The 144,179-nt window shown below is 36.3% G+C and overlaps 11 protein-coding genes across 20 annotated transcripts in view; 7 read left to right on the top strand and 4 right to left on the bottom strand.

Annotated features, from left to right (window-relative positions):
• The first annotated feature begins 11,106 nt into the window (after positions 1–11,106).
• LOC140016565 (uncharacterized) lies at positions 11,107–12,358 on the top strand. Its single transcript, XM_072070118.1, has 2 exons — positions 11,107–12,207; positions 12,341–12,358. The coding sequence occupies exons 1-2, from the start codon at positions 11,107–11,109 to the stop codon at positions 12,356–12,358; spliced, it is 1,119 nt and encodes a 372-aa protein (XP_071926219.1).
• A 15,814-nt stretch (positions 12,359–28,172) lies between these two features.
• LOC113717827 (uncharacterized) lies at positions 28,173–32,785 on the bottom strand. Its single transcript, XM_027242640.2, has 2 exons — positions 29,292–32,785; positions 28,173–28,409 (listed from the first exon to the last, which is right to left on the bottom strand). Coding segments are annotated over exons 1-2 (3,495 nt in total). The 3' UTR covers positions 28,173–28,408.
• A 41,683-nt stretch (positions 32,786–74,468) lies between these two features.
• On the bottom strand, positions 74,469–79,037 carry LOC113719374 (putative late blight resistance protein homolog R1B-12). Of its 2 annotated transcripts, XM_027244586.2 has the most exons (3): positions 75,538–79,037; positions 75,070–75,220; positions 74,469–74,951 (listed from the first exon to the last, which is right to left on the bottom strand). In XM_027244586.2, exons 1-2 carry the CDS (start codon positions 78,272–78,274, stop codon positions 75,087–75,089), a joined length of 2,871 nt encoding a protein of 956 aa, XP_027100387.1. In that variant the 5' UTR covers positions 78,275–79,037; the 3' UTR covers positions 74,469–74,951; positions 75,070–75,086. The 2 variants fall into 2 exon arrangements, with proteins under 2 accessions (XP_027100387.1, XP_027100388.1); XM_027244587.2 differs by lacking the exon at positions 75,070–75,220 and having other exon boundaries at positions 75,538–79,034.
• A 10,744-nt stretch (positions 79,038–89,781) lies between these two features.
• Positions 89,782–94,504, top strand: LOC113719338 (putative late blight resistance protein homolog R1A-3). 2 transcript variants are annotated; one of them, XM_027244549.2, is made up of 2 exons: positions 89,782–93,647; positions 94,194–94,504. In XM_027244549.2, the coding sequence occupies exon 1, from the start codon at positions 89,858–89,860 to the stop codon at positions 93,608–93,610; it is 3,753 nt and encodes a 1,250-aa protein (XP_027100350.1). In that variant the 5' UTR covers positions 89,782–89,857; the 3' UTR covers positions 93,611–93,647; positions 94,194–94,504. The 2 variants fall into 2 exon arrangements, with proteins under 2 accessions (XP_027100350.1, XP_027100349.1); XM_027244548.2 differs by having other exon boundaries at positions 89,783–93,647; positions 93,962–94,504.
• A 258-nt stretch (positions 94,505–94,762) lies between these two features.
• LOC113719342 (loganic acid O-methyltransferase-like) lies at positions 94,763–96,657 on the bottom strand. Its single transcript, XM_027244552.2, has 2 exons — positions 95,244–96,657; positions 94,763–94,936 (listed from the first exon to the last, which is right to left on the bottom strand). Exons 1-2 carry the CDS (start codon positions 95,871–95,873, stop codon positions 94,763–94,765), a joined length of 804 nt encoding a protein of 267 aa, XP_027100353.1. The 5' UTR covers positions 95,874–96,657.
• A 1,563-nt stretch (positions 96,658–98,220) lies between these two features.
• Positions 98,221–104,381, top strand: LOC113719340 (putative late blight resistance protein homolog R1A-10). The gene is made up of 3 exons (XM_027244550.2): positions 98,221–100,513; positions 102,428–102,665; positions 104,015–104,381. The coding sequence occupies exon 1, from the start codon at positions 98,221–98,223 to the stop codon at positions 100,468–100,470; it is 2,250 nt and encodes a 749-aa protein (XP_027100351.1). The 3' UTR covers positions 100,471–100,513; positions 102,428–102,665; positions 104,015–104,381.
• Positions 104,382–106,606: 2,225 nt separating this feature from the next.
• On the bottom strand, positions 106,607–107,561 carry LOC113715451 (mitochondrial import inner membrane translocase subunit TIM17-1-like). Its single transcript, XM_027239650.2, has one exon. The coding sequence runs from the start codon at positions 107,487–107,489 to the stop codon at positions 106,863–106,865; it is 627 nt and encodes a 208-aa protein (XP_027095451.2). The 5' UTR covers positions 107,490–107,561; the 3' UTR covers positions 106,607–106,862.
• Positions 107,562–109,765: 2,204 nt separating this feature from the next.
• On the top strand, positions 109,766–113,458 carry LOC113716798 (protein NRT1/ PTR FAMILY 5.5-like). 3 transcript variants are annotated; one of them, XM_027241249.2, is made up of 5 exons: positions 109,766–109,999; positions 110,111–110,165; positions 110,284–110,498; positions 110,660–111,303; positions 112,083–113,458. In XM_027241249.2, the coding sequence occupies exons 2-5, from the start codon at positions 110,144–110,146 to the stop codon at positions 112,963–112,965; spliced, it is 1,764 nt and encodes a 587-aa protein (XP_027097050.2). In that variant the 5' UTR covers positions 109,766–109,999; positions 110,111–110,143; the 3' UTR covers positions 112,966–113,458. The 3 variants fall into 3 exon arrangements, with proteins under 3 accessions (XP_027097050.2, XP_027097051.2, XP_027097053.2); XM_027241250.2 differs by having other exon boundaries at positions 109,766–110,014; XM_027241252.2 differs by lacking the exons at positions 109,766–109,999; positions 110,111–110,165 and having other exon boundaries at positions 110,377–110,514.
• Positions 113,459–117,005: 3,547 nt separating this feature from the next.
• LOC113719102 (protein NRT1/ PTR FAMILY 5.5-like) lies at positions 117,006–120,256 on the top strand. 2 transcript variants are annotated; one of them, XM_027244136.2, is made up of 6 exons: positions 117,006–117,198; positions 117,312–117,366; positions 117,483–117,697; positions 117,832–118,463; positions 119,079–119,138; positions 119,210–120,256. In XM_027244136.2, exons 2-6 carry the CDS (start codon positions 117,345–117,347, stop codon positions 120,072–120,074), a joined length of 1,794 nt encoding a protein of 597 aa, XP_027099937.1. In that variant the 5' UTR covers positions 117,006–117,198; positions 117,312–117,344; the 3' UTR covers positions 120,075–120,256. The 2 variants fall into 2 exon arrangements, with proteins under 2 accessions (XP_027099937.1, XP_027099938.1); XM_027244137.2 differs by lacking the exon at positions 119,079–119,138.
• Positions 120,257–126,097: 5,841 nt separating this feature from the next.
• Positions 126,098–131,543, top strand: LOC113715551 (putative late blight resistance protein homolog R1A-3). The gene is made up of 5 exons (XM_027239781.2): positions 126,098–126,658; positions 127,682–129,873; positions 130,318–130,401; positions 130,606–130,689; positions 131,147–131,543. Exons 1-5 carry the CDS (start codon positions 126,236–126,238, stop codon positions 131,280–131,282), a joined length of 2,919 nt encoding a protein of 972 aa, XP_027095582.1. The 5' UTR covers positions 126,098–126,235; the 3' UTR covers positions 131,283–131,543.
• Positions 131,544–141,204: 9,661 nt separating this feature from the next.
• LOC113715523 (putative late blight resistance protein homolog R1B-16) overlaps positions 141,205–144,179 on the top strand; it is a 4,360-nt gene continuing 1,385 nt past the window's right edge. For 4 of the 5 annotated variants that reach the window (XR_003453996.2, XM_072070626.1, XM_027239749.2 and 1 more), the window contains exons 1-2: positions 141,205–141,888; positions 142,703–144,179. The exon at positions 142,703–144,179 is cut by the window's right edge. Coding sequence is in view for 3 of the 5 variants with exons in the window: in XM_072070626.1 (XP_071926727.1) it covers positions 141,439–141,888; positions 142,703–144,179 (1,927 nt within the window). In the remaining 2 variants the exon portion in view is untranslated. The remainder of the gene's footprint in view (positions 141,889–142,702) is intronic. The other variant, XR_011823016.1, reaches the window with a different exon arrangement.

Raw genomic sequence — 144,179 nt, 5'->3', positions numbered from 1 at the left:
GTGATCTGGTAAGCTGTCGTAAGCAATTTTTAGTGCAGAAAAGAGCACATTTCTATCAGGATCACGATCTAAGAGCAAAGTTTCCACCAATTTTGCCCAGTAGGAAAGATTCCTTTTATTCTTTTCCAGGACACCAGCCATGATAAAAATTGCAAGAGGTACTCCGTGAAAGTACTTTACAAGCTTCACTCCTATGCTTCGAAGTTCGTGAGGTAAATCAGTGTCACCGAATGCTTTTCGACATAATAAATGCCAAGATTCACGGTGACTAAGATAACGAATATGTGCCGTCCAATCAGCTCGCGAAGCCACATTACGCATTCGGGTGGTCAACATAATTCTACTTCCCGAATTATCATCTGGAAATGATCTTCTTAAACCATCCAAGGCTGCGCGGCCCCATATATCATCCAAAACAATGAGGTATCTTCTTTGCTTCAGACATTTGTACAGAACTCCTGCTAAGCCATCATCATCCATGTCATAAATTCTGTTAGAGACAACCATAACATCACGCAATATTTCAAAAAAGAGCTCTCGCATTTGGTAGACTCCAGACACAGTACACCACGCACGGATCTGAAAGTAGTCAGCAACTCGAGGATGGTTGTAAACCACTTGCGCTAGAGTTGTCTTGCCCTGCCCACCCATGCCCACAATTGAAATGATTTCCGTCCTCTTTGTTCCGGTTGTTAGTTGATACGTTATCTCGCTTACCTCATCGTCGAGTCCAATTACAAAGTTGTCAATTCTCAGCGGACCAGCTGTGGCATCACTGTCGGCACCAATGCCATGCCTTTTCTCATCGTATATTTCCATGACCTTCGCTTTAATGAATTTGATGTCGTCGATAGCCGAAGGAATCCACAACATAAAGTAGCAAAGAGCATTATCTCTGACCACAACCAAATCGGTGATATACTTCGCCTTGCCTGCAACATCTTTAATACATGCCCGAAGATCTTTCACTTCTTGATGGTTATTATAGTGCACTGCAGTATCCATGACGAAGGATTTCAGGAACTCGAACTCCCCAAGTAGCATTTCAATGTGATGTTTCACGAAGACAACTGATTTAGCTTTGTCCTTTATATTGTCCAAGAGGTCAAATATTCCTACAGTTCCAGACGTTTCACAGCAATCTGAGAATAGAACTTGGAGGCAAGTATCTTGGATCTCTGCTTTGAAAAGCTCAATCTTATCTGCAAACTCAGAAAGCAAACAACTCATTTCAGTGCCCATTTCCTCCTTGGTTACATGCTCATGAAGGAAAAAAATTAGAGATGTCGCCTCATTGGCTGTAGATTCACACTTTGCCGACATCAGTTCATCCACTTCTTCCACGGGAGGATTAATGAGGAAGGTTCTGAGGAACCTGACCCCTTCGGCCCTTCCTGGACGGCTTTAACTTCATCATTCATGTGAACCATCAAGCCGAACTTGGGAGTTTTAATAAGCTCGATCAATATAACCTCTGCTTTGATCAACTTAATTTTCACAAGCAACCTGAAAATTGAAAGATCCAATTCACTGGCCACATCTTCTGTCATTCCACTGTCACCAAATGACGAAATAAGTGATGATGACTCACTAACAACACAGTCAAGATGTAGCACAAACAATTTCCACTCCTCTATATTAGCCTCAACCTCTATGGTGCCCATGAGACATGTTCTCAAGAACTCCATGTCCTCATGAAGGCTTTTAATTTCATGATCCTTAACATCGAATACCAGAATAGCTTCATGATTGTGTAGCTCCATTAATGATAGATCCGCCTTAACCAGCTTAATCTTAAGCAGCAATATATGAAGTGAAAGCTTCATTTCCATCTGGGGATCTTGCATCAAATTGGTTTCATGAATTGAATGTATGAAAGATATCACCTCAGCTCCTAGCACTTCAATATGTTTGGAGAGTAGTTTGCCATCCTCTTCTTTCTCCTCAGGTAGATCAATTGGAACACTTCTTAGGAATTTCAACCCTTCATGGAGGGCAGTGTATTTATCCTTCATTGACACCATGAAAACTTCTTGAGAGTCTAGCAGCTGAATCAGAATGATCTCCGCTTTGATCAGCTTCATCCTCTGAAGAGACCTTGAGAGAACAAGATTCATTTCAACGACTTGCTCTTCTTTCACTTCGTTGATCTGAAATGATGCAGCCTCCCCAGCGGCTGCTCTGATATCTGATAAGATCCTTTCCAGATCTCCAGTCGACTCATCCGGTAGAACCACCAGAAATTTCGTGAGGTATATTAGCTCCTCAAGAATGGAACTGATTCGATCTTTGAGGGATTCTACCGTGTTTTGCAGGAGAAGTTTGACAATGCTTGCGATTGCATCTGTCTTTGCAGTTTCTGGTCCCATTGGCGTCAAAGCTTTCAGAAGTTGAATGAACGTCTCCGTCAAATCTTCACTAGAGGGCATAATCTTCTGTAGTAAATCAGAAAGCTTAACATCCATATAGCAAGCCATGACTTCTTCCGTTTCACCATCCCAGTACAAAAAGGAGAAACGCGCTGCTTTGGTTGCAAAAGAATGAACACAGGTAAGAAAAGTTGCCATCTCCTGATGAACAATATTGGATTGCTTTGCAGCAGTTCCAATGAAATCCCTCAGAAAACTTAACTTCTCTGTTAGTATTTTGACTTTTTTCGTCATCGAAGAGACTAGACAAGTCGAGCCAAGACCAAGAAGAATATCCTCCAGGTTCTCCAGTACAGAATCAATGAAAACCATGGAAGATAAAGGATCAATCAGAGGAGAGTTGACTTCCCTCCTCCAGGGCTGCTCAGACAAGAGAGCATAAGCATTCTTTATTTTGGGCTCCCAAAGTTTTACATTTTCCAGCATGTAAGAAACCGAAAAGTCAACTTTCTCCAAATCCACTGGCAGCAAACAAGCAGAAGAAAGCTCATCTATCGCCTTGCTAAATGCAACATCAGTTTCAAAACTACTGATCAATGAACTTGATGCAGAAGGAATAGCCTTAGATATTCCTGTGGCAATCAAGCAAGTCCTCAGAAATCTTGATTTCTGTTTAAGGGTCATGACGTGATCCCTCAACGGAGATGCCAAGCTGCAATTCTTCTCTAGCCAATCCAGATTTTGTATGGGAGAATCCAGAAAAGTGTTGGCCATCTTGATTTCTCTCTTTTCTTCTCCCTGACACAGATTTGTGGCATAAATGAAGGACGAAGTGATCAGAAAACATGAACAGAGAGAGGTCTGCTGTGATGAAATGGAGGGAGATTCTACTAGACACTAAATAGGAGCCTGGTGAATCAATAAACAAAAGTCGAGGCAAAGTTGACTACAAGTTTTTTACCGAAACAATTCTGGTTTTAATTAATTGGGCCACTAAAGACACGCTCACACTGACGGGATCTTCTGTCCATTATATTTGTCCATTTTTTCTGTTCAATATAAAACTACGTAGTACTACTTATTAATATTGCTGATGTGACACATAACATTGAATGCATATTTAGGGGGTGCTTGATAAATGGGTTTCAAATTCAATAATATTCATAAATAATATTTGTTTATGCCTAATTGTATCTATAGTCTTCTACTTTGGAAGTTAACGCCGCATGATTCAAATGAGATTAGGCAAGCATTTGAGGATGAGATCCTTGAGTTTGTCAGAATTACAGTTATGTGCAGTCTTGTTGATTCAGAAATTAGGTCATCCATGCTAAAATTGAATTTAAAACCCATTTACCAAACACCCCCTAAATATGCATTCAATGTTATGTGCCACATTAGTAATATTAATAAGTGAAACTACGTAGTTTTGTATTGGACAGAAAAAATGAATAGAGGATCCCGTCTGCGCTCACATGTACGTCATACTAACGAGACTCCTATTAGAAAATTTGACTAGTATAATCATTCTTGATTATTAATCAAGAATGAGATAAAACTGCAAACTAACGCACATGAACATATACACTTAATTTCATTTCTCATTGTAAAAAACAGTTTTTTTTTGTTGGGGGTAAGGGTTCAAACCGATCTAATCGCCATAAAGGGATACGATATGTGTAGTTTGTAATTTTTGTTTTGTGAGACTGTAGAATCATTCTAAAAAACTTAGAGGAAAAATTACATTTTATATTCATATAGTTTAGCGCTTTCTCAGATAACTCTCTTATAGTTTTAAAATATATACATAACTCTCTCATGATTTTGATTAAGGTGTAAACGTTACAGAAAGCAACATCTTAGTAAAACCAGTTAAAATGTCAAGATTACTTTCTTAGAAACTTAATTGATTTAAGTGACTAAATTTTAAATGTATTATATAATACTTTAAACCCGATATAATTTAGAGCTTTACTTTTTTTCGGGTGCTTTGGAGGACCAAAGCCCATTACAAAGAGATGGCTGCACCCACGAACGTAGCAGTCAAAATTGCTCTCGAGGACACCGGAGGTACATCGCTGTTACGAGGTGTTTACTCTCACTAGCCAAACACGCACGTAATGGCACTGGTAAGTCGCACTACCAGTCAGCCCTCACACTCACCCTTGCACACAAGTATTCAGATGTAGAACACTTATGCAAAACAAAGGAACACACGCACAAGTTACAGCCAACACGACCAACCTTGTATTTCACAACAACGATTACAAGGAATTTCTACAAACACTTGGCGTACAGAACATCTAAGGGTGATACTCACTATTTGAGACTCTCTGCCCTTAGTCTCTGCCTAGCCCGTTATTTATAGGCATGTTTACGGTTGACAAGAGACCCAACCGTTGGTCTGATCCAAACGTCCACGAAGTCAAGAACCCACTAAGAACAAGGCTGACTTGGCTGGTAACTGCCCGTGATCCCAGCAACTGCCAGCAACGGTCAGCAACTGCCCAACATCCATCTTTGGCGCGCACAGGCAACGGCCACACGATTCGGCGCCCCCAGTTTCCCGCCATCGGCAACGTTCCGCGCCCAGCTTGCCCTAACACTTAACAACTTAGACACCGTGATTCCTAGCACTTGGAATCACCCGAAACAACCCACCGAGCCATAGTCATTCCGTGCCCTTGGCCCCCAGCCCTTGGCCTTGACTTGACATAGTCACAGTTATCCTTCTATATATATGTCTTAGAGGAAAACTTAGGACCGTTAGTAGGGGCACCCCTTTTTGCCTAACTAACTTAGAGACATCTGCTGTCTCTAAAACTTTCCCCAACCCATACTTATGCTAGGAAAATATCATCAAACAGTTGTCCACTCGTTTCCAATTAGGTTCACCTTCGGCCTTCCCACCTAGGTCATGGCCGGCCGAAATGTGCCATGACCGCGCGCGTTCCATCTGGACTGTGCCCTAAGGGGCTGACACTAGTCCAGGTTGCTGTTGAAGACTCTTCTCCATTAAATGGTCAGCTGTCATATTCCCTCTAATTTAGCACTTCTATACATAACTTTCTTGTAATTTCAAGATTTTCAACTTGTTATTGGCACACTTTTGAAATTTTAATCAGCTTTGTTACGAAAATCAAATTCCATTGCTTTGACACCTTAGATTGTGCCACAAGAAGTTGACAAGTTTATCGAATAATCGTTCGAAAACCATGGGAAAGGTGACTTGCAAAAGGTGAAAAGAACTAAACCATTTGATAGGTTGCATTTTAGTGGGTATTTTGGGCATTATTGCGCAATTAATTGACTAAATATTTTCACTAATTGGGTGGATTCTACTCATATATGATTTTGGCACTAATTTCAGGTACTAATGCTGAAAAGTGTTTTAAATCCAAGCTCAGAAGATTTGCCGCACGTGGGGCCTACTTGCGAAGTTGAAGAAATTAAAATCCTTCTTATTAACCTTGACCCGTGAAATGAAGCAATTGAAACCAAATCTCTCGTATGTCTCTTTTGGTCAAAATTGAGTAAAGAGAAAATCCACAAAGTCCACAATGGCGGCTGCACTTTGCTTTCTTGGATCGAAGCAGGAAATTACCACAAGGAGGGAACGTACAAAGTCTTTAAAGCTAAGAAGGAATTCGGCAGACTTGTGCCAATTGGGGAGGGCCCACAAAGAAGAAAAGGCTTTTCAATTGGGCTTTTGAACGTACGAGGATAAGTTGTTCCTTGTGAGTCTTTGGCTTGCTGGACAATTGCGGCGGGACCAGCGACCAGGGAGCCTTAGTCAACTTCCTTTTTGGGGATACAAGTAGAGACGTACAGGAGAAAAAAAGGGGATCCCTTCTGGCGGCTCTCAGTTTCTAGTTTAGCTTGAGTTTTTCTTTTTCTTTGTTTTGTCCTTTTTACTGGCCTCTGACACACGCCAGGTGTTCGATAATATTCCCCAACGGGGAAAACATCTTTTATTCCTTGCTTTCTAGTAAAAATCGCCACGCTTTTGCAATCCATTATTTCGTGTGGTGATTTAATTATGCGGCGTGGCTAAGCCTTCAATCTAGTCAAGGGGACAACTGACGAATTGGTTCACCATCACTGTGAGATCTAAACTTATTTTAATTGTTTCCTCCATTTATTGGTATTCATATGTTTCCTGCTTTTAACTGTTATAGCTCTTGTGTATGATTGATTAGTGCGCAATAATTAATTATTCACATAGGCTATTTTGCTATATAGGGATAATTGAATCCGTAATTGTTCGTTATTTCTATTCCAGTAGCAACTAGCACAATTGGATTTGTGTCAGGGGAACATTTGATCTGGCTTGAATGAACCCTCGTAGCGTGTTTGTTAGTCAGGATTGGGCCTTTCTAATTACTAATGCAATCTAGAAATTGAATCCTACGGTCGTACCTAGGGTTGTTTTTGGGTTAGAGAAATAGCTAACGGTCGTACCTTAGCTATCGATAAATTAAGGAAGGGTTGGTTGTTTAGCGCGTGCGAGACAACTAGAACCAATCTATTAATAAAGGTTGGAATTATTTTTTTGCATCAATGATCAGTGCATGAACCATTTCTGAAGTATACCCTTGGCTAGAGTTTCTCTTAATTATTTCTTTTAATTAATTATTTTCTGCATTTAATTTGTTTAGTTGGCATTTGATACCAAAACCCCCCATTAATCTTGACTTGAAAAGAAATAAATTTCTCGCCAGTCCCTGAGGAGACGACCCTGCTTACCACTGTCTACTAGTTAGGGAATTCAGTTAAATAATTTATTCAGGTATATCGGATTAAGCAAACTCTTCGGGAACAGGGTGAATCAAGTAACCCATTGCACACCTAGAGTCCCTGCTCCAGTACGCGAATTGATTATTGACTGTTTTAAGTGGTAGTTAGGTTTTATTTATTATTATTGCACAGGTTCGGCACCTGTCAATTTTTGGCGCCGCTGCCGGGGACTTGGCGTTTGAATTATTTGTTTCTTTTTGAATTCAGTTTTATTTTGTTTTATTTTATTTTTCTTTTCCTTGGCATTTTTGCTAGTTTATGCCCCGGTCTTCTCGCACAGGTGACTTGGTATACGACCCTGAAATTGAGAAGGCAGCGCGTAGGCGAAGGCAAGAGACCAAGAGACAAAAAGAAAGGCATTTATCCACTGAAAACGAGTCAACAGAAGACGAATTTAGCATGGCCAACACTCAGACATTAAGGGAGTTGGCTACCCCAGACCTGACTCATCAGCCCTTGTGCATCACGTTCCCAACTTTGGCTGAAAATACCTCTTTCGAGCTGAAATCGGGGTTGATTCAGCTCCTGCCTTCGTTCCATGGTCTTTCTGGTGAAGAACCCCACAAACATGTCCAGGAATTCGAGGTAGTTTGCTCTAGCATGAAACCTCCTGGGGTCACTGAGGAGCAAATAAGACTGAGAGCCTTCCCTTTCTCTCTCAAGGATGCAGCGAAGGATTGGCTATACTACCTACCTGCAGGTAGTATCACCACGTGGGCACAATTGAAAAAGAAATTCCTGGAGAAATTTTTCCCCGCGTCCCGGGCTGCGAGTTTGAGGAAGGAGATTTGCAGCATCAAGCAATACTCCGGGGAGTCATTGTATGATTTTTGGGAAAGATTCACCAAGTTGTGCGCTAGATACCCACAGCATCAGATTAGTGAACAACTGTTGATCCAGTACTTCTATGAGGGACTCCAGTCAACTGACAGGAGTATTATTGAGGCTGCGAGTGGAGGAGCCCTGGCGAACAAGACACCGAGGGAAGCATGGGACCTTATTGAGGCCAAGGCAGAAAACTCTCAGCAGTTCGGCTTCCGTGAGAGCAATCCTACCCGTAGAGTCAAAGAGGCAGAGACGTTATCCGTCCAGCAGCAACTGTCAGAGTTGACGTCGGTCGTCAGGCAATTGGCCATGAGAGACGCACCGCGAGCAAAGGTGTGTGGAATCTGTACTAGCATAGACCACTGCACGGATTTGTGCCCCATTTTGCAAGAGGACGGGGCGGAACAGGTAAATATGGCCTGAGGCGTGCCCGCGCCCCGCAGGCAGTATGACCCGTATTCCAACACATACAACCCCGGTTGGAGAGACCATCCCAATCTCAGTTATGGGAACAGGCAACAAGGTTCATTCCCGAATCGTCCACCTGGATTCTACCAGCCTTGGCAACCAAAACCTCAACCCTCATCCTCCAATACAGGAAGCTCCTTGGAGGACCTAGTCAAGAACCTGGCCACGACTACTACCAACCTGGCCGCAACTACTACACAGTTTCAACAGGAGATCAGATCCTTGGCCGCGAAAACCGAGCAGCTCCAGCAGGACACCAAAGCTGACAAGAAGGACCAAGATGTTCGAATAAGTCAACTGGCAACTGCCATCAACCGCTTGGAATCTCACGTTTATGGGAAACTGCCATCGCAACCCGAGGTAAATCCCAGGAATGTAAGTGCCATGACGCTGAGGAGTGGCAAGGAGCTGGAAGAACCTAAAGTGAAGAATTCAAAAAGCAAAAGCGAGGAGGAGATAGAAAAGGAAATTGAGGAGGAAGGACGTGTTCGTGAAGATCCTAAGGTAACCTCCACCTCTCCACTCACTATTAGCTCTAACTTACCCCCTTTTCCTTGCAGGTTGGAAAAGACAAGGAAAGTAGAGAAGGAAAAGGAACTCTTGGATGTATTCAGGAAAGTAGAGATTAACATCCCCCTACTGGATGCAATCAAGCAAATACCGAAATATGCCAAATTTCTGAAGGACCTGTGCACCCACAAGAGGAAGCTAAGGGGAGATGAACGAGTGGCGGTGGGAGAAAACGTGTCAGCTATACTCCAGAGGAAGCTCCCACCAAAATGTGGAGACCCAGGTATGTTCACCATTCCCTGCAAGATAGGAGGTACTCCAATTAGGAAAGCAATGTTGGATTTGAGGGCGTCAATTAATGTTATGCCTAAGACAATCTATGCATCTCTAAATCTTGGCCCGTTAAAAGGCACAGGCATTATAATCCAACTTGCAGACCGTACCAATGCTTACCCGGAAGGGTTAGTTGAAGATGTTTTGGTACAGGTCAATGAGTTAGTTTTTCCTGCAGATTTCTATGTCCTAGACATGGGGGATGAAAGGGCACTAAATCCGTCTCCTATATTGTTAGGTAAGCCATTTTTAAGCACTGCTAGGACAAATATAGATGTAAATGAGGGTACCTTATCAATGGAGTTTGATGGGGAAATTGTAAATTTTAATATTTTTGAAGCGATGAAGTACCCAGATGAAACTAACTCTGTTTATGCTTTAAGTGTTGTTGAGCCCCTTGTACAGGAAATATTTGAATTGGATGGGATTGATGCACTGGCAGTGGCATTGGCCAAACATCTTGAGTTGGGAGCCACTCTTGATGTAGAAATAAATGATGAGCTATACCACGCTGTTGGAGCACTGCATTCGCTCCCACCAATTTCCTCAAGGTATGAGCTTACTTCTGTTTTTGTACCAGAAACTCAGGCAAAATTGTTGCATTCTATTGTGCAGGCGTCCGAGTTGGAGCTCAAACCTCTCCCGAAGCATTTGAAGTACGCTTTTCTCGGGGACAATGAGACACTGCCAGTCATCATATCTGCACACCTGTCACCAGGGCAAGAAAATAGACTAATTCGTCTTCTTCGAGATCATAAGGAGGCGATTGGGTGGAGTGTAGCAGATATCAAGGGAATTAGCCCCTCCTTATGCATGCATCGAATTCGGCTTGAGGATGATGCAAAGCCAGTTAGACAAGGGCAACGGAGATTGAACCCACTAATAATGGAAGTGGTCAAGAAGGAGATACTTAAACTCCTAGAAGTGGGGATCATCTTCGCCATCTCAGATAGCCCCTGGGTGAGTCCGGTGCAAGTAGTCCCGAAAAAGGCGAGAGTAACTGTTGAAGAGAACCAAGAGGGTGAGATGGTCCCGGTGAGGAAACCCACAGGATGGCGCCAGTGCATTGATTACCGGCGTCTGAATGCTGTGACAAAAAAGGACCACTTCCCCCTACCTTTTATTGATCAAATGATAGAAAGGTTAGCTGGCCGTGTCTATTATTGTTTTCTTGATGGTTTCTCTGGTTATTTTCAGATAGCGATAGCACCAGAGGATCAGGAGAAAACTACCTTCACCTGTCCTTTCGGTACATTTGCATATCGGAGGATGCCTTTCGGCCTCTGCAATGCTCCAGCTACTTTTCAGAGGTGTATGGTAAGTATATTCTCTGAATACGTAGAAAAGATTATTGAGGTGTTTATGAATGATTTTAGTGTATATGGAGATAGTTTTGATGAATGCCTTGGTAATCTAGCTTTAATCTTGAAGAGATGCATCGAAACAAATCTAGTTTTAAATTGGAAAAAATGTCATTTCATGGTGGATCATGGTATTGTTTTAGGGCATGTAGTTTCGGCCAGGGGTATAGAAGTAGACAAAGCGAAGGTCGATATTATTTCTGCTTTACCTTACCCCGCGAGTGTGCGGGAGGTGCGCTCCTTTTTGGGTCATGCAGGTTTCTACAGGAGATTCATCAAAGATTTCTCAAAAATTGGAGCGCCCCTGTTCAAGCTATTGCAGAAGGACGTGGCATTTGACTTCACCGAAAAGTGCAAGGTGGCATTTGACAAGTTGAGGGACTCATTGACTGACATCACCACCGGTTATCCAACCTCCAGACTGGAACCTCCCATTTGAGATAATGTGTGACGCGAGTGACTATGCAGTGGGAGCGGTGCTGGGGCAACGGATTGGCAGAGCTGCACATGCAATCTACTATGCGTCGAAGGCGTTAAATGGAGCTCAGCTCAACTACTCTACCACAGAAAAAGAATTGCTAGCTGTGGTTTTTGCATTAGAAAAATTTAGACCTTATTTGTTAGGTGCAAAAATAACAGTTTTCTCTGATCATGCAGCCTTGAGATACTTGATGACGAAGAAGGATGCTAAACCAAGGCTCATCAGATGGATCCTGCTTCTTCAAGAGTTTGACTTGGAGATTAAGGATAAAAGTGGGGCAGAAAACTTAGTCGCTGATCACTTGAGCCGCCTGCTTGCTCATAAGGAGGAGCCACCATTGAGGGAGGCGTTTCCAGAGGAGCAACTATTGGCCATTGACTCGTCTACTCCCTGGTATGCCGATTTGGTAAACTTTCTAGTGACTAATCAATTGCCTGCAGGGTGGCCAAAGGCTAAGAGGGACAAGTTGAAGAGTGATGCCAAGTATTACATTTGGGACGACCCGTACCTTTGGAGACAGTGTTCGGATCAAGTGCTCAGAAGGTGTGTAAGTGCAGATTTCTTAAAATCTAATATCTTTGCCCGTTTTGGAATGTCAAGAGCTGTGGTTAGTGATAGAGGGACACATTTCTGCAACAAGACTATCACTGCCTTGTTTCGAAAATACGGTGTACTGCACAAGGTATCCACACCGTATCACCCGCAGGCAAACGGTCAGGCCGAAGTGTCAAACAAGGAAATCAAGTCGATCTTGGAGAAGATGGTGCGTCCGGACAGGAAGGATTGGAGTTTAAAACTAGAAGACGCACTATGGGCTTATAGAACCGCGTATAAGACGCCAATTGGGATGTCTCCTTATAGACTTGTTTTCGGTAAGGCTTGTCATCTCCCCGTGGAGTTCGAACACAAGGCGTTTTGGGCAGTGAAGCAGTGTAATATGGGATTAGATGAAGCAGGGGCCCAAAGGAAATTGCAGCTACAAGAGTTAGAAGAAATACGAAATGAGGCGTATGAAAATGCCACGATCTATAAGGAGAAGAGTAAAATCTTTCATGATCAGCAGGTTTCTAGGAAAACTTTTGTAGTGGGGCAAAAAGTCCTCTTGTACCACTCAAGGCTTAAACTTTTTCCCGGTAAGTTGCGTTCTCGTTGGATTGGTCCATTTGTCGTTTCTAATGTGTTTCATTATGGTGCAGTGGAGATCTAAAGTTTAAAAACCGAGAAAAAGTTCGTGGTGAATGGCCATCGTTTCAAGCCTTATTATGAGGGTTTCTATGTTGAAGAAGTAGAAGTTGAACACCTCCAAGATTCACTTTATCATGCTTAGGGGTTTTGGCCATGTCTAGCCAAAGACAGTAAAGAAAGGCGCTACTTGGGAGGCAACCCAAGACTATTTGTTTTAGTTTTCGTGCATTTTTGAAGTTTTAGTTAAGTGTTAGTGTCAATTAATGGTTTGATGTTTGGTGGCAGGGAATTAGCAGTTAGACGTGCCCACGCCAGATGGTCACGCCTGACGGAGGAAATTTTCGATCAGGTTCTGCAAACTACATAGTAGTTAGACGTGCCCACGCCAGGTGGTCACATCTGAGGGAGGAAATTTCGATCAGGTTCTGCGGACTCTATGGCAGTTGAACGTGCCCACGCTAGGTGGTCACGTTTAAAAAAAAAAAAAAAATTTCCGTAGACCTACTTCTTCTTTTCTTCCCTTTTCTTTTTTTTTTTCTTCTTTCTTCTTTCTTCTTCCTTTTCTTTCTTTTCTTCTTTTCCTTCCCTTGCTTAGTCCGCCGCCGCACCGCACGCCTGCCGCCCGCCTGCAGCCCAGACCAGCGAACCGCGCGCGCCTGCCGCCTGCCTCGCCCAGCCCCGCCAGCCTCGCCTGCCGCGCGTCAGCGCGACTCCAGCATCAGCCCGCGCGCGCAGGTCAGAAGCCTCTAGCGCGCCAGCGCGACTCCAGCGCAGTCCGTGCGCCGCCTTTCCCCCCTGCGCTGGTCCGGATCCTCCACAGCCAGCAGCCACCTCACGCGCAACCTGCAGCCCAGGTGGTCCAGCCCACAACCAGCCCTCTCTGCGCGCAGCCGCTACTTCGCACGCTAGCGCGCAGCTCACCCCCTTCGCGTGTAACTCAGCCTGGCAAATGAGCTGAAATTTTTCTCCGGTGATATCTCTTTTTCATTTACTGCCCCTAATTAGCTGATGCCAGATTCTTAATTTTTGTTAGCAGAGGACAGATTTTTACTTTCTTAGCTGATGCCAGATTTTAATTTCTTAGCTGAGGCCAAATTTTCAATTTCTTGCTTGAGTTTGGGTGCTGTGATATATTTGTGGTTGATTGTGGTCTATTTGTGAAATTTGGTGCTCAATCAGAGATATTGGTGGAAATTTTTCACTCTGGTTGTTTCTTTAATTAGTTTTTGGGGGAAATTTTGCTGCGGTTGTTTAATTAAGTAATTTTTGAGGTTGTTTGGTAGAATTTGGGGAAGTTTTCGTGGTTTCCATATTAATTAGTTTTTGGGTGCAATTTTTATTGTTTATCTACTTAATTGATTCTTGGGCTATTTGGTTGCTATTTGTTCAATTGTTGGTGTTTGGAGCTGTGTTTGGGGACCCTTTGCTTTGTTGATTAACCACCGCTTCATTTTACCCAACTTCACCTTGACTTTGCCCTCTTTTCCAATCTCCCATGACTAAACCGAAAACCAAAGGAAAGAACAAAACTTCCACTTCATCTCCTCAGCCTACGGTCCCCTTAGAGGGACCTGCCCCATCGACGGGGCCTGGAGGGCCTCGTACCCGCCTTGGACGGAATAGGGAGGTTCATATCTCCTCTCCGGCCCATTTTGGCGGTCATTTGACCTTCAACCGGGCTGCCGACAAGGAGCGGTATGCTTCGGCTTGCACAAGGAAGATAATTCCTTGTAAATACCTTCATGGCCCTACACTTGATTTGCTAAACCTGAGGGATGAGGTCGCACAGCACTTGACTAATGTAGGTTGGGCCCGCTATGCTTCTATCAATCAACCTGCTTTTACTGAACTCACGTGGGAATTCTATGCTACCTTTGAATTTAATATTCCTGAGGAATTCTCCGTTACCACTCCTGGGGTTGTGAGGTATCGATTAATGGGTAGAGAGTTCAACCAATCTATCACTGAGTTTAATTTGGCTCTTGGGTTTATTGATATTCCTTACTCCCAGAGTGAGGAGTATATGCACAGTGCGTGCGAATATATAGAGCCATTTTTCTCTCATTACCTTGATTATTGGAGTGGCTTGTCAGTTGACCAGCAATGCTATGACCCCAGTCAGTCTAAGGCTTCTTATCTTAAGAGCGCCGCCTATCGTTATCTACATAGATTCATGGCTTATAGTTTCTCAGGTAGGAAGGATAGCTCCGGTACTCTGACCAAGCCCGAGTTTTTTTTTGTTTGGTGCATGGTCACTCGGACTAGGGTCAATTTGGGTAGTTGGTTTGCCCTCCACCTCCGAACTGTGCTAAGTAAGAAAAATAAGCCGTTAATCTTGGGTTCCTTTATCACTCAATTAGCTGTGAATCTTGGGGTTTTGGACTTGAATAATCATAGCTTGCATCGTGCTTGTATTATGGAGCCTCTTGATTTGGTTTGTTTGGAGAAAATGGGTCTTGTGCGACAGGTGAATGGTGCTTTCCAGTTTGCTCCCTCGGGGCCAATCTCCGTTCCTCCGAAGCGCAAAGCTTCCAAATCCGCTGCTCCGGAGGCTGGTGGTCCGTCCACGGGTGCCCCCGGACCATCTTCTTCGGTACCTCCGCCATCTTCCTCCGTCGATAGCCAGCTAGCGGCCCTCCGGTTCCAGATGCAGCACATGGACACTCGTATGGATCGGATGGAGCGGCAAATGGGCGGGGTGGCCCAGAATATAGCGCAGTATCTCCATCACGTGGGCTTTCGCCCGCCTTTTCCTCCGCAGCCATGATTCATTTCTGCCCTCCTCCGTTTTAAGGGAAGTGTCGTTGCCCCAATAACTCTGATTTGGTCTTACTTTGCCTACATTGAGGGCAATGTCGGGTTTGGGTGTGGGGGAGGGTTAACTATGCTTCAGAGGTGTTTTTAGTTGTCTGCTTGAGTTTTTCCTTGCCTTAGTAGTTGTCTTTTCTTTGAACGATGATGAATGCGAATTGGGATATAAGCGTACATAGTAAGTTCATGCCATGGGGTGTTCTACTTTCCTTGATACTGAATTGATTGATTAATATGCTGAACTTGACATCCATTTGATCACTTGTGCGATTTTTGGGCCTAATTTTTCGTTTTGTTGAGTGATTAGTGCACATGGTTTGTCATTCTAGAACTTGCTCGATTATGCATGTCAAGACCACATTTTAATGAATTTAATGCATTGAAATGATAGGGCACCTAGGAATGAGCCATTTTGGACTTTCTTACAACTCACCCTTGGATTATTTTACCATTAGGGAGCCAAGTTGAGCTTTACATCCTATTTTTCGCTTGAGACCCTAGTTTTTAGCCGCAAAACCTCTCCTTAGACTTTTTGAACCTTGTGTGAGGAAGTGCTTTGATTTCATTATACAGAATTTTGGAGTATTACTTGAGGGGCATCATACCTATCTATGAAAAAAAAAAAACAAGAGAAAAAAAAAGAAAAAAGAAAGAGAAAGAAAGGTGCAAAGAAGACGAAGTGCAGGAAATCAACAAGGTTGATTCTTATGGTGCTGGTTGGGAGTTATTGTACAAAACTTATAGTAAAAAAAAAAAAAAAAAAGGAGGAGAAAGAAAGAGTCAAAGGTCGTGGCAAGTGCTAATTCACTTCACTTGTGTGATGGTTGAGATGCCTTTAAATTTCAAATGTGCAAGAATCTGTGTAATGAATTTCTGAGCACTTTCTTTATACTTTTGCACCCTTTCTACTCCTTTTTATCCTACCTTCTCACCCTAACCCCATTACAACCTTTTGAAGTCCCTTGATTGCTGCATTTTATGGTACTCAATGTTGTAGTGAATTTTGTATTAATATATATATATATATATATAGGTATACAATATATTTTGTAATATGTGTGGATATATATATATGCGTGTGTGTTTAGTATTTTATTTTAGGAGATATAATGGTTTAATTTTTTATTGTTTATATTTTTTGGGGTTTTGTTTGTTTGTTTGTTATATTTTTATTATTTATTTATTTATACACATGTATATATATATGTATATTTTATATTTTATTTGAGCTTGTAAGATTGTTTAATATTGTTTTATCGTGTCTATCTTTTCTAGTTTTGTATGTTTGTTATATTTGTGGTGTTACTATTTGTCTTGTGATTCATGTGTCAGTGCGATATTTGTTTTTTGAGTTGTATCATGTATATTTTTGCTATATATATAGGAGTTCGGTTTTAAGTATTTGTATGTAAATTTATAGTTGTTTGGTTATATTTTTTTTAGTTTTAGAGAAAAGTTTGTCTTTTTTATTTTGGTTTTCAGTGCTATATTTTTAAATTTTGAAATATTATCAAAGTAACATTTTTGAAATAGAGGGAAATTATCTTGTATTTTTAAAAACAATTAGTTGTATAATGCAAGCTAATACAAAGTGGCACAATTGATTTATATTTATTAGATACACACAAAATTTTTGTCGATATATATATAATTTTCAGAAAATCAATATTTTTGTCGATATATATATTTTGCTGAAAATAAATATATATAAAAAGGCACACAATTAATCATCACTTTGTATTGACCACATTTATGTTATGTTACTCAATCTTAAAATGCAAAAGCTTTAAATTAATAATTTAGTAGTTAACAAATATTATCGAAGTAACATTTTTGAAATAGAGGAAAATTATCCTATATTTTTAAAAACAATTGGTCATATTAGTGGAAGCTAATACAAAGTGGCACAATTGATTTATATTTATTAGATATGCACAAAATTTTTGTCAATATATATATTTTTCAGAAAATCATTATTTTTGTTGATATATATATATTTTGGAGAAAATGAATATATATATATATATATATAAATAGATAAAGGCACACAAATAGGATGCAATAATATATATAGATTTGTATAGCCCTAAAAATTCGTGCTGCATTAGGGAATGGAAGGTAGCAACTGGAACAAACAAAACCAAAGAAACAATAATTAAGTGAGATGTCATCTAAAGACCACAAGGTACAAAATTGATAGGGAAATTACGAAGAGACCAGCACAAAAGAGGACAAAATCAACACCGAAATTACAAAATAACCGGCGAAAATCACTGTAGCAAGCCCTTCGGCGCTTTATGTAGTTAGAGATGTCTTGAATGATTTACATTTTGATATTTCTGATTTTTTTGGATCTTGCTAATATACCCACACTATTTATCATGATAGCTCTAATATACCCGCACTAATTATGATAGTAGCTTAACCATAGAGGAAAAAATTGTCATATCTAATAAAGATGATGAAATAAGTCTTACTCTCCTATCAAAACATGAATTCTTAATTCTGAATCTTAACATATCAAATTTGGCTGAATCAAACCCCAATCATACCCAACAAGAGCCAATTAGAAAGAAGGAATTTAAAATGACCGTATCCAAAATATGATTTCTTATAGTCAAAAGCATAAAATAAACAAAGCTATGGACAATCATATTGACAATTGAAATCCACTTTCTTAGATGAAGTTATGAAGATGCCACTTCCTCTGATATTACCATTTTAATTCACCACAATGATAATCCTGTCCATAGAACAAATCAAAGTAATTGTTTATGATTTCAACTTACGACTTCTTCCTTGATACAATAATTGGAAACAAAATGAATGCTTCCATAGTTATGATCCGAGAACACATTCCAGCAAGTAAAAAATTTATGCCTTCACTGTGAGAAACCTTGGCGGAGCATAATGCTATGCCATGGTAGCACTAATACAACGTCACTGCGTTTTAATTTATTTCTAATTGAGCATTGTTTATCGATTTGATAGGTATATATTTTATGCTTGACTATCTATGGGAGTTCAAGGGCTCCTGTTATGTGTGTTTAGAATAAAGTGATCTAATAGAAGTCAGCCGTATAATCTGGTCTAAATTTGGCAATTCCAAGAGAAGTGATAAATCTATATGCTATCTGTTGCTAAGAGGTATAACATAGAAAAGAATTTGTTGGTTAAGAGGTATTTATAGGGTAACTTAGGTATAATTTAAATGTTTCAACAAATGCCCATTAGATGCCCATTAGAAAAAGCTTTCAAAAATTATTATTTTAACAGAAATTTTTTTTAAGATAGAAATTTTTATCTTCATTCGTTGCTAAGTTAACCATGGCGGTCATGAACCAATGCATAGTAGCTCTATCCATCAATGTTGTCCTGGAAAATATACAGCTAAAGCAAACAAGGAGGAAGTATTGATGCAGTTAACATAACTGTGTTCAAAGAGCTCCGTGAAGATGGCTAAAAACATGCCAAAAAAAAAAAAAAAAAAAGGATGGTACCATTTAACAATATCCCCAATATGTAAGTGATTGATCAGACATATGATTGTCTATTAGTTATATATATATATATATATATATATATATATATATATATATATATATATATATATATATATATATATATATATATATGAGTTTGCCAAGAGTATTTGAGTTTAATCTACTCTTTGTATTGGAGAAATATTATTATCTGGAGTTACCTAAATTATAGCATTCTTTATCTGTTAATCACATGTAATTTATTATTATTTATGATAATTTAACCACAAATAACTTTCTTTAATATCACTTTCACTGTTAGAGACTATAGTTCAAGTAAAAGTTTCCATTTTAATTTAATTTTCTAAAGTACACGGCTATAGTTATTATCAATAACATATAGAAGTGCTTTCCAACTTTAAAATGGAAACTAGGAGAAAAGTGCCTCACATAATGTTATTATTGCAATTATTACCCTGTAAAAGTTCGAATAGAAGTTTTCTCAAGTTCATGGTGGATACAATTAGCAATTGTAGCTTAGAGAAGAAAAGAAAATTGAAGATTTGCGTTTGTATTATAATGTAGTCCTAATTTTAGATTTCAGAGGATATACTCTCCCGTCCCCTATCCCGTATTTTTAACGGAGGGAAGGGAGATGGGAAATCCCCTTCCCTGATCCCCACCTCATTAGCCCCCACGGGGTACCCTGGCCAATTGCCATCTCTGGGCTCGAGGGTTGGGAGAATGAAGGGTTTAATTACATTTACCTCCATTGAGGTTTAATCGACGTACCAATCACTCCTTAAGATTTCACCAAATACCGAAATGAACATTTAAACTATTAAAACTATAACAAACACCCCTTTCCCGTTAGTCAATTAACGACTGACTGTCAATCTTGGTGATTTCAGCATAAGCTATACAATAAAAACCCTAAAATACCCACTCTTAAAAGCCATTTTCACCATTCTTTTTTTACTTAAAAGCCACTCTTAATAACGCCCCACTGCCACCTACAGGTTTCCAAAATTGAGAAAATTGCACTACTAAAACCGCCTTCTTGCATGGTACATGATTCTTGCATCAAAATTCACCAAAATTGATAGGAGAGCAGCCATACAAAGTAAAAGCCATGGCTATTCCTCCTTTTCATCTCACCCAAATGACAGCCATTTTGATGAAACTTATAACAAAAATGATCCTTTTAATGAGGAAAAAATAAACATGGCAGCATCATCACAAGAAAATTGAAACATTAGGAAGTCGAGGAGCCACGACTCATAATCCTCATAAGTCCCAACTTTTCAAAAAATAAACAAATGGTAATCACATATCCGCTACACAAGGGGATTCAGCCTAAGATCCAAACTTCATCAACCTAGAAATAAATTTCCATGCTTGTCAACAACGTACTCCAATCTTATGTCTAACTAAACTCAAACAATGAAAAAAAAAGTAAAAAGATTCAAGATTGAATGCAAGAGAAAAAAGGGGGAAAGAAGCTGATTGCGTGTTGGTGCACTGCTTGGGGACTTTGATGGTTTCTCTGTTTCTTGGGATACTTCTTCTTCTTCTTCCTTTTCTATATTTGGTGCGTTTTATTCTTTCCTGTCCTTGTTTTCCTTCAAATTGTTCTCTTCTTTTCTTTATTTTGCCTTTTACTTTTCTATGTCATATTTAATGAATTCACAAAGGATAATTTTGTCGTTTGGCAGCCTCTAACGGTGGGATATTAGCGTAGATACTAATAAGGGGGTTAGATATAATTTGGCCAAATCTCGAGGACTAAAGAATGGAATTGAAAGACTGAAAGTGACAAAATTAATACAAGTTTTTCACTGAATCAATTCTGGTTTTAATTAATTAAGGACACTAAAGATACTCTCACGTCTATCATACTAATAAGAGTACCATTAGAAAATTTGGCTTACATGATCAGGAATGAGATAAAACAGCAAACTAATGCACATGAATATATATACTTAATTTCATCTCTCATGGTTAAAAACAGTTTTTTTCCCCCTTTGGTAAGGGTTCGAAATGATCGAATCCCCATAAGGGATAAGATGTGTTTCGTTCGTAATTTTTGTTTTGTAATAGGTGTAGAATTTGTTAAGAGGTGTAGAATCATTGTAAAAAATCTGAAGGAAAAATTAACTCTTTATACTCATATAATTTAGTGCTTTTCTATATAATTCTCTCATGGTTTTAAAACACATACATAATTGATTTCAACTAAAATGGCAAAGTTACTAAAATCATCATATGTAATGTGACCGGTTAAATTTAAAATCCTATTTAGAAACTAAATTGATTGAAGCGACCAAAATATATAACTATATTATAAATAATACTCTAAACCCTTTATAATTTAGAGCTTTACTTTTTTTTCGGCGCTTTGAAGGACCAAAGCCTGTTACAAAGAGATGGCTGCACCCACGAACCCTTAAAATTGAACTAAGGACAATGGGGCACCGAGTATAACACTAGTCCAAGTTAGAGTTGCATACAAGTCAAGCCGCTCGCGAGTCGATAACGAGCAGGTTGAGTCAAAGGTCGACTCAAGATTAGTCAACACCAAACTCGAACTCGAACTCGAATTAAAAAATACACAATTTGTTAGTTTGTGAATCGGTTTGATTATATATATATATATATATATATATATATATATATATATATATATATATATATATATATATATATATATATATATATATATGATTAATTTTATATGTACTGCCAGTGTATACACTATCACCATTAGGTATATGATACATATGCAAAATATATATTTATTGATTTATTTATTTTAATTTCAATAGTGAACTTACATATATATCCCTAATATTTTATTATTTGTTAAGAAAAATTACTATTTTATTCATTTTCTAAAAATAAAATAATTATTTTTTTAGCTTGAACTTGAGCTGGACTCGGCTCAAATTTGAAGTCAAGCTCGAGTTCGAGTTTTACTTTGAGAGTGCGTCGAGTTCAAACTCGAGCTCAAATTTGGTAAAATTAAATCGAAACTCAACTCGATTAGATTAAAACTCGTCTCATTTGTTGCCCTAATCCAGGTTACAGTTGAAGACTCTCCTCCACAAAATGTTAGTTGCCATATTCCATATAATTTAGGCCTTTCCCATGTTACTTGTAATTTTTAAGATCATAGTCAAGTTGGTGGAGGGAGGGGGAGGGGGCAGGGCAGTATAAATAAGAAGTTTCGGATTTGAGTCTTTTCACTTACATTTAAAAAAATAAAAGAGGAGGAGGGGGAGGGGGGAAGGGGCAAGGAGTGTAAGTGAGAGATCTTGGGTTCGAGTTCTCTCATTTCCACTTAAAAAAAAGGGATCATGCTCAAGTGTCTGTATTATACCCTAAATCATTTTGGAGTTGATAAGATAAGATCAAACAGTTGATAGGGTCATGAGATTGAACTAAAAAATGCTAAAAAAAATCAAAATTTTAATGTTAGGACGCTTCTTGTTTATGAAAAATATATGCAAATAGATGTAGAAATACAACGGGTGTATTTGAATAGTAGATTATTGGAAAAAATGATTTAAAACAATACTATGGCACCTTTTGTTATGTGATGCATATGAAAGAAAAAGATGAATGAAAATTTTAACAATGATTAAAAAATGTGTTTATGATATAAGTAAAATAGTTGGCAAAAAAATAGTATCCAAACAGGTAAGGTTAGTCATTAAATATTTGACTTTGAATTCCAAATAAATTAAATCATCTGTTTGTTTACATAATAGGTGCTTAAACCCTTAAATTTTTAGTGATTTAATCATAATTCTATAAATTCTAAAATTCTAATAGAATCAGAATCAAATTCATAAATTTGAAATGTTGACACATTTTCATGAATGAATTTTCTAATCACTTTTTTATGTTTTATGTGAACATATTTTTTTAATTTTTTATCTCACGTACATCAAATCATTACAATATATTTTTTTTTACAAAAACTCTTAAAAATAGCAATTCAAGCATAACCTCACCAAAATCGAGAGTTTAACACATTCATGACTCATAGTTTAAGCATTGGCTGGTTTCTCGCCTCTTTCCTGTTTTGTCTTATTTGTGCGTGTTACTCCACTTCTTAAAGAGTACAAGTTTAGCTAATTATGTGCCGTTGCATTTTTTTTCCAGAAATGATAACTGTTGTATAAGTTAATCTATCCTATACTAGGGGACATAGTTATTAAACCCGGTCTGGGGAAGAACCCGATAAAAGAAGTGGATCAATGGATTACTAGTTCAACTAGTGGGTAAGTGGCCCAACCGATAGGTCACTAAATATACTTAAATATTATATTTCATAATTTTCGGTATATTTGAAACTATAATATGCTATGTCATAGTAAATACTCAATTAATCTAATTTATTATAAAATTATTAATTATTATAAGAATTAACAAAATCTAAATTTAATTAGTAATCCACCAAATTTCAAGTATAAAATATTATCTAAGTGTAGTTATCTAGTTTATTTTGCGAATTTTAAGTGCAAAAAGTTATTAAAAATAATATTTATCCTCAAAATAAATTGTGTAATATGCTATTTTTTAAAGAGTAAATTTTATATACACTGTCAGTGTATACACTATCACGACTGGATCGATGACATATAAGCAAATTTTGGGTTTCAAATTCAAAAATTGCATATATAGCATATATCTAATGGTGATAATGTATACACTGACAGTGTATATAAGATTAATCCTTTTTTTAAATCCATTCATAACTTATAGAATTTGGGAAATAATAAAATTTTATTAAAAGATTCCAAACAAATTTTATTTTGAAGAAAATAAAATAAGAATAAATGTCTAATATATAATATAGAAGGGCTAAATAAGCACCAAATCACTTGCTAGTTCACTGGTGAGCACGCTTCTTTCTTGTGCTTGAGGTAGGGTTGATTTTAACGCAACAACTGGGTTCCTTATAAAACCGTCCGGTTCTATCGAGTCAACTGGTTAAATTGCCGGTCCATTGACAAGTCAACGGATTTTTTGCACAAACGATCTAATTAACAACCTAATCCGATTTCATAGCCGGTTCACTGGGTTAACTGGTTGAACCATCGGATCAGACCGAGTTTAATAATTATGCTAGAGGGAGGATGCGGACCTAAGTAGATCCAGAAGGAACTCTGAGATGATTGAACCATCACCGGATCAGACGGATGCATTAGACACTCGCCTAAATTTTTGAAACAAACTATTACCATCCACCCCACCCAATGTTAACGGCTTGATTGTGGCCACAAGGCCAAAGCTAGTGGTTCATTATGTGCTGTTGCTTCGCTTTTCAAAAAGTACACCGTATCTAGAAATGCGTGTGATTCATTTCCTTAGATCAAGGCAGGCCGGCGATAGAGAAAAGATAAAGATAAAGATAAAGGTATCAGAGAGATTGAAAGCGACAAAAATACTGCAATGAGAAGTAAATTAATAATCTATGAAATCATCCTTAATTAGGTATATTAAAATCTAAAAGTTTGAAATCAACCTGTCCCAATGAATTGAACATGTCTGTACATTATTTTTATTCAATCAATACAATTCTACCGTTTTGACAAAAGAAAAAAAATTAATTGAACATGTCCATGTCGATGTCCCCATTATTACGAGGAGTATTATTATTGTTGTTACGAGGTCGGAAAGGCTAGCTATTTTACCACCATATCAGCTTTGTTGACATGGTGTTATAGTTCTGAAATTATGTGAAATATTGTATTATAAGTACAGGTTAATTATATTTACCTCCCTTGAGGTTTTATTAAATTACCAAACTAATTTTATAGTTTTGTAAATTACAGTCAAACTCCTTGAGTGGTAAAATATTTATCAAATATCCTTTAACGTTAATTGCCATCGGAAATGGTGCTTGCATCAGCCAAATATGTCTATAAGTTCCCAAAAACCCTTTTATCTATTGAGTTGATGACAATTACTTGTCTTGGGGTTTGTTTAAATCATACTTACCTCTCCCGAGGTTTGTTCAAATGACAAAATCAATCTTACAGTTTATCCAAATTGGTCCAATGCTTTATATAACCAAACATTTATTAAATTAACATTTCACTATTAAAGTTCATCACATGCACCAAAATTTTTGGTGAAATTCTCAAAATATCCATAAATTACTAATTTTATTCTAACCATCATTTCATAACTGTATAGATTATAATAAGTGTAACCAAAACTTTATATGGCATTACTCAAAATAGTAACAATCATTTGTGCAGTTTCTTTAGACACCATTGAATATTTCTTATTAAAAACTATTTTCATGTCAATGTGAAAATAATCAAACTCCTTTTTGCAATTAAAAATACACCGTTAATTTTAAATCCATTCTAGGCATTAAAATTTACTATTTTTGTACAAAGACATACGTTAGAAATCAGAAATAAAAATCTAACAAATCCACTTATCTGGAATTACAGATGAAATTTCATTATTATGTTATAGAAAAAGACCACTAGCTAAAAATTATTATCCCACACTAAATTATATTTGAGTCAAATGGACAACTTTTTTTTTGGTAATAAAATGAACGATTGGTATACGCAAAAGTGGCTTTAGAGAGTGTGGTGGCCGCTGAAATAAGCCATAGAGAAAATAGTGTAATAAGTAAGAGTTTTTTTTTTTTTTTTTGAAATTTTCATTTCTTAATAGATAGTAATTTTTTTTAATTTGGGTTTCAACTGTTTCTTGGATCACGTTAAGGATCCTTTTCTAAATTTGGACAAACCTTAAGTTAGGTAAAGGGAAAAATCATTTGAAACATCTCTCATTTTTGCCAAATTAATTTTTTCATCCTTCACTTTCAAAATAGCAAATTTACATGCCTTACAAAATCAAGTTGACAAATTTTGATCCCACCCTAAATTTTTGATCATTTTTTACCTTGAATTCATCACATGACCACATGGCAATGTTTTTACGAGTGAAAAAGATTAAATCTCATTTGTAGTTATATAAATGAGCTTATCCATATTCGCTTTTGCCTCAAAAAATAAAATATGACCTGAATCATACATATTTTTTCTCCTAAAAAAAGTGAGATTTGACCTAATTTATATTCATTTTTGTCATAATCGGATCTGATCCTTTGGTATATAAAAAAAGCTGCATATGAATCTTATCCACATTCACCTTTACCCCCAACACATGATTGTTACATGTTGGTTTTTCTTTTGAATGGAAGGATATACTTCAAATGCAAATCTTACCTTTTGCCGCAAAAAGGGTAAATTTTCATAAAAGGAAAGTTAAATTTAGAGTTTGACTATGAGCTTTTTGAGAGCTTAATTTGTGTATTTCATGGTATAGGGGGAGATTTATTACGTACCCACGCTTAAGTACAAGGAAGCATTTTGTCTTTAACCATCGTAAAGTATAGCTGAAAAATATATATTGGCAATATTGTGCTTTAATTCTTACATATTATCACTATCTTCATCCCAAAAAAAGTTTCAAATTTATTTATTTTACATATTTCAAAATGTTTGTCATCTTAAAGAGGTATAACTGTATAAATATGATCATTACTCATTTGCCCTTTTGTTCCTTTTTCTTTTTGAATGACATGTGTCATACTATTCAAAAAAATTTTATTTTGAAGGGTAAAATGAGAAGCACCTAACAATTGCTACCAATAAACCATCTTTGGAAGTTGGAATCTCAAAGTTAGAAAATTATGGAACGAAAGCCTACTATTGATTTCCACCAATTTTGATGCACAATTAATTACACTTCACTTTCTTAAGTCTACACCCTACTACTTTGTGTAAATGGATTAATTACATTTACCTCCCTTGTAGTTTAGCCAAACTACAAATCAAACCTTGAGATTTGGCCAAATAACTCTAAGCTCCCTGTCAGCGACACCTTCCAAATTCTTTAGACGGAATGAACGAAATGTCAAAACTGCCATCCCTTCGAAAATGTTAAACCTAATCCATCCAAACTCATACTTCACAGTCACCATCGCATGCCCTCTCCTTTCATTCATTTTTGATGTCTCCTTTTATCCAGAAAAATCCATTTTTTGTCCATAAACTTTGAATTAGGGGCACATTTCATTTTCAAACTTTTAGATGCATCATATTTAGTACATGAATTAATTTTTTTTGCCACATTTAGTCCAAAAAGGGTAAATTGTTTAATTTGGATGAAGAAAGTCACGTGTTTGGCACGTGACCGTTAAGTAAAAATAATTTCTCGATCAAAATCAACGGCCACGTCAGCCTGTTTCATCCAAATTGAATATTTTATCGTTTTTGAACTAAATGTGGTTCAAAATAATTAATTCATGTACTAAATGTGGTGCGTCTAAAAGTTTGGGGACAAAATGTGTCCCTAACTCAAAATTTAAGGATGAAAAGTGGATTTTTTTCCCTTTGTATCCCTCGTACACTTTCATCTTCCTATTACCCATTTGGCTAACTTTTGCATTGGATGCACCATGACATTTTTCCTCTTTTCTCCACCCTCCATCGTTGCCTCCTCTTCTCCAAGAGCCACACTATCTCATGAGACAAGAAGAAAACGTATCCATACCTAATTTCCAAATCCATGAACAGATGGGCAGTTTGGTTTGAGATCCAAGGATTTGAAATCCCTGACTTGGTTAATCAAGGTCTATTGTGTTGTATGGTTTAATAAATGCATTGTTGTTTTTTATTTTCTGTTTGGGGATTTCGGTTGGATTTTAGTGTTGAAATTATTTGCTTGGGAATTTGCTGATGGTTGTAAAGCAACATTTTGAGAATCCTATCACAAGTATGATGGATAGCAAACGGGTCCAATTTCTAATAAAAAACGAAGCATTTGGATATTTGTCTTGGATGGCAATAGAAACAAATAATATTTAGGGTGAATTTTAGACTATTACATGAACTCTTGAACTGTGACTTATTTTCATTTTTCACTCTAACTTATCTATTGCAAATTGTAATGACTTTGTATCTTATATTAACACTTTACGACAACATATAATTTAAAATCAACTGCAAAGTTAAAAATTTTCTTGACTATTTTTGGAATGAAAAGACTTTATGTCCCCTAAATCAAATGTGTTTATGGAAGTACCCTAAATTAAAGTCTGGATTAAAAATAATGGCAACCAAATATAACTAATTTGAGTAGTGTGCCACAAATTGATAGTGGTACAACTGATAGTTTGGGGTGTAAACTCTAAAATGCTGATAATTTAAGGTTGCATGCTACAATTAGCTCGAAAATGTTGCAGATTGTTTGGTTTTGATGCCGTTCGTTTGTTAAGGCTTGAATAAAAGAGAGTCATCCTGCAAAAGGCTGCACTTCTTTGTTCCTGCAATTTTTCCCTATAACAGACCGCTTTCCTCCTCCTCCCTGTAAATGAAAGTCTGCCAAGGTGTGTTTTTCCTTCTTGTACAATTCGCAGTGAGACCCGTTAGGTCCAGTACTCTGTACATAACACCGCCTTACTCCCATAAAATTAACCATAATGCAATTTCATAATTTGCATCATAAGATAATTAGCAATTCTAGCATCCATAATAAGTCTCACAATCATAATACAATTCCCAAGAATCCAACCAAATTTGCTGCTAATTAGATAATGAAACATCAGCCTTACTACATATCTGATTACAAGAGAAAGGGACTAAACTACACAACTAATTACTCAAACTAAAGTTCACACATCCAATCTCTTTCTGGCTCTAATAACGCCAAGTGCTATCATGGTCATCTTCATAAACGGCATGACCATCTGCAAAATGTAAACATAGAGGGGTAAGTGACTTTTCATCCAGTAAGTAGTCTAGGTATTCTGTACCGTCCTGAGCATGTTAGTATGACATAGTACACTTGGAAGTTTTATATCGGTTCGAAACAACCACTAGCTATGTTTAACAATTGGTCTAACACCAATAGAAAAGTTCCACATATACGTATAAAAATCTCACTCGGTGATTTCACATGCTAACTTAAATCAAGACTTTTGCATGTCCATGTGAAACTTTTGCATTGGCTCAGGAGCAACTATTAGACATGTCTAGTACTTGCTCCGTATCCATATAAAATTTTCCGTGACAAACTTGGATATCCAGCATGAAGGCTATTCCTCGTGTCATGCTTTCCAAATTTAATAAATTCATAGGTCTCTCGTACCTTAAATTGTCTGAGAAGTTCAAAATTAAGAGAAGACTATTTCATTCTTTTCTTGTCATCCAGTGAACTAAATAATTGCGAGATATGAATGAACTGGAGGCAAAGTCTATCAAAGAAATGCACAACCAAAGTAATGCTGCACAGACCCTAAACTGAATTTCAAATACATGCTGCACAGACCCTAAACCTAAAGCTTTGCTGCAAAACAATGCTTTTTGCATCAAAGAAATGCACAACCAAAGTAATCAACACGAAGTCACTTCAGGTGTGAGAATATTTAGAATCAGCACTACAATTCTTTTTAGTATTATTTTTTTTCTAGCCAGGAAGGTGTGAGATTTAGGAAGCGAGATAGGGTTGGGGAATTAGAACATAAGATTTTTAATTCTTGAAATCTCAACTTTAGCCATTAGATGACGGTTTCATTGGCGAATCAATACTACAATTCAAACTAGTAGGAGTAGTAAAAATTACGTCATACCAATGAAAGGACAATTCTACCCTCTTCATCGACCTGCATACGTCTCGCACTGCATCATGAACACGACATCCTCTGACCCTGCCATTGTGTGTTCTTCTAGAAATAGTTACCAAGTTTCTAGATATTATTTCCAACAAATATTCCTCTGCAACATCTTCCAATGTTTTTGACTCAGTTTTTTGTATCAATCCATTTGTGATCCACAGTCCGCACAATTTTCGAGCAGGGATTTCCTTATCCTCTAGAAATTCTCCTAAATAAAGAAAGCAGGGCTTCAAGTGATCTGGTAAGCTGTCGCAAGCAATTTTTAGTGCAGAAAAGAGCACATTTCTATCAGGATCACGATCTGAGAGCAAAGTTTCTACCATTTTTACCCAGTAGGAAAGATTCCTTTTATTCTTTTCCAGGACACCAGCCATGAGAAAAATTGCAAGAGGTACTCCGTGGCAGTACTTTACAAGCTTCTCTCCGATGCTTCGAAGTTCGTGAGGTAAATCAGTATCACCGAATGCTTTTCTACATAATAAATGCCAAGATTCATGGTGATTAAGAGAAGGAATATGTGCCGTCCAATCAGCTTGCGAAGCCAAATCAGGCATTCGGGTGGTCAACATAATTGTGCTTCCCGAATTATCATCTGGAAACGATCGTCTTAAAGCATCCAAGGCTGCGCGGTCCCATATATCATCCAAAACAATGAGGTATGTTTTTTGCTTCAGACATTTGTACAGAACACCTGCTAAGCCATCATCATCCATGTCATAAATTCTCTTAGAGACAACCATAACATCACGCAATAATTCAAAAAAGAGCTCTCGTATTTGGTATACTCGAGACACAATACACCACGCACGGATCTGGAAGTGTTCAACAACTCGAGGATGGTTGTAAACCACTTGTGCTAGAGTTGTCTTACCCACCCCACCCATGCCCGCAATTGAAATGATTTCCGTCCTCTTTGTCCCTGTTGTTAGTTGATAAGTTATATAGCTTACCTCATTGTCGAGCCCAACTACAAAGTTGTCAATTCTCCGCGGACCAGCTGAGGCATCACTGTCGGCACCAATACCATACCTTTTCTCATCATATATTTCCATGATCTTTGCTTTAATGATCTTGATGTCTTCCATGGCCGAAGGAATCCACAGCTTTAAGTAGCGAAGAGCAATATCTCTGACCACAAGCAAATTGGTGATATACGCTGTCTCCCATGCAACATCTTTAATACATGCCCAAAGATCTTTCACTTCTTGATGGTTACTATAGTGCTCTCTAGTATCCATGAGGAAGGATCTCAGGAATTCGAACTCCCCAAGTAGCTTTTCGACGGGATATTTCACTTCTTGATGGTTCCTATGGTGCTCGCCAGTATCCATGAGGAACAATCTCGGGAATTTGAACTTCCCAAGTACCATTTCGACTTGATATTTCACAACTGATTTAGCTTTGCCCATTATGTAGTCCAAGAGGTCAAATATTTTTACTGTACCAAGTGTTTCAGAGCAATCTGAGAATAGAACTTGGAGACAAGTACCTTGGATCTCTGCTTTGAAAAGTTCAATCTTATCTGCGAACTCAGAAAGCGAAGGACTCATTTCAGAGGCCATTTCCCCCTTCCTTACGTGCTCATGAAAGGAGAAAATCAGAGATGCTGCATCGTTGGCTATAGCTTCACATTTTGCCAACATCAGCTGATCCACTTCTTCCTCGGGAGGATTAATGAGGAAGGTTCTGAGGAATCTGACCCCTTCCTGGAGGGTTTTAATTTCATCATTCATGTGAACCATCAAGCCAAACTTGGGAGTTTTAATAAGCTCGATCAATATAACCTCTGCTTTGATCAACTTAATTTTCACAAGCAACCTGAAAATTGAAAGATCCAATTCACTGGCCATATCTTCTGTCATTCCACTGCCACCAAATGACGAAATAAGTGATGATGACTCACTAACAACACAGTCAAGATGTAGCACAAACAATTTCCACTCCTCTATATTAGCCTCAACCTCTATGGTGCCCATGAGACATGTTCTCAAGAACTCCATGTCCTCATGAAGGCTTTTAATTTCATGATCCTTAACATCGAATACCAGAATAGCTGCATGATTGTGTAGCTCCATTAATGATAGATCCGCCTTAACCAGCTTAATCTTAAGCAGCAATATATGAAGTGAAAGCTTCATTTCCATCTCGGGATCTTGCATCAAATTGTTTTCATGAATTGAATGTATGAAAGATATTACCTCGGCTCCTAGCACTTCAATATGTTTGGAGAGTAGTTTGCTATCCTCTTCTTTCTCCTCAGGTAGATCAATTCGAACACTTCTTAGGAATTTCAACCCTTCATGGAGGGCAGTGTATTTATCCTTCATTGACACCATGAAAACTTCTTGAGAGTCTAGCAGCTGAATCAGAATGATCTCCGCTTTGATCAGCTTCATCCTCTGAAGAGACCTTGAGAGAACAAGATTCATTTCAACGACTTGCTGTTCTTTCACTTCGTTGACCTGAAATGATGCAGTCTCCCTAGCGGCTGCTCTGATATCGGATAAGATCCTTTCCAGATCTCCAGTCGACTCATCTGGTAGAACCACTAGAAATTTCATAAGGTATATTAGCTCCTCAAGTATGGAACTGAATCGATCTTTGAGGGATTCTACCGTGTTTTGCAGGAGAAGTTTGATAATGCTTGCGATTGCATCTGTCTTTGCAGTTCCTGGTCCCGTTGGCGTCGAAGCTTTCAGAAGTTGAATGAACATCTCCGTCAAATCTGAGCTAGAGGGCATAATCGTCTGTAGTAAATCAGAAAGTTTAACATCCATATGGCAAGCCATGACGTCTTCCGGTTCACCATCCCAGCACAAAAAGGAGAAACGCGCTGCTTTGGTTGTAAAAGAATGAGCATAGATCAGAAAAGTTGCCATCTCCTGATGAACAATATTAGATTGATTTGCAGCAGTTCCAATGAAATCCATCAGGAAACTTAACTTCTCCATTAGTATTTCAACTTTTTTCTTCATCGAAGAGATTAGATGATTCGAGCCATAATAAATATCCACCAGGTTCTCCAGTACAGAGTCGATGAAAACCACGGAAGAAATAGGATCAATCAGAGGAGAGTTGACTTCCCTCCCCCAGGGCTGCTCGGACAGGATAGCATAAGCATTCTTTATTTTGGGCTCCCAAAGTTTTACATTTTCCAGCATGTAAGAAACCGAAGAATCAACTTTCTCCAAATCCACTGGCAGAAAACAAGCAGAAGAAAGCTCATCTATCGCCTTGCTAAATGCAACATCAGTTTCAAAACTGCTGATCAATGAGCTTGATGCAGAAGGATTAGCCTCAGATATTCCTGTGGCAATCAAGTATGTCCTCAGAAATCTTGATTTCTGTTTAAGGGTCAAGACTTGATCCCTCAACGGAGATGCCAAGCTGCAATTCTTCTCTAGCCAATCCAGATTTTGTATGGGAGAATCCAGGACTGTGTTGACCATCTTGGTTTCTCTCTTTTCTTCTCCCTGACACAGATTCGTAGCAGAAACGATGAATGTAGTGATCAGAAAACACGAACTGAAGAGATTTGCAGTGATGAAATGAAGGGAGATTCTTGTAGACAGGTGCCTGGTGATTCAATAAACCAAAGTCGAGGTAAAGTTGACTAGGAGTTTTTAAGGAAACAATTATTAGCGCAACGGATCTTCTGTCCCACATCCTGTGCCACTCTCTGTCCCACTTTTTATTATATTGCTATTTCTCCTTCACAAATATCAAGTTTTAATTCCTTTTTATTTCCTTATGATCCAATAACTATTAATTGAGTAATACACAAAATTTAACAAACTCAAAAAATCAAAATGCATAAAAAATGAGATTTTTTATGAATTTTCTGCTGTATTTTTTAATTTTCTATTATATATTAGTTTTTTGAAACTGTTGTATTTATTTTTTATTCAATTAATAGTTATTGGATCATAAGGAAATAAAAAGGAATTAAAACTTGATATTTGTGAAGGAGAAATAGCAATATAATAAAAAGTGGGACAGAGAGTGACACAGAATGTGGGACAGAAGATCCGTTGCGAATTACTAGTCTGAATTAATCAGACCATTAAAGACTAACATGATAAAAAGGTAAATTACTTATAGCTCTCTATAATTTTACATAATGCCACATGACCCCTAAAGTTTCAAAATAACCACATAACTCACTATGGTTTTATGTAAAGTGAAAAATGAATGAAATACAAAATCAGTTATGGCATTTGTACCAATCGCGCTCTAAAAGCGCGTGTGAGATAAAATCTTTCTATCCATTTAAACCCCTTATAATTTGAATAAATATTTATTTTAACCTCTATGATTTTTACATTTATCCATATAATCTTCATATATTTTTGTATAAGGTAATTAAGCCATTGATTGATTTAGCATTTAAATAAGGACACTATTGGTATTTTAATTAATGATGTTACATAGACTATTTTCGATCAAATTTTCACTTTATATAAAATCATAGGAGGTGAAGTATATATTTTGAAATATTAGCTGATCATGTGGCAACAAACGAAGTCATAAGGGGATTATATGTAATTTATCCATAAAAAATGATATATACTAGTGGAATGACACACCCTATGTATGTGCAAATCTAAAAGAAAAAATTTTAAAAATATACGGTTGGAGGTATTGTTTTAGAATAGGAAGTTGTTGGCAATTATTGCCTCATTAGTAGTTTTGTTGGGCCAAAAATGGGAGGTATGTGTATGTGTTTCTGTGTGTTTATTGTACTGGTAGTTATGTAAGGGCGAGAAGTTGAATAGATAAGATATGCATAGATAATAATGAATATTAGAAGGTATATTTGGTAAAACAAATAATAATACTTTGTTTTTACACCAAACCCTACTCAGACTTTACATTTATAGAGACATATATCTCTAAAACTAATGCATATTGGCTTTTTCTTATGCAATGTAGTATTTTATAACATTATAATCCATTCATGTATGGAAACGTTTTCAAAACTGGGTCGGTAGTTTGAGCACTTTAATTGTAACAATTTTCTTGAACAATAAAAGGAACAAACAAAAAATGAATATTATAACGAAATCTTTATTGAAATTATTTATACAAAGCTACATCTTGCACGGTTCATGACTGGTATTTGTTGAAAGTAGTTTTTAAATATATTTTTTAGAAAGATTTTCCGTTTCTATGAATAATTACTTGAGGAAACGCTATTGCTACACCAAATTTTTGTCGGTGATTAGCTTCTTTTTCTATAACTTTTTTTTAAGCAATCCGTGATTAATGTTAACAAAAACTAACGTAGAATTTAAGAATGTCAATTAATAGGAAAACGAAATGGAAGGACAAAGAAATAGAAAGTGAGTTGGGGACAACAACCACGTGTTAGAATTGATAAGTTAATTAAGAAATAGGATAGGCGAAATTCACACCCTCATAAGTGCCTAAATCCACAGCCCTAATACATTAATAATTTGTACCATGTGCATTAATAAATTCAGGTTAATTTAGCCCCTCATCAAATGCCCGTTGTAATATGAAATTATCCCTTGTTTTAATAAAATCCATAGAGTATACCCCATGAAGGCTAATAACATTAATACAACTAAATAGTTTGGCTAACACCTTCCTCACAAAGACAGAATTGCTCTCATAATTTGTGGTACCCAAACGGTTTCATTGTATGCCATTATTGCTTTCCTCTATAAAACCAAAACTGCTACACTCTACTGCTATTTGCTGTACAAAAACAAAAATTCTAGTCCTTTAAAATTATAGAACGGTAAAATAAGCTCAAAGAATTCAGCATGCATCTAATCATCAGTAAACTGCCCACAAAATTGTTTGCAAATTTGAAACATGAAGGAAGAAATGAAGCAAAACATTTTCATCCAACTAGTATAGTTTTGCTAGTTATAAAAAAGGAAAATTTTTTGTTCAACAAGTGGACATAAATAATTTTTTCTTTTATAAAAGACAACCAAGGAAGCGGAATATGAGAATATCCAACTAATAACGCTTTGCAAATAGACGAATATAAGACTAAATGACTATAAAATAACATGACGGAAAGGTTTTTCTTTCATTCGTTGCTTTCAAAAGCCTTTTATGAAATCTGATGTTCATTTTTTTTCCAACTTCACATGATGGTTTTCCCTTTCATAGGAAGATAAAATTGCCAACATATAAGACAAGTTATCTGATAGCATGATGGTCTTTTTGTTCCAGCCTCTTCCTCAGGTCTGATGGCTTGAAACGCAATCTCGGTCAGCTTCATAAACATTATCATCCTCTGCAAAATGTAACCATACGGGGATGACCAGCTTTTCGGCTAATAAGTACTCCAAAGTAATCTCTACTAGCTAGCCTGATCATGTTAGTATTACGTATTACCTTTCAAAAGCATAGAGAAAGAGCATCTATCACTTCTCACATCAAAGTGAATTCACTGATTTAACATCACATACTGACAGGTTGTCGAGCCTGTACAATAATAAATACCTGCTTAAACAAAATATAATTTATGTAGATAGTGATAAATAGGGTCGAATTCATTGGGACTGAGAATATTTGTCTCTTTTGAATTTCAAACTAACAATAGGGGTTTTTTATAGCAATGGTAATAATTAAACGGTTCGAATAAAAATAAATAGCCAACTCAAAAGTAAATGACAAATTATTAAGACCAAATTAATAATAACTAGACTCTAGCCAAGAAATAACTTCAACAATGGTTCAACTAATTGATCATTGATGCAGAGATAATTCCAATTATTAACTAATAAATAAGTTTTAACCGCCAAACAAGCGATGACAGTCAACTCCTCTGTACTGTGTCGATGATTGAGGTACGCCCGTCAATCACTACTTTAATCGAAAAATAATTCTAGATACGCCTGTAAGATTTAATTCTCCAATTGTCTTACATAATGGAGAAGTCCTATTCTAACCAATTAACACACTACTAGGGTTATTTTAGATTAGCCTGCGTATTTTCCCAGACACGAACTCCAATTGACATTAGGTTATTAAATTAATTCAATGTCCGGGCCCAGGATATTCAATTAACAAAACAACCACAAACACTACAAACAGAGAATATGCAAATACCAGTAAATAAGAGGAATAAATAAAATTAATTCGATCTCATAATTTTTAAATGCACTAAAGCTTTTGTTGTTCCTTGACTAGAAAAAGAAATTTAGTTCATCTCCGTTGAGGAAAACCCATGCACAATTGTAGAATCAATTGTTGCATACATTGTCTCTCAATTGAGATGATCAAACCGAATGAATAATTGAAAGTACAATGAATAAGACAAAAAAGTCAAAAGGTAAAAGTAATGAAAATGGTCTGCTATATTTCTCTCTAATTCCTATCTATCCATTGTCTACTCCTATACGGCTACCAAAAGGAATAGAAGGGAAGACTCCTAGTCTCCGTTGACTTCCTTCCTCTTGTCCTAATATTTCTCCAAGTCTATCGCATATTTTTCCACTAAATAAGGAAACAGAATTGGATTAGTCTCCTCCTTCCCACTACTACTCAAACTCTTTTACTTGCTGCCATTGGAATTAATTCTGCGCATCTCTTGTTCACCAGGGACATATGGCCGGCAATTGTATCAGTTGGCAAACTTCGTGACTCCGCCTTGCAACTCTAGATGTCCCGCATCAATTAGCAAGTGTAAGACGAATTTGCCTTTTTTTATTATATTTTATTCCAACTCCCTGTCTAAAAGTGAATAAAATCCGTCAATTAATGCATATTTGGTAGAATAATGTGACGGAATTAATTACAAAATATATAATAAAAATGCGACATATCAATTCCCTTCACACTTAAACCATGCTTGTCCTCAAACATGCGAACAGCAAACAAACACCAATTCCTGATAATGGCTATCACTCTATCCTCCTATTGCCAAGATACTGAGAAAACACACATCAAGTATTAGTGGTCAAAATCCAAGAAACATCACTTCGGTTAGTTTCTAAACCGCGGACTCCTCTAATTTATGACTAACTATTCTAAGAAAAGGAATGGTCGATCAACATTTATCAGTAAATGATCCAACTATTGACCAAAATCTCAATATTAAACCCATAGATCAGCAAGCTAACTTTAATCACACCTTTACACAACTTGCACAATTTATATATATATATATATATATATATATATATATATATATATATATATTTTTTTTTTTTTCTTTTCTCTCTTTCTTTTTTTTTCAATACTGATATTAATAGACTTAGTATCTAACCATTAGAGCCTTTTGACGCGAATTCCAACATTTGTCAAATGAAAGAACCCTGTTACTCAACGCCTATAGCTATACGACCACGTACTCATAGAAATTACTATTTTTTAAAGCGATAATCGACACTTTTGGTGCAAACCCCCAATTACTTAGTAGTAATAACTAGTGGAGTACAGCCAAATTTATTCACAACCAGGCGACAAAATAACTCAAGATATCACATAAAACAATAGCAGCTAGCCTCATTTTCTCAGACATGGAGAATTAAAGTTAATAATTTGACCAATTTACAGAAAAATGTCAAGTAGTTATTTTTTATGCCTAGAAAAGTTAAACAAAAATTGTAAGAGTCACAAAAGCATCGATATTTGTAAGGCTCAAAGACAACCTAAGAGGGGGGTGAATTAGGTTGATTAAAATCTTAATCAAATTTATGCACTTTTTCTTTAATACAAATTTACCTTCTTTTCTAGTAATGATCAACCAAGTAGATTAGAAGAAGAGAGCAATTTTGATTAGAAAAACAAGTATAGATAAGCAATGAGAATTTTATTAAACAAAAAGAATAAGATAGAATATCAAACTGATTGTCTACCAAGCTTTCCTCAAACTTGAAAACCAATCACTAGGTTGAGCAACTTCTCTTTGATGAAAGATGATCAACTAGATGTACAATGGAGGGAGCACTTCCTCCTTGCCTTAAGCCCCACTTAGTCAAGTTAAGAAGTTTTACAATCACTCAGATAACCCTCAACAAAGCTACACTAATGAAACTTTCAACCACAAGAGAAATGCTCACAAGAAATTCACACCACTTGGAGAACAAATCTAGCTTTGGAGACTATTTTCTAGTTAAAATATCTCTTGAGATCTTGTAAACAAAGTGTGCAAAAGTCCCTTCTTAGTTCAGAATAGTTTGTTTTTAAAGGGGACCAAAAATGGGTTTCATTAATGCTTCCAACGGATAGAAGGCAGATGAAGAGTCAGCTAGCCGTTGGGGCTGTCAGACGTCCGACGACCAAATCATCGTCCGAACCTATCGTCCGAAAACAGCCAAGTTGTAGTTCGGACGTCCGATGCATTTTTATCGTCGACAGCATCAGCGTCCGATCGTTGGCAGAGAGTTGGCAAGTCTTCTTGGAATTTTTCGGACGTCCGACGCGGTTGATGTGCGTCCAAGGCGTGCGTCCGATCCTTCCGGACGTCCGACGCTTCCTTATGAGCGTCCGACAGAGCTTCCTTCTTGATGTTCTTTATCCTTTCGGACGTCCAACAGATTCCTTCGGACGTCCGACATGAGTGTCCTGTTTTTGCTTCTTCTTTTGGTTGATTTTCATTTCATGACATATTCGTACTTGATTCTTTGATAGGCAAAAAACACTTATATTTGAAGAGAGTTAGATAAACATTTCAAAGTACTTTGTGATCATCAAAACCAAGAATAACATTCTCCTCCTTTTTTATGATGACAAAACAATGGTTTGAAATGAGATTTGATGATTGCAATATAAGCTCCCCCTTTCTCAATTGACAAAAGAACTCCCCCTTACTTAGCGGATCATAGAGCAAAAATTTGAAAAACTCCCCCTCACTTGACTACCCTACCGAATTAATCAATTATCCAAAAACATAACAATTAAGCAACTAACAACCAACATTTTACCAATTCAATCCATCAGCTAATTCAATTTCAATTAAATCATCAATCAATCCAATCCAGTCCTCTCCCCCTTTTTGTCATCACAAAAGGCCAATCAATCACATATATCACGGAGAACCAATAACAAAAAACATTCATCACATCCACACATTCATCATTCAAAATACTTAAACATCCATCCACATATCCATAACCAATACAGCCATAATCATCCATCAAAAAGTACTAAACGAACACAATATAAGCCTTACATCTACATATCTATTGTTCAACACCACAAACACTAGAAACACATGAAATAGTCAAACAAAATGCAAATGACCCTATGTGATCCTAAGTGGTGAACTAGGTGGACCCAGGTGTCTTTCAAGAGAGCTGATATTGGGAGAGGTTCTCTTCTTCAGTTTCTTCATCATCTTCAGCAGTTTCTTCAACTGGTGCCTTGCCTTTATCTGGTGTGGAAGGGCCATGAGGAGTCACGGGAATTGATGAATTCGGGTCTGGAATTGATGAACTTGGATCAGTGGGGTGTGACTCTTTGCCATGGGAAACTTCCTCAACCACATGTGGGGGAAAAAGAAAGTTCTTTTTGTCTGGATAGGCTGTTTGTTGCTTAGAGAACATGGTGAGCATTAGATCATGTTCTAGAAGAAGAACATGCTGTTTGAGTTCACAAAGGAGCTCAATCACTTCATCATTGGAGGAGGAAGATGCCTTAGTGGCAGACTTCCTGGGATGAATGGGAGTGAGTGCAACAGATGAAGAATTGTGTAGTGGATCATGTGCAGCCTTAGATCTAGGTTCACTAGATGATGCCCCTTATAAGCCCATAGATTATCCTTAAAGACAAGATTTTTTCTTTCAAAATATCCTTTGGTAAAGGCATAAGAAGATGCTTCTTTGGGACAAACACCTAGAATTGGTACTTTGTAAAACTCAAAAATCTTTTGAAGAAATTTTCCATAAGATAATTTTCTGCGAGAATCAGTGGCATAGCGAAGTAAAAACTTGCACATGACAAAACCAAAATCAATACGAATCTTTTCTCGAAAACAGTAAAAGAGATACAACTCCATTTTGTTTGCATCTGTTCTATGGCCATCAGTAGGCACAAGCAGGTTTGAAATGATTGAAAAGACAATTAGATTCACAGGGGCAAGATCATTCAGTTTAGCATCAGCAGGGGCAGAAAAACTTCTTTTAAAATAAGTCAACATCTTAGCCCCATCAAAATGATTATCAGCAGTAGGATGTTCTTCATAAGAAAAGAAATTTACAATTTTACTCTTGCATCCAGGTTCAATAGTAGTTTTTAAAATTTCATTCACAATTTCAGAATTAAAGATTAAGTCTATCCCATTAACCCTGAATATAATCTCAGTTTGGTCAGTGCCTTTCCTAAGATTGGCAAAGAATTGATACAGCATTTCAGGGTAATAAACATTGGGTATAGAAATGAGATGTGACCATTTCTGGAAAGCAAACAGATTCAGAATGGATTCTAAACCTATTTGGCGAAATTCAGAAGAATTTACAGTGCGTTGAGGGATGACACCTTTCTAGGATATCCAGGAGTGTTTGTCTTTTGCAGCATCATCAAAGAATGTAGGGACTGTGGTTGATTTTGGAGGCGGTTGAGATGAGGTTCCCTGTCCAGATTTAGGCTGAGGGGTGGGTTGTGGTGTAGGTTGTGACATTTGACCCTTTACAGCTCTCCTCTTGACGAGTTTGGATGATCGTTTGACCGTAGGAACATCATCATCCTCATCCCTGAGTGGATGCTTGCGTCTGGCAGTGACCTTCCCTCCTCTTAGATTCACCATTGTGCGAAATGTATGGAATGAAGGATGCAAATGATGCACACAGTAGTATGGAAGTGAATCACACAAAAATTTTGGGACAAAAAGGCCTTGAAGAAGATTGGACAGGGCGGTTATGAGAAAAAAGGGTTTTGAGGGAAATTTGGGAATTTGCGAAATGTTATGCGATTCGGTGAAATGATCAGGAGAAACAAATCGCAATCGATCAGGAAAAGTTTTGGTTTAGTCAATTTGGGAATGAGAGCTTCAGAATGGTATGAATTTGAGAGTGAGAGACGAGAGAGTTTTCGTCCGAGAGAAAATTGAAGAAGAAGAGTTTGAAACAAATGAGGAAGAAAGTTAATTTAAAAAGTGAACCGTTGCACTGTCGGACGGCCGAACGAAGTCGTGCGTCCGACAGTTTCATCCGAACAGGTGCATTCTGGGAAAATAGCTGAAGAACATCATCGGACGTCCGTTCATCTTCTTTCGGACATCCGAAGGCTATGAAAAATTTTAAGATAATTTTTCGATTATCCCTAATTTTGATCTTAGATGAATGAACTAATCTAATGACAAAGCTTTTGTAAAAATATCAGCAAATTGATCTTTAGAACAAACATAATTTACACAAATTTCACATTTTTGAACAAGATCACGAATAAAGTGGTGCTTTATATCTATATGTTTTGTCCTAGAATGCTGAATAGGATTTTTGGTCAAATTTATAGCACTAGTATTATCACAGAATATAGGCATGCAGTCATATAACAATCCAAAATCATTCAAGGTATGCTTCATCCATAAAAGTTGAGCACAACATGCACTAACGGCAATATATTCCGCTTCGGTTGTAGACAAAGAGATTGCATTTTGCTTTTTGCTAAACCAAGAAACTAAGCAATTACCAAGAAAGTGACAAGTTTCACTAGTACTTTTTCTGTCCACACGACAACCACCAAAATCCGCATCCGAATATCCATATAGAGCAAATTCACCAGATCTAGCATACCAAAGACCATAGTCTAATGTACCTTTCAAATACCTAAAAATTCTTTTAACAGCATTTAAATGTGATTCTTTTGGACAAGATTGAAATCTAGCACACAAGCAAATAGCAAACATAATATCAGGTCTACTTGCGGTTAAATAGAGTAGGTTTCCGATCATACCTCTATAGTGCTTTTCATCCACATGATTACCTTCTTCATTTTTGTCAAGTTTTGTAGAAGTGCACATTGGAGTTCCAACTTGCTTGAATCCTCCATGCCAAACCTTTTCAGCAATTCCTTGATATATTTTGCTTGATTTATAAAAATTCCCTCAAGGGTTTGATGTATTTGAAGTCCAAGGAAGAAATTTAATTCTCCCATCATACTCATTTCAAATTCACTTTGCATAGTGGTGGAAAAATCCTTGCATAGATACTCATTAGTAGCACCAAAAATAATATCATCTACATATATTTGCACAATAAGAAGATCATTTAACACTTGTTTAGTAAAAAGTGTGGTGTCCACAATATCTCTTTTGAAACCACTTAATCTTTTATACCAAGCTCTTGGAGCCTGTTTTAAACCATATAATGCTTTAGATAGTTTAAACACATGATTTGAAAATTTTGTATTTTCAAAACCGAGGGGTTGATCCACATATACTTCTTGATCAATAAACCATTTAAAAAGGCACTTTTAACATCCATTTGAAACCTTTGAAGCAAGCAAAAGCAAGAAGCATTCTAATAGATTCTAATCTCACTACGAGAGCAAATGTTTCATCAAAATCAATTCCTTCTTCTTGTGCATATCCTTTAGCAACTAATTTGGCTTTATTTCTTACAACAACACCTTTATCATCCAACTTATTTCTAAATATCCATTTCGTGCCAATGATAGGTTGATTTTGAGGTCTATCAACAAGTGTCCAAACCTTATTTCTCTCAAATTGATTAAATTCCTCTTGCATTGTCAAAATCCAGTTTTCATCCTTTAAAGCATCATTGATATTTTTGGGTTCAAAAAAAGAAACTAAAGCAAATTGTCTATCAATTTTTTAGATGAGGAACGACCAATTATAAGTTCTTTTGGATGATTTTGGCTAAATTTCCAAGCCTTGGGATGATCTTTGAATGGATCATCATTTTTGTCCTCATCTTCCCTTTCTTGATCTTCATGAGTTTCATTCTCCATTTCCTTTGCTTCCGGTTCAGAGTTTCCTCCATCTCTAATTTTTAACTTTTTCATTCCTTCACGAACACCTACATCATCATCTTCACACGAACTTTTGGAATTATCATCATTAGTTTCATCAAATGTTATGTGTATGGCTTCTTCTATCACAAGAGTCCTTCTATTAAAGACTCTATATCCTCTTTTGTTCTCACAATATCCCAAAAATATTCTTTCATCAGATTTTTTCTCAAACTTACCAAGATGTTCCTTTAAATTTAAAATAAAACATTTACAACCAAAGACTTTGAAATATCCAACCGTAGGTTTCTTATCAAAAATCAGTTCATAAGATGTTTTATTCAAAATGGGTCTCAAAAGGATTCTATTCATCACATAACATGCAGTGCTTACCGCTTCAGCCCAAAGGTGTTTTGGCAAACTACATTCACTTAACATAGTTCTAGCAGTCTCTTGTAGTGTCCTATTTTTCCTTTCTACAACACCATTTTGTTGTGGAGTTCTTGCAATTGAAAACTCATGTGTTATAACATTATGATAACAAAATTTTGAAAAACCACAATACTTGAATTCCGTTCCATTATCACTTCTAATCCTAACAATTTTCAAACCAAGCAGATTTTGCACTTTAGCAAACAATGAAGTGAAATTCTTGAAGGCATCATCCTTATGAGCAAGAAATATCACCCAAGTAAATTTAGAATAATCATCCACAATCACAAAGCAGTATTTCTTACCTCCCAAGCTAGTGATTTGAGTAGGACCAAATAAGTCAAGATGCAAGAGTTCTAAAGGTTTAGAAGTTGATACACACTTCTTTGGTTTAAAAGAAACTTTTGTTTGCTTTCCAAATTGACATGCATCACAAATTTTATCCTTTTCAAAACTGATTTTTGGCAAGCCTCTAACCAGCTCCTTTTTCGAAATTTCCTTTAGTAAATCCATGTTAAAATGACAAAGTCTCCTATGCCACAACCAAAGATCTTCATTTGAAGCTTTAAGACATTTGAAACTAGATGAATCAATTTTATCAAGAACCACAATATATATGTCGTTAAACCTATTACCTTTGAACACAACATTATATTTGGAATCAAGCACAATGCATTTATGCTTTTTAAACAACACATTCAAGTCTTTATCACACAATTGACTAACACTAAGCAAGTTATAACCTAAGTTATCAACTAAGAGCACATTATGAACAAAAGTTTCACCATCCTTACCAACATCACCTATTCCAATTGTCTTAACTTTCACATCATCACCAACTGTCACATTTTCACTTGATTTTGATTTTAGCTTTATGAACAAAGAGGGATCACCGGTCATATGCCTTGAGCAGCCACTATCAATAAACCATTTGGACTTGTTTGAGCCTTTTTCCTGAAAAGAGAAAGTGTTTGGTACTCTTTTTAATTTTTGAGTCCATAATAGTTAGCATTGTGTCTAACTAACCACATGCATCTCATCCCTTTATTCAGATTTCTTTTCACATAACAATCTCCTTTCAAATGCCCTTTTTGACAACAAAAATCACACATAATGGAAGAGTCCTTAACATGTAATAGTTTGACATATCTCAATCCACTTCTTCTATATGTTGTGAAACCATGTGCATTTTTGTTATGTGCTAATGTTCTTTGATGAACAGTAAGAAAGGTAGATGACATGTTCTTTTTGAGAAAATCTTGCTTTCTTGCTTTCAAAGTCTCATCCAAGTTGTCCATTCTTTTCTTCAAATCACCATGTCTTTCCTTCAGCATTTTACAAATACTTGTCTTTCAATCAAGCTCATTTTGAACATCAAATCCGGCACTTACAAGACATTCATTGTCAGTCTTTAGTTGTTTATTTTGTTTAAGAAGACTTGCATTTTCATGAATGAGAAAAGTAATTTTCTGTTTTAGCTGCTTGTTTTTATCATAAGATTCCTTCAAGGCATTATGCAGTTTTTCAACAAAGGATTCAAGATCATCATCTTCTTCATCATCACTTTCAGATTGAGAGTGTATGGAAGTTACCTCATTATTTCCAATAGGCATAAAGGTTATTTGAGCTGATTCTTCATCTTCTTCAACTTCCCCTTCGGAGTTACATTCATTTCAAATAATCTGGAAGTTGTTGAATCTTGGCTTTCGATCAGCTTTCCCATCTTTCATTTTCTTCATGGGGCATTCGTTTGCATAGTCTCCAGGCTGTCCACATTCATAGCATTTGTCCACTTGCTTCTTGTTGAATTCTTGTTTTCCTTTGTTCCTTGCATTTGATGAATAATTTTGAAATTGATTGCTAGATCCTCCCTTTCTAAACTTCCTTTTATTCAAGATTCTCTTGAAACCTCTTGTGATGAGAGCAAGATCATTATCATCACCATCCAAGTCTTCATCATCCAAGTGAGCTGGATCATCTTCACCTTGAGTAGTCTTTAGAGCAATGTTTGTCTTTGCTCTAGCATCCTCTTCCTCCTGCACTTTGAATTTCAATTTCAACTCATAAGAGATTAGTGAGTTAATGAGAGATTCAATAGGCACAGAATTTAAATCCTTAGCCTCCTCTATTGCAGTCACTTTATTTTCCCATTCTTTGCCCAATGCATTGAGAATTTTCCTGTTCTTCTCTCTCAAGGTGTACTCTTTGCCCAACACCTCGAGATCTTTGATCAAGTCATTGAACCTGCAATACATTTTGTCAATATTCTCAAGAGGTTCAATTTTAAATGATTCATACTTTATAACCAAGATAGCCTTTTTCTGTTCTCTCACGTTGTCACCACCCTCATGGATTTCTCTTAACTTATCCCACATTTCTTTGGCCGATTTACAGCCTTTTACTCTAATTGATTCATTTGAATCTAAGGCACTATAAAGAACATTCATGGCTTTGGCATTCAATGTGAGATTAGTCCTATCTTGAGTATTCATTTCAGCTCTCGTTTTTGGCCGATGCAAACCTGTATCTGCATCAAGAAAGTTAGCTTCATGCAGTCCTTCACTCACAATAAACCATAGCTCAATATCAATAGATTGTAAAAAAATAATCATCTTTTCTTTCCAACTAACATAATTGGAGCCACTAAACATGGGAAGCCTAGTAACAGATTACCCCTCAACAAACATAGCATGACTGGTTGTCATCTTTACTCCAAGTCGCTTGAGCTTAATCTCTAGGAGACCAAAGTCTGATACCAATTGTAAGGCCCAAAGACAACCTAAGAGGGGGGTGAATTAGGTTGATTAAAATCTTAATCAAATTTATGCACTTTTTCTTTAATAAAAATTTACCTTCTTTTCTAGTAATGATCAACCAAGTAAATTAGAAGAAGAGAGCAATTTTGATTAGAAAAACAAGTATAGATAAGCAATGAGAATTTTATTAAACAAAAAGAATAAGATAGAATATCAAACCGATTGTCTACCAAGCTTTCCTTAAACTTGAAGACCAATCACTAGGTTGAGCAACTTCTCTTTGATGAAAGATGATCAACTAAATGTACAATGGAGGGAGCACTTCCTCCTTGCCCTAAGCCCCACTTAGTCAAGTTAAGAAGTTTTACAATCACTCAGATAACCCTCAACAAAGCTACACTAATGAAACTTTCAACCACAAGAGAAATGCTCACAAGAAATTTACACCACTTGGAGAACAAATCTAGCTTTGGAGACTATTTTCTAACTAAAATATCTCTTGAGATCTTGTAAATAAAGTGTGCAAAAGTCCCTTCTTGGTTCAGAACAGTTTGTTTTTAAAGGGGACCAAAAATGAGTTTCATTAATGCTTCCAACGGATAGAAGGCAGATGAAGAGTCAGCTAGCCGTTGGGGATGTCGGACGTCCGACGACCAAATCATCGTCCGAACCTATCGTACGAAAATAGCCAAGTTATAGTTCGGACGTCTGATGCGTTTTTATCGTCTGACAGCATCAGCGTCCGATCGTTGGCAGAGAGTTGACAAGTCTTCTTGGAATTTTTCGGATGTCCGACGCGGTTGATGTGCGTCCGAGGCGTGCGTCCGATCCTTCCGGACGTCCGACGCTTCCTCATGAGCGTCCGACAGAGCTTTCTTCTTGATGTTCTTTATCCTTTCGGACGTCCAACAGATTCCTTCGGACGTCCGACATGAGTGTCCTGTTTTTGTTTCTTCTTTTGGTTGATTTTCATTTCATGACATATTCGTACCTGATTCTTTGATAGGCAAAAAATACTTATATTTGAAGAGAGTTAGATAAACATTTCAAAGTACTTTGTGATCATCAAAACCAAGAATAACAATATTCACCAAAGAGATATTTTCGAACTTAACCAAATTAAATTGATACACTTTTATGACTGAAATTTGACAATAGGAGAATTAGAGTCAGTCAACTATCATCATTCCTTGGCAGTCATAGAAATACTAATCACTAATAAAAATAAAAAGAAAATAATAAAAAAAGAACAAATAACAAGAGATAAAGGACATAACAAGAAATAAAGGAGAAACATCTAAAAACTAAAACTTTTAGCTATACCACAGCTCTTCCCCCCACACCTAAATCCGACATTGTTCTCAATGGAGGTAATAGAGCAAATAAAGCAAAGAAAACAATGAAACTTCCCTCTCGAGTGGCTAAGAGATAGGCGGGAATGGTGGAGTCCATTGAGAAGTACGCGGCTAAGTTTTGAGACATTTGCGCCACCTGATTGGTGATATTCGTCACCCGCTCATTTACATGGTGAACCGCACTCACAAGTGGTGCCACTCAGCATCAAAGGCTAACGGTGGAGGACCCTACTCATGTTGAGGGGCGGCGACTTGGTACTCGAATGGGTCTCGAAAGTATAAACTAGAGCGTATCATTAACCCGCTCTATAACTCGTATTTTTTCGAGACAATCTTTATCCAGAAACTCCATGTCAAAAGTCAGATGGAGATCGTGGTTCTGCCGATTAAGAACCTCCAATCGGATTGCCAGGTAGGTGATATACGACCTGAGTATCGATGGCTTGTTCTTCTTGGCTAAAACGGTCTTAAATTGAGATGTCAGCCAACATCCCAAATTGACCTTAATATTATTTTTCATACACCAGATAAAGAAGAACTCGGTTGAGAAAGTATATCGGAGCTGTCCTTGCAATCCGAGTAACTGTAGGCTAAGAATTGCTGAACAAATCGGGAACTAGGATCCTTAAGATAAGAACTCCTAGATCTAAAAGGGTCATAACAGTCACTGTCGACAAACATATCCCTCCAAATATCGGGGTAGTGAGAGAAAAATGGTTCGATGTAGTCACAAGTGCTCTCAGCATACCCCCTGGTCTCATCATACTCACAAGTAATGAATCCAAAAGCCAAATTGAATTGAGTAATGGAGAAATTGAATTCTTGACCCATCAGCCGAAAGTGAATCACATTTGAGGTATCAACAGTATACCCTGTAAGCAAGTCAAACTCAAAAGTAGAGTAAAACTCTCGAATCAGTTCGACAAAGGCAGGACAGAAAATATCAAGATATGGTCACCAACTAATGGCGGTAAACATCCACTCAACCTCGCCCTTATACCTAATGGATCCATGGTACGTTTGTCACAACATTTGCAGGGAATGATACGCCCTTCACAACACTTAGCATATCATTGCTGATCAACAGTCTTAGTGAAGTTTAAATGCCCCCCGAAGTGTGCGAGTGTACCAACATAGACTCCTTTACCCCTATCTAAATGTGTTCGTACACCTGAGAAAGAAGGTTGATTGGTAAGTTCATTCACAGGAATGGTAGGTTAAGGTGCAGGAGGTTGAGTGCTAAGGGTTCGAGATTTAGAAGTAGAGCTCGGCCTAACCATTGTCTCTACTAATCAATCCAATCAACAAAAGATAGAATTGCCAACAAATAGAGCAACCAGCAAATGCAGATCAATAGCAAATCAACAGCCCCCAGTGAAGTCAACAAGCAAATCAATCGCCACCAGTGCCTCCCAATTATCAACCTAATCAACAAAAATTTCAATGCCTAACAGAAATTCAACAGAGAACTAAAATTCTACTGAATATACGTGTGATATGTTGCAATTTTGTCATTTATTTTATAATTAATTTTTCCTATTACTTTACCAAATGTGGATTAATTGTCTGATTCTATTTATTTTTGGTATTTATGTTTATTGCAGGGAATTGGGATAAAATATGGTAAAAAGGCACAAACAAGGCGCAAACAAGAGAATTTGAGTAGCAGTCAATATTTGGAGACTAATTCAATTTGATTTCCTTACCTATTGGAGGATATGCGTCAGACTTGGAGAGAAAGAAGGACACTTCCTTCTTCTGTTCTTTTGGTAGTTTCCACAAAGGAAGGAAGTCAACAGGTATTAGGACTCTTTTCCCTTTTCTTGCCTATTAGCCGTACAGTGGGTAGGAATTAGCAAGAGGAATTAAGGAGAAAAAGTAGCCGTCATTCTTGACTCCTACTAGGCTATTGACTTTTTGCACTTATTAGTAGTCTTTCTTCTCCATCGTATGGAGACTTCAATTAGGAACAATGAGCCATTCTTTGTAGTTTTTTCCTTATTCTAACGAATTCTAAAGAATTGAATCGTCTCAGTTAGGGACAATGTACGTCACACGTATTGTTACAATTTTGCATGGGTTCTCCTTAATAGGGATGAACTAAATCTCTTTTTCTAGTCAAGGGACAACGGAGAAATTGGTTCGACATAAATTATGAGATCTAACTGATTTTAGTTTTCATATTATTTTCTAGTATTCGTATATTTCCTGCTTTATTTCCTCATGGTTATTGTATTATTCCATTATTCTGGGCCCGGATGTTAGATTAATTCAATAACTTAGAGCCAATTAGAATAATTAAATTCGTAATTGTTTGATTGTTCTAAATTAGTGGCAACTAGCTTAATCAGAGTTATGTCAGGGAAATATGTGGGCTAATTTGTAGACAATCCTCGTAGCGTGTTATCTAGTTAGAATAGGATTTTTCTAAATCTTAAGGTAATTGTAAAATTTAATTCTATGGTCGTACCTAGGATTATTTTGCAATTAGGGCAATAGTTAATGGTCGTACCTTGGCTATCAATAATTAAGGAGAAATTGATTGTCATTACTTGTTTGACAATTATAACTTGTTTATCAGTTTTTATGTGGAATATTCTTGCATCGATGATCAATTAGAAGAACCATTTCCGAAGTTGCTTCTTGACCAGAGCTATCCAATACTATTTGAGTTTCTATAGTTTGCTATTTAATTTTTATTTAATTGTAATATTTGATTAGTATAGCTCATTGTTAATTTTCCTAAAATCCCCCATTGTTAATTTGAACTTTAAAAGAGACAAATATCCCAATCCCTGTGGATTCGACCCTGCTTATCACTGTCTACAGAAATTATATTTTGTTTGAGCATGTATTTATTATTGCACAGGTTCGGCACCTGTCAAGAGACCAGGGATAGCATTGATATCCAGTGAAAGCAATAATGAACGCCAACGATCACTGGTGTCTCCCAGTTTTGGCAACTAAATACACAATCTATTCAACCAAAATCTCAGCAATTGCCCCACCAAATCAGCAATTTAAATCGACAACCAGATTATCCTCAAAATTCCAACAAAATGATTCAGCAATTTAGTGGCAGTGGGGAATTGAGTCGCGTGATAGGGTGCAATTTTATCATTCATTTTATTATTAATTTTTCCTATTACCTGACCCGATATGCGTTAATTATTAGATTCTACTCACTTTTCGTAATTTGCATTTATCTCAGGGAGTAGAACGAAAATACTACAATCAATGCCAATTTGACAGTCATCGAGAAAGAGTTCAAATAACAGACATTCAGGGGCATTTTTGGAATAAGGAGACGCAAGTCCTTTTTGGGTAATTCGGCTGAAGACAGCAAGGAAAAAAAAGAGGGCTGGAGTCTTCTTGTCCGGGGGAAGCCATCGCACAGGGGAGTTGACTACTTAGATAGGAAATAGGAATAGCTAGCAGCACTTTAGATTTTGAGCTTTGTGATTTTTCCTCTTTTACTTTTTAGTAGTGGATTTCTCCTACGCATGACAGGAGTAAGATTGGGAGAACTTTGACTTTTCTTCCTTTTAGCTTTTAGTAGTTCCTTTTCTTTCTTCGGACGTAAGACGAAGTGAATGATTAATCAATGGCCACGGCTTTCTCTTCAATTTCGTATGGCTGTTTCGCATTAAATATGAACTAATTTCTTTACTCTAGTCAAGAAACAATGAAGGTTTTGGTTCGCCTAAAAATTATGAGATTGATTTAATTTTATCTTTTCATTTTATTTATTAGTATTAGCATATTCTCTGATTACAGTGATTATAATTGTCCAATTAATTGATTGTTTTGGATTCGGATAATTAGTTAATTGGGTAATCTATTATATATTAGGGCATTAAATCCGTAATTAATTAATTACTCTATAAATAGTGACAACTGACATGATTGGATTTGTGTCAGGAGAATATGCAGGCTAACCTAAAATAACCCTGGTAGTGTGTTATTTGGTTAGAATAGGCCTCCTCTAATACGTAAGGTAATTGGAAAATTAAATCTTACGGGCGTACTTAGAATTATTTCCTAATTAGAACAATGATTAATGGGCGTACCTTAATCACCGACACAGTAAGGAGGGATTGACTGCCATCGCTTGTTTGGTAATTATAACCTATTTATTGATAAATAATTGGAATTGCCTTTGCTTCGATGATTAATTAGGTGCACCATTGTTGAAGTTATTTCTTGGCTAGAGGCTTAGTTATCATTCATTTGATTTTAATAACTTGTTATTTAATTTTTAATAGTTTCTTAGATTTTATTTGAATTTTTTTTATTGTCATCTTCTGCACAAAACACCCCCTTTGTTACTGTGGATTTGAAAAAAAACAGTTACTCCCAATCCATGTAGATTCGACCCTGCTTACCACTATTTACAAAAATTAACTTTAGCTGAGCAGCCTTTTATTATTGCACAGGTTGACAACCTGTCATTTTTGGCGCCGTTATTGAGGACTGGTGTCAGATTAATTTGTTTCTTTTTTAGTTCATATTGTTTTCATTTTTTATTTATTTTCTCTTATTTTTTTTATATAATTTGTGGCTACTAATATTCCGTATTTTGATGATGGATTGGACTTTATTTCTGAATGGTGTTATGAGACTCGTGTTTTTTCTAATGATTAATGGGTTGTTGCAAATTGTGGAACTTATTTTGCCTCAGGTTATTCAACCGACACATGCCCCGCATTTCAAGATAATCTAAGTGCTCCAATTGATACTTTTGAAGATTTTTCACCTTGATTTCAAACGTGGTATGACCCTTACCCAAATAGGTATGATCAAGAATTGTGGGATAATTTCAATTTTAATTATGCGATCGAGCCAATGGATTTTCAACAGTAAGAGTCTCAACAACCATCATTCATGTCAGGTATGTCTCTTGAAGAAATGATTGAATTACTAGCTGCTAATACATATCGATTTCATCAGGAGACACAAACGAGTATTCGTAACATGGTGGATCAAGTGCAACTATTGACATCTGGGATGGCGGATCAAGTGCATCTATTAACATGCATGATAACGCAATTGGCTTTTCACATTTGTGAAGAATTGCCCTCACAGACCAACATCAACCTTGAGGAAGATGAGAGTGCAATTATCCGGCCAAATGATATGGAATTGCAAGAGTTTGAAGGAAACGAATCTAAAGACGCAGTTGAAAAGGAAGTTGATGTGCAAAAAATGAGCCCCCAATATCAACTCGTTCAAGTGAATGAATCCAGTGAACAACCTCCAAATGCGTTGATATCTCCTCCATTCCTTAATCAATATTCTCCTGATTCTTATTCTTCAATTCTTGTTAATGAAATTGATTTTATTATACCAGAAAATCTTGAATTTCATGACGGAAATAAATTAAGAGTGGCGATGGTAAGATATCTTGGACCAATAAATGCATGTGAGGGAGGAGTGAATGGAGAATTCAAATTATCGTTGACTTGTTTGGCGCCATTTACTAGTCCATGGAAAATCGTAGCTCATATGCTCAAGAATTACTCTATTTACGAGGGTTATCAGGACTATATAGAGGATGAATCATTGAAACGAGCCACAAGATTTTATCCTCCATGAACAAACATGACAATGTCTAGTCAAAAACGTTAAAGAAAGGCGCTCATTGGGAGGCAACCCAATTTCTTTTAGTCATTTGTTCGTTTTTTGTTTGTTAGTTTAAATATGTTTTCATTGAAGTTGACTGATCTCTTACTTCAATTTTCGTTTTTGATGACTCGTAGGTATCTCTCTGACATGACGTACCCGCGTCATGTCATATGGAGAGCTCATGGTCAGAAAAGTTCTTGCCTTTTTGACGTGCCCGCGTCACGTTCACGGGAAAGGTAAGTATTCAAATCTCAAGAAAAATTTTCGATTACCTGTTAATTTCGAATTTTTAATTTCGAAAATAAATTTTGTTAATAATAATATAGTAAAAAATAAATAAAAAGAAAAAGAAAGAAAATAATTTTTTTTCTTTCGTTTGACCATAGCTTGGATTTTCAAATTTCGAATTTTTAATTTTAAAAAAACCTGTATCTTTTGTTTTTTTCTTCCTTTTTCTTTCTTTCCTTTCCTTTTTCTTTCTTTCTTTCCTTTCTTCCCTTCTTCCTCTTGTCTTTCTTTCTTCTTCCCCGATCCCTTCTTCCCTTTGTCCGCCGCCGCCTCTGCTCACTCACCACTCGCGTGCCGAAGTTCTCCCACAGTCGATGTCGCCAGCTTCTCCTCTCCCTTTCAGACCACCACTTTGACCCGACTTCAAGGAAGTTTTGTTGCCCTTTCTCCTACTTTTGATGTTTATTTGCTACATTGAGAGCAATATATCGTTTAGGTGTGGGGGGGACAGTTGTGGTTCTAATTTTTAGTAGTTTTTAGTTTTTAGATGTTTCTCCAAGGTTTGATGTTGGGTTATTTACTCTAATTCTACTATTGCCATGTTTTAATAATAAAAGTGTATCTAGTTAATGTGGTTAAATCCAGAACGTCTCTTTGGTGAATATCGATGATTGTTTGACTCTTTTGATTTCTTTGTTAACTTTTCTAGGCATAGGGAATGATTGTTGACATTTTCATGTGAATTGGTCTAGTATTAACTTTAGTTCTCCATATTTGAAGAAATGAGGCTAGCGGCTGCTATTTTTCTTTTCTTTTGCTATATTATTTTGAGTTATTGTGTTATCTGGCTGTGAAATAAAGTTGATTGTACTCCGCTAGTCATTACTACTGAGTAACTGGGGGTATTCACCTAAAGTGTCGATTCCCACATTAAAAAGTAGTAATTTCTATGAGTACGTGATCGTATAGCGATTGGAGCTGAATAACCGGACTTCTTCATTTGACAAATGTTGGAGTTGGCATCAATTGGCTCCGATGGTTAGAAACTAAGTTTTTTGTGCTATTGAAAAAAAGAAATAAATAAATAAATAACGAAAAAAAGAAGTGAAAGTTGTGTCAGTGTGTGATAAAAGTCAGCTTGCCGATTTGTAGATTTAATGTTGAGATTTTGGTTAATAATTGGACCATTTACTGATAAATGTTATGTGTCATTCCTTTTTCTTAGATTAGTTAATCTAGAATTGAAGGAGTTTGTGGTTTAGAAGCTAACCGGAGTGATGTTTCTTGGATTTTGACCACTGATGCTTGGTCTATGTTTTTCTTGGTATCTTGGCAATATAGTAGATAGAGCAATAGCCATTGTCAAATATTGGTGTTTGTTTGCTGTTCTCATACTTGAGGACAAGCATGGTTTATGTGTGGAGGGAATTGATAAGGTGCAATTTTATCATTCATTTTATTATTAATTTTCCCTATTACCTGACCCGATGTGCATTAATTATTAGATTCTACTCACTTTTCGTAATTTACATTTATCTCAAGGAGTAAAACGAAAATATCACAATCAATGCCAATTTGACAGTCATCGGGAAAGAATTCAAATAGCAAGCATTCAGGGGCATTTTTGGAACAAGAAAACGCAAGCCCTTTTTGGGTAATTTGGCCGAAGATAGCAAGGAAAAAAAAGAGGGCTGGAGTCTTCTTGTCCAGGGGAAGCCGCCACACAGGGGAGTTGACTACTTAGATAGGAAATAGGAATAGCTAGCAGCACTTTAGATTTTGGGCTTTGTGATTTTTCCTCTTTTACTTTTTAGTAGTGGATTTCTCCTACGCATGACAGGAGTAAGATTGGGAGAACTTTGACTTTTCTTCCTTTTAGCTTTTAGTAGTTCATTTTCTTTCTTCGGACGTAAGACGAAGTGAATGATTAATCAATGGCCGCGGCTTTCTCTTTAATTTCGTATGGGTGTTTCGCATCAAATATAAACTAATTTCTTCACTCTAGTCAAGGAACAACGGAGGCTTTGGTTCGCCTAATTAGTTGATTGGGTAATCTATTATCAATTAAGACATTAAATCCGTAATTGTTTAATTGCTCTAAAATAGTGACAACTGGTATGATCGGGTTTGTGTCAGGGAAATACGCGAGTTAATCTAAAATAATTCTGATAGTGTGTTATTTGGTTAGAATAGAACTCCTCTAATACGTAAGGCAATTGAAAAATTAAATCTTACGGGCGTACTTAGAATTATTTCCTAATTAGAGCAGTGATTAATGGGGGTACCTTAATCACTGACACAGTAAGGAGGGGTTGATTGTCATCGCTTGTTTGGTAGTTATAACCTATTTATTGATAAATAATTGGAATTGCCTTTGCTTCGATGATCAATTAGGTGCACCATTACTGAAGTTATTTCTTAACTAGAGCCTTAGTTATCATTCATTTGATTTTAGTAACTTGTTATTTAATTTTTAATAGTTTCTTAGATTTTATTTGAATTTCTTTGATTGTCATCTTCTGCACAAAAACATCCCCTTTGTTACTGTGGATTTGAAAAAAAACAGTTACTCCCAGTCCCTGTGGATTCGATCCTGCTTACCACTATTTACAAAAATTAACTTTAGTTGAGCAGGTTTTTATTATTGCACAGGCTGATAACCTGTCATCGCGGGAGAGATGGAGGGCTACGATGAGCTCTAGTAGCGGACAACAAGGGTTTTGGGGGTAGCGGCATGCGTTGGTGGGCGAGACTGCAGCGGCGCACGACGAGTGAGATAAGCGACGAGAAAGAGAGAGAGAAGGCAGCGCGATGGTGGCAGCAACAAGGAGGATGGCAACAGCTTTATGGGGTTTGGCCAAGAGGGAACCAGAGGAAATAGGAGAGAAAGAATGGAAGAAAAGAGAAAGAAAAAAAAAGAAAAGAAGAAAAAAAGAAAGAAGGAAAAAGCTGTGGTTTTTTTATTTAAATTTTGAATTCAGATTTTAAATTTTGAAATTTTAAAATTAAATTTTAAGGTGAAACAAAAATTTTTTTATTTTAATTTATTTTTTAATTATATATATATTTTAATACATAACGTGGGCATGTCAAGAATGCAATAATCCTTCTGATGAAAGACTTGGGAATTAAGAGTTACCGCGCGCCCTTTTGGCGGGACGCGTCATGAGGGTAACAACCCTTCTGATGGAAGTCTGTTGAATTCAAAGTCATCACGCGCCCTATTGATGCGAGCATATCATATCGGTCAGTCTGCTCCAGAATTGAAGGAAAAGATCTCTAGGCAACTCGGCGCAGGCACGTCATGAGGGTTGAAACCCTTCTAGTGAAGCACTTGAAAATTGCACGTTACCACACGCCCTATTGACACAGGTTCGTCATGTTTAGGGAACACCTACTAATCATCAAAAACAAAAAATTGAACCAAGAATATGGGAAAACTTTAAGAACACTCATTGAAGCAATCAACTAAAACTTGAACAAACAACTAAAAGAAATTAGATTGCCTCCCAATAAGTATTTTTCTTTAATGTCTTTGGCTAGGCATATGACAGGTTGTCGACCTGTGCAATAATAATAAAAAATCTAACTTTCACCAAAAGCAGTTAATAATCAATTCCAAGTATTAGAGCAGGGACTCTAGATGTGCAATGGATTACTTGATTCACCTGGGTTTCGAAGAGTGTGCTTAATTCGATATATCAGAATTGACTAATTGACAAAATTACAAACTAGTAGACAGTGGCGAGTAGGGTCATCTCCTCAGGGACTGGGAAAAAATTCGTTTCCTTTTGAGTCAAGACAAACTGGGGAATTTAGGATTAAATTCTAATGAATTTGCGAGAACCCGAATTTTTCTTATTTATATCTTAGTTTACTGGATTAATTAATTATTTACTCACCCTTTTTTTTGAATAACTTATTTCAATCATTTTAAACTTATTTACATGGAATAATGTCTCAATTATATTTTTAATGCGTCTCGTTAGTAAAATTAATTTTTCTAGGGCTCGTTTATCGAGAAATAAGGAGTACACGTTTTTCGAGACTATGTTCGATCCTAGAGTACATTAGTCTTGAAGAATTAAAAATGATCAATAGTAGATTAAAAAAAAGTTAATTGAGAGATTAGATGTGAGTAAGTTAAAATTAAGCTTATATCGTGTGCGTGTCGAAAGTTTTCCAAAAGACGTACTGGTACAAATTAATTGGAGATTTGAGAAATTAATACTAGATTCATGTAAGAACTCATGTTTTTATTTCTAAAATAGTTATTTTCATGATTAATTACTTTACTATTAGTTAGTTACATTATCGTTATAAGAATTTCTTAGAAATTGCACTTTATCGCGCACAAGTTAGAAGTACGCGTTTTCACACGCGCGATTAATTGAGGGACTTTAGATCTTTATTTTTAGACTATTAAGAGTGAATAATAATAGTATCAATGGAAGTGCATTAGACGTTTAGTGCACAAGTGAAACAAACCCGAGAGGAAATGAGCACAAATCACGCGCGTACACGCACTATTCTTAGTTGATTTTTGTAGTAATTTTGGGCCACAAATTCATAAGCTTCTCAAGGAAGCATCACACCAGATCAAAACCCTTCTCTTCTCACCTCAAGTGCCGGCTGGAACTGTCTTTTCTCTCATCTCAAGTGTCGGCCAAAAACAAGAAAAAAAGAAAAGAAAGAAAACTCTTCATTTCTACATGAAATCTTACTCCAAATCACCTCAAATTTTGCATCCAACTTGCAAATCACTTGGACTAGGAAAGGAGCACCATTTCCACGGTTTCTTGGAGCTTCTTAGTCGCCGAAATTCTGGTCTTCAACATCTAAGAAGGTAGTAAATGATCTAACCCTTGAATCTTAACTTTTGTAAGTTAGATTACACTTAGAAGCTTGTAACTTCATGTGGGTAGCTTTGGATTGTTCAAAATCATGTGAGTGGGCTATATAAAATCCCACAATGGACTTGATGATCTGATTTGATGGGTTTGGATGTTATTTGTATTGATTAAGTGTTAATCTCGTGGATTTAAGTTGAAAGAGTGAAAAGAAAATCAAAGGAAGTGATGCATGTTGAAGGGCCGAATCTGCCCTGTTTTTACCGAACCCTTGGTGTGATTTTTTAGTGGTTAAATTGCCTTAATTTTGATGTAGATATGTTGTATAGGTTGTGTGGAAAGTTTTCACCAAAATCACTTGATTTGGTTGGCTAAAAGTTGAATTTCGAAATGATTTCAAAGCTGGAAAACGTGTATAGAGGTGCTCTGGCAGTGAATTTTAAATGACCATAACTCTTTTCTCCGATGTCGAAATCGAGTGCCGTTTATGGTATTAGAAACTAGATACCTCCACTTTTCTAAAGGTATAAAATGCATCCCCTGATTCGAATTGAGTGAACCGTACCAACTTTTTAAAGTTACCTGTCCTGTTTCACGACTGTGCTAGAGAGATAGTGAGGTGCTGGAATTTGTTGTTTGAATTTGAGCTAGCTATGAATAGAATTTCAAAATGATTTATTCTGAGAAATTGTAACCTTATGAATGTAGTTTTCAAAGCCACCAACCATGCCCAATTCCAAGTCGAATTGAGTGAGTTGTGGCCGAATTACAAAACTATCTTAGTGATGGAAAACCCTCTTTTTGGCTAGCTGAATGCCTTAATTTGAATTGGGACTTGTTATTTTGAAACTTTTGATGTCACCACCTACCAAAAGTATCTTGGATTTTTCTCAGACCTTTGTTTCATAAATGGGCCAGATTTGAATAATTTTCACTGGGCAAAATGTTTGAAAATGAAGAAGGAAGCAAAAGACAGATTGGTCTTGGGATTTTCTTGAACTTTGGTAGTTTAGTTCACTATCTTCCCATTTGAATTTTCAAATGAAATTTGGTAGAGGAGTAGTTCTCATATGGAAGTTGAGTTGTACCAATTTTGGTGTCAATCTAAGACCATTTCGATATACAAATAATGTCCCAAAGTTGCTCTTCGAATCTAAAAAACTTTTCCTTTTCTCTTGGCCAAATGGTCAAATCTAATTTGGAAAGTTATATTTCGAAAACCTTGATGTCAATTACTTCTAAATTTCTTATTGGATGTTTATGGAATATTAGTTTCAATACTTGAATTAATTGAAGTTGATTGTGTGGAAGAAAACTTTTAAAAAGGAAGGAGATGTGAGAAAGCAGTCTAGCCTTGGAATATTTCTTGAAATTTAGTGGTTTTAATGACTGCCTTTCCGTGGGAGTTTTTGCATGAAACTTGGTAGAAATGTTGTTCATACATGGAAAATTTCGCAGACCAAGTTTGGTGTAGTTCCAATGCCAAATCGATGGTCAAATGATATTTCAAAGATAGCCTTTCAAATTTAGAAAATGTTCAATCTGTCCTTATTTCAGCTAACTTCAGACTGCTATATCTTGATGTTCGAAACTCCAATTTTGGTTCTGCTTTTGTGTTTTAAATCTTGATTGGAATTCTAATTGAGGTACAAATTTCAAAGGCTATTTCACTTTCTGTGAATTTTTCCGAATTTTCAAAGTTTACCGAAAACCAACCAGAATCTGTCCGGGGAGTCCAAATCAGCAATTTTGAGCCAAATTTTGAGTGTCTTCCTTTTAGAATCATCAAAAAGTGTCTTCTAAGAACTTTTAGTACTTTAAAACTAGTTTTCAACGATACCAAATTTTCTATTTTTGGACCTATTGAGTGCAAGATATGATTTTTCTAAATTTAACACATAAAACTGAATTTTGCCAATTTCTTAGAAAATGCAATTTCGAGAATTTGACTTCTTTTCTCGATATAGATTGAACGTTTTGAATTCGATTTCATGGAAGATGCTAGTCTCTTTTCGGATATTAAAACTTCACTCTTAAATCTCGGGTTGAGAGAATTGAACCTCTCTTTTAAGACTTTGATTTAATCTAATTGAATGTGCATCCTTTCTTGGTAAATGCATGATTGTAAGTAAAATTAATTATTATTTGCTAAGGCACTCAAGGGGACCTTCAAGAGGAACTCAAAGCGAACGCCTAAACACTTGTTTGAACACTTACTCACTTGTTTTGAATAGGTGAGTGTTCCATATAGGAGTACGTGATTTGAATAGTTTTATGACATGTTTACTCGATGGTCATTATGTGTTTAACTGTTAAGTGCTACCGATAATTGTTTCTATGAACTTTTTCACCATTTTAAGGAGAGCGTGTACTTTATCGCACTCGACTTACTAAAATGATAAACGTCTACCGATTAACCATGAACGACTACCGTTTACCATTTACCGTTAACCGTGATTACTTACCGTTTACCGATTTACTTGATTACCTACTTACTTGATTACTTGACTACTTGATTATCATAAATTACATGTTTATATGAAATTACAGCATATTACTTACATGTTTAAGTGTTAAGTGTTACTGATAATTGCTCATATGAAATTGTTCACCGTTTTAAGGCGAGTGTGTACTTTATCTCACTCGACCTACTAAAATGATAAATTTTTACTGTTCACCGATTTGCTTGATTACTTGTGCATGTTATAAGTTCTAAACTGAACTGGGCCCTGCCCTTGATTACTAACCTACTCGAGCCAAGATTGGGCTCAGTCGGGTAGGTTGAAACCCTTGGACACCGTTTCGATATACTCGAGTACTACCACTGGAGGGATAAGGTGATAGCCAAACAAACCGATGGGACCTGAAGTTATAAGATGCAGTTGACTGAAATGGTTCTACTGGAACACTGTATTCTTCAATGTGTGTTTATTTTTGCATACTGATAACTGTATCATGCTAATGTGCCAAGATACAACCTTGAACCATGCTTGTGTTATACTCAAATTACTCATACAATGATAACTATCTCATGTTAATGTGCCAAATATGCAACCTGTAACCATACATGTGGTATGCTCAAATTATTTGATTTATTAGAACTGCTAGAGTGTTTTGGAACCTCACTGGGTTGTGTAGTTCATTTCACGTTTTTGTTTTCCTTAACAGGGTTCAAGACCGAGAGTGCTTGTGACTAGTACTAAAATTGTTTTCTTTTAAAAACTTTAAGTTGTATTATAACGGATGGTTGTAGTACATATTCTTTTGAATTGTATTAACCTTGAAAGCCAACTAATTATAAGCATGCAATATTTTGGAGTACTTCAATTAGATGTTGAAGTTATTTGAAATATTTCGAGTTTTTGAACTGTGGATTGTAGTAAGTCCCGGCGAGAGTTGGGCAGGTGTCCCGCGGATAACCTCTGGTTCGCCTTAGGGAGAAGTGGGGGCGTCACAGAATTGCTAATTAAATAAATTAAATGTAAAAAATAATTAATTGAGAGAAATAATTGGAGAAACTCTAGCCAGGGATACACTTCAGAAATGGTTCATGCAATTGATCATCGATTCAAATATAATTCCGACATTTATTAATAGGTTGGTTATAACTGTCATACACGCGATAAACAACCAGTTTTTCCTTACTCTTTCAATAGTCAAGGTACGACCGTTAACTATTTTTCTAACCAAGAAATAATCTTAGGTACGACTGTATAATTTAATTTTTAGATTTCATTAAGAATTAGAAAATCCCAACTCGAACTAACAAACATACTACGAGAGTTTGTTTAAATTGGATCGTATGTTTTCTTGACATAAATCTAATTATGCCAGTTGTTACCGGGATGGAAGTAATCGAACAATTACGGATTCAACTACCCCCAATTAACAAATAGCCTACATGAACAATTAAATATTGCGCATCTATTCAATCATACACGATAGCTACAACAATTAAAAGCAGAAAACATACAAATACCAATAAATGAAAGAAATAATTAAAATAATTTAAATCTCACAGTTATTGCTGAATCAAATCTTGAGTTGTCCTCTTGACTAAAAATAAGAAGTTAGTTCTCCATTAGTGGAGAACAAACCATGCGAAGCAATTGAGAAAGACCATCACTTTTTGTCTCCCCAAAATCGGTCAACAGCGAATGATAGGGTATCATTTGTTAGTAATTTTATTAGTAATTTTCCCTTTTATCCCTGCCAAATATTGTGTTAATTGCGGATATCTATTTATATTTGGTATGTGGACTTAATTTCAGGAATGAAGCAGAAGATTACCAAAAAGGAGGGACTTTATGGGATAATGAAGACTTCTAAAGGGTTCAATCCTTGGGCCCTTGAATCGGTGGGGACCACAAAGCTATAGTCATTTTTGGGCTCTCCAAAGAAAGGAACGTAGAGAGACTTGGAACAAGAAGTAATTTGGAGACTTTGTCCACATGTGTGGGGACCACCGGAGATAGCCTTTAGTCATCTTTCTTTTGGCTTTTTAAGGGAGAACGTACAGAAGAAAGAGGACACCTTTAGTTTTAATTTTTTTAGCCTAGTTTTTAGTTTTCTTTTTTTTTGGACTGGTCTCTGACACACGCCAGGTGTTCGACAATATTCCCCAACGAAAAAAACATCTTTTATTCCTTGCTTTCTAGTAAAAAACGCAATGCCTTTGCAATCTATTAATTCGTGTGGTGATTTAATTATGCAGTGTGGCTAAGCCTTCCATCTAGTCAAGGGTCAACTCGATGGCGCAGTCCCGAAAATCTGTGAGATCTAATTAGTTTTCACGCGTTCCTTAATTTATTAATATTTGCACGTTGTCTGCTTGAATTTTCATGGGATTATTTTATTAATTGGATGCCAAGGGTCTGATGTTCAATGTGATTTATTAATCTCGTGCCAATTTAGTCAATTAAATCCGTAATTGTTTGATTGATTAATATTAGCGGCAACTGGTGTGTTTACACATTAGGGGAACGTGCAATCTAATTTAAATAACCCTTGTAGCGTGTTATTGATTAGGGGTAGGTTTTTCTGGTTATTAATGCAATTGAAAAATTAATTCCTACGGTCGTACCTACGAGTATTTTCTGGTTAGGGGTGATCAATGGTCGTACCTTGGTTATCAATAATTTAAGGAAAAATTGGTTGTTAGAGTTCATCGGCAACTATAACTAACCTATTAAGAAATTAAGAGAACCTCCCTTACATCAATGATCGGATAAATAGACTGTATCTGAGTAGTTGCATCATTGGCTAGAATTTATTTATTTTTGATTTAATTCCTGCTATATTTGTGCTAGTTAATTATTCATTTTTAGTTGAATTATTTAATTGTTGTTAATTTCATTCCGGTGAAATCCCCCCTTACCAATTAAAATTTAAAAGAGGCAAATATCCCCAGTCTCGTAGGCAAATCTCCCCGTCGAGTTCAAGCATAGAGCATTTTGGACGGTCAAACAATGCAACATGGATATTGTGGAGGGCGGAATTTAAAGAAAGTTGCAATTACAAGAATTGGAGGAGATTCGAAACGAAACTTACGAGAATGCTGTGATTTATAAGGAGAAAAATAAGATATTTCATGACCAGCAAGTCTTTAGGAAGACGTTTGAATGTGGGCAAAAAGTTATACTGTACCACTCGAAATTAAAGTTATTTCCAGGTAAGTTACGTTCTCGTTGAATCGATTTCTTCGTTGTAACTAATGTCTTTGATTATGGTGCAGTAGAGATTCAGAGTTTAAGGACGGAGAAAAAATTTGTGGTGAATGATCATCGTCTCAAGCCATATTATGATGGGGCTCCAGTAGAGCGGGTAGAGACGATACATTTGGAGAATCCGATTTGCTTGGTTTAAGCAAATTATGGGCTATGTCTAGCCAAAAACACTAAAGAAAGGCGCTCGTTTGGGAGGCAACTCGAATATTGATTTTATTGTTTTTAGTTGTTCATTTCTTTTATTTTGTCGTTTCCTCGTTGGGTAGTAGAAATATTAATACTTTCCTTCATTGTGACTAGGAAGTGCAATCCTGGCGTGCCCACTCGGTGTTTGTGTCTCCTGAGATCAAAGGACGAAGACCAATCTTGACGTGCCCACGTGGTGTTTGTGCCTTTTCAGGTCAGAGGACGAGAACCAATTTTGGTGTGCCCACACGGTGTTTGTGCCTCCTGAGGTCAGAGGACGAAAACCAATCTTAGCGTGCCCACGCGGTGTTTGACGACCCAAACCATGAGTTAAAAAAAAATTTTATTATTATTATTATTATTATTATTATTATTTTCATTAAAAGAAAAAGAAAAGATTATTTTCTTTCTAAACCAAAAAATAATAATAATAATAAATAAATAAATAAAATTTAAAAAAAATATTAGGAAAATTTAAAAAAAAAACAAAAAAAAATTTTTAAAAGCAATTCCCAATTTGGATGATTTACGTTGGAAGAATTTTTTAAAATTTTTTTTCCCCTTTCTCTTTTCCTCTTTTTCTCTTTTTCTTCTTTTCTTTTTCTTTCTTTTCCTTCTTTCCTTCTCTTCTTTCTTCCTTCTTCCCCGCTGCCCCTGTTTTCTCCTTTTCCTTCCTGTCCTTCATTCGTCCGCCGCCGTCTTTAGCTCCTTCTCCAAAGCTCGCGGCCACCACCACCAGCTCTCCTCCAACTTCGTCAGCCGCCGCCTTAGCTCGCCACGCCGCCGCTGCCATCGCGATAGCCCGTGAGCCGCGTCTCTCTCCCTCCACCAGACGCCACCGCCACCTGAAGCCCACAGTGGCGGGCGCCGTCCAGCGCGCAACTCTGCCTCCTCGCCGATCTCCTTCTCCAGCCGCGCGCCACCACACTTTCCCCTCTTTTCTCCCCCAGCTTCACCTTGCGGCACCTCCAGCTCGGCCTACGTCGTTCGTCCGCCGCCATTGCTGTCGGCCACATCCACCTGCGGTCAACCTCGTACGCCACCAGTTCTGACCCATCGACGCCGCGCCTCCCTCCAGCCACCTCCACCTCAGCACCTCCGAGCTCCACCACCAGCCCTTCAGTCTCCACCTGCGCGAGCCTCGCCTATTTCTCCCTCACTCTGCCGCACGTCACCTCCACCCCAGCTCGTCCGTCCCTAACTCGCGTGCGCCTCCTCCGTCGCGCGACTGTCACCACCTCCTTCTCCTACCTCTTCGCTGCCGCCTCCTCTAAGTCACCACCTGTCCAATTTAGACAGGTGGAGGTATTGTAAATTCTTCCCCAATTAGTTTCACTCTCTGAAATTTGTGGTTGGATTTCTTGATGGATAAAAGAAGGTGATAATTTGGGCATTTTCTAGGGTAAATGTTGGACAGAGTTGGGTTTCATTGCTGCCATAGTGGGGATACTTTCTGCTATTTATTGAATTGTTGGCCGTTTGATTAATTTTTCCCTGTGACTCACCAGTGGTACTGGTTGAGATCTTTTACCTATCATTGTTGCTGCTATTTGAAGATACTTGCTTATTTTAAAGTTCAAGTTCTTGTAGTTGAGTTGCTGCCGTTAAATTTAATTCTTTCCTGTCTGCGCACCAGTGGTACTGGTTGCAGTGTTGCTTTCCATTTCTTAATCCTCTGTGCTGGACTGCCTATTTGATTCTTGAGTTTTGGTGCCTGAACTGTTTCTCAAATTCTAACCAGTGGTTGTTGCAATTGCCTATTGCTTGGCCTAATTGCTAGTTTTGATCGTTTGCATTGGGTAATTGACTGGCCGATTAGTGATATTTGTTGAGTTTCACTTACTTCAATTAATTGAGTTCATTGCTCTGTTGGGGTCCCTGTTGATATCACTTGCGTTTTGTTTTGTTAATTTCTAACTTGTGCCCCTTGAAGTGACGTTGGCTGGGTATTTCTCTGTACCTGTTTGTTGAATTGGAAGGCTACGGTGCCCCTCCTTTGTTTATTACTGATCGGTTGTGTCTTATTGACTTGCTTGGGGTATTTGGAGTAGTATTGCACTTTTGGGTTGCTTTGTTCTTATATTGGACTCCGTTGGAACCGTTACTATTTCTTAATTGCATTTGCTGTCTTGTTGGGGTAATTCTGATAGCCTGTGGGTGCTTGAATTGTACTTTCTATTGATTGGGTCATTTGCTTGCCACCATGGTAAAACCTCGGTCTTTCTCTTCTAGGTCTAGGACCCCTCAACCCCCTCCATCCCAACACTCCATTCCCGCCTCTGACCCCTCGCACGACCCTTCCTCCTCTGGGAGGAGGGCTCGTCTTGGCGCGACAAAGAGGCGTCCATATCTCTGACCCTGCACATTTTAGGAATCATTTGGACTTCACCAGGGCAGCCGGCAAGCGACGATATGCTGCGGCTTGTGAACGGAGGATTATCCCATGCCGTTATCGGGACGCCGCCACCTTGGGCCTCCTAAATATTCGAGTTGGTTTTGACGATTTGATTGAGGCCATTGGGTGGCTCCCCTATTCTCGTATTACTGACCTTCCGGCCTTTGTTGAGTTGGTTAGGGAGTTCTATGCCACATTTGAGTTCGACCTCCCCACGGGTTATACAGTTTCTACCCCTAATGTCATCCGTTTTCGTTTAATGGGTCAGGAGTTCCACCATTCCATAACCGACTTCAATCTAGTCCTTGGTTTTATTGATCCTACCTATGCCGAGTCTCGGGAGTATGCCGAGAGTGCATGTGACTATGTTCAGCCCTTTTTCTCCCGCTATCGCTATATTTGGGAGGAGATGCCCGTAGACAGGGATACCTATGACCCTCGTCTATCTAAGGGTTCTTATCTGAAGGACCGGCGTCTTATGATATCCACCGTTTTTTGGCTTATAGTTTCTTGGGTAGGCGAGATAGTTCGGGCATTCTGTCTAAACTCGAATTTTTCTTTATATGGTGTATACATAACAATATTAAGGTTAACCTTGGATGTTGACTTGCTTCTCAGTTCAAGTCCATTTTGCCTAAAAAGAAGCGCCCCTTGATTCTTGGGTCATACATTACTCACTTGGCTATTAATTTGCATGTACTTGATATTTCTAACCATAATTTGCATATAGTCTGTCAAATGGAGCCCTTGGATATCCCGTGCTTAGAAAAAATGGGATTAGTTCGGGAGGGCGACAATGGTTGGGAGGTTGTTCCCCCGGGGCCGCTATGCGCTCCCCCTCGGTCATCTTTTGCTCGAGCTTCCACTGAGGGCAGCGATCCTGGCCCATCATCCTCCGCTCCGCCCCCTCCCACCCCAACGGCCGACGATTGGACTCAACTTCGGAACACCGTTGAGAGACTGGAGACTCGCGTGACCCACATTGGCATCAACTTGCACAACATGGCACAAAATCTGGCTGCATTTATGCAACATGCGGGCATTGCTCCTCAGTTCGCGCCCGATCCACCCCTGTTTTGACGACTTCAGGGAAGTACCGTTGCCATTCTCCTTCTTTTTGCTGTTACATTATCACATTGAGAGCAATGTGTGACTTAGGTGTGGGGGGTCAGTTTTGGGTACTAGTATTTTCAGTTTTCGATTTTTGGGATGTTTTCCCCATGTTTTTAGTTTAAGTGTTTCCTGTTTAGGTGTTGTTCCTTTATTCCTTTTAGGTGTTTTTCCCTTGCTGTTATCTTGGTGAATATGTTGGCAGCTCACTCTTTTATTGCTAGTTATAGTTTATACTATGAATTGAGTTTCGGTGGCAAGTAAGAGCATGCTGTCTTGGTGAATATTTTGAGTTTAACGACTTGGTGCAATTTATGGCTAACTTGTTTAGACAATGTAAATATTTTGCTGGCATTGTTGTGTGGATTGGTCTCCTATTGACCTTAGTTCTCCATATTTAGGACATGACGCAAGCTATGATCTTTAATTACTTGGTATCTTGGTGTTTTATGGTGAATAACGTATGGCTATACTCCGCTAGTGTCGCCACCCAGTAACCGGGAATCTTCACCACAAGTGTTGGCTCTCGCATCAAAAAGTGGCGATATCTTTGAGTAAGTAGTCCTGGAGTTGTGAAAAGTTGAGTAACTGGGCTCTTTCATCTAAAAATGCCAGAGTTCACGTCAAAAGGCTTGAATAGCTTGGGACTAAGCATTATTCGTTCAATCTAAAAAAAAAAAAAAAAAGATCAGATGTGAAAAGCATGTAAGTCTATGATCATGTTGGCCCGCTGATCCTTGGTTCTCAATGTTGAGATTTTGGTCGCCGGTTGACTTAATTGCTGACTGTTGTTAGTTAATATTTGGATTTCCTAAGCGAGTTAGCCATGAATTGGATGGGTCTATGAACTTAGGAGCTAACCGGGAGAGATATGACTTGACACTTAGCCACTAAATCTTGATTTTGGTATAAGCACAGCTGGCAATGATAATGTGAAAGCTAGCCATTGTTGAGTTGAATTGTCCCCATGCTTGAGGGCAAGCATGATTCAGGTGTGGGGGGATTGATAGGGTATCATTTGTTAGTAATTTTATTAGTAACTTTCCCTTTTATCCCTGCAAAATATTGTGTTAATTGCGAATATCTACTTATATTTGGTATGTGGATTTAATTTCAGGAATGAAGCAGAAGATTACCAAAAAGGAGGGACTTTATGGGAAAATGAAGACTTCTAAAGGTTTCAATCCTTGGGCCCATGAATTGGTGGGGACCATAAAGCTATAGTCATTTTTGGGCTCTCCAAAGAAAGGAACGTAGAGAGACTTGGAACAAGAAATAATTTGGAGGCTTTGTCCACATGTGTGGGGACCACCGGAGATAGCCTTTAGTCATCTTCTTTTGGCTTTTTAAGGGAGAACGTATAGAAGAAAGAGGACACCTCTAGTTTTAGTTTTTTTAGCCTAGTTTTTAGTTTTCTTTTTTTTGGACTGGCCTCTGACACACGCCAGGTGTTCGACAATATTCCCCAACGGGAAAAACATCCTTTATTCCTTGCTTTCTAATAAAAAACGCAATGCCTTTGCAATCTATTAATTCGTGTGGTGATTTAATTATGCGGCGTGACTAAGCCTTCCATCTAGTCAAGGGTCAACTCGACAGTGCAGTCCTGAAATCTGTGAGATCTAATTAGTTTTTACGCGTTCCTTAATTTATTAATATTTACACGTTGTTTACTTGAATTTTCATGGGATTATTTTATTAATTGGATGTCAAGGGTCCGATGTTCAATGTGATTTATTAATCTCGTGCCAATTTAGTCAATTAAATCCGTAATTGTTTGATTGATTAATATTAGTGGCAACTGGTGTGTTTACACATTAGGGGAACGTGCAATCTAATTTAAATAACCCTCGTAGCGTATTATTGATTAGAGTTAGGTTTTTCTAGTTATTAATGCAATTGGAAAATTAATTCCTATGGTCGTACCTAGGAGTATTTTCTGATTAGGGATGATCAATGGTCGTACCTTGGTTATCAATAATTTAAGGAAAAATTAGTTGTTAGAGTTCATCGGCAACTATAACTAGCCTATTAAGAAATTAAGAGAACCTCCCTTGCATCAATGATCGGATAAATGGACTGTGTCTGAGTAGTTGCATCCTTGGCTAGAATTTATTTATTTTTGATTTAATTCCTGCTATATTTGTGCTAGTTAATTATTCATTTTTAGTTGAATTGTTTAATTATTGTTAATTTCATTCCGGTGAAATCCCCCCTTACCAATTAGAATTTAAAAGAGGCAAATATCCCCAGTCCCTGAGGAGACGACCCTACTTGCCACTGGCTACTTTTCAGTAATTTTTGTCACCTAATTAATTCTGGTATATCGGATTAAGCAAACTCTTCGAGAATAGGGTAAATCAAGTAACCTATTGCGCACCTAGAGTCCCTGCTCCAGTACCTATGATTAATTATTGACAGCTTTTAGTGGTATTTAGGATTTTATTATTATTATTGTACAGGTTCGACGACTTGTCAGCAAAAGAAAAGAACAAGAAAAATCATTGCTTTCTGTCATCTCTAGCAAAAGCATAAACGGAATCTGATATTTCTCCAATTTGGTCAAAACAAAGGAAAAGGATTAGAACAAGTCAATAATTGTGGATCTTTTATTTGTTTCCTCTAGTTGTGCCAAGAAGCAAGAAAAGTCAAAGACAAAAAGGTACAATTCTTTTCCTCTACATTTTTAGCCACCAAAAAAGTGAATGAATTGATTCCCTTTTTCGGCTAGGTCTACCAGAGAAAGAAACGCACCCTGTCCACGTTTTTCTCCTAATTAATTCGTATCCAAATACCAATCACTTCCTAAATAACCTATTACAAATCAACTTCTTCAACTTTTACTTTCCTTTGAAGTGACCCCACTGATTTCCAAATTTATAGCTAGCTACTTCACTCATTTTAGGAAGCTTCCTTCGTGCAAATAATCCCGAGAATTTCGGCCTTGAAAGTTGGAGTTAGGCGTGGGTACGCTGAACTGTTAGGAAGTCTTCTGAAATGTTGATTTTCAGCACCTTTTCATCACTACTTCCTGCAATTAACACCAAACACACAACCTGAGTAGAATCCCCCAAATAGTGTAATATTTAGTCAAAATAATTGTGCAATATTAGTAAAATATCTCACTAAAATGCACCCTATCAACATGACTAGGTATCGTTAATTGGAACAATTTGGTGTATCCAAATGTATCATCTCCACTTCTCCACTGGAAAAGCCCTCATAATAGTGTTTGAGAGCATGCCCATTCACCACAAACTTGTTGTCCATCTTAGTGGTCTGGATTTCTACTGCATCATAGGGAAATACATGAGTAACAATAAAAGGACCGATCCAATGAGAACGCAGTTTACCTGGGAATAGCTTAAGCTTGGATTGGTATAGGAGAACCTTCTGTTTAACTTCAAAAGTCTTCCTAGAGATCTGTTGTTCATGAAACGTCCTACTTCTCTCCTTATAAATGAATGCGTCTCATACGCTTCATTTCGGATCTCCTCTAATTCTTGCAAATTCAACTTTCGATGAGCACCAGCCTTCTCTAAATTCATATTACACTATTTTATTGCCTAAAATGTCTTGTACTTGAACTCTACTGGAAGGTGGCACAACTTCCCGAATACCAATCTATAGGGTGATATTCTTATAGAGGTCTTATACGCAGTCCGATAGGCCCAAAGTACATATTCCAGCCTTTGACTCTCATCCTTCCTATCGGATCGCACCATTTTTTTCAAGATAGACTTGACTTCTCGATTCGACACCTCAGCTTGGCCATTAGTTTGAGGGTAGTATGATGTTGAAACCTTGTGTAGTACACCATACTTTCGAAATAGCGTAGCTATGGTCTTAGTGCAGAAGTGCGTCTCTCGGTCACTAACAATAGCTTTTGACATTTCAAAACACACAAAAATATGAGACTTAATAAATTCTGAAACCACGTTCGAATCGTTAGTCCGAGTAGCTTTACTTTCCACCCATTTGGAAACATAATCAACTGCCAATAATATATATATATATATATAACCAAACGATGTAGGAAAAGGTCCCATAAAATCTAAATCCCAAACATCAAAAATTTCTACGAAAATCATCGGGAATTGGGGCATATGATTTCTTCGGACTATATTATCTAACCTTTGACATCGAGCACAGGATTTACAAGATATATGTTTATCTTTAAACAACGAAGACCAGTAAAACCCACTCTCTAATACCTTGTGCGCGGTTCGCTTTAGTCCAAAATGACCTCCACAGGTAAATTTATGACAAAAAGTTAATATCGACTGAAATTCAGCTTCACTTACATATCTTCTCATTACCTGATTTGCGTATCTCTTCCACATGTAAGGGTCATCCCATATGAAATACTTGGTATCGCTCTTCAACTTCTCCCTCTTTGCTTTAGGCCAACCTGCAGGTAATTTACCAGTTACTAGGTAATTAACTAAATCAACATACTAAGGCAATTTAGAATTTATAGAAAATAATTGTTCATCAGGGAATATATCCTTCAATGGCACTTTCTCCTCTCCAACTAGTATGTGATTTAAATGGTCAGCTACCAAATTTTTCTAACCTCTTTTATCTCTTATCTCCAGGTCGAATTCTTGCAGGAGCAATGTCCATCTTATGAGCCTCGGTTTCTCATCTTTCTTGGTCATTAGGTACTTCAATGCTGTATGATCAGAAAATACAATAACTCTAGCACCTAATAAATATGACCTGAATTTTTCTAAAGCAAAGATAATCGTAAGAAACTCCTTTTCAATAGTGGAGTAATTTAGTTGAACTCTATTTAAGACTTGGGACGTGTAGTACATGGCGTGAGCTGTTTTTCCTACTCTTTGTTCTAGCACTGCCTCCATTGCAGAGTCGCTAGTATCGCACATGATCTTAAATGGGAGATTCCAATCAGGAGGTTGGATGATCGGTGGCAATGTCAATAGCTCCTTTAACTTGTCGAATGTTCTCTCACACTCGACACTGAACTCGAAGACCGGATCTTTTTGTAAGATTTTAAATAGAGGAGCTCAAATCTTTGAGAAATTCTTGATAAACCTTCGGTAAAAACTTGCATGTCCAAGAAAAGAATGCACTTTACGCACACTCACGGGATAAGATAAAACAGATATAATGTCTATTTTAGGCTGATCAATTTTAAAACCCTTAGAGGACACTACGTGACCTAGAACTATCACATGCTCAACTATAAAATGACATTTTTTTCAGTTAAACACGAGATTAGTTTCTATACATCTCAACAAAATCAATTTCAGGTTATCTAAACAATTATCGAAACTATCACCATATACACTAAAGTCATCCATAAAAATCTCGATAATTTTCTTAATACATTCTGAAAAATGCTCACCATATATCTTTGAAATGTCATAGAGACATTACACAATCCGAAGAGCATTTGCTTGTGGCTTCTTCTCGATCTGAGTCACTCGAAGTATCACCAAACAAACTTGTTGATTCAACTTTCGAATCAAGTCTCTGAGATGCAGCACTCGATTGCTCTTCTCTAAGCTGTCTGGTCTCTTTTCGCATTCGGTGTGCTATCTTCTCTACTCAGGGTCGAAAATTAATTCGCTTGTACGAGAAGAACGAGGCGTAAAGTAGAAAAGTACTAGAAAATGAAAATGAAAATGAATTTAAAAATAAATAAATTAACTAACACCATCCCCGGCAACGACGCCCAAAATTGATAGGTAGTCGACCCTATGCAATAATAAATACCTACTCAAATAAAATATAATTTCTATAGATAGTGATAAGTAGGGCCGAATCTACAGGGATTGGGAATATTTGTCTCTTTTGAAATTTAAACTAACAATGGTGGTTTTTATAGCAATGGTAATAATTAAACGGTTCAAATAAGAATAAATAGCCAACTTAAAAGTAAATGACAAATTATTAAGACCAAATTGATAATAACTAAGCTTTAGCCAAAAAATAGTTTCAGTAATGGTTCCAACTAATTGATCATCGATGCAGAAATAATTTCAATTATTAACTAATAAATAAGTTATAACTGTCAAATAAGCGATGATAATCAACTCCTCCTTACTGTGTCGATGATTGAAATACGCCCGTCAATCACTACTCTAATCAAGAAATAATTTTAAGTACGCCCATAAGATTTAATTCTCCAATTGCCTTATATATTAGAAGAGCCATATTCTAACCAAATAATACACTACCATGGTTATTTTAGATTAGCCTGCGTATTCTTCCTGACACGAACCCAATCATGCAAGTTGCCACTATTTCAGAGCAATTGAACAATTACGGATTCAACGCTCTAATTGACATTAGGTTGCTAAATTAATTCAACGTTCGTGTCCAAGATATTCAATTAACAAAATAACCATAAACGCTACAAACAGAGGATTGCAAATACCAGTAAATAAGAGGAATAAATAAAATTAATTCGATTTTACAATTTTTAGATGAATCAAAACTTCCGTTATTTTTTAAGTAGAAAAAGAGATTTAGTTTATCTTCGTTAAAGAAAACCCACGCACAATTGTAGAATCAATTGTTGCATACATCGTCTCTCAATTGAGATGATCAAAGCGAATGAATAATTGAAATTACAATGAATAAGACAAAAAAGTCAAAAGTTAAAAATAATGAAGATGGTATGCTATATTTCTCTCTAATTCCTATCTACCCATTGTCTACTCCTATACGGCTACCAAAAGGAATAGGAGGGAAGACTCCTAGTCTCCGTTGACTTCCTTCCTCTCTGGAAACTACCAAAAAGAAGAAAAAGGAAATATCGTAATTTTTCTCCAAGTCTATTTCATATTTTTCTACTAAATAAGGAAACAGAATTGAATTAGTCTCCTACTTCCTACTACTACTCAAATTCTTTTACTTGCTGCCATCGGAATTAATTCTGCGCATCTCCTGTTCACGGGGACGTATGGCCGGCAATTGTATTAGTTGGCAAACTTCGTGACTCCGCTTTGCAACTCTGGATGTCCCGCATCAATTAGCAAGTGTAGGATGAATTTGCGCATTTTTACCATATTTTATACCAACTCTCTGCAATTGACACAAATTTCTAAAAGTGAATAAAATCCGTCAATTAATGCATATTTGGTAAAATAATGTGAGGGAATTAATTACAAAATACATAACAAAAATGCAACGTATCACATACATGTACGGAGCGTGTGGTCAATCAATCAAATCAAAACATGGGAAGTTCAAACACCATTCAAATTGATATGTTAGCTCATGGCATGCCTGTTCCCTATCGACAACAGGATATCCAGCAGAAAAGGCAACTGCTCGTGTTGATGCTTTCCAACCTTAAGAAGTTAGTAGTTCTCTTATTCCACTATTATGAGAAAAGACTATATTTTATTCAATTCTTATCATCCTGTGAGCTAAATTATTATTAGAAAAGAATGAAGGATATGTTGTTGCAAAGGGAGACAAAATCTAGCATGCAGCAAAGACCTTAGACTTCAAAGCTGTGCCGCAGAACGATGCTTTCAGCATCAAAGAAATGCACAACCAAAGTACTCGAACATGAAATCACTTAAAAAGGCGTCAGAATAATTAGAATCAATATTGCAATTCCATCTAAATCATCAGGAGTATTAGAAGTTACATGACATCGTACCATTTTGCTGCTTCACTGACATGCATAGGTCTAGCACGATATCATGAACACGACATGCTCTGACCCTGCCATTGTATCGTCTTCTTGATATAGTTACCAAGTTTCTGGATATTAGATCCAACAAGCATTCCTCTGCAACATCCTCCAATGATTTTGACTCAGTTTGTTTTATCAATCCATTTTTTATCCATAGTCGGAACAATTTTGGAGCAGGAATTTCTTTCCTATCTGGGAATTCTCCAATATAATGAAAGCAGAGCTTCAAGTGATCTGGTAAGCTGTCATAAGCAACTCGTAGCACAGGAAGGAGCGATACAAAACGAGTCCTTGAGGACAAACTCTGTGCCACTTCTGCCCAACAGGAACATTCCATTTTTGTGTTTGCAAGGACACCAGCCATTATAACAATTGCAAGAGGAAGTCCTCTGCATTGTTCCACAATCCGCTGTCCTACTTCCATCAATGACGAATCGAAAGTTTCAGTCTCGAATTTCTTTTTTAGGAATAAGAACCAAGATTCATCAATGGTTAGAAAACGATGAAAGTGGATGCGTGCCATCGGATCAGCTTCTGCAGCCAGTTCCGCAATTCGGCTGGTCAACATAATTCTACTTCCCGAATCATCATCTGGAAATGATCTTCTTAAATCATCCAAGGTTTTGGTGTCCCATATGTCATCCAAAACAATGAGGTATCTCTTTTGCTTCAAACAATTGTACAGAACTCCTGCTAAATCATCATCCCGCATGTCATAAATTCTATTAGTAACAACCGTAACATCACGCAATATATCAAGTAAGATCTCTCGTCTTTGATATTCTACGGACTCAATACACCACGCACGGATCTGGAAGTGCTGAACAACTGCAGGATGGTTATAAGCTCTTTGGGCGAGAGTTGTCTTACCAATCCCACCCATGCCGACAATTGAAATGATATCCATCCTCATTGTTCCTCTTGTTAGTCGATCAATAATTCTGTGTGTTTCATCTTCAAGCCCAACCACAACGTCATCAATTCTCCGTGGATCAGCTGTGGCATCACTGTCGGCACCAATGCCATACCTTTTCTCGTCGTATATTTCCATGATCTTTGCTTTAATGATTTTGAGGTCTTCCATTGCTAAAGGAAACCACAGCATAAAGTAGCAAAGAGCATTATCTCTTACAAGAAGTAAATCAGTGATATACTTCGTCTCGGATGCAACATCTGTAATACATGCCCAAAGATCTTTCAATTCTCGATGCCAAATATAGTGCTCTGCAGTATCCATGAGGAAGGATTCGAGGAACTGGAGCTCCCCGAGTAGCGTTTCAATGTGATGTTTCACGAAGACAACAGAATTAGCTTTGTCCTTTATATTGTCCAAGAGGTCAAATATTCCTATAGTTCCAGACGTTTCACAGCAATCTGAGAATAGAACTTGAAGGCAAGTTTCTTGGATCTCTGCTTTGAAAAGCTCAATCTTATCTGCAAACTCAGAAAGCAAACAACTCATTTCAGTGCCCATTTCCTCTTTGGTTACATGCTCACGAAGGGAAAAAATTAGAGATGCCGCCTCATTGGCTGTAGCTTCACACTTTGCCGACGTCAGTTGATCCATTTCTTCCACGGGAGGATTCACGAGGAAGGTTCTGAGCAATCTGACCCCTTCCTGGAGGGTTTTAACTTCATCATTCATGTGAACTATCAAGCCTAACTTGGGAATTTTATTAAGCTTCATCAATATAACCTCTGCCTTGATCAACTTAATTTTCAGAAGCAATCTGAAAATGGAAAAATCCAATTCACTGGCCATGTCTTCTGTCATTCCACTGCCACCAGATGACGAAATAAGTGATGATGACTCGCTAACAACAGAGTCAAGATGCAGCACAAACAATTCCCAGTCCTCTGAATTAGCCTCAGCATCTATGGTGTCCATGAGACAAGTTCTCAAGAACTCCATCCCCTCATGAAGGCTTTTAATTTCATGATCCTTAACACAGGATACCAGATTAGCTTCATGATTATGTAGCCTCATTAAGGATAGACCCGCCTTAACCAGCTTAATCTTAAGCAGCAATATATGAAGTGAAAGATTCATTTCCATCACGGGATCTTGCATTAAATTGTTTTCATGAATTGAATATATGAAAGATATCACCTCGGTTCCCAGTGCTTCAACATGTTTGGAGAATAGTTTGCCATCCTCTTCTTTCTCCTCAGGCAGGTAAATTGGAACAGTTCTTAGGAATTTCAACCCTTCATGGAGGGCTGTGTATTTATCCTTCATTGACACCATAAAAACTTCTTGAGAGTCTAGCAGCTGCATCAGAATGATCTCCGCTTTGATCAGCTTCATCCTGTGAAGAGGCCTTGACAGAACAAGACTCATTTCAGCGACTTGCTCTTCTGTCACTTCGTTGACCTGAAATGATGCAGCATCCGTAGCGGCTGCTCTGATATCTGATGAGATCCTTTCCAAATCTCTAGTCGACTCATCTGGTAGAACCATTAGAAATTTCATGAGGCATATTAGCTCCTCATGAATGGAACTGATTCGATCTTTGAGGGATTCTACCGTGTTTTCCAGGAGAAAGTTGACAAAGCTTGTGATTGCATCTGTTTTTGCCGTTCCTGGTCCCATTGGCAACGAAGCTTTCAGAAGTTGAATGAACATCTCCATCAAATCTGAACTAGAGGGCTTAACCTCCTGAAGTAAATCAGAAAGCTTAACATCCGTATGACAAGCCATGACTTCTTCGGGTGCCCCATCCCAACCATGGTTCGCCAAATCGGCCGAGTCCGAGTTGACTCGGCCGAGTCATAACCGGAACGGGACTCACCGGTACGATACCGACACCCGCATCGCCGTTTCACCGGAATCCGAGTTGACTCGGATTGACTCGGTCGATATTTACCGAGTCAACTCAAATCAATAAGAAATCAGTAAAACTTACCGAGTTTGGCCGAGTCAACTCGCGAGTCAGACAACAAAATCACCCACATGATTTCTTCTTTCTCCCACCGGTTGTCATTCTCATTCCATCACTTCTGCTAGTGCAACCCATCATAATTAGTTGAGGTTTCTTGAGGGTTGTGATTGTAAGACTCGTAATTTCGTTGGGATTGATCATAATCTTCAGATTGGGAGTACAACAAGAAGAATTGGAGCAAATTTGGAAGTAAGATGAATCTGTAAAAATTTTGTGGGATTCGGGGTTTTGGAGATTTTTGTGGGTGGTGGTAAACTGGTAATGGTGGTGGAGCTTGAGAAGAGAGAGACAGAGAGAAATAAAGGGGGGGAGGCGGTGGAAAGATGAATCTGTAAAAATTTTGTGGGATTCGGGGTTTTGGAGATTTTTGTGGGTGGTGGTAAATTGAGAAGAGAGAGACAGAGAAATAAAGTGGGGAAGGCGGTGGAATGGAAACGTTTTCTAGGGATTATGGGAGGCAGTGTGGGTTGTGTACGTGGGAATGTGAGGGGATAGAATGGAGTGAGGTGAGAGAGAGAGATAAACACCCAACAAAAAAAAAAAGAAAAAGAAAAAATTACAGCCAAATTACAGCTCAAAGGCCACCAGATTCTATCTCACGTCCTTTCCAACTTTCTCTCTAATCCGAACAAACATTTCTTGGTCAAAGGGGGATACCTAAAACTTCATTCCTCTGTTTTTTGAATGCATTCACGTTTCCATTCATTCAACATTTCAACCCCCCTGACACCAAAGGAACAAGAGATTAGAATAGTCCAACAAATATTAAATTGGATTAGTTAACAACAAATGAACTGGGTTTTTTTCAACATCTTTTGTTTATTAATTAGAACTACGTCATTTTTTTTTAAGACTTACATGGTATCTATGTTAACTTAGGTTTTTTATCAAATTTAATTTGATAGTTGTATTGCTTATATTATTTTTTATTTTTAATAATTTTTTTTAGAATTTTTGAAAGTTTTATATACTTTAACTCACGTATCACCCGATATTTAATCGATATGCCGTGACGGATGTGGAACAACCGCGACCGCGACGCGACCGCGACGCGACCGCGACCCGCGACGGCGAACCATGATCCCAACACAAAAAGGAGAACCATGCTGCTTTGGTTGCAAAAGAATGAGCATAGGCAAGAAAAGTTGCCATCTCCTGATGAACAATATTGGATTGCTTTGCAGCCGTCCCAATGAAATCCCTCAGGAAACTTAACTTCTCTATTAGTATTTTGACTTGTTTCTTCATCAAAGAGACTAGACAAGTCGAGCCAATAAGAATATCCTCCAGGTTCTCCAGTACAGAGTCAATTAAATCCATGGCAGACGCAGGATCAATCAGAGGAGAGTTGACCTCCCTCCTCCAGGGCTGCTCAGACAAGATAGCATAAGCATTCTTTATTTTGGGTTCCCAAAGTTTTACATTTTCCAGCATGTAAGAAACCGAAGAATCAACTTTCTCCAAATCCACTGGCAGAAAACAAGCAGAAGAAAGCTCATCTATCTCCTTGCTAAATGCAACATCAGTTTCAAAAATGCCGGTCAACGAGCTTGATGCAGAAGGAATAGCCTCAGGTATTCCTGTGGCAATCAAGCAAGTCCTCAGAAATCTTGATTTCTGTTTAAGGGTCAACACTTGATCCCTCAATGGAGATGCCAAGCTGCAATTCTTCTCTAGCCAATCCAGATTTTGTATGGGAGAATCCAGGAATGTGTTGACCATCTTGATTTCCCTGTGTTCTTCTCCCTGACATAGATTTGTGGCAGAAATGAAGGATGTGGTGATCAGAAAACAAAAACAGAAAGAGATTTGCTGTGATGAAATGAAGAGAGACTCTAGCAGACAAGTGCTATGAATCAACAAACCAAAGTTGTGGTAAAGTTGACTGGGAGTTTCTACCGAAACAATATTATAGTCTTATTAATTAAGACCGCCAAAGACTCTCCCGGTCTGTCATCTATCCATGCTCTATATAAAATGTCTTGAATGATTTACATTTTGATATTTCTTACTTTTTTGATCTTCCTAATATACCAGCACTAATTATGATAGTAGCTTAACCATAGAGGAACAAAATTGTCATATCTAATAAACATGGTGAAATAAGTCTTACTCTCCTATCAAAACATGAATTCTTAATTCTGAATCTTAACATACCAAATTTGGCTGAATCAAACCCCAATCAATCCCTACAAGAGCCAATTAAATCAGCACAACTGTCCCTGAACGATGGCATTAGAAAGAAGGAATTTAAAATGACCGTATCCGAAATATGATTTCTTATAGTCAAAATCATAAAATAAACAAAGCTATGGACAATCATATTGACAACTGAAATCCACTTTCTTAGATGAAATCCACTTCCTCTGATATTACCATTTTAATTCACCACAATGATACTCCTGTCTATAGAACAAATCAAAGTAATTGTTTATGATTTCAACTTACGATTTCTTCCTTGATACAATAATTGGAAGCAAAATGAATGCTTCCATAGTTATGATCCGAGAACACATTCCAGCAAGTAAAAATTTATGCCTTCACTGTGAGAAACCTTGGCGGAGCATAATGCTATGCCATGGTAGCACTAATACAACGTCACTGCGTTTTAATTTATTTCTAATTGAGCATTGTTTATCGATTTGATAGGTATATATTTTATGCTTGACTATCTATGGGAGTTCAAGGGCTTCTGTTATGTGTGTTTAGAATAAAGTGATCCAATAGAAGTCAGCTGTCAAATCTGGTCTAAATTTGGCAATTCCAAGAGAAGTGATAATAGGGATGGCAATGGGGGCGGGCGCCCGCGGGGGGCTCATGGGGCGGGGGTTGGGGCAAGGGGTGGGGCGGGGGCGGGGGGAATTTTTTTCCCCCTCTTAGAAACGGGGCGGGGGGCGGGGGTATACTCCCCCGCCCCATCCCCCGCCCCGCCACCCGCAAAAAAAAAAAAAAATATATATATATATATATATATATAAATGACTATATATTATATGTAAGTTAATTAGTTATAAACTTATGATAATGATATTATTAGTTAGATGTATTATATAATGTATATTAGTTTATGTAATATAATTGATATTATCAATTATATGAATAATTATACATGTCTACTAATAGAATTTATTAATTAGTTATACTAAATTTACTAATACATTTATACTAAATTTCTAATTACACTTAATAGAATAACACTTTTTTCTCAAAAAAAAGCACAAACACAATGATGAATTAGTGATTGCATTTGTACTAAAAGTGAAAATTTGACTATTTTAGTTATATTTATTTCATCATATTGGATTGTATTCAAATAACTTCTGTTTGATTGTTTTTATGAGTTTCAATTGTAAAATTACAATGAATAATAATTTGGTGATGTGTTGATATTTTAGTACTTGATTATTTATTAAAATTTAATTATAATAAAATTATATAATAAAATTTTATTAACCCCGCGGGTGCCCCCGCGGGGGAAGCGGTGCAAGGCGGGGCGAGGGCGGGGGCGGGGGGAGCGGGAGGCGGGGGACGGGGGGAACTAATAGGCAACGGGGCGGGGGACGGGGGAGGGGTCCCCCGCCCCAACTCCGCCCCGTTGCCATCCCTCATAAATCTATATGCTATCTGTTGCTAAGAGGTATAACATAGAAAAGAATTTGTTGGTTAAGAGGTATTTATAGGGTAACTTAGGTATAATTTAAATGTTTCAACAAATGCCCATTAGATGCCCATTAGAAAAAGCTTTCAAAAATTATTATTTTAACAGAATTTTTTTTTTAAGATAGAAATTTTTATCTTCATTCATTGCTAAGTTAACCATGGCGGTCATGAACCAATGCATAGTAGCTCTATCCGTCAATGTTGTCCCGGAAAATATAAGTAGTTAATTCATTAATATTATCCCTCTATACAGCTAAAGCAAACAAGGAGGAAGTATTGATGCAGTTAACATTACTGTGTTCAAAGAGCTCCATGAAGATGGCTAAAAACATGCAAAAAAAAAAAAAAGGATGGTACCATTTAACAATATCCCCAATATGTAAGTGATTGATCAGACATATGATTGTCTATTAGTTATATATATATATATATATATATATATATATATATATATATATATATATATATATATGAGTTTGCCAAGAGTATTTGAGTTTAATCTACTCTTTGTATTGGAGAAATATTATTATTCTTGAGTTACCTAAATTATAGCATTCTTTATCTGTATAATCACATGTAATTTATTATTATTTATGATAATTTAACCACAAATAACTTTCTTTAATTCATTTTCACTGTTAGAGACTATAGTTCAAGTAAAAGTTTCCATTTTAATTTAATTTTCTAAAGTACACGGCTATAGTTATTATCAATAACATATAGAAGTGCTTTCCAACTTTAAAATGGAAACTAGGAGAAAAGTGCCTCACATAATGTTATTATTGCAATTATTACCCTGTAAAAGTTCGAATAGAAGTTTTCTCAAGTTCATGGTGGATACAATTAGCAATTGTAGCTTAGAGAAGAAAAGAAAATTGAAGATTTGCATTTGTATTATAATGTAGTCCTAATTTTAGATTTCAGAGGGTATACTCTCCCGCCCCCTACCCCGTATTTTTAACGGAGGGAAGGGAGAGGGGAAATCCCCTCCCCTGATCCCCACCTCATTAGCCCCACGGGTACCCTGGTCAATTGCCATCTCTGGACTCGAGGGTTGGGAAAATGAAGGCTTTAATTACATTTACCTCCATTGAGGTTTAACCGAAGTACCAATCACTCCTTAAGATTTCACCAAATAACGAAATGAACATTCAAACTATAACAAACACCCTTTTCCCGTTAGTCAATTAACGACTGACTGTCAATCTTGGTGATTTCAGCATAAGCTATACAATAAAAACCCTAAAATACCCACTCTTAAAAGCCATTTTCCCCATTCTTTTTTTTACTTAAAAGCCACTCTTAATAACGCCCCACTGCCACCTACAGGTTTCCAAAATTGAGAAAATTGCACTACTAAAACCGCCTTCTTGCATGGTACATGATTCTTGCATCAAAATTCAACAAAATTGATAGGAGAGCAGCCATACAAAGTAAAAGCCATGGCTATTCCTCCTTTTCATCTCACCCAAATGACAGCCATTTTGATGAAACCTATAACAAAAATGATCCTTTTAATGAGGAAAAAATAAACATGGCAGCATCATCACAAGAAAATTGAAACATTAGGAAGTCGAGGAGCCACGACTCATAATCCTCATAAGTCCCAACTTTTCAAAAAATAAACAAATGGTAATCACATATCCGCTACACAAGGGGATTCAGCCTAAGATCCAACCTTCATCAACCTAGAAATAAATTTCCATGCTTGTCAACAACGTACTCCAATCTTATGTCTAATTAAACTCAAACAATGAAAAAAAAAAGTAAAAAATTCAAGATTGAAATGCTAGAGAAAAAAGGGGAAAAGAAGCTGATGGTGTGGTGGTGCACTGCTAGCGGCACTTAGAGTTTGTTGGGAGACTTTGATGGTTTCTCTCTTTCTTGGGATCCTTCTTCTTCTTCTTTTTCTATATTTGGTGTGTTTTATTCTTTTTCTATCCTTGTTTTCCTTCAAATTATTTTCTTCTTTTATTTATTTTAATTCCTTTTTTGCCTTTTACTTTTCTATGTCACATTTAATGAATTCACAAAGGATAGTTTTGTCATTTGGGAACCTCTAACGGCAGGATATTAGCGTAGATACTAATAAGGGGATAGATATAATTTGGCCAAATCTCGAGGACTAAAGAATGGAATTGAAAGACTGAAAGTGACAAAAATGATGCAACGAGATCTAAAATGATAATCTCTGACATTCATGAGTCACCTAATCAGCTATATCAAAATGTAGAAACTTAAAATCATTTTGCCCCAAACAGGGGTGTAACGAGTCGAGTCGAGTCGAGATTTGATCTAATCAAACCAAGTTTCAACTTAGTTTTACGAAACTCAAACTCAAACTCGAGCTCAATGGACTCAAAATGTCAAGTTCAAACTTAAAAAATTAAAAATAATTATCTTATTTTTAAAAAATAAATAAAATAATAATTTTTCTTAATAAATAATAAAATATTAGGGATATATATATATATATATATGTAGTTTTACTATTAAAATAAAAAATTATAATCGAGCACGAGTCACTCGCGAGCTAACGAACTTAATATTTTTGAGTTTAAATTCGAATTCGAGTTTGACTTGATCAACTTAAACTTGATGTTGACCGAATTCGAGTCGAATTTGTACTCGAGTTGCTCGCGATCAACTCGCAAGCGGCTCAATTCGTTTGCAACCCTAGCCCCAAGTTATTAAATATATAAAGTCCATGTCTCCGCAATTACGAGGATAGGAAGGGGTCTACATTACCTACATATCACTTTTTGCAAACATGGTGCAGTATTTTTTTTTTTTTTTAGTGTAATAGAGAGGATTCAAACTCGAAACCCCTCGTTCATATTTCCTCCTTCGAACCATACAATCCATCCTTCCTCTCATAACATAGTAGTTTGAAATAATGTGAAAAGTGAAAAGTAATATTATATATACATATTAAACAAAATGTCTTCAATAGCTTGATAAATACAAAATAGGATAGGTTAAATATACACCATTAATGCATTAATTACTCATACTATGTGTATTGATAACTTCTACCATTAATTTTAAAAGGGTCTATGTAACATCCCGAATATTAGGAGGTTGTTTGTGAAGAAAATATTAAAGTGTATTTCTTTGGGGTTTGATTTAAAACCTTATTTTGTTTTAAAAGACTAGAAACCCTAATTTTTTAGTCAAAAACCCTAGTTTACTTGTGACTAACCGGTTTTCCTAAATCTCTCCTATTTTAATTGAAACCCTAATTTTAATTACTGGAATTGGAAAAATTCCTCACGTTTTCTTAAAAAATTTCCTTTTAGTTGAAAATTTATCATTTATTAAAGCCCTACTATCCAATTATTCCATAATAAGTGCAAATGAATCTAGAAAGTAGGGTTTTATTCTTCGGTTTCAAGTTTGGAGCAAAATTAGGGTTTTCGCGATTTTCCGCCGGATGAATTTTCGGTACGGAGCAAGGACCAAATTGGGTGATTAAAAGTGACTTTTAAGTGAGAAATAATATGTGAGTAGTAGCAATGATATAAGGTTAGTGAATGGGAAGTAAAAACCCTAGTACGTGAGTTTTAAGAAAAATGGCGCGAACCGGCGGGTCCCGCGCACTACCGTTTGAACGCACCACTTGATCACCATTTTTGCTTATCAAACAAATTTATTGAACTTGAGCAAAATATCTTCTCTCTTGGCAGCAAGCTTGACCGAAATTGTGGTTCATATGCAAGGGGAAAGAAAGAGAAAATTTTGTGGCCAAGATTAGTCCAAGTGTTTGCCCAATTTGTGGACACCATTAGTCCTAATCCTCTTGCTTTATTATAAGGCAACTAAGCTCCATTTCTCTTCATATTTCTGCCAAGGAGCTGAGAGAGAGAGAGGGGAAGAACAAGAGAGAAATTTCTTCATTTCATCTTCAAATCCAACAACTTAGTGAGAAAATAAACAAAGTAAACCGATTAAACTTGTTCTTGAGTGACTAGGTGGTGATTTGTGGTAAGTTTTTGGAAGGAGGAAGCTTGGGCTACTCTTTGTGACCTCTATTCAAGGTAAGAGAGCTTATCTCTCTAAGTTTTGCTTTCAATTTTGTTAAATTAAGTTTAGTAGTTTGATTATAGTGGTGGAATCATGAATGATTAGCATGTTTTAGAGGTTTTTCCCCAATTTATTTGATGAACTAGGGCTTGTGAAAATTCTGCCCAAATTGTTGTATAATGCTTATATGTTGCAATTGAGGTTGTATAAGGTGTTTTGCTAGTGATTGGACCAAGAAATTAAGGAAAGTTGCATTAGAAACTCAAAATTTCAGAATCTGGAAAGTTTGCTCAACATTCTGTCCGAATTTGTATCTGTATGATAGAGGCCGAATTGGCCTTAGGTCAAAGAAAAAAAGTTGTAGAGAATGGCATTTTATAGGTGCCTACAAAATTTCAGCTCAATCGGAGCAACGTAGGATGTGAAAAGTCCAAAATACCCTTACTGTTTTAAGTATTTCCTAAGCAGTCCGTGTGATCAGTTAAGTCCAGTTTATCACGTTTTTTGACTAGGATCCCTTCTGATTTAGCTTTGTGTCAAAACATGAAAGTTGTAGTATTTTGAATTGGCTTTAAAATGCATCTAAGAACACCTAATTCGGACTTGTGTACACTGAGTTATGTTCATTACAGTGTTCTACGTTTAAACAGCCGACGAATTGGTTTCTGGTTTAGTAATTCGAGAATTTGACTAAGTTACATTAGGAACTGGACTAAGTGACCTTCATGAATATTGTAGCTCTGTGTCTTAGCTTCGAAACGGCATAGGTTTCGTTTTAATCCGATAAGCGTAGCCTCGAATATGTTATTTCCGCATTTGTACGTCAAATCTGTTTTGAACTAAATTGAATTTCTGCACTTGTACTTAATACGATTCTTGTTATTATGATATTGTGAGCCTATGGAATGGCTCTTGACATGAATTGCTGATATGTATAATGTTGGGTTGTGTTTGAGAAAAACAATGAAGCCTAAAAGGCTGAAAAATTAGGTAAACACAAAGGGCATGCTGCCCGAATTTTTACTCGAGAACTAGAAAACTATATTAGCGACTTGAGTGAAGGTTAAGTACTTATTACTTGAACTAGCGAGAACCTTGGCCACTATGTTTCTTGAGTGTTATACGTTAGGACTTGGACGAACTTGTACCCTTGAGAAATGAAATAATGATTGCTCGAAGTATGTTTTCCTTGTACTTTCAACTCGCAAGACAATTTCAAGTATAAATATTACAAAGTTTTACTGTTTAAAAAGGCGAGCAAGTGTTTCACGACTACTGTCCGAGTGAATTTCAATTTCTTGATTCTTATTGAACGAAACGTCTAAGTTTCGAACTCTAGTCATGTTTCAAAGTTCTCAAATTGAGTTTTATCGCAAATTTGGACTCCGAACTCGGAGTATAACCTGAAAGTGACCAGTAAAAGCACTATATCTTTTGGTGAGTGCTTTCAAATACTGAATTGAACTTGATACTTGTACTTGATACATGCCAATACGATTACATGCCACATGCGTGAATTGTTAGGGCAAGAGTGTACTTTATCGCACTTGCCCTTACATGATATATACTTGTTTATTGTTGCAATTGACTTGACATACTTGTTATGATGCGCGCACTTCCTGGAATTCCAGAAACCCTGTGGCAAGTTACTCTAGTCGAGCCGGCAGGGGCTTGGTCGGTTGGGTAACGAGCCCTGGGTCTCTTGCTTTGTCGAGTGGAGTGATATCTCCTCGACTAATTGGTATACTCGAGTATTACCACCCGTGTTTATTGAGGATTTTGGGCCCAGTAAGGGGTGTGAATGGTGGACGGAGAGTAGTGTAAGTGGTGTTCTACTGGATTGGCTCCTTTACTTGAAAGTTGACGGAGTGTCAACTACTATGTGATCAAGCCCTGATGATGAATGGAAGTTGGCTCCTGAGAGCCATCCGTATCCTTATGCTTTGGAATGATTATTGTTTATTGGATTATTGTTTCTTCTGAAAACTTTTACACTCGCTCATTTTGAGATTGCTACTTGAAGTGTTATTGCTCACTTTTATGAACTCTTCATGCTCGTTACTTTGCTATATCGAAAACTAGTACTTATAAATAATGGTCAATTTGCTATTTGGAACCTCACTGGGCTTTTAGCTCACACCACGCTATTTGTTTTCCTTACAGGGGGTACGAGTGACGCGTGAGACTTGTAAAAGACTAGCGTAGCCTTTTGTTTTGACTTTTGACTTTTGGTCTTGTACTCGCGCTATTCCTCGAATGGAACATGTTGTACTTGGATTGTATACGTTTTGAACTAGTTTGGTGTATGGAGGCTTTGTACCTCGATTTCTGTCAATGTAAATTATAAGCTTGAATTGCGGATATTATTTATGGTTCATGGATGTGTGTACATGACTCGATTGAGATAGTGAGTGAGTCCTGGCGAGAGTTGGGTGGGCGGTCCGCCGAACCCTTTGGTACGCCTTAGGGGGAGGTGGGGTCGTCACAGTCTATATATACCTATTCGCTAAGATGTACTTCAAGTGTTAAAATTTTGAGAAAGTAAGTTTAATTAGGGAAAATGTATAAATATAAGAGAAGATAGTAATTGTTGGTGTGTACATATATATTATAAATTGAAAGAAAATTCGGCATGTTAACAAATGCCTCCTGGACACCAACTAAAAAAAACCCATTTTAAAAATAGTGAAGTAGAACGAATAAGAATTTGTTGGAAAACTGTGAAACGCCAAACGGCACCAGTAGTCCGCTCCAATTCGCAATGACCCAGTTTTTGTGTCTCCTTCCCTACAGTGTAGGAGTAGGAGTTGGTATATCGAAAATTGTTTACGTTTGATGCAAACCAAAAAAAAAAAAAAAAAAAAAAAAAAAAAAGAAAGCCAACTATTGATTTCCTTCAATTTTGATACACAATTAATTACACTTTGCTTTCTTAAATCTAAACCCTGCTACTTTTTCGGGGGTGACATTCCAACCATAGATAAATATAAAACAAGAGAACAAATACCTTCCCTGTACAATCATGTTACAAGTAAACCAAAACCGTGCAAATCGTTCTTCAAATTTTATAGCATATCAGTCCAATTACAATGCAAAAAAAAAAAATGGAAATTTAGTCTTGATATAGGGTTAATTTCAATATATCACATAACTCTTGAAACTTATTTTCACATGTCACTCTAAACTAGCAGTTGTAATTTGTAAATTGCAATAACTTTTTATCTTATATTACCAAATTGCGACAGCATATAGTTTAAAATCAATTGAAAAATTAAAAATTGTCTTTAATGAAAAGGATTTAGCACGCCTAAATCAAATGCGCTTAACCTAAATTGAGGTATCTGGATTGAACAATATAACTACCAAAACTTCACTAATTTGAGTAATGTACCACAAATTGATAGTGATACACTGATATTTTAGGGTGTAAACTTTGAAATAGTGATAGTTCCGGGTTGCATGTTACAATTAGCTCGAAAATGTGGCAGATCGTTTGGTTCCGCTTGTCATGGCTTGATAAAGGCTACGCTTCTTCGTTCCTGCAAACCATCTTCCATCAACATACCTTTTCTTGACAAGCCTTTTTTTTTTTTTTTCTTGAAGAAATTTGACTTCCAAGAACAGAGAAAGAGAGAGAGAGAGAGAGCAGGAGACAAAAAATGAATCGAGCTTCTATTGATTCCGTCACTGATCAACTCTCAAGGCTGTTGTGCCTGCCAAACTTGCCTTTGCACATGAAGCAGCAAATTCAGAGCCTTCAACTGGAGCTAAGGTTCGTGAAAATGTTCTGCTGCTGCTTGAAAAACTGGATGGCAGCTGCTGATCATGAGAACATGCATTTGGGATCAGTACGAAACAGTACCGAAGGCACTGTGGAAGCATCAGGAAAGGGGCTATACAATGCTGGTTATCGTGCAATAATTGGAAAAGATTTCAAAGATTGGGAACTCCTGGCATCTAATATGCTAAGAGAAGTTGAGAAATGTAAGCCAACAATCAGAGAAACTGCCGTTTCTTTATTTGATCTTTCATCCCAATTCATAGCTTTCAGGGCTGTTGACGAGATCCTGGATTTCATTGATACCATTTTAATGAATTTGAAGGATCTTGTCAGCTTGAAAGATGAAGTGATTATTGGTTCAGTGAAGGAGCAGATCGAAGCACTCGAAGGTAAGCTGAGGTTTCTCAGAAACTTCGTTGACTTCGCAGCAAGAAGATGTAGCAAGCAGGACAGAATGGAGGATTTCTTGACTACCCATGTTCAAGCATGGGCAAGAAACTCTGCTTGTTTGTCACTGCTATGTTGGACAGATAGCATGAACAAAGACAAGGAACCCCAGAGGAATGCTATGCTTCCTCAGTTGCTACTGAAGATCATGCCTTGTAGTCAAGCAGTTGCAGAGATGTATCTTGAACTCCTGAAGTCAACGCCATCTGACACTCTTTTAATGGGTGAAATTGTTTCTGGCTTTGTCGATTCTCTCCTAGGAAATGCAGGCATATCTTTAAAGGTTGATCTTGCTATCCTTCGAGAAGGGCTCCTGTTTGCGTTAACATTTCTGGTGGATCCCCCAAAAGAGTCGGCAAGAAAAACTGAGTTTGCTGATATGGTTGAGAGTTTGGTGATATCTGTCATTTGCTCTCTTCATGTTGCTCAAACTGAAGATGGAACTACCAAGGCAAGAAATGATAATCTGTCTGATTTTCTGGAGAAGATAGAGAAACTCAAGGCAGAGGTCTGGGAGCTTTTTATCGCCATGCCAAATTCATCGGAGTCTAATTTTCCCAGGACTAATGGAATGGGATTTATTGATTTCCTCATGGGAAACTTGAATGACATGATGCAGTACAAGGCCAACCATATTCCTTTTGCGGAGCATAAAGTTATGGCAGTTCTCGAGGAGCTGTCATGCTTTAGGTCCTTTCTTCAGGATGCAGAGAACGTGCAAAATGACTATCAGGAGGTGAATGCTCTGCAGACACGGATTATCAATCTGGCATACCAGGTGGAAAATGTAATGAATTCATGTGCTATTTCAGGTATTCCTATTTGGCATCAGATTATCTGCTTCTCTGATATCCAGGAAGAAATCAAGTTTTGCGGGACTGAGATCATGACCATGAAGCAGAAATACAATATTGGGAAGCAAATTGCTGTGACAACTTCCAAGCTTGCCCATTCATCACGAGGTAATAATTCAAAATTTGATGAAGATGTTGTGGGATTCAAGGATGAGGCGAATCAGATAATTGATTTGCTTACAAGTGGATCGAAGAACCGAGAGATTGTCTCAATTGTTGGAATGCCAGGTGTAGGTAAGACCACTCTAGCTAGGAAAATTTATAATGATCCTTCAACCACATCTTACTTTCACGAACTTGCCTGGTGTTATGTTTCGCAAGTATATACAAGCAGAGACCTATTACTTGCCATTTTAAAGTGTCTTAGTGTCAGTATTGATGATGTTAAGCTCTCAAAGATGAGCAATGAAGATCTGGAGGAACAGCTCAGGAGATGCTTACTGAAACAAAGGTACCTCGTGGTAATGGATGACATTTGGGATATTAAAGCTTGGAATGTTGTAAAACAGTCACTTCCAGATGATGGAAATAGAAGTAGAATTATTTTCACGACTCAAAATCACCATCTTATATCAGATGATGAAGGAAGTGGCAAAACTTATCTGCTTTCTCCACTGATTGAGGAGAAACCTTGGGAGTTTTTGCAAGAGAAGATATTTCACAAAGATGCTTGCCCTCAAGAACTATTGGAAATTGGAAAGAGAATTGTGGAACATTGCGAAGGATTACCCCTGGCAATAACTGTTATTGCAGGTCTTCTTGCAAAGGAAAAGAAGAATGTAGGATGGTGGAAGCAAGTAGAAGCAAGCTTAAGTTCTGACTCGACTACAAAGGGATACATGGGCGCTATAGAACTAAGCTACAAGCATTTAATGGATTATCTAAAGCCTTGTTTCCTATACTTTGGAGCATTCCGGAAGGGTGAAGTAATTGGTGCCAGAAAGTTGACCCTGTTATGGAATGCCGAAGGCTTTGTAAACAGAAACCAGAGGAGTTGCTTCGAGGTCGTGGCAAAGGAGTACTTGAAGGAGCTTAACGATCGAAGTCTAGTTATTGTTTCTGAAAGAAGCTTCAATGGGGGGATAAAAGCATGTCGCCTCCATGATCTGCTACACAAATTTTGCTCAAAAAAAGCAAAAGACGAAAAGTTTTTACATGTGCTGGAACGGTCAGAGGATTCTGATCATATCCTTAATCCTGTAAAGCATGATCAATATCGATTATGCATTCATGCGGAATCCACAGCTTCTGGAAGTTTGAAACCCGCTTGTCAACGTGTGAGTTCTCTGCTCTTCTTTCGGAAAAGGGATGGTTACTTTTATGATGATGATGATAGCTATGCTTCCAATTTCTCCCCTGACTTCTTAGAAAGTTGTAAACTTATTAAAGTTTTGGATTTGAAGAGTGTCTACTTGCATTCTGGCTTCCCGAAAGAAATTGTATCAATGGTGCATTTGAGATATGTATCAATTGGTGGTAGTTTTACAGAAGTTCCAGCTTCAATAGCCAACCTCTGGAACCTGGAAACTTTTGTTGTGGCAAGTACAAAAACCATTTATTTGCCGGATACATTTTGGAGGATGAAAAATTTAAAGCACGTAGATGTCAGTGAAATGGCAATCATCTCTTTAGGGGAGTATGAGGTTGAGGATTCCTGTCAAATGGACAATGTGGAGACTTTTTCTTCACTTGCTTTCACTCAAGGAGGAAATACGGAGAAGCTGTTGAGGAGGTTTAGGAGACTTCGGAAGCTGAAATGTGAAATTGTGGAATCAAAGAAGTGCAGAAGGAAAGGAATTCAGTTCCCAGCACTGGCCTCCTTGGAAGATCTTGAGTCACTGAAAGTGTCTACCAATGGTTCTCATGACCAAGTGTTTTATAGTTGGATGCGGATTCAGTTTCAGGCATTCAACTTCCCCACAAAGCTGAAGAAACTAACCCTCTGTAAACTTGGTCTACCATGGACTGCCATATCGACAATTGGGGAGCTACTCCATCTTGAGGTACTCAAGTTGCGGGAAGGAGCCTTTAGGGGACAAAGATGGGATGTGGGAGATGAGGAATTCTTAGAGCTTAAGTTCTTGGAATTATCAAACATGGACGTTGTACTCTGGAAGGCCTCCTATACACCGTTTCCTAAACTTGAACAACTTGTCATTGAAGATTGTTCTGATCTTGAGGAGATCCCATTCAGTTTTTCAGAGATTGAAGGCTTGAAGTTGATTCAATTGAGGAGGTGCAGCTATGATGTAGAAGATTCCGCTCAGCAAATTCTCCAGGAACAGAGGGATTCAGGAAATCCGGAATTTGATGTACTTATCTTACATTGATTTCGAGATGCAGAATATCTATGCACTCTTATTACCTGTAAGTAAATTAAAGTTCATAGTCTTTTCTTCTTTTACCTCTTTCTTTGGCCACTGCATTCATGTTTTCATTTAGTTAAGAAATGAGCAACACTATCCCATATTATTGAGGGCCAAGTAACTTTCATCTTACTACTGCTTCAAAGATGAAAAAATTAGCAGTACATGTATAATTTTGCTTGTTTCCCTTATAAATTAATAGTTTGGATTTATTAACTCTTGAAATCTAATGAAGATTGTATATGATATTATGCAGAATTTACTTGAACAATTTTAAAAGCTAACACTCTAAATAAATTAACAATTTCCTTGCAGAATTATCATGATGGATCAAGGGGTGATCAACGACCTGAAACCATAAAATTCTGTTCAATTGATTTGAGTCTGCACCTATTTAACTAAGCCAATTGAAAAGACTACTCACTGTGACAGCTTGTGGAATTCAGTAACTACCCCCTTTGAAGTAACTAGAAGGCCAAACAGAACACCATTGCTTGAGATTTATGTGTAATTTCTCACTCTGTATTTATTTATTATATGGTTACAGATGTTTGAAGTCAAAATCTCTGTTGATCCATCGAATTTCATGGTTGTTGGATTTGGATATGCTGTCATGGCTTTATATGCACTAAGTAAGATGGTTATCAAGATTGTATCATATTTGGACAAGATTTCAAGCATATTGTTCACTTGTCAGATGGTAAACTTCTAGTGTTCCGAACATCTGTGTGGATTACTGGTAATGTTGTTCAGATATAATCTATTTGTATACATACCATTCTGGGACAATTGTAATCTTACACTCTTGTACTACTATGTAACAAAGAAAGAGGAACAGGAAGGAGTTTATGTTTACAATTCCAACATATCACATAATTGGTGGTACAAAGGCAAGAAGGGAATTAATCTTTCCTTTCATGCTTTCTAGAGGGGAAATATGGTATGTATAAGTAGTAAAAATCATTGTATGTCTGTTACTGAAATAAAATCTGTATGAGAAGCTATCAGCATGCAGATCATGCAAGACTGCATCTCACTTAAGCTGGAGGACAATGAACAATTGCGTGCCTTCCTTGAACCCTGATTCCAAGCACAGTGAAATATCTGCAGTTTTCTTTATAGTCCTTTTGAACATTTCATTGGATCATGAATCTTGGACCTAGGATCCGTCACCTCCATGCTTTCAATACTGAAACAACCATTTATCTTCACCAGCGAAGCCATCTCCTTTGGAGATGCAGAATAAATTGGTAAGTTGAAGGAATCGATTTGAGCTTCATTGAGGATTCCCTGTAAACCGAGAAATTAAAGGTATCAATCAATAATATCACATCAAGTATATCCACTTATTTGATTAAAATTTGGAAATTGTAAGGCTCATGTCCAGTGGAATCTCTTAGCAATTTACTGCAGCAACTGGCAAAGTGGTCCGCGGATTATTTGTATTTGAGGTTCTCCCTGGTTCTCATTCAGTTTCATCATTAATCTAGTACGTAAAGCAGATAGCTCTACTTCCATTCCTCTACCAAGCATCCCCTCAGAATTAGGAGCTTAAGCACATCCACATCTAGATTTTTGAATGACTAGTTTGTCTCACCTCATTAGCCCTATCCACAAGACTGGATCCAAGGAAGTTGAACAGAATGCCAGCAGGTAGCTCGGAAGGGTGCACCTCGTCAGGGATACCTGGTATGATAAGTACAATCATGCCTTCTGGTACGATCTCTTTAGCTCTTGCATTTAGGAAAATCCCCATATCCTTTTCAAATTGAGCTGCATAAGCATTGACTACTTCATCCGAGGCACCTGCACAGTGTATTTTCCCCTTATTCCAAGAAGAATTTTGGTCAAGCAACTTTTCTGGCACCTTAGAGAGCCAGTGCAGTGAATAAGACGAATGTGCAAAATGGATGGAAGATGATGGAAACAGCTGATCATAGAAGGTGCCTGGCACTCCTGCTGAAAAGTATTGCCTTTCAAGTGGGAGAGAAGTGAAAAGGGTGTTGAAATCATTGGATGCATGATCATTGAAGAACACCTGAAATTCAAGCTTATGCGAACCATCATATTCAGATTTGTGCTTGTTTTCTATGGCATCTATTATGTTTTGCACAGCAAAGAAAGTATTTGGCCCAACTGAGCATCCCAAGTCTGCGATACAGAGTCTATTAGAGGCAGAACTCAGGCTCTTGGTGTCAAGCTTCTCAACAATTGCCTCTTTGATCATTTCTCTGGCAACATTTGACGTATCCCTCTGTAAACTTTGAACACACGTCAAACAGCTTGCTGTTTCACGTCAAACATTTGTCCACAGGCAAGACTCTAAAGCTAAAACTTGAATTCGTTCCTGTTACAGTAATACCATCATTGTGGGAGAATTTGAAGTGATTTGGGGATGCTGAATCTCCAACATCTCCAACGTGTTGATATGTTAAAGGACATTAGGTTGAAGTTTTTATTGGAGGTTGGAGATAAGGTTTTGCATTCCCTCAATATGATTTTGATGAACAGGTTGATTATGTCTAATCCCACCCATTCTATATGATTCTGGTTGAAGAAAATAGATGTATTCATGTAGTAAGATGACTTTTTGAGTTTAACGACAAAAGTGTTTCTTTAAAATGTACTAATAACTTGTGATGAGAATTGAATGTCTTCTCAAGTATACAAAAATGAGAAACAACATATTCATATGGCATAGGATCAAATTCTCAATCAACAATTGGTTAAGTGTGTTATACTTCTATCTGGCTCGCTCTCAGTTTCTTAACAATTTGCTAATTTTAGGATGTTGACGTGGTCTAGCAGTGATTTAGTTCTGCTCTTAACTTTGTCTTAGAAAAAAAAAATCTCAGATGAGCATTTTAATGAGCTTTGGTTAATTAGTAGTATTAACCTCTAAAATCTCTAACAGAATAAAACGTTGCTTCATGAGCAACTTGTTTCCAAAAATCACGCATCTTTGAAGATATCAAAAGAAACTTTAGAATATCATCATTAGTAGGACTCAACAAGGTAACCACTTCACTAGCCTGAGTTTCACATCTCATTTGCAGGATTCCCCAAAATCTCAAAGAGAGAGCAAAAAATGGATTGCACTTGTGTTGATTCTGCCATTGACCAGCTATCAAGGCTACTGAAAAGACCATCCTTGACTTTGCTTATGAGGCAGGAAATCCGTACCCTTTTACTGGATTTAAGATTTCTGAAAATGTTCTTCAGTTGCTTGGCAAAGTGCAAGGCTGCTGAGGAGGACACCACTTTGCATCATTTGAGATCATCTCTCCTGACGAATGCTGAAGCTATGATGGAGGAAACAGGACAGGACCTCTATGATGCTGGTTATTTTGCATCCATTGGAATAGATGTGAAATATTGGAACCTTGTTGCAGCTAAGTTGCAAGAAAAAGTTGAACATCTCAAGCCAGAAATCAGGAATACTTGTATTCTCTTGGTAGATTGCTCTTTAGAGCTCAAGACTTCTAACAGTGGTGGTATCCTGGAATTTATGGATTCTATCCTGATGAATCTGGAGGATCTTGTCAACTCTCGTGATGGTATTTTTGTTCCTGTGAAAGTGCAAACAGAAGCCCTTCAAGAGAAGCTAAGGTTCTCCAGAAACTTTCTTGACTTCACGAAAAAATGGTGTTGTAGGCAGGAGCAGGACAAACTGGAAGCTTTCTCGACTGTTCTTCGAGATTGGGCTAAAAATACAGCGTGTTTGTCTATTCTGTACTGGATAGATGGTGTAGATGAAAACATGGGAGCTTAAATCAATACTATGCTTCATAAAATGCTACAAAAGATCATGCCTTACAGCCCCAAGGTTTTGGACATATATCTTGAACTCCTGAAAGCTTGTAAGTCATCAAAAGCTGATAAAAGTGTGATGGGTGAAATAGTTACAAGCTTTATCGATGTTCTTCTAGAAAATGCAGTGGTTGCTGTAAAGGATCATATTGAAGATCTACAGGATGGGCTAGTTCTCTTGATAACATTTATCATGGACCCGCCAGAGGAGTTTGGAAGAAAATCGAGAACTGTAATCTTCACCCAGATTTATGCACTCATCAGAGAGATGACATTTTTCATTTGCTCACTTTGCAGTGATAAAATGAATGATGACACTTCCAGGGAAAGAAATACTTTGCTTCCTGATTTACTCAAAAAGATTAAGGAAGTTGAGGCAGAGGTCAGAGAGCCTAATGGCAAGAAGCCTAGTTCATGGCATTTTGATTTCCCTGTGACGGATGCAATTGGATTCATTGATTTCCTCTTGGGGAATCTGAATAAAAGTTTGAAATACATTGCCAACTTCATTCCTTTTGCAAAGCATAAAATTGTGACTATTCGTCATGTTCCTTAGGCCTTTCCTCGAGGATATTATGGAGCTGCAAACTGAGTCTGTTGAACTAAAAGATCTATGGACATGAATTATCAATGTGGCATACCTGGCAGAACATGTCATCAACTCATGCGCAACTACTGAAACTCCTATTTGGAGCAATATTTGGAGCAATATAATATGCCTTTCTGATGTCACAGATGAAATTAAGCATATCCAAGCCGATGTCATGAAGATAAAACAGAACCAGATATCCAGCACAAGAAATCCTAGTATTCAGAAGAGTTACAGTTTCGGTCGACCACGAGCTAGTATTTCAAGTACTGATGAAGTTGTAGGTTTGGTGGAAGATGCAAAAGCTGTACTAGACAAACTTACAAGAGGATCAATGAAGCTGAACATTGTTTCTATTGCTGGCATGCCGGGTGTAGGTAAGACGACTCTGGCAATGAAAGTCTATAATGATCCTTCAGTTCAATGTTACTTTATTAAACGTGCTTGGTGTTATGTATCACAAGTATACAGAAGAAGAGATCTGTTATTTGATATTTTGAGGAGCGTTATTGGTATTGATCAGGTTGAAATCTCTAAAAAGGATGATGATGAAATAGCTAATCAACTCCGACAAAGTTTAAAAGGACAAAAGTACATAATTGTTATGGATGATATCTGGAACCTTGGGGCTTGGGATGCTGTAAAATATTCACTTCCAGATGATAGCAACGGAAGTAGAATTTTGTTCACAAGTCGGAATCACAAGTTGGCTGAAATGTCTGGACTTCCGTTCCATGTTCATCCCCTTAATGAACTTTCTAATGATAAAAGTTGGGATCTTTTACAAAAGAAGGTGTTTCACAGTGATGGCTGCCCTTCAAAATTCTCAAACATTGGGGAAAAAATGGCAAGAAATTGCAAAGGACTACCTCTGGCAATTGCTGTTGTTGCAGGTCTCCTTGAAATAAAAAAGAATGATATACATTGGTGGAAGCAAATTGAGAAAAATTCAAATTCTCGCATTAGTACTGAAGGCTGTATGGCCATTCTGGAACTCAGCTACAATTATCTACCGGATACATTAAAAGCTTGCTTTCTTTATTTTGCAGCATATAGGCAAGGTGAAGTAATTGCTGTGCGGAAGCTGATGCTATTATGGATTGCTGAAGGACTTCTGCAACCTGAGAAGAGGAGCTTAGAAGCAGTGGCAAAGGAGTCTTTTTTGGAGCTAATCGATAGAAGCCTAGTGATTGCTACTAGCAGAAGTTCCAAAGGTGGGATAAAAGCTTGTCGTGTTCATGATCTATTGCACTATTTCTGCAGGGAAAAAGCTAAAGAAGAAAGTTTTTTACATGTTGTGGAAAGGACCGAGGTATCTCAATGTTTCTCAAGTCCCATAAGGTTTGACCAATACAGATTGTGCTTGTATTCTGAATGGGAAACTTTGATCAAATCAAAGCCTTCTAATCCAAATGTCTCCTCTCTAATGCTATTTGCTGATACTAAAGAATCAACCCATAATTCTGTTGCCTCCCAAATTTTTCAGAGTTTTAAACTTCTTAAAGTACTGAATTTGGAGAGCATCAATTTGGATTGCCCTTTTCCTGAGGAAATAGTATTAATAGTACATTTGAGATACCTAGCAATTCGGGGTAATATTATGACTGTTCCATCATGTATATCCAACCTCTGGAACCTAGAAACCTTTGTTCTTCAAGGTTCATATGATTTTGTTCAACTACCGGATACCATATGCAAAATGAAAAGTTTAAAACATGTGTTTGTCAGTGAAAGGGCTGTTGTCTCTCTTGGTGATATGGAGCTTGAGGAATCCTCTCAATTAAATAATGTGGAGACATTTTCTTCCTTGTCTGTTGATCAACGAGCAGATTCATGGATGCTATTGAGAAGGTTCCCTAAACTTCGGAAACTGAGATGTGTATTCACAGAATCAGAGAACTATACTGGGAAGGGTATTCAATTTCCCCTATTGGCTTTGTTAAAAGATCTGGAATCACTAAAAATGTCTACTTATGGCTCTGGGCAACTGTTCTATAGCTGGATGCGTGTACAGTTTCAGGGATTTAACTTGCCCTCAACTCTTAAGAAACTCACCTTGCATAAGTTTGGCCTACCGTGGAGAGCAGTATCAGAATTGGGAAAGCTTCCCTGTCTTGAGGTTTTGAAATTAAGAGAACAAGCCTTTCCAGGACAAAGGTGGGAAGTGGACGATGAGCAGTTCTTGAACCTGAAATTCTTAGAATTATCCAGTTCAGAAATTGAAGAATGGAATGTCTCCGCTGAATCATTTACCTGCCTTCAGCAGCTTGTCGTAGGAGATTTTTCCAGACTTAAGGAGATCCCTTCAATTTTTGGCCAAATTTCTACCTTGACAATCATTCGCTTACATGGCTGCAGCAACCAAGTCGAGTTCTGCCTTGCAAATCCTCAAAGATCAACAGGATATGGGAAACGAGGAACTTGAAGTACTAACCACATACTCCACATACTGATGGAAGTTCTTGGACGTAAGTTTACAGCACTTGTATACTTTTCTTCTAATCAGTCATGATAATAGCTTCTACCACTGAAAAAAGATCATATGGTTTCTTTGATTAAATTGAATTTGAGTTCTCACTTTTACTTTCCCTGAGGGGACCTGAAGCAGGATATCATTTACCATCACATCATAGGATTGTTGTTACTATATAGTTTCAGATGATGGATTTTTCACTAGAATATTGGCTAATAAAAGATTTCATTTCGGTATAGTTCTTCTTCGCTTATTCACTTGCTAGTAAATGTAGATCCCTGTTCATTCCTTCTCATGCTCAAATATTCATAGCTTCTAGTTTCACTGATATGAATAAAGTTGGGTTTTTGCTCTAAGGACCTAATTCATACATTTCATTTTACTTCCTCAGTCTAGGATGATGAATACTTCTGTACCTGAGAGAAGCTTTAAGTTATGAACGTTATTTAGCATTGATAACCGCGACAGTGTGAAACCATCCACGAAAGCAAGTCGGAATGGTCTTTTGTTATGAGCATGAGGATTCTGGAAGTGCAATAATTGGCAAAACTGTTTTTCTTTTGCTAGTTCTGACCAGCTTATTATCATCTCATTAATTTTATTGCCGACTCTAAGATAAGAAATTCAACATCAGCTCCCAACACATGATCGATGATTGCATCTAAAATGACTGATCAATTAGATAAACTCTGGTTAACATTTCTTTTAAAGAGAGAAGAATTCTTAACATTCCCCTGCATTCTTCACTATCAGTCTGCAAGAGCTCTCTGAATTGATGTGGTATCCCGGAAATTGATACTTAATCAGTGTTACACTCAACTCGTTTTCTGGTTTGAAATGTTCTTTTCAGTGCATAGGCACCACAATCAATATTATCTGAAACTGACAGTGATTTATAGCTTTATTGTTTCACTTAGCTTTTCATTTTGTTCCAAAGAAAGTCTTTCCTGAAGGTCTTGTCTTCTTTGACGACTTCCATGCTACAACATATATTGGTGCAGAGAAGCAGGAATGTTTTATATTTGGTTCTCATAACTTCCTGCATCTTTATACTAAATAAAATCTATATGGGAAAATTTTCAAACTCTCTGCAGCAGTTCTTTTTTTTGTTTTTTTAATCCTTTTCCCACCTTTTCCCTTGAGAAACTAATCTCTTTATGAATCAATCTTCAATTGCAAAAGCAATTTCTAGCATCAAAGATTGTCTAAACTTTGTTACAATAAATGGTAGAATCAAGTAAAATCTTGTCTATATCATTGGTGCATTAAAAAAAAAAGATTAGGATGATTAAAAGCATTAAATGACAAAAGATTGCATACATTAAGTTCTATTACTTCTTTAACTGATAAAGACAATCATACACACACACACACACACACACACACACACAAATTTCTTCATCACTTCAAACATTTGCCTTGAAGCAATTCAGATACATTTACAAGTAGTGTAAAATCCAGTAAACCCTTGTGGTCTGTGCAAAGGTTTAGAAAACATCCTAGATTTTTAAAAAAATAATAATAATAATAAGTCCACATAAGCCCATTTGGCTATGAATTGATATGTACTTTGGATGGAAACCATCTAAATTGTAGAATTTGAGCTACATTCGCTTCAAAGCAAGTATAAATGATAAAAATTAGTTATCATTGTTCCTGTTAAAATGCCAAATTAACAAAGTTTAGTTCATTTTTCTCCTTGCTCAATCCAAAATTTTATTTTCGAAGAAAAGTTTATGACTTCCCCTTGTATGAAAATGACAAGCCTTTTTTTAAGTTTTTTTTTTTTTTTTTTTGGGTTTCATGTTGGTAGATTTTGATATTTAAGACAAAGGTTAATCTTTTCTGCCTTATCGAATCTGCATAAATGGTTTTGACTTCTCAAATATCTTTTTCACTGTTATGCCAGCTAAACATTATACTGCCTTCAAGCTGGTGAGCTCCCATCTAAGCGAACTCGTAGCTGTTATGCTGCTGGTCTTCCATCAAAGTGAACTCCCATATGCCCGTGGTCGACGAGTTCGACGAACTTTCAACTTTTAAGCTCAAACTCGACTTGTGTAAAATATAAGGTGCTGGAGATCGAGATCGAGGTCAAGCTCGCTCAAAAAGCAAATTGAGATTGAGATCAAGCTTGAGCTCAAGTGGTAAGATGTGTTAATTATTTTAAGAATATAGGTTTCTAGGTAATTTAATAATTATAAAAATAAAAAATAAAAAATAAAAATATAAGAATATATAAATATGAAGCTCGAAAAGCTCAATGAGCTTTTGAACAGAATATGTAAATGCTCAAATTCGACTCGATTAGATCGAGCTTGAGTTGAACTTTGACTGAGCTCCTGCTGAGCAACTCGACTGGACCCCCACCGCCATGCTTAACTATATAAAAGCTTGGAGATCATTATTGGTTTTGACCAACATTGACAGAAAAAGGATTTGTTATCTCTAGGAAGTAATTGGCAACACAATGATGTTAGGATGAAGTTTAAAGCTTTAAGGTCAAGAAAGTTTTGTATTGTTGCTTTTGTTTCAATTAATAGTTGCTAGCTACTCTCTATTCACAAAATCTCGCCGGGGTATGATACAGATATCATACAAGTAAATCCTTACACTAAGTATTTCTGTATCATTACTGTTCTAGCTTGACACAAGAAGAAGATCTTCATTGAGTGGACTTCTACTATGATATATGAAAGTTTCGCAATGATTTTTCAAAGATTTAGCATTTAATGCTCTAATGACTTATTTGTCCATTATAGTAAGCATTATGTTAAGGTACATTAGGTAGATTATGCTAAGGTCCAGTACATCATCTTTATAATTAAGAGTATATTAGGTAGATCTAAAAAGTAAGAAACACCAAAATAATAATTCATCCAACACACTTTTTTATGAGTATAGATAGCTATGGATAAGAAATTCCTCAGCTTATTATGAGAGTACATAACATGGACAAGGAACTAACCAGAAACTTGTCCCAAGCTTCAGAAGTGAAGATATAAATCTTGTCCAATGAAAAATTGATACAACTTCCTCGTACTTCATGCTATCTAATCCTTCCATCTCCCAAGTTTAGGAAAAGTCAGTTTTATCTTTAAGCATCTCATATCTTACTAAGTCTGTTGAACTCGATTATCAGATGGTGTACAGTTTGCATAAGTTTATGAAGCTAGATCCAACCCAACAACTTTGTAGTGTACGTTTCTTCAATTATTCAAGTGAATACTTGACCATGTGATCACTTAAAATAAAAACATTTTGAGAGAAGGTTGTCTTTGGCCTGCTTTGATCTACATCCTTTCAGCATGAAATATGTGCAGAATTTACTACCGCTAGACATGAAACTTTTTCCATATTGTTCTGAGAATGAAGCCTATGATCAAAAGTTGGTATGTTTCTGCTCAGTTGGTACAACAAAGGCTAATCACTGGATATCTTGAACTGATCTTCCAATTAAATTGCAGCTTTATCATTTCTTTACTTTTTTTTCCAGGTCCTTGAGGGATAAATATTTGGAGCTGAAGGTCAAGCTTTCTTCATATATATGCCCTGGTCTCAATTATGAAGGTCTACTCAATACTGTTGGTTTTCCAGATCCTGACATGGTTTTGCATTTATCAAGAACACTACTTCTATTGTTCTAAGATAGTGTCTCATCTAAACAAGAGCTCAAGCTTCATGTAGCATTGACGATTCCTAACCAAATTGGTTATAGTGATGTTGCAAGCTAACCTTGTTCAGTGACTGAATTAACTCTTGTATCTATATTCTGTTGTAGCTCTGTACAATGAAGAAATACATCCATTACCTTTCAATGGATATTCTGAGCTGCGCCGGGGGGTGTCAGTAGTTTCTATTTACGTTTGTTATCATTGCACCAACTGTTTTTTCTTTTTCTTTTTCTTTTCGCCCCTTATTTGTTAAACTTCTTTCAAAAGTTCATAGGTATACAAATGTAATTATGCAAGTCCCAAAGAGCAGAGCAAAGGAATCTGAACCTGAAGCAGAGTAATTAATTTTTGCCAGAGATCACATCCACAGTTAAGGGTTGACACTTGACAGTAAATGCACAAACACTTTATCCAATAAAATTGTAACAGTACAAACAATACAGTCGTAGAAAACGAATTATGCATCATCAGTTTTTAGCGGATAGAGAAGAGGCACTACTGGAAAACAAGACAGGCCAGATTGTGGAAAAGCTGATCTGCGTGAACTTCAACAACAGCTCGCCAGATGAAATGTTGGAGCAGTGAGAAGTTAATGGTATAAGCTCAGGTAAGAAATACATTAATTGGATACAAATCTTGCAATCCACATTCCTTATTCAGATTTTCTTCAGCTAAAAATCCATCCTTAACTTCGATAAAGCAATAAGAAGGATATTACCGCAAACTATAGACATAATTACACTACTTAAAACAATCTGTGTTTGGATCTATTCAGATTCGAGTAGCTGTTGCCACCATCCATTAACCGTATTAATCTTACATGCAAAATGAAATGAACAAACAAATTTTCAAGTTAATACATAGCCCATGCACAGACGCAAGTACATCGGTACATACCTGTTTGACGCATTTGGAAAATATTTCGGTTAGAATGATAATCAGATAGTTCGGAACAGGTGATGCAGGTTGATAAAATGGTGAACAAGTATAGAGTGCGTATATTTATAGGTGTACTAGTATAATTTTGCATCCTTAACATATTGGGATTAAGATTCTTTATCCTAAGTTCTATCTGAGGCAATTTAGTTTATTGAGAAAGTCCTCATGGGCAAGTGTTCGATTGTTGGTTGCGCATTCAGTTTAAGGGATTTACCTTTCCCTCCTGGCTTAGGAAACTAACCCTGTATAAGTTGGGTCTACCATGGAGGGCAATGTCAACAATTAGGAAGCTGCCATATCTTGAGGTACTTAAATTGCGACAGCATGCCTTTTGGGGGGAAGATATGGGATATGGAAGATGAAGAATACAGAAAGCTCAAATTCTTAGAAATGTCAAAACTTGGACATCATACACTGGAAGGCGAGCTCAAATCCCCTTCCCAGCCTTGAGCGACTTGTAGTGGGAGAGCCTCTTGAACTTGTGGAGATCCCTTGTTTTTTTTTTGCAGAAATTCAAAATCTAGAGGAAATTCTGTTAAGGAGGTACAACAACGAATTGCTGCATTCAGCTGAGACAATTGTCAATGAGCAGAAGAGTGAAGGGAACGAGAAAATTCGTTTACTCAAGTTCGGTTAACAGAAGTTTGCAGATGGAGAATGAGTATCTCTTTGCATTCACATGTAAGCAGAATCAAGACCATCTTCTTTCTTCTTATGAATTATATCCATAAGCTACATGTTTAATTTTCACTGGAAGTCTGGAAGCTCAACATCGTCTTCCAACTCTCCTTTCTTGTATAAAGAACAAGCTTGATATAGATACTCCCTAATAATAATTAAACTTCTGTCAGGCTTCTTGTAACGTGAAGAGATGTATTTATAGTGGACTGCTTTTGGATTATGACTCATCTGGTTGAGAGCAAATAATTTTGCACTGGCCATTGTTTTTGTCTAAAATCGTTTGGCAGCACAATGCAGTTGTGATTTCAGTTTGCATTTTTGTTCTGGCCTTGATATACTTCCTTGGCTTCTTGCTTTTTCCAGTTAGAAGCTTGAATGTCAAGACTCAGATAAATTCTGTTCTGAAAACACTAAAGTTTCAGCAGGGATCAATGGCTGAATTGCATTTTTCTAGATTTTTTTTTTCTTTTGTAGAAATTTGATATATTTGAGGTAAACAGGTGATTGGAAAATGTGTTCACGGAAAACATAGGAATTTTGCTTTGGAAAATTGCTTTCCAAACAAAGCCAATGTTCAACTCACAATCATTCGCATTAGCAACTGTAAACTTATTGTACTTGTTAAAAGAACAAATCTACATAATTCTAACTTCTTTCATGTATACCAGTTGTCTCAACCACAAATTGATGGCACCAACTCTGCCTTGCACTAGCCAAATCGGTGAAAAACATACACCACAATTCACGCTATCAATAGGAGGATTAAAAAACTAAATTAAAAAACATTAACCAGGAGAAACAAATTAATTCAATTGAGAATTCAAGATTTCTCACTAAGCCAATCTGTCACTACTAAATTAACACAGTGTCAAATATTTAACCTCAACAATCAATTTCCCTTTACCAGAGAATCCTTGTAGGATTAATTAAAATTAACAACAATGTAAGACGTAAAATTTCAATATCAATCTATTCTCCAAAAAGAATGAATGTACTTGACTAACCATAGTTATGATCACTCCCACTGAGTAGTGAAAAAGCATAGAAATTTCACTTGAACTCAAAAGTCGGTGGCAAAGGAGCATCAAAGCTCTCCAAAATCTCCGTCTTGGCTCCACTCGTTTCTTCCTCTTTCTTTCCACCACCACCAAACCACCCTCCAAACCAGGACGCTGACCCGGAAGCACCGGCTGTCTCCGGCAGGTCCTGATTACCCTGATGACCCATGCCAATAGGCACGCTACTACGATCAACATATATAATTTGTTGCTGTTGAGCTGCAACGAATCGATTTACAGCGATCTGAAGGCCTTCTATGAGGGCCAATAAACCTCCACCAATTAAAGCAGCCCGAGAAGCGGAGGCAAAGCCCTGGCGCATTTGTAGGAATCCCCCGGTGAAGGCCCCGGCCATGATGGAGTTCCACGGATCCTCCTTTTGGCGGAGGTAGACGAGGGAGCAGTCGGAGAGGGAAAATAAGGCACCCCAAACGGCGAAGCCGCCGGCAGTGGCTGGCGTTTTCATGCGGGCGGTTTGGTAGGCGCCCAGGAGACGAGATCCTCTTGGGGAATTCTTTAGGCCTTTGAGAAAGTAAAACGCTCCGCCCCCTACGGCACCCATGCCAAAAGCGCCGCCGATGTCATCTAGTATACGATCAGGACAGGGGTCCCGTTCCATGGTGGTTAACGGAGAAGGAGGAGAGCGGGGCCGGTGGAGAGTTTTGAGAGGGTTTTTGAGCGGGGAAAATTGCACGTGTTATTAGCAAATTAAAGTGTAAATAATAACATGACACTTGGCGCAACACTATTGGTGGCATTGAGTTGGCATAGAAAATATGTCACGAGAAAATAAGTTAGCCAATTCATACCAATCGATTAATGAATAAATTTTAATATGCAATTGATTATCATGTAAACAATTCCAATTTCTTACCAATGCCAATTAAGTTATCCATTTCAAACATACTGATTAATGAATGAATTTCGATGTACAATTGATTATCATGTCAATAAATTTCAAAATTTTTTTTACCAATGTAGTAATGTTTTGAATATCTAACATTTAAAATTAGAAAGGAATAATTGCAGTTTTGAATAATTCTTAATTTTTTAAAATGGAGTACAAGTCATTTTCAATTGGCCCTTAATTTGGTAACTGCGAACGAGCAATTTTTGCGATAACTTAAATTTCAATTTAGCCACTTGAGATATATCTACTAATACATTGATTTATGATTTTTACAATGACTTAAAGGTTGAGTTTAGCATGCTCAAATATATGCATTTTTTACCAATGTAATATGCCAAAATGCCTGCATTTTTTTAAAAAAAAAAATTGTGATGATATTGGAATATCTGAACTCAAACTTCAATTTGGCCTATTGAAATATATCCATTAATTAATTGATTTTGGTATGAAACCAATTATCATATTAAGAGCTTCACATTTTTTGCAAATGCAACAATAGTAAAATGCCTACCCTTTTTTATGATTGTAATGCTATTAAAATATTTGTGCTCTTCATTGATTAACATTTGTAAAAAGAAAGTTAAAAGAATAAACACAACTTTGAACACATGTTTTATATACTTTTTTGATATTTTGCTTCATAATATTAGCTCCATCAAATTATACAAAGTGCTTTTCATGCTTTATATGCTCTCAAGCTCTTTCTTAGAGGGATTTTTTTTGTCTTTTTGACACTCTCTTTCTTAGAGGGTTAACTTCATTAATTTAGAGGTGTTGCAATGGTCCTCAACGGCTCTGGTGGACAACCGTTTGGGCCTTGTATCCTAAATTTCTGTCCAGCTGATTTTGCTCCAACTCTTCCGTTTAAAAGCGCTTTCCTTTTCTTTCAATTGCTTGGCCCAATTTAATGACCAGTGACAAACAATCCATGAAATTGTCTCCAAGACCGAGGCCTTTCCTTAGATTCAGGAAAAAAGAAAAAAATCCAAAAAAAAAAAAATAAAACTCGTTAAGCAAGTGACAAACGTAATGATGGTTCAAATTTGAAGCCATACAATTGGTGACTTTTAAATTATAGTGAAATTGAAGTAAATATATTTTGTGCTTTCATCATACTCAGATTTTTTTTTTAAATTTAACCAATACTATATATGAAGGAAGAGGGGGTTTTGTTGTAAACAAAAAAATTATCACTTAGGTACTTTCTAAACTACTCTTGATAATTATCCACTTCTAATATGTCTTTTTACTAAATAATATTTTTTCTAATTATTGTTCTAAAATTCTTTTCTAGAATGTGAGATGTGAAAATTAAGATTTTAGGATCTTTAAATCTTGATATCTCAACGATAAATTATGATTATAAACCTACCATATAATTATTTGTCACTATGTTTTATTTTGGTGAATTTTTTACAAGTCTATTGTGAAATATAAAATCAATTCTCCTTAACATGTTTTCGATAAATGTACTCAAAAAACTTTTACAAATATTTTTCCCATTAGTTACACACATTGATGTATACTTTGGACACTCATATAAATAACGATAGGACTGATTTAGAAATGCTCTCAAATGTATCCCAAAAAAAAAAGTTTTTTATATCCAAATAGTACAAGCCCAGTTCTGTACTTTCCTTCAATGTCTTGAAAATAAGACTGAACCAGTTGGTTCGATTCGCAAATCGGTTATATCTTGGATTCGGTTCAATAATTAATTCAAAAATTTAATTAAATGGATCAAATTCACTCAAGAATCGAAAAAAACTGAAAGGTTCAACTGGTTTCACTAATTTTTGATTTTCTAAAACAAACACATCAGTTTATTCAAAAATTTTTAGTATTAAAAAAAATAAAAATTGATTAAATGAGCTGAACCAGCCGAACCGCGAACCGGAAGCTATTCGCCTTCACTCGTCGGTTCGGATTTAAAAATATTTTGCTTTCCTTTCAATTTCTATATTCTTTCTTGAGAGCTTCCAGGTAACTGCAGTTCTGCAGTACTATTTTAGCTTTATTTCAGTCAAATGGTATCAACATGCACGGTCTGGACTCCAATATTTAATCAAACAAAATAAAACTTGCAGGTGGCAATGAAAGGGTAGCATCTAAGCGCAGGAGCAAACCAGTTGACTGACTTCTGAATCAAACCCATACTTCTTAAAGACAAGTTTCTCAATCTGTTGTTCTTCTTTCCCCATCCTAGACAGCAAGTGGAGGTAAAGAAAAATTAAGTCTGTACTCTGTTTCATATGGTTTTGGAAATTTTAGGATTATTCAGCTTGATTTCCCTTGTCCTAATGCTATTTTTCTTGCACTTTGGATTGCAGGAGAAAAAGGATAATCCATAACGCCGAAAGAAAATGGCATTTCTGAGAATAATGGGTACTTCTTTTCATCTTAGATTCACCAAAAACCTTAATACTTGTTTGACTTCCTCTGTTTCGAAAATTAGTCCTTTTCTGCGAAAATACTAATTCTGATTCCTTTCTTTGTCGAGCAGTTCTGATATGGGCTGATATGTTGGCAACGTATGTAACGTGGATTATGCAGAAATACTTATCAGATGTTTGGAAAATTGGATTTACTCATGCTGCTGGAATAATGAATGTGTACAATGGCCTTGCTAAATGTGTCCCTCTATTTCTTTTCTCATTTGTTGATTGTGGAGTGGATAATTTCTGGATACTGCTTTTCTCAAGTATTGCCTTTTCTACTGTAAGATCTTCTGCTGGCAAGTTCTTTATCAGTTCTTCCTCCCTTCCTTTAATTCAGAGAAAATACTTAGTGTGTAATGTGTTACTTGATTATTGAAGTGGAGTTTTTACTTTTAGTTTAATTGGACTTTGTTGAATTAAAAATTCACTCAAAATGAACAGGGCTTGGGGTTTCTGTCAATGTCTACACCGCCAGTTTTGCACAAGGCAACACATACCTGTAATGAATACCAGCCTAATTGTATTGGTCACACACAAAAAGCCCTTTTTTACTCAGGTCTGGCGTTGGTCGCTGTTGGAATAAGTGGGCATATTGTTTCATTAGTTACATTTGCATTGGATCAACTGGAAAGGAGGTCAGTCCCAGTTCATGATACTACTTCTCACAGGCGACGAAATAATATGGGATTGGTAATTCAGCTCGCTCGTATGAGGAGGAACAAAGGCAAAAATGATGTTAATTTCATGACAGAATACGAAGACCCACCACCACCACCACTAGTTACTGAAAACAGAAGGCAGCAGCCTAATGACACACTCGAAGAGGATTTGTTGAAACTTCAATTTCAACCATTGGAGGCAATGTTGGAACTTGTTAACAGGCAGAAAGAAAGAAATGGAGGCAGCATATCAGACTTGAGAATATTGGGCTTTATTTTCGTGCTCATTGTTGCAGTTGGTGTACTTATTGGTCTTCCATATGTGAAACCGTGGAAACTCCGCTTTGGAATTCCAGCAATTTGTACCTTGGTGGCAACACTTGTATTCTCGCTGTGTTTTTGTGGATACAAGGACAGTAAACTCAGGTTTGTTCTACACACTCTTCATGCTTTGCCCTTTGTCTTTCATTTGGTTGACCTATTGGCGCCAGAGAAACAAGTTCTTTACAAGACAACAATACTCTGTCATACAAATTAACTCTACAAGCATCATACAATCAGTTTGCTCAAAAGATTGATATAATCTAGATGCCATCTCACTATGAACAGGTGGTTAGTGTTAGTTCTTCACTTTTTAGCTCATCCACACATGATTCAAATTGACAATTTTAAGCTGCAATTGACAAGTTTGTGAAAATTAGATGTACAAGGTATGCTAATGAGCCTAAACAAGGAGCAAACTATCGTTTTGCGTGTGGTTTAATATCTTTAATGAGTCTGAAATTGTGTTCAAACATGGATTGGTTGAGATTTGAGCTGAGTATTAACAAGCTCTTATTAAGCCAAGCTCAAGAAGCTTGATTTACCATTTGCAAATTTCAAGTTTCATCTCATCAAGCCAAGCTTGAAACTAGCTTAAAACATTAACCAACACTAACTCTTGATCAGGCTTTGTTTAATTAAGTGAAAATGACTTTTAAGTCAAGTGAGCTCTTATCGGGCCAGGCAAACTCCATTGTGGTCTTATATAGCTCGGTTCATCTTTCAGCCTTAGTCTCATATTGTCAATGCCTATATGCTCCGGGTTTGACTGCTCCAAACGTAAATGTATTTCTTTGTTTTAAATTAACAGATAATGAATCTGCTGATCCTGGCCTGGTACTGTTTGCTGTTGTCTACTTTCATTCTTTTGTTTCTTTATTTAGGTACTCTGACAGGGCTGTCATCAGATTAAGGACTCACAGTAAAGAGAGACAAGTCCTAATTCGCATGCTTCCAATTTGGTTCACCTGCATAATTTGTGGTGTAGTAACAGCCATTGGAAACACATACTTTGTGGAGCAAGCAAACCACATGAATTACAAGGTTGGAATACTAAAGTTCCCTGATTCAATCCTTCTGGTGCTGTATGGAACAGCAAAGACAGTTTTTAAAAGGGTGTATGACCGTATCTCGAACTGGTTAGGAGAAGCCAGCCAAAAAAAGTATGCACCCGCATTTGGCATTGCATTAGCTACAATATTCTCAGCATCCTGCTGCATTGTTGCTTCCATCATTGAAACTCGAAGGATACATGTGATCAGAAGTCATGGTTTAGTTGACAAACCTGATGAGGATATTCCAATGACTGTTTTTTGGCTTGTTCCACAATTTGTTCTTCTTGGTGGACTAGACGCGTTTTATGAGAACAGTGTTGCTCCATTCTTAAATGATCAGAGTCCTCCATCAATGAAAAAGTACCTTGTCTACCTCAATCCTGGATTATCCGGTCTGGGAGCCATTGGAAGTGTTTTCTCGGTTTATGTGGTGGGTGAAATTAGCAAGAAAGGGGGGAAAAAGAGTTGGTTCCAGCATGACTTGAATCAGAGTCGATTGGATCACTATTATTGGATACTTGCTGGCCTGAGCGGTGCAAATCTCATTTGGTTTTTCTTGACAGCAATATGCATCCCTTTCCCTTACAGGGATCCAGTTTCAAGTGATACACAAGAGACAACCGACAATCAGGACAAAAATGTGGACCAGATGAATACAAATGATGAATTTATCAATTCTCTTATTATAAAGGAAAATCAAGACGTCTTATGAGGATTGAGCATTCAGGAATCAGGCCAGGCTTGAGAGTTTCTCAAACTGGGGGAATAGAAGTCTCTGCCATTCAAGTTTCAGAGTTCTTGTATAAATCGTGATAGAAGATTTAGATACCACAGCATTCTTGTCCATATTTTGCATTTTAAGGTTCAAACGAGCCAGTTCTTTGGTAATGTTTCATCTCATTCTTTGAATGGTAAATGGCCCGAATCCAAACTAGTGTTTCTTTCTTGTTTTACATCAAGAAAGTTGGAGGCTAGGGTTGCAGTATGAGGCTCAGAATTGCTTGCCTCCTCCATTGGTCTGATCAGTTTTTGTATGGCTGTTTCAATATCTTTCAGTCTTAGCCTGCTTTTGTATAAAGCTTGTGCCTTTTCTTTTATCATTCATATAATCAAATCAAATAGAGGAAAGGAATGTGACTTCATACATGTAACAACCAGCATCATGAATTGAATTGGATATTGTCCCATAATGTTGTTTTCTTCAACCTTATATTGATTACTCTTAAAGTAAGTTTTTTTTTTTTTTTTTTCTATCTCTACTAATTGCTTATATGGTAAATTCTTTGTACCTTTTTCAAGTGTAAATCAGTCAATAAATGACTTTACCTTGTACTATCATTTATTTCTCCCCCACCTTCACTTTTTTTGTTGTTTTAATTATTTGAGTAAGATGAAAGAGTATATTTAAAGCTTTGATTCACTTCACATAGAGCTTTAACAGGAGGAAAAAAAAAAAAACTACTACTGTAAGTTGTGAGTTGCACAAGTTCAACCACATGGGCGCAAATAAGAGTCGCACAATAAGAACTTAGGACAAACTTGGCATATGAAGCCAACTAAGCTAGCCAGCTAAGAAGGTAGAAATTTGCTTCATTATATTTCTAGGTTTCTGTCATCTTATTTTTCTTGGACAAACTCCATGTTATATAAGTATCTAACCGTTCACATTAACAGAAAGCAAATACACATAATTACGTCTGCAATGGAATATTCAAGATCAAAATGAGAAGACATCTAAAACTAAAAATTGGCTGAAACATATTTATTAGGGGTAGGCTGGACCTGTAGGATAAACCTGCTCCAGTTTTTTTCTACCTCTGGCGTGTCTCAACTTATTTATTAATAATTTAAGAAGTAATTGGAGTTTTAGACACTTACATTTTGTGGCTGTCCCATTTCACTTCACCATTGTTTAATTTCTTACAAAAAAAAAAAATATTCAAAGAGTTCTCCTCATCCTAGCTAGTGGTGTCTCAGGTTGGAAGTGTGGGACTCAAGTATTGGGTTTATAACCAACTCAGGCCAGCGGAGTGACCTGAATTGGCCAGTAAGTCTCTCCTTGAGTATAGCTCCAGGGATCAAATTCCCGGACTTGCATTATTATTCTTATCGAAGCTCATTATAGGGATTCACTTGATAGAGTTATAAAATAGAAGAGAGATCATAGATGCCAAATGAATTAGCTGGCAAAACTAGCCTGCAGCTGGAAGGTCTTCATTATAGTTTCCAGGTCCTGTAGCTTCGGAATAAGTCATAGTTAACTGTTAAATGGCTAAAATAAACATATCATTATCAGAGTGAGTGGTGGTTACCACTTACCACTCACTTGTCTCTTACCTTGAATTTCTTAGTCTTGCGCGCTAATCAGATTTTCTACGAGCATGTGCATGGAAAAATGTGGATCTTTCACACTCAAATGTATGTGCTAGATTGGCATCACATGACGCATAATAATAATGTTAATCTTCCTACTTAACGTAATGCAAGTTTATAAAGTATGCATGCAGTAAAGAATTGGATGTAAACACGAGAACAAAACATAATTAATAATTTGGTAAACTTTTAATGTCCAATTTTTTGCTAGAACTGCTAATTTTTTTTACTCTTTTTTTTTTTGGGTTGGTCAAATAGGCAACAACTATTTTCTTTTTTTCAAAGTATGGGCAGCTCAGAGCTTTAACCTTTATTTCATGTGATTCTCACAATTAGCTGTGACTGTACTTGAATTTTCTCAAATTACAATTGGATTGAGAGATTTGACGAAAGATTTAAAATTTTTTTTTAAATTCCTATAAATTGTTTGGATTACTTGAGAGACAGTTGGATTTGTAATCCATTAATTATTTAAAAATATCTAAGCATTAAATTAGCTAGTAGATTACAAATCCAAATACCTGTCGAATCAGCCGTATGAGCTAAAGGGATTTCAAAATATTTCAAATCATTCGTCAAATCTCTCAATCCAAATACAGCCACATGATCTTGAAATACACTTCCAATCTTTCAAATATGTGGACGATTGTAAGATTTTCAAAAGGGGTGAATAGTGATCCCAACTTGTTATCGATTTATATTTCTAAATATATGTGTTTACAGAAGCCAGAGACTGTGCGTACATCTGCTCTTTCTTCATTTAAAGAAGAATTTCATATTGATATTTATTTTTATTATAATAGTTCTTTTGAAAATCGGCTGTTATATATTCTGATTTTCACACAAGTGGCAAGTGTGTACATGTTCTTCAACTGTGTAAACATAACTTTTACCCTTATTAAAGAAAGTAAAGAAGAGGGAAGATAGGAACTTACCTTTTTGTTTTTTTTTTTTTTGCTAATATTCAGAAGATAATAAAAAATAATTCATACGAATTGCTAAATATTTTGACCTTACAAACTCTTTAAACATTTTTTTTAATTGGTGTTCACACGAGACACAAACCTTCAACATCTTATTTTTACGCCATTCACATTGGTTCACGAAAAAGCAGTGGAAGTGATCGTTGTTGCCATTGAAAGTTAGCAAGCACTTTTATGTTTGTTATGTTTTTTTTTTTTTTTTTTTGTTCCTTAAGTTGGATTTGGCCCTTAATTATCATGTTTGTATGTAAGGAAAATTTTGAACTAAAAACACTTAAAAAAATTTCTGCGATTTTTATGGGATAATTATCAGAAGGGCTTAACTAGTTGTTATATAGTGACGGGACCAGTAGCGGGACTAGACATTAAGGTTTGAAGGGGCAAGATCTTTAAAGATGTGCATTGAAGAAGGTATTCTTATACATTTTAAAAATTTTGGGGGTAAACTCTAATATTTACTTGAAAAATGTTAAAGTTTTTGAGAAATTGTTGGAGGATCTATTAAAGTTTGGGGCAAAATCTAATTTCTATTAAAATATAAGTACAAGGTTTGATTAAGACAAATAGCTATAAAAGAATTTTTCAAATTTTGAGGGGGCAGCAGGCTCTCCCCATCCCCCACTAGATCCCTGACGCCTCATCTAGCAAGGAGAGCCAGGGTGGGTGGGGGGGGGGGGGGGGAATGCGAGGTGAGGGGAGATTTTTCCCATCACTCTAGAAAATTTTATATCGGCTTATTTGACAGGTTTAGTAGTTATTTCAAAACCAATAGAAAGGTCTCGCTTGGTTCATTTAACATGTCAAGTGAAATTCACTTAGCATGTGAATTAGCAAGTGGGATTTTTATATCACGTGAAACTTTTCCATTGGTCCTCGATTAAGGATCAATTACTAGGCATGGCAAGTAGGTACCCCAAATCAATATGCAATTTCTTCATAACTCTGAATGGGGCGGAAGATAGGGAAGGATTAGCCCGCCTAATCCCTTGACTACAACATAATTATAAGAAGAGAAGTACTCATAAATATCTGTCGCCAACAAAGTTTACAATATCCAGAAGATCAAGATAAACTCGAAAAAAGATTAGTGCTAATTTATCACGTGAAGCATAAGTTGTAGGTTTAGCTGCATATTAGGAGTTTAAATCTCTGCACTTGCAACAAAATTGAAAAACTGGTGTAACACATCCCTTAGGCGCAGTGGCAGGATCTTCTCAAGCATTTGGGCCTTGGATCAAACGCTACAAGTTTACTTGGAATTAGTAATATCAAATTATCTTTATCTTTGACGTACATCTTTTCACAGGCTTTGTTATCTTTGTGGCCCAAGTTTAGGCGCAAGTGTAAAATCAACGCAATAGCAAAAAATACTCGACTTTTAATCTGATCAAATGCCATCCCCATGCACTCTTTGGACTCCAATATTTATTCAAATAAAATGAACCTTGCAGGTAGTGATGAGAAGCAGAGAAAGGTATCAACTATTGCTAATACACAAGTTGACTACTGAATCAACACTCGTGATTCTTGCAGAAAAGTTCCTCAAACTGGTTTCCCCCCTCTTAGGCCGCCCAGTATAGCAACTAGAGGTAAAGGAAAACTAAAGTCTAAACTCTGATTCATATGGTTTTGGAAATTTTTGTAGTCTTCGGCTTGATTTTCCATCGTCCTAATGCTGTTTCTCTCATACTCTGGACTGCAGAACTGCAGGGTGATCCGTAAGGTCTAAAAGAGAATGGCGTTTGTCAGAATAATGGGTACTTTTTCTCATTTTCAGATTCATCAAATATCTTCCATTTACTTGACATTCTCTGGGTAAATAGTCTTTTTTCTGCTAAAAGTACCAGCTCTGATTTCTTTCTATGGTGGGCAGTTCTGATCTGGGCTGATATGTTGGCAACATATGTAACGTGGATTATGCAGAAGTACTTGACAGATGTTTGGGATGTTGGGTTTACTCGTGCTGCTGGAATAATGAACGTATACACTGGCCTCAGTAAAACTGTCCCTCTATTTCTTTTCTTATTCGTGGACTGTGGGATGGATAATTTCTGGATTCTGCTGGTCTCAAGTATAGCCTTTTCCACTGTAAGTTCTTCCGTTGGAGAATTCTGTCTCAGTTCCTCCTCCCCTTCATCTATTTTGACATCAATCTGTACCGTCTAAGTGAAATTTTCAGTTTAATTGACTTGCTTAAATTGACAATCCGCCCTTGCGAGCAGGGCTTGGGGTTTCTGTCAATGTCTACACCTCCAGTACTGCATAAGTTAACGCATACCTGTAGTGATTATCAGCCTAATTGCATTGGTCACACACAGAAGGCCCTTCTTTACACAGGTCTGGTGCTGACAGCTGTTGGAGTAAGTGGGCACATCGTCTCATTGGTAGCATTTGCCTTGGATCAGCTCCAAAGGAAGCCAGTTGATGATAATGCTAATTATGATAGGCCTCAAAATCTTATAGGGCATCCAGTTAGGCTCGCTCAGATGATACTGAATCAGGGAAAAACTGACGCTGATTCTAGCACAGCATTAGTCCCACCCGCATCAGTTACTGAATACAGAAGGCAGCAGCCAACTAACACTCTTGAAGAGAATTTATCAAAACTTCAATTTCAACCACTAGAAGCAATGTTAAAACTTGTTAACAGTCAGAAAGAAAGAAACGGAGGCACCATTAAAGACTGGAGAGTGTGGGGCATTATGTTCGTACTCATTGTTGCTGCTGGAGTACTTATTGGTCTTCCATATATAAAGCCATGGAAACTCCGGTTTGGAATTCCAGCTATCTGCACCTTGGTGGCAACACTTGCATTCTCGCTTTGTGCACATAAATACGAGGACAGTAAACTCGGGTTCGTGATGCATACTCTTGCATCTTCATGTTTCCTTTCTTCTTGTTCTGTTTTCGAGTTGTTTGGGACAGAGTAACCAGTTCTTGTTAAAGACAGTTATCCATAGCTATACAAATTCCTTCACAAGCAACATCATACTCCGTTGAAATGACCGTGACAATCTAAATACGATTTCATTATTAATGATCATGTATTGTTAATAAGTCTGCCTTCACTATCAAATTATCTGCTTTTGAATCACATAGGAGTGATAGGAGTCAATACCTACTTTTCATGATTGTTTGAAATCTTTAACGATATTGAAATGGTGTTTCCAGTTTGAATTGATCGAGATTTGGGCTATGCTAAAATGAGCTTTTGAGTAGCCCAGCTCAAGAAGCTCGATTAACGGTATGCAAATGTAAAGTTTTGTTTAATCCATCCAAATTTGAGACTAGCTTAAAATATTAACCAACACTAGTTCTTTATCAGGCTTTGTTTAATGAATTGACAAATGAATTTACTTTGAACTGGCATTTTTAGCCAGCCAAACTTGATTGGAGTATCAGGTAGTTTAATTCATCTCTCACCCTTAGTCACCCATAGTCTTACATTGTCCACTGCTATATGCTCTAGGTTCAAGTACTCCAAATGTAAATACACGTCTTTGTTCTGGATTAACAGATCATGGAACAGGTAATTCCCACTATTTGCTGCTGTTTTTTATTATTCATTCTTCTAATTCTTTGGTTAGGTTCTCTTGATAGGGCTGTCATCAGATTGAGGACTCAAAGTGAAGAGAGACAAGTCCTAATTCGCATGCTTCCAATTTGGATCACATGCATAATTTGTGGGGTAGTAACTTCCATTGGAAACACATACTTCGTGGAGCAAGCAAACCACATGAATTACCAGGTCGGAATATTGAAGTTCCCTGATTCAATCCTTCTGATGCTGTATGCAGCAGCAAAGAAATTTTTTAAATGGGTGTACGACTGTGTCTCAAACTGCTTAGAAAGAGCAGGCAGAAAAAAGTATGCACCCGCATTTGGTATCGCATTAGCCACAATATTCTCAGCATTGAGCTGCGTAATCGCTGCCATAGTCGAAACTCAAAGGATACATGTGATAAGAAATCATGGTTTATCCGACAAGCCTGACGAGGAAATCCCCATGACTGTCTTCATTCTTGTTCCTCAATTTCTTCTTCTGGGCGGGATGGACTCATTTTATGAGAATAGTGTTACCCCATTCTTGAATGATCAAAGTCCTCCATCGATGAAAAGGTACCTCATCTATCTCAGTCCTGGATTATCTGGTCTGGGAATCATTGGAAGTGTTTTATCAGTGTATGTCGTGGGTGAGATCAGCAAGAAAGGGGGTAAAACGAGCTGGTTTCAGCATGACTTGAATAACAGTCGGTTGGATTACTATTATTGGGTGCTTGCAGGCCTGAGTACTGCAAATCTGATTTGGTATGTGGTGATGGCCATACTTTTTCCCTTTCCATATAGACAACCAGTTTCAAGGGATACACAAGCTGATGGAACCGGGAAATCAGGACCAAATGAGGGACAGAATATAAATGGAACTGTTATTTCGTTTTTCAAGGCAAATGAAGGCATTCTATGAGAAATGAGCATCAAGGAATCAATCAGGGTCAGGCGTTTTAGTTTCTCAAACTGGGGAAATAGAATATTTTGTAGTATTAAAGTTTCAGAATTCTTGTATGGGTAGTCTCGTGCTTGTGGAAAACTTTTTCTTTCCCAAATTTTTAGTTCTAACTTTCATTTGAACAAACAATCTCTCATGAATGATGCGCGAGTGCTAACTATATTGCGGAATTTTACAATGCCAAAAGCCAATCAACACTCAGCACATAAACAACTTGCCATTAGGGAGTACCATCATCGTTTTGGAAGCTCATTTTCTTGGCGTTTGGACGCTCATTCCTTGGCGTTCAAAATACTATTCGACAATGCCAATGAATTAATCTTTGACACGCTGTCAGCGTAAAATTTTTTTTTACACCATTAGAGGCATATATGTAGAACATAAATTTCAAATTTCTATAGAACTTATGTGGCATGCATCTATGTGCACTTGTCAGATGTTTTTTTTTTTCTTTTTTCACATTGATAATGTATGAAAAATTAATCTTTAAAAATTTGGCAGGATAAATTATTTTTACGGTTCATTGTTTTAATTAAAGCGTAATGCTAGCTATTAACTTTTGAAATTTGAATCCTTGAAATTTTGTTAATTACATATTGTAGTCTTTCAACAGTATTTACACAAGAGTAAATTTTATATACATTGATAGTGTATACGCTATCATCATTGGATCCATGACATATATGCAAAAGTTGAATTTTACATTCAAATTTTACATATTTGTCATTCATCCAACGCTCATAATATATATTTGTTAATATATAGCTATGAAAAGACATTCAAAATCTAGCTGTTACTTACCAAAAAAAGGAAAAAAAATTGGTCGTAGGGGGCACTACCCCTAAGTTTTAAAATATTCTAGATTTTTAAATATAATTCTTATCAATGTAAACTTTTGCTGTGGATTAAGGGTTGAATACTAACTTACAAAAGTCTTTGAACTTGGTAAAAAATGTAAACTTTTGCCCTTGTAAAAACCTGAAAATTTGTTTTTATGTTAGATACATTAGGTTTAGGTATGTCAGCATTCATCTCCTCCAAGTAAATTTTCTGATTCCTCCAAAACATATCAAAAAATCTAACTCACCTGATTCAGACACTCCCACATTTAATAGAGTGCAAGTATATGCATCTGTGTGTGTGTGTGGAGTTGAATCAAAACGCTGGCTACATCCTCTTATATTTATGAGTTGAGATCAATCACCATTAAAAAAAAAAAATTAAAACAAGACTATATACATCTCAAATTAAATATGGTAATTGCGGCAAATTTCTTGGAATATCGTCAAAATTAAAAATTGTCAGAAAATTGTTGTTGTTTGAGGGCGGGTCTCGGAATAAGAGGTCGCCACATCTGAGATGTGAGGTTTCTAATAAAAATACTTTTAATTTTCATTTATTTTGGGTTGCTTTAGTTTTGTATTTTTTTTAATTTTCGTAAAGGCTTCGCCGCTCATGAAATGAGCGGCAGCGGCAAAGGAATTGGAACATTTGATCGCTGCTCATTTTATTTTGTCTTTTATGCATCGCCGCTCACGAGATGAGTGGCGATATATTCTCTTTTTTTTCCTTTTTAATAAGACGTAACTTTAATAAAAGGTAACTGCGACGAAGTTTTTTTTTCCCCGTAGAACGTAACCTTAATTAGGCTTAATTAGGATTTAGGGTTTAACATTTTACATGAAATCCTAATTTCCAAACCATCACAGTGTAACTCTGTAACCCTAATTTTAAAATTAAAACTCTTAGATCGTATTACTAAAATTCTACTATAAACTAGAATTGTCCAAAATTTAATATATGATATTAGAATAATGGTAATTTTATAAATTTAGATGATAATTAAGTATGCTATTAAATTACTAATAAAATTTGCTTAAGTCATATTTTTAAATTTTTTTAACTCTAATGTTAATTTAATTAATGATAAATAATGTAGCATTGAACAATATTTATGGAATGTAATAATATGTATAGAAACTTAAATAATAATAAATTAGGCTTAATAAGCGTTTAGGGTTTAACATTTTACCTAATATGAAACCCTAATTTCCAAACCCACACAGTGTAACCCTTAATATAAACATGAACCCTTTAACGCTAATTTTAAAATCAAAATCCCTAATTCGTATTACTAAAATCCTATTATAAATCAGAATTGTCAAAAATTTAATATACAATATTAGAATTATGTTAATTTTATAAATTTAGATGATAATCAATGCTATTAAAAACACTCTAAAATTTGCCTAAGTTATAGTTTTTAAATTTTTAATGTTAATGCTAACTTGAATAATGATAAATAATGTAACATTAAACAATATTTATAGAATGTAATAATTAGCATATAAACTTAATTGATAATAAAACGAGAGTTTCAAAAAAAAAAATTGACGCCGCAAATCAAATTTGTGGCGTCAGGAAAAAAAATTGACACTACAAATTAGGGGAAAAAAAAAGTTGACGCCGCAAAATTTGTGGTGTCAGGAAAATTTTTTTTTTTTTTTTTAAAACTGAATGCCACCAAGCTTAAATCAGAAAGAAGATTGACGAAATTTGTACATTGTAGTTGTAGCTGTCATGGCCGTCCTATCCGTCCTATCATGTCCATGTCGGTGTCGGGAGACGAGCAGTGAAAGCTTGGGGAAAAAAAGCGGTAGAAATTATAGAAAACTAATGCAATCAAAAATTTTAAAAATTAATTCTAATTTTATTAGTTGCCTCATACCGTAAATGCAGCTCCCTTAAAATCGGAACAGACTCTCAAAGCTCACCAATTGTATGATAGTTTTTTATTTTAACAATATTCTTAGAAATTCGCCGGTAATTGCTAAAGGTTAAATATCAAAGGGTTCATTTCACATGTTACCCTGCAAGTTGTTTAGCCAGCTAGAAGGTAGCAATTTTTTTAAAATCATATTTCTTGGTTTCTTTTTTTTTTTTTTTTTGCGTGGACAAAGTCCAAACTAACCATTAAGTGATTAGGCTAATCATAGTTAGAAATTTGGTTATTATTTGTCTCCTACCCCTTTCTCACGTGCACGATTAGGAAAGCAACTAATATGGTATTATTAATTATGGATCTTTCACACTCAAATGTCTTCTGGATTGGCATCACATGAAATATAATAAATAAAATCGCTCATATTTAGGCAATGCCAATGTATAAGTGCATATGCAACACAAAATTCGAAGTCAGCATGAGAAGAAACTTAAAACTAATTAGTTTAGTGAACATATAATTGGGGGAGGCTGGATTGGTAGGAAGAACCGGCTCCAGATTTTATCTACCTAAGGTGTATCACATCTTTGTAATTTAAAAAATATGAAGAGCAAGGACAAGGGTAAAAATATTATAATATTCAAATATTTTTCAAAATAGACATTACAAACGAAATTTTTATGACCGTAGTGGTGACTCTTGTCACACAGTGGAGAGGTAAACATGTTCTCCCAAGGGTCGTATATATCAGATGTATCATCAATAAAGTGAAAGTTTTCTCTCTCCTAGTATTTACTATTTACAATCATCAATAAAGTGAAAGTTTTCTCTCTCCTAATATTTACTATTTACTAATGAGAGTTTTTTTTCTTCTTTTCTAGGTTATTTTGGTGGGAGATTTATTTAGATTTTTATTATTTTTTTCAAATCTAAGACTTTTTTTTTTTTGATAGAAAGTGACAAAAATATTATTAATCTGAGATGATGTCCGCAGCAAGCGCGATAACAATATTATTAATCTAAGAGTTTTTTTAGATCCATATGTAAGATCTGAAATTCTTTGTGTCCTCTTGTTAGATCTTAATATTAGTTTTGAAATTGAACCGGTTGGACAGTAGATCTAATGGAATAGACATACACAAATATTTATAGAGCAGGTTGTAGAATTAGTCAAATTTGATGGTTTGTCACTCATAAGGTAATCTTTCTTATTTTGTAACTCTGATAAATCTAATGATTTTTCAGATTAAATATATCTGTGACATATTTGATGTATATTTTGCTATTAGTGCAGCTTTTTTAGTCAAACAAATCGTGTTGGATGATTTTCAACTAATTCATTAATAATATTGGCTATTGTTTTATCAAAAGAGAAAAACACTATGACTTGGTGGATTAAATTTCTTTTTTTCTTTCTTTTGATAAAAAGCAAATTTCATTAGAAAAATTACTGAAAATTATCTAGCACGATTTGATTTTTTTCACAGACATTTAGACTAATATCAAGACAAACATGGACTAGAAATAACAAATTTGTAATTTAATAGATACAAAGATCTAAAAAATTACAAATAAATTTGAACAATACAAAGAATTTTGAAATGTTATCTTATAAGATAAATCGTTGCACCTTTCTTCTATGCATGTTTCAATCATTACATTTGCTCATCAACTATTTTAAATCCAATAATGATAATGAAATTTTTCAAGACAGACCCAAGATCCAAAAAAAATCAATAAACCAAATCTAAAATAAATTCAAATCTAATAATAAAATAAAAAAACTACACAATAATCTCACTCCGAACTCCTAGGAGAGTAGAAAATTTTCATTCGGAATCCATATGAGAAATAGAAAATTCTTACTAGGAAATCTTAGAAGAGACTTTATCATAGAAAACAAAGTGAAAATGGAATCGATTGGAGAATAGTTTCTCTCCCTAAGAGGAAGACTTTTTGAGAAGAGGAAAAAAAAAAGAAATTGGAGAACAGGAGAGAGAAATTTTTTAGTTGGACAAAAACTTGAATTGTTGAATGCGTAAAACATGGTGGATTAACTTGGAATAAACTTGAAAAAAAAAAAAAAAAAAAAAAAAGAACTGAAAGCCTAAAGTAAGCATAATGTGAGAGTACTTAAATTTACATTTACCTCAAAGGCAATTGAATCGATGAACATAAGGTAGGGTTTGGGGTTTTAATTTAGTGGTTTAAGTTGAGATCCTAAAATTTAGAGATTTTGTATTCAAATCTCCCTTTTTCTCTTCCTACTTTTCAAATCCCATCCTTCCAAATTAAAAAAAAAAAAAAAGAATAAAAAAGATAGGGTTTGGGCAAGGAGAATTGCACGTGACAATGCTTATGAACAATGTAAAAACTATTATATGCATGTAAACATCAAATTACAACTTGTACAAGTACATGAATTTGGTACAAATTCTCATATTAGGATGCGGTTTATTGACTAGTGAATGACTCATCGGTTCTACTATCAAGTAAAATCTTGAGAACTGGTCGCTTGATTCAACCACCGATACAATAAGGATAGGAAAAATAGTTTAAAATATCTCTCATATTTTGTTAAATAAATTTTTTTTGTTTTTCACTTTCAAAATACGTCCCTTACAAAATTAAATCCGTAAAATTTGATTCTGACCTAGAGTTTTGGTCATTTTTTACCCTGAATCTACTCTGTGAATCACACATGTTCATTTTTTTAAGAACAAAAAGTTTAGATCCCATTTGGAGTTAAGCAAGTGATCCGATCATATTCATTTTTACCCCTAAAAAATAGAACTTAAACCCAAATCATATTCATTTTTTTCTCCTAAAAAATGAAATCTGACCCAATTCATATTCATTTTTATCACTAAAAAAATGGGATCTGATTTTTTGTGCATAAAACATGACTGCACGTAGGTCATGTGACAATTTTAAGCTACAAAATGATCGAAAACTTCGGTTAGAATCAAAATTAAATAAGCTAAATTTATAAGGGATGCAAAGTTAACATTTTGAAAGTAAAGCACAAAAAAATTTATTTTTACAAAATGTGTGGAACATTTTAAACAATTTTCTCGTAAGTATATTATTTTATGGTCTTCTATCACCGTCTGTTCAACTAGTGAACCCACAAAAAACAAAACAGCGGGTTGCAGTTTGTAAAAAGGGGGAAAAAAAAAAAGATTCTCTCGAAAAGATTATAGAATGACTTCTTACATAGTGGTGGGTTGGGGTAAGTCAACCTCTAGTCACTAGTGCTACCCAGGCCAACCCGGCAACCCTGATTACTTCCACATCCATTTCCAGTTTCGAGTTTCAATCATCCATCCTAGTACATGTAGCTTAATTTCCGAAGTCATGTAACACCCAGGAAATCCCTGCAGAGTGATTTTCAGAGATGGGAAATGTTCCAGACTCAGTTTGGGAATTCATTTTGACAAACCTCAAGGAGCAGATTGAGTACCACTATCATTTGATCACGGAAGCAAAGGGTAACTCTGAGGAGCTCAGGGTATCCATTAACACGCTTAATGGGTTTCTCAAGGAATACACCAAGGAGCGTTATCGTCAGAATGCCTATCTCAAGAGCATAACTGACGAGATAAGGCATCAAGTGCTTGAAGCTGAAAATATTGTAGAGACGTATATTTATTCTGTTTTGCTGCACAAAGCTGGAATTGGGAGCCTTCACAAGCTGGGAGAAGGCACGGAGAAGCTTGGCCGTATGGTGCAGAATACTAACCTGGTATTGGTGCCGGCTGCCCAAGGTGCTGCCATAGTTGACAACATCTATGTTGGACCTCCAAAGAAGAAAGAAGAGGTATGTATATGCATAATATCACCTTGCTGTCACACTCATGATACTGATATTTCTTCTTTTTCCTTGGGCAAGGGGAGATCTACACTATATCCAAGCCCAAGAATGAACATTCTAAGTTTTAACAATGATTTCTTGAAAATCTTTTCCTCTCTGATTTGTAGAAAGTACATGAATTACCACTAGTTGTGCTATCTTATGTGAATTTGTTTAAATATTGTGAGCGTTAATTATTTAGAAAGTTAAGAAATATTTATTGCTAATCTTTGAATCCTGAAAAGTAATTCTGGCTCCACCACCGCTCTTTGGGCTTAAAGTCTGTAAGGTACCTTATGCAAAAGTGAGCGAACAGAAAACAGATATGTTACAAACATTAAATTTACTTTTTGGGAATTATCAAAAACATGCTGAAAGTTCCTTATTTTTTAGGTTGAAAAGATTCTAAATGAATTGAAGTTAAAAATAAACCGCATCTATTTTGCACTCATATGGATGGTTTGACCAAGAAGAGTTTTATGAATAAGAAGCTGAAAACTCGTGTTCAATTGGAAGAAAGATGTACTGATACAGGTGCACTTGGCATAAATTGGAAAACAATCCAATATGAGAACTATTGGGAAAGTAAAACTTTTTATGAGATATGTTGTGAATTGTTTTGGTCAACCTAATTTCTGGTAACGCTCATAATTTTTAAGATTCATAAATTGTTTTAACTGGTTAGAAATTAATGCATTCACTTTTTTTCGGTCAAACTGCTAATATGGTTGCTAATTTCTTGTGCTTACCAATACCAAGACACCACCTACACATAAAATTGGAACCTACCTTCTATTCATGCCACCACTCAAAGTTCTTCAGAACATGTCTCTTGTCGAGTAGAACAAGCTAGTTTTGCATGTTCAAGTTCATTTAGCTCTGTGCTTTTTGTATTTCTTTACCATTTTATCATTGACTTGTGCACTTATATATGTACTTTAATTTGATACTGCCCCTGTCATTCTAATTTGATTGTAAATGTATCAACAGGATCCCTCTGCTGGCGAAGCCAATGTAGTTGGCTTGGACACTGACACCAATATTGTAATAGACCTTCTGAAGAAAGAATCTGAAAAGTTAGATCCAGAGCAGCTGAATGTAGTCTCCATCATTGGTATGTTTGGTCTTGGAAAGACTACACTAGCTAAAAAGGTCTTGAAAGATCCCAGAATTCATGATAGTTTCCCTGATCGTGCATTTGTCAAAGTTTCTCAAGATTACAGCAAAACTAAAGTATTCCAAGACATTCTGCGTGCTTTTGTTGATATCACGCAGGAAATTAAGGTCATGGAAGATGATCAGTTAATTAAAAAAGTTGAAGAGGAGTTGAAAAAAAGGACATACTTGATCGTGTTGGATGATATCTGGACCATAAAAGCATGGGAAGAAATCCAGGGTGCTTTCCCCAAACAGAAAGGCAGTGTGGTTTTAATTACTAGTCGAATATTTGACGTTGCTCGTTGTGCTAATCCTTCTGGATTTCATCATGAACCGTTTCGCCTAACTCCTAAGCAGAGTAAGGAGCTACTCTTGAAGAAAGCTGGTTTGAAAAGCTGTAACTTGGATCCGGACCTGGAGGACTATGTATCCAATATTGCCAAAAAATGTGATGGATTGCCGCTGTCAATAGTGGTAATTGGTGGAATTCTACAACGTCTGCCAGAAAATATACACTTGTGGGAAAAAGTGTCAAATGGGGTGGATGATTATGTTGCTAAAGATGAAAGGCATAGGGGTTTACTAAGGCTAAGTTATGATATCTTGCCTTTCTACTTGAAGCAGTGCTTTCTCTACCTAGGCGTCTTCCATGAAGGCTCTGAGATCCCAGCCTGGAAAATATTGCGATTATGGATTGCTGAAGATTTCATAAGGCCAAATGGGGATATGAGTTTGGAGGATATAGCAGAGGATCATTTGGAAGACCTGGTTGCTAGGAATTTAGTAATGGTGGGTCAAAGGAAAACAAATGGTCAGATAAAGACATGTCTTATCCACGATACATTGCGCAGTTTCTGCAAGGATGAGGCTGTAGAAGAACACCTATTTCAAGAAACAAAAGTTGACGAGGCTACAACTGTCAACCCAGCTTCAGGTAGTTATCGTCGCCTCTCCATTAAGCCAGAGTTTTTGGGACATGTGTTCTCTCAAAAATCTCTCGAGTATGTCCGGTCATTTTTGAGTTTTGCCAAGGAAGAAAAGCCTTTGCGTCCAAACAATGTCTCATCCATTTCCGAAAGCTTCAAGTTGCTTAGGGTGTTGGATGTCAAATCAATAATTTTCCGCTGTTTCCCTACTCAACTCGTTTCCTTGGTTCTTCTAAAGTACATTGCCATGTATTGTATGTCCAACACTGTTCCAAAGGAAATGTCTAACCTTTCAAACCTGCAAACTGTTATATTTGAAACCTCATCTCGGATTCTTGAAGTAAAAGCTGACATATGGAGGATGTTGCATCTGAGTCATCTGCATACTAACTCTTCCATACTTCTGCCACTATCTCTTGCCAAACACCAAAGTCAAAAACTAGAAACTCTTTGTACAATCTCATCCCAGTGTTGCACAGCAGAGGTCTTCCAGAGGACTCCCAATTTGAAAAAACTGGGAATATGTGGGGAAATAGACCTGCTCTTGGAGGCTAGTGGGGGATCTTGTTTGTTTGCAGGTATCTCGAGCTACATACAACGTGTTCAAAATTTGAAGTTAGTGAATGAGGGTAGTAACTTCAGCTTAAATGTCCTTCGAGCAGACAGCTTTCCAACAAAGCTAACAAGGTTGACTTTGAAGAATACAAGGCTTAAAAATGAACACATTACCACTCTAGGAAATCTACAGTTTCTTCAGGTGCTTAAGTTGAAGGATACTGTATTCCAGGAAGGGAAGCTGGAGACAAGAGATGGAGGTTTTCATCGTCTTAGAGTTCTGTACATTGGTGCAAAAAATTTGTTGAATTGGGAATCTTCTGAGAGTCATTTTCCAACGCTGAAATGTCTTATCATCCGCGACTGCAGTCAGCTAAAGGACATCCCATCTGACCTTGGGAAGATAAGAAGCCTCCAGAAGATTGAACTGTATGATCCCACTCCGTCATTGCTTGACTCAGCTACAAAAATTGAGAAGCTAAAATTAACAGAAACCCAAGGGTTCAAGCTTGATAAGCACTTCAGTGGAGGAAAACCTGACAGGTAAATCAATATGAATCGAAATAATGCTTCTTTTAACTCTCTATCGTTTCCTAAAGTACTCCTAGCTAGTCGTCATGGACTGCCATTGAACATTGCTTTAGCCTCCCTGCTCTATCATTCTGCCTACTTTTCGATGAGCCAAGTATTGTTCTTTGGATTGGACAAAACTGAAGAATAAATACTTTAAATCTGGAAAGAGATATTTTACCATATGAATAACCAATTTTAAGAGCCGAAGACTATACAATGCAATCATTTGTTTCTTATCACTTAACTAAATATGCATCTTTTATAAGCTATTTCCAAATTAGAATATGCATATCAATTTGGTTGGCTATTGGTAACATTTTGCAGTGTAGTTTACTCCTCAGTCTGTTTCATGAGTTGCAATGTAAATTATTCTTTGCTTGAGAGACAACTTACATTGAACATATTTTTGCTCAGTGGAATGGCCCCCGGTGCTGATGGCAAGGAAAAGGCAACTGGGGATATTTTACCAACTGCAGGAGCCATAACCAAGACAACAAGGTATTTTCCTTTTCTTCCATCGAGTATAGGAATTCTCATCAGTCTGTTTGGTTGGCTATTTCCAAATTAGAATATACATATCAATTTGGTTGGCTATTAGTAACATTTTGCAATGTAGTTTACTCCTCAGTCTGTTTCATGAGTTGCAATGTAAATTATTCTTTGCTTGAGAGACAACCTTACAATGAATATATTTTTGCTCAGTGGAATGGCCTCCGTTGCTGATGGCAAGGAAAAGGCAACTGGGGATATTTTACCAACTGCAGGAGCCATAAACAAGACAACAAGGTATTTTCCTTTTCTTCTTTCGAGTATAGGAATTCTCATGTTGAAAATCAATAGGTATAGCTAGAATTTTCAACTTTAAAAAAAAAAAAAAAACACTTTTCAAGAAACATTCATTTCAATATACGCTAGATAAACTGGAGGTATGCGATAGATGGAATGGAAACAGTAGAGATGGGTTAGGTGCAACTTAGGCTTTTTGCAATAAACCTATGTTTTTCATCATCTATTTCGGCTCATTCTACAATGTTTTTCGGCTCATTCTACAATGTTGTACCAGCAAAAACCAATAGAACATAGAAGAGAACTTATCGACTGAACCCTTTAGCAAAACACACTATTAACACTAGAACAGTGTTAAAAAAATGCTAAATCTTGATTCTTATTTTGATTGGAGTACGTATACATTCCCTGGATTAGATTTCTTCATTTTACCTATTCTCTGGTTCTCTTTTTTAAGCGCGGAAATTCCACCGCCACAGAGAGCCATTTCAAAACAATCCATTGCACCAAATGTGAATGCTCAGACAACTGTCCCGATGAAGAAAAGCGAGAAGAAAGGTTTGTTTAATTGGTTTAAGAAAGGAAAAAATTAATTTAGGTACTGCTGATTCAGAAGAGAGGACGGAAGCTTCACTAAACACCAAAAGGTCCTCGACTTTTCATTTTCCTTGTTCCTTTTTTTTTGTCTTTTTTGGAGAAAAATGATAAAGCTGGCAAAAAATAAGTGATGAATTGAGGGCTCTCCTCTTGTTCATGGTCGATCATGCCGTTGCTGGCTCAGTCGAACTACAAATGTATCAAAAACCTTTTTATGTATCAAAGTTGATGTTTTTATGCATTGGTCATAAAACTAAGTCTCATATTTGTTGTTGCATTCTTTGGTTTGTTGTTCCGAATTTAGTATCAAATGAAGCGTAGAGAGAATGACTGTGGAAAGGAAGACGATCTACAATTTCTTCATTCTGGAAAAATGAATGCTTTGGCAACTGTTAGAATCTGTTTAGGAGTGTGAATAGATACCAAACGAGTTTACAGAAAATTCTCAAAAATGCACAAACGAGTGTGAATGCAGGTCAAAAGATGGACAAATGCAAATTTCCTGATAAGAGCAGGAGTTTGACAGAAAAAAAAAAGAAGATAAGAGCAGGAATTGAAGAAAGATGGACAAAATGCAAATTTCATGTTGTAAAAATATTTTCCGGATCAAAATCCCAAGATTTTCAAATTATTGTATGAAAAAGTGGAGAGGAGCAATTCTAGCTATTGGTCTTTGTTCTGCTACGTTGTTCTGCTAATTGTGTTTTCAGTGTTTTCAACATAAAAAAGTGTTTAATTGAACATGAGGATAAGGATTACTAAGCAGTGCCAAAGCCTCAAGCCAGTAAATGTTCTACGAAAAAACATAATATTATTATGGAGCTTGTTTATGAAACTCAACTCTGCAGTAGGATCATACACAAGCACTAAAAAGCATTATTAAGTTACTGAACCATAGATTTCGAAACGCAATAGAATCTGAGCATCCGTTAAAAGATTTTTTTGAATTTGAAAGCAACATTTAGCCAATAAAAGTTTTAAATTAAGGGTACTAATCATGGTTAGATTTTGATGATTTTTGAGCTCCAGCTTTTTGCTTACCTTTTGGACTTACTCGTGTTTTTAGTACTCCACTTTTTTAAATTAAAGGTACTTTTTTAAAGGTTCAAAACACCAAGATATGTTATTCAACCAAGGCGGCCGACCAGGGCCAGGCCGGTGGGGAGAGAAAATGAAAGAAACAGAGAGGACGAAAGAGACGAAGATGAAAAGAACTTGAGAGTAGGGGTGGAGCTGAGTCAATCTACTCGACTCGAGCTCGATATGTACTCGATCAGAAGCTCGAATTCGAACTCGCTTCATCGAGCGTGAGTTCAGAAATTTGATACTCGAGAGTTCGACGAGTTCTATCGAGTATCACATAATAAAATTAAAAAAATTATATATAAAATTACTAATATAGGTAAATAAATTTTAAGAAATTACGGGTGAGTACCCTTATCGAGTCAAGCTCGAGCTTTTTAAGGACTCGATCGAGCTCGAGCTTGAGCTGTGATTCTCCGACTCGATCGAGCTCGAGTATAATTATATTATAGCCGAGTCGAACTCGAATATAGCAGTACTCGACTTCGACTCGGCTCGAATACACCCTACTTGAGAGGATGGATGAAAGCGATGAAATTGAAAAACGAGAATAATTGAGCTGTCTCGTTCATCCATCACCTAATCAGCAATATGATAATGTAAAACTGCTACATAATCCTTCCTCAAGGTACGAAATTCAAGGGATTGCACATGGCACTAGATAATAATCTTTCCATCATCACTGTCATTGTTGCATTGGATGAATGATAATTGTATAAAATTTAAATTTAAATTTTTTTATATATATCATAAATTCAATGATGATAATGTATATTATTTCAATGTATATAAAATTTAATCAATAAAAAATTGGCTTAAGTCAGCTAATCAGCAATGATGCAATAGAAAACATCAACATAATCCTGCCCAAAGACATGAAAGATTGAAAGTGGATTGATTGAACAACGCACTAAAAAAGTTCTGCCCAAAGACATGAAAGATTGATTGAAAGTGGATTGATTGAACAACGCACTAAAAAAGTTCTGCCCAACGACATGAATGATTGAACGTGGATTGATTTAACGTGGCACTAAAAAAGTTGCGTCAATTATTATGCGACGGTTCACCTACCGCCCAGTGCATCACAATAAGTACAGTGCTTTCTTGTTTTTTAAAGGGATAATTTCACAAACCTCCCCTGAGGTATATAACAATTTTAGATAACACCCTCCAATTTTAAAAAATTGCACATACCTTCCCTCATTGTCTTAAATGGCAAAAATAACCTTCATCCATTGTTGAATTTAAAGTCTCCATGAAGAGAGCTAATGTATTGTAAATTCAATTTAGTAAATCCTTTGAAAAAAGTAAAAAATGAAAAAAGAAAAACAAGAGTGATAAACTTCTATCTTGTCATAGACTCCCACAAAACCTAAATCCAATCTTACTCCATATAGTAGTGATTTTAGAGTAAATAAAACCGTTAGTTTCCTCCGCACATAGATTCTTATTGAATTAGTTTTGTTGGTCAAGTAGGTATCAGTATTTTTTTAGCGGATAGGAATAAATTTACTAAAAAACTTTATAAAAATATGAGAGTAATTTTTTGATAAGGGCATTTTAGGATTTTGAATGGGGATTTTTCGCTTACATCAGCAAAGTGAGCTTCAAAGTATTTTCTAAGAGAGGTTTCTGTAATTATTTAAACATAAGGGGTACTATGTGCAATTATCCCTTTTATGATAATTTCACAAACCTCCTCTGAGATTTCTGAAAATTTCACTGAGTTCTCTTAAGATTTGAAAAATTATATTTATCTCATTTGATTTGATAGTTTTCATAACAAAACCTTAAAATAATATTGACTTGAACAATTTTTTAAATAAATGCTCAAAAATGCCCTTGTGGAATGAGTTTTAATTTATATCCTATATAATTACAAGATTATTCGAAAAATTATAAGGAAAATGTGTCAAAATTTTCATGTGTATATCTAATATTTAATAAACAACTATAATAATAATTTTATTACTATGATATGATATTTTTGATAGTATTTTATTATGAATTTAGATTTATAAGATAAAAAAATATTGAAATAATTCATTTAGAGTTTATAAATTTTTGGAGTAGTAGGATTATCATAATTTAGTAGTATTTTTGGGTCATTTCTTTTTTATTTATTGTTAATTTTAATACCAAAAAATAGAAAACAAAAATCAGCAAAAACATTGGATTACATATGAAATTAATTCATCAAAAAAAAATCACTAGATTGGCATTTGGTTATGATAGAAATCTAGAGGCAATAGTAGTAGTTTTACAGTTTTATTGGCGAAAAATTTTAGAAAAGGAATAAGAATGAAAAAATAATTTTAAAACTCATTCTCAATATAAGCATACCAAAAAAGCGAATTTCATTAAAATATTTAAAGATAAAATTATCATTTTAAATGACAAGGAAGGTATGTGTAATTTTTCAATTCTCAGAGGAGTTCAGTGAAATTGTCTAAAACCTCACGGAGACTTCTAAAATTATCCCTTTTTAAAAACTTAAAGAGTGTAGTATTTTATTTATCTAATTTGATGGTTCATTTCTAACTCTCATACAAATTCTTTTAAACCTCTCCTCTCTTGTAATTAGTTTAGAGTAGAAGTAAGATAGATTTTCATCGTTGCAGAAAAAAACAAAAGAAATGTGAACTTACTTTGCAGTTCCAATTAAGGATTTCCATGGCCGTTTCATCACGTAAAACTAATATAGCTTTTAATTGACCAACTAAATAAGGGTATTTTGGGAATATCACTTATGGGATTATAATAAATCAAGTAAATTGTATAAAAAATCACAATATTAAACTTCAAAAAAGTTTTACTTGATGATTTTTTACACGATTTAAAAGTTTTATTTGGTGATTTTTTTTATATGCTTTACTTGTTTTATTACAATTTCATGATAATACCCCTATTTAATTAGTCAATTAGGAGTCAGATCAATTTTAGATAGTTGTGTCACCGCGAAGGTCCTTAATTGGAATTGTGAAATAAGTTCAAGTATCAAATTAATCAAAAGTAAAAGTTAGGGACTAAATCGGCACTAAAAAAATTTAGAAACGAACAATTTCTCCAATTTTACATGAAGGGCACTAACCATGGTTAGGTTTTGATGATTATTGAGCTTCTGCTTTTTGCTGACCTTTTGGACTTATTCGTGCTTTAGTACTCCGCTATTTAAATTGAAGGTACTTTTTTAAAGGTTCAAAACACCAAGATAAGTTCTTCAACCAAGGCGGCCGGCCAGGCTGATGGGGAGAGAAAATTAAAGAAACAGAGAGGACGAAAGATGAAAAGAACTTGAGAGGACGGGATGAAAGCGATGAAATTGAAAAACGAGAATAATTGACTCGTCTCGCTCATCCATCACCTAATCAGCAATATGATACAATTAGAAATATTTGGATACAAAATTTATCTTAAATAATATTTTATTTATATTATAAACATATTTTTCAATTCACCTTTTTATATTTTTAATCATCTTTTTATCTTACATACATCACATCATAAAAAGTGCTACAGTAATTATTTTAAATAATACCCTATCCAAATAAATCATTACTGCTGGATAATCCTTCATCAAGGTACGAAATTCAAGTGATTGCACATGACATTAGGAAATAAAGTATTGGCTTAAATCACCTAATTAGCAATAAATACAATGTAAAACATCAGGATAATCCTGCCCAAGGACATGAAAGATTGAAAGTGGATTGATTGAACAACGCACTAAAAAAGTTCTGCCCAAAGACATGAATGATTGAAAGTGGATTTGATTTAACGAGGCACCAAAAAAGTTGCGTCAATTATTATGCGACGGTTCATTTACCGTCCAGCGCATTACAATAAATACAATTTTTTAAAAATTCGAGTGTAGTATTGTATTTATCTAATTTGATGATTCATTTCTAACTCTCATACAAATTCTTTTAAACTTCTACTCTCTTGTAATTAGTTTAGAATAGAAGTAAGATAGATTGTCGTTGTTGCAGAAAAATACAAAAGAAAAAAATCACTATTGTAATGTATCTCTTTCTTGATTGTCAGGGCGGCCAGGGTCAGGTTCAGGCTCAGGCCAGGGAGGAGAAAATAAAGAATTTGATGGTTTGAAAGCGACAAAAATGAACACAAGGGAACCCAAAAAAAAAAAAAAAAGAGTAGAATAATGAACTTTCACATTCATACACCGCCCGAGTGTTATTTGAAATATTATTTAAAATAATTACTATAAAATTTTTTATGATATAATATAAATAAAATAAAAGTTTTATCTATCTCTTTAGAGTACTTTTTTAATGTTACTTTTTCTAACTTGGACTAATTTTGTTACCAAAGCCTTAATTTCAAGGAAGATTTATGTAATTTTATAAAATTTAGGGGAGGCTAGTAAAATTGTTAGAAACCTCGCGAGAGGTTTCTGAAATTATCCCTATATGTCATTAATAGATGATTTTAGAAACTTCACCTCGCATTATCATTTAGCACTTTTGAACTATTGTAATTATAATTTGAAAAAAAACAATTAAGGTTTGGATTTGGAGGGACAAAATATAGCAGCATGTGTTTTAATTCAAAGGTTAATGATTGAAAGTTTATTTGAGGTTTTTGCAACTAAACAACAATTATTCTCTTTAAGGTGTTTTGAGTTAATTTAAGGAGCTTTATAAATCATTTATATATATTTTTTGATTTTTTCTGTCAAAATTGATGACTTGAAAACTAGAAGAATCCAAAATTCTGAAAATTATACATAAACTTCTTTGTGCTGTTTTCAAGCTGGTGTAAAAATTTATTTTCATTATTGTAAAATATTTCAATTATTTTAACGAGTATTGCACATTATTTATACTTTTAAATATTTCTTGTCCAAACCAATGACACAAAAAAATTATTAAAAGATCTCTCTACTCCGTCATTACTTTTACATTTTCATTGAAAAATCGCATCAACCAAACTTATAAAAGTTTAAGATATAAAATTGGTGTATTACGATAGTTAGGAGACCACAAGAAGGGAGCAATTTTGAAATGAGATTATATTTTTCTCTCCCAAATTGAGTTTTTAACATTATATTTTGAACTTGAATCATAAATGTTACACAAAAATTTAAATTAGAAAAGTTAAGTGATATTTTCAAAGTTTGGGGATGCTAAATAATACCATTAGAAACCCTAGGGGAGGATTTTCAATTTATCCTAATTATTAAAGGATTAATTTTTCCTACACTAACAATGTATACACCGTCAGTATTGGATGAATGACAACTATATAAATTTTAAATTTTAAATTCAATTTTTACACACATGTCATAAATTAAAGGGTGATAGTATATACACTGTTAGTGCATATAAGATTTCCTCATTATTAAATTCGAGTTTCAATCAGTAACACTCTTATGTCCCCTGAAATTTGAATCGGGCCGCAACAATGTCATAATCTTTAAATGATCAACTTACCCGTACTAACTTTTTCACTAGATGTAACACAATTTTGAACTTAGCAAATTGTTATCATTTCAACCATTGCTAAACGCATTTGAACATGACTAAACTGTATATTTGGCCAGAACATAGATTAAGTATAGACAAAATTAAAGTTTAGCAATAAAATCAGAAAAAAAAAAAAAGAAAGGTTGCATAGTAGTGCAAACAACTAAAAGTGCTAATCTCAATGCTCATGGCAATGCTTATTCGTGTTTGGTACTTCACTTCTTAAAATTACGAAATACTTTTTTTTTTTTTGGGGGGGTGGGGGAGGAGAGAAAATTGAGAGGATGAAAGAGACGAAAATGAAAAGAATCAAAGAGGATGAAAGCAACAAAAATGGGAAAAAAAAAACGAGAATAATTGATCTTTCTAATTCTTGCATCACCTAATCAGCAACATTATAATGTAAAACAGCAAAATGATTCTTAATCAAAAGCTATCAAAATCAAGTGCTTGCGCATGGCACTAGGAAATGCCAGCCTAACAGCACTAATTTGTTCAGAAAATTAATTAATAAGGTGGATAAAGTATTAAGTCACCTAACCTAATCAGCAATACAATGTGTAAAAAGATAGCAGTGTACAATGATGATCTTTCATATTCATGCATCACCTAGTAAGCAATATTATAACGTAAATTCCAGTACAAGCCTGCCGCAAGATATGAAAATCTATTGATTGCACAGGGCACTAGGAGGGCCAGCCGGCGGCCGGCCAGTCCGATTGCATCAATTGACTGAGTTTTAAACTAATAGAGAGTGGTTCCTGACCCCATAAACAATAACTAATCTACCATTTTACCCTTATTTCTTGCTAAGGAGCACGTCCATGTCCCCATGATCGTGCTTTTCTGGGGCTGAAAGTGGAGTAACTTTAACTCCATACGAGTCCGCGGTAGTTCCTAGAGATAATTTCAAAAACTTGTCTTGAAGTTTCTGGCAGTATCAAAAAAATTTCACTTGCCTCCCTTATTACTATAAGATTTTTGTAATATTTGTAATCCATTTCAAAATATAAAATTAAAATTTTATTTTGGGAAATAGAATATAATATTTGTAATCCATATTTTTTGTATGACCAAATTACTTCTATTAATTTTTGACTATATGAAATGCAATTTTAAATTTGACAAATTGTTATTTTTTCAACTATTGCTAAACCCATTGGAACATACTAAACTTTATATTTGGCTAGAACATAGATTAAATGCAGAAGAAATTAAAGTAGAGTAGGGAGAAGGGTTGAATTGGGTGATATACAGGGAGAGCATGTAAGTGAGAGATCTCGAATTCAAAACCTCCCACTCATACTAAATAAAAGGAGTTTAGCAACAACAAAAAATTAGAAAAATTGCATAGAAGTGCAAACAAGTAAAAGTGCTAATCTCAATATACTCATCGCAATGCTCATTATTATATATATATATATATATATATATATATATATATATATATATATATATATATATATAATTAAATAGGGTGCAAATGTGGCACAAATGTACCAATTCGCACCACCTAAATTCATGAGAATCATGGGAGAATATTGAAGGGATCTTATAAGTATAAGGTTTGTGAGACAATGAATTCTAGTTGGTTGATAATAGAGGTGGCAATTTGTCCCAAGTCCCAATGGGTTACCCATGCCCATTGAAACTTTGGGCAGGATGGGTATTGGAATTTGATATTGGGTTTAAAATGGGACAAATCCCAATTGTACCCATTAATTGATGGAAAATTTTGGAAAATGCTTGGGTACCCATTGGGCTCAAATAGCAAGGGCTCCGTTTGGATTAACTATTTTTGGGGGGTGTTTATGAAATATTTTATTGTAGTAGTGTATATAAAAAATTTTTACTATAAAATTTTTTTGAGATATACTAATATGGATGGGATGTTTTTTGAGTTATTATATATTACTGTAACATTGTATTTGAAAAACTTATTTTTTGAAAAAATAGCCATTCCAAACGGAGTCTTAGATTAAAAAATTATCTTTAACAATTTTTATAGTCACGATTGTATATCTATCTTTTCCTTTATTTGTTAATCCAATTTTTGGTGATAATCCTGAGTATAAAGCACTTGCATGTTTATTTAATAAAACTAAAAGAAATTTAATAAATCAAAAATATTAAAATTATATAAAAAATAAAAAATAAATTAAAGAAAAAAATATGTAGAAAATAAATTTGGGTATTGGGCGGGATCAATTTAAACACATCCCAAAGTGATCCCGCCCAAGTTAGTCCCAAAACATATATGGGTAAGGTTGGGCCCAAACCTATATGATTCGGTTCCATCTTAAATCCAAGCAAATCCCGCCCATCCCGCCCATTTTGCCACCTCTAGTTGATAATCTAGATGAAGGGAGAAGAACAGATCAAAGTTAATATAGTTGTTTTCGGAAAATTCTACATTTGCTTTTACAAGTCCTAGTCAATTCTTCTCCATTCTATCATTTTTTCTTATATATTTACTTTATATGACATGACCTAAGTGCAGTACTTTTAATCCATTAAGACCTTGCATATTTTGGTCTGAAATGTAGCATCATCCATACTAGTGTTGTCTTGGGGCACCAATTTCATTTCAACAAGTTCATGGACGGAAAGGTTGTTTCAAATATTTGATTGATCATAGAAGGGGATACGATGTACATATCTAAAGTTCATTTGGACAAATTTTTTTTTTTTTTTGGGTACAAGGACAAAGTAGTGTTACTAAGGATCAGATGAAGAAAAAGTGTAATGAAACTTACTAACTTTTATACTTGTGCATATTGAACAAAATCTTCTCCAAAGCTTGACTAAAAATTAGGATATAAAATACAAATTGGCGCAATTACAGATATCGATTCATAGGTAAATAAAAACTAGAAAATTGCAAACTAAATGGCAAATTAATTTCCATTGCTTTTGGTATATATTTAATTGCGACTACATCTGTAAAGCTAAAGGCTAGTTTCAATTTACTCCCCACCAAACAAAGTTTTAGGTAGTTACACAATGTGTCTTATTTCTAACAAAGATTCAATCAATATATATATATATATATATATATTGTTAACTTTTTTGTACAAAAATGCCCTTCTTGAAAGTTTCTAAAGGTAGTTACTATTTTTTTTTTATCTTATATCTAATGACCATAAATAGCCATTTCGTTTACTTAATTTCTTGACTATAAAAATGTTTTTTAGACCATAACATTCAGTTGAAACCTTTAAAATTTTTTCATAAGGTGAGAATTATTAATGAAGTAAACTACAGGGAAAAATTTTTCGTGTGTCTTATACGTTAACTATATCTTATGATAATATATATGTTTTTGAGGTACATTTATGAGATGTAAACCAATACGAAATTTTGCGTTTGAATATGTATTATGAAGTTGTAATATAGCTTTTACTGTTTTTACTAGCTCAACCTGCTGTAGCTTTTGCAGCACTGAATATTTTGCTTGGCCTTCGGTCAACGTTCATTTGCTACTATTTTCTGCTGAAAAGGTTTTTTTCTTCTTCATACTTCAGGGCAAGAACTTGAAGAAATCTAAGTCAATTTCAACTCTAGAGGAGAGACAAGAAAAACGATGGCTGATATTCCTGCTTTAGCAATTCTCTTAGGCAACATGATGGAGACAATTTCATACAACACTGATTTAATCGGAAGAGCCATGAGCAATGACCTCAAGGGCTTGTGCGATGATCTTGCTGTGTTGAAAGCCTCTATCAAGCATTACCCTGAATGGCAGAAGGACAAGGGAGCCATCAAGAACTTGGAGAACGAAATCAGGGACGTTGTTTTTGAAGCTGAAAATGCAATTGACACATACATACTTCATGCGTCTAATCAAAGACACAGAGGCTTTCTTGCCAGAGCTTTTCACACGACTGAGAGCGCGTCTGTGCTTCGCAGTTTGGGGAAACGGATTGCACAAGTACGTGCGCAAGTACAGAACATTCAACGAAGCGATTTGCCGAGCATTGGCCTTGATGCCTTGCAATTTGATGAGATCTCCTATATGAGAACCAAGAAACAGGTAAAAGGCCACCTTCCTATACCAGCACTACATAATAATGCGACTGTATTTTGTCTCCCTCAGCTTTAAAATGGTTATAGATCAATTTGATCACATAGATAGGCAATATACTGGTATGATTAATTTGAGGTAAGACCAGTAATATGATTGATGTGATATGAAGGGCTGTTAGTGCAATGATATCTCCTTGATTGAAAGCAATTTTATGCCAGCATCAACTAATAAAGATTCTGCTTATGGAATTTACTCATTCTTCTCTCATCAAACTAGTTTGTTGTTTAATATTTTTTTTTTCAAATCATCGTCTTAAACTCAATTTTATCTTTCATTGGTGTCAACATATAATTCCTGGTATAAATTTTGTCTAAGTAGACATTGACGGACCATGCCTTACATTATATGGTTTCTGTATTACATAAGAACAAAGAAATAATGGGACTAAAACATTACATTTGGTCGACGTTTTAGGATGCATCCCTTTTGGTGCATCATTCACTACTTTATTTAGGAGAAAGGGTTCAACAGCCCAGCAGGAATGTGTTGTATGATAGAGTTAGGTGATTTTGGCTATTGAAAACTTTTATGATTTACCAGCAGTTTTGCAACTTATGTGTCAGCTTGCTGGTTTATGACCACTGACATGGGTGTAGCATGTCAAAATTGCCAAGAATTTTTTTATAACTAGACTTAGTTTCCCATTTCTTGAAAATGCACTTGTGAGTCCCTAGTTTGCTGTATAGTTTTTTATCGTTGGTCATTTTCTTCTGTGCTTTCAGCTTTCAATGTCTTATAATTTTCTGTCTGTTGGCAACAGACTCCTTTGTTCGGGGCAGACAAAGTGATTGGCTTCGTGGATTCGGCCAAGGATGTAATCGAACTTCTCACAGGTAGATCGCAGCGACAATCAGACCAATTGGAGGTAATCTCAATCGTTGGGATGCCTGGGATCGGCAAAACAACATTAGCCAGAAAGGTCCTTAGTGACCCAATGATTGACTATGAATTCTTTACAAAAGTATTCGTTCATGTTTCTCAAGATTGGGAGAGAAAAGATGTCTTCCTGAGTATTCTCACTTCATTTACTCGTATCGATGAAGCAATGAATAGGATGTCAGATGATGCATTAGCTGATGAAGTGCGACAGCGTCTAAAATATAAGTATTTGATCGTGATAGATGATCTATGGTCCAATGATGCATGGGACAAATTGAAGTCTGCTTTTCCTGACAACAAGAAGGGTAGCAGAGTGTTAATAACTACTCGAAATGTAGCTGTAGCTCATTATGCCAATACAAAAAATGAACCCTATTACTTGGGATTCCTGTCACCAGAAGAAAGTAGGGAGCTGCTCCGATATAAAGTTTTTGATGGGAATAATTGCCCCGAAGAACTACAGGCATACGAGGCCAAGATCCTGGATAGATGCGCTGGATTACCTCTAGCAATTGTAGTAGTTGCTGGGATACTCCGGAATAACAGCAAAGCTACACATTGGTGGATGAGTGTGGCTGAAAATGTGCATGATTATGTTGCCAAGAATGATGAACTAGGCAATGATGTGATTAGGAGGAGTTACAACCACTTGCCCTACAACTTGAAGCCATGCTTTCTCTATTTTGGGGTTTTTCCTGAATACTTTGAAATCCCAGCATGGAAGTTAATCCGCTTGTGGATTTCTGAAGGGTTCATAGAGCACCAAAGATTCATGAACATGGAGGATGTGGCAGAGTTTTACCTACAGGAATTGGTCGATCGGAGCTTAGTGATGATCGGGCAGAAGAGATCAGATGGCCGAATTAAAACATGTCGTATGAACAACATGTTGCAAGATTTTTGCAAGAAACAGGCTGTGGAAGAAAATATTTTCCGAGAAATAAAAAGGTTTGATGAATCTACCTCTGCACCTTACTCTTCTTCTCACAATGCCCGTCGCCTTTGCATTCATCCCCATAACCTAGAGCATATTAAAGTAAAACCTACCGGTGATTATGTTCGATCATTTCTGAGCTTTGCCAAGGAACAAATTCAGTTACCTCAAGAGCATATCTCATTCATCCCTAAGGCATTTAAACTATTGAAAGTTTTAGACATTGGATCCATCATTTTTAGTCGTTTCCCAGCTGAATTCTTTTACCTCTTGCTATTGAAGTACATTGCAATCTCTTGCCACTTCAAAGTCTTCCCTGGAAAGCTATCTACTCTGCTGAACCTACAAACAATTATAATAGATACATCCTTGCGAGCCCTCGAAATAAAAGCTGACATATGGAAGATGCCACAACTAAGGCATT

This window comes from Coffea arabica, chromosome 11c, assembly GCF_036785885.1.
Source record: "Coffea arabica cultivar ET-39 chromosome 11c, Coffea Arabica ET-39 HiFi, whole genome shotgun sequence".
Lineage (NCBI taxonomy): Eukaryota > Viridiplantae > Streptophyta > Magnoliopsida > Gentianales > Rubiaceae > Coffea > Coffea arabica.
Note: the sequence above shows the minus strand (reverse complement) of the source record. Positions and strands in the feature narration are given on the sequence as shown.

Excerpts from the sequence above, each read along its gene's own strand:
- LOC140016565 (XM_072070118.1), top strand. The coding sequence starts at position 11,107 with ATGTGTGACGCGAGTGACTATGCAGTGGGAGCGGTGCTGGGGCAACGG.
- LOC113717827 (XM_027242640.2), bottom strand. The coding sequence starts at position 32,785 with ATGGTCAACACAGTCCTGGATTCTCCCATACAAAATCTGGATTGGCTA.
- LOC113719374 (XM_027244586.2), bottom strand. The coding sequence starts at position 78,274 with ATGGCTTGTCATACGGATGTTAAGCTTTCTGATTTACTTCAGGAGGTT. Across the intron at positions 75,221-75,537 it reads GTCAGTGAAGCAGCAAAATG|GTTGGAAAGCATCAACACGA; the intron begins GTACGATGTCAT and ends TAACTTCTTAAG.
- LOC113719338 (XM_027244549.2), top strand. The coding sequence starts at position 89,858 with ATGAATCGAGCTTCTATTGATTCCGTCACTGATCAACTCTCAAGGCTG.
- LOC113719342 (XM_027244552.2), bottom strand. The coding sequence starts at position 95,873 with ATGATCAAAGAGGCAATTGTTGAGAAGCTTGACACCAAGAGCCTGAGT. Across the intron at positions 94,937-95,243 it reads TTGTGGATAGGGCTAATGAG|GGAATCCTCAATGAAGCTCA; the intron begins GTGAGACAAACT and ends CTCGGTTTACAG.
- LOC113719340 (XM_027244550.2), top strand. The coding sequence starts at position 98,221 with ATGAAGATAAAACAGAACCAGATATCCAGCACAAGAAATCCTAGTATT.
- LOC113715451 (XM_027239650.2), bottom strand. The coding sequence starts at position 107,489 with ATGGAACGGGACCCCTGTCCTGATCGTATACTAGATGACATCGGCGGC.
- LOC113716798 (XM_027241249.2), top strand. The coding sequence starts at position 110,144 with ATGGCATTTCTGAGAATAATGG. Across the intron at positions 110,499-110,659 it reads CAAGTATTGCCTTTTCTACT|GGCTTGGGGTTTCTGTCAAT; the intron begins GTAAGATCTTCT and ends CAAAATGAACAG. Across the intron at positions 111,304-112,082 it reads TACAAGGACAGTAAACTCAG|GTACTCTGACAGGGCTGTCA; the intron begins GTTTGTTCTACA and ends TTCTTTATTTAG.
- LOC113719102 (XM_027244136.2), top strand. The coding sequence starts at position 117,345 with ATGGCGTTTGTCAGAATAATGG. Across the intron at positions 117,698-117,831 it reads CAAGTATAGCCTTTTCCACT|GGCTTGGGGTTTCTGTCAAT; the intron begins GTAAGTTCTTCC and ends CCTTGCGAGCAG. Across the intron at positions 118,464-119,078 it reads TACGAGGACAGTAAACTCGG|GTTCAAGTACTCCAAATGTA; the intron begins GTTCGTGATGCA and ends TATATGCTCTAG.
- LOC113715551 (XM_027239781.2), top strand. The coding sequence starts at position 126,236 with ATGGGAAATGTTCCAGACTCAGTTTGGGAATTCATTTTGACAAACCTC. Across the intron at positions 130,402-130,605 it reads GCCATAACCAAGACAACAAG|TGGAATGGCCTCCGTTGCTG; the intron begins GTATTTTCCTTT and ends ATTTTTGCTCAG. Across the intron at positions 130,690-131,146 it reads GCCATAAACAAGACAACAAG|CGCGGAAATTCCACCGCCAC; the intron begins GTATTTTCCTTT and ends CTCTTTTTTAAG.